Raw genomic sequence first — 144179 nt, forward strand, 5'->3', positions numbered from 1 at the left:
GTCATTGACAAACGGTTTATCGTATCGAAGGTGGTAAGGAGGCGACTCGGGCAATGCTTTAGCAAAATTCATCAAACATTTGCGAGCCTGACGAGTGGCAAACGAGAAATCTTCGGTTACACACATGTTATACGATCTGAGTTTCGAGCGCTGAAAGAGGATGTTCTGTCGAGTTTTAAAGTTGTAAACCTGACAATGAGCGGTCTGTACTTATTGTCCTAGTAGGGTCCACCTAAGCGGTGTGCTCGTTCAATTTCGTCTGAGGTTAAATTACTATCAATGGTTGTCTTATAATTCCGATAATCTTTTCTTCGCTTTTGCTCCATAATTCATTATTATCAGTTACACTAAAAAAAACAAGGTTGTTGCGACGAGACGTGCCCTCAAGCTCATTTAGGCTAAAGTTGATGCCGTTGTTCTGTCGCGTTATATCGGAAATGGATTTCTGCTTGTCATCAACAGCATTTTCAATACGGTCAATGGTACCAGTCCTGGCCTCGACTTTTAGCGACCTTTCGCCCATCAGGGCAAATTTATCTTTTAGCGATTTCTGTGCCTCTTTGACTTCGTTTACGGCGGTCAACAGATCCGCCGGTCCCCGAGTTAGACTGCTCGTCTGGCGTTTCAAGTCTTTTAAAAGCAGTAAGATTTCTTTTTGAGAGTAGTCATCAGTGCCAGGATTGGTTTCAATGTCACTACAGCAAAGCAATTGGCGTATTACGAAAAAGCAGTCGTCACTCAAATCACACAACACTCGGGGGCACGGGAGTAGCAGAAGACATCGATTGCCAGAACGTACAGCATAAAGGCAAGTGGCATTACAGACCTGTATGAAATGAAAGGAACGAATATCAGCCATTTTAGCTGTAGCGCCACTCCTGTGCGCTTTGAAGCCGGACCGTAGTGCGGGGCCTTTTATAAGTTTGGTTGGAACTGCTGTTCTTGTCGATGGGGCTGTCCCAGTTTGCCAGAGGAAAGTGCCTCCAGTGGCATCGGCGATCAACGAGGGGCGAACCACTTTAGGCGCAAGAAGATAGGCGGCGGGGGCACTCGCAGAACCAACACCATGGCCAAAATATCCTGCGAACCGAGCCACGGCCTGTATGAAGTAGAAGGAACGAATGTCAGTCATGTTGGCTGTAGCGCCACTCCTGCGCCCACTCATCGTTCACCACTTCCCTTTCCCTATCGCCCCCACCGCTGCCCAACCTCAGCATCCCACTGTTGCCCGCTCTTAACGAACACCCCCCCTTTTACCCAATCTCAACGTCTCACCGTTGCCCAATACGAGGAACCATGTGGCAAACTGCGCACCCGCTGTTGACGTCCTTTCCCCGGGAGTCCTTAACAATGACCCTGTCATCAATCAGTGCCCTCTTCTCTCAGGATCGCGAGACGGGCTTTCGCGGTAGTCGGAGGGCGACGTTGTTGTTTTGAAGTGAATGATGCCGCATGAACAGCACCCGTGAAGGCGGCATGTCTGTCCGTGAAGCATCCTTTGCTCCGAGGGATCGCCATGCACAACAGCATTCTCGCGCCAGATGGTGCATCGGGAGGTCAAGTAGTTCGATGCAGCTCGGCCTGCTTGATGACTGCGTTGCTCGAAGCCATGGGGCCGCAGCTTCCAAGAATGAAGATCCTCTCGCCAAAAGACTCTTGATAGGTGAGCTTTGGCTGGACTGCATAAATGCAAGACGACAAGCTCCAAAGTGCGACCGTTGTCAGCCACACACAATGCCTCAATTAAGCGCCACATGCAAGCCGCTGTCATCGCCAGACTGTACAATTTTTTTTATTTTAATCTGACAACCCCCTATCTAAAGGAAAACCCTGAAACACCAAGTTCACGCTGATCCCGGCAAGTACCAAGAAGCTTCCAATTATGTGTCCTTGCAAATCGACATAAACGGGTTTACGTAATCCCGCTAAGTAATCATCAATTAGAACTTCCTCAGGTCAGGAAGGCGGAGGGTGAACTGGCCTTGTATAATTCATATCCGTAACACTTAGCACCAGATAGGTACATGACCAGTACATAATGCCAAACTGCGAAATAAACAAAAGGGAAAACCATCTACAACCCTTATCACGTTTCTAAATTGGCTCAGAAGGCCTCACTTCTTCCGCTCTTCTAGCGCACTTCTAAATGCTGCTAATACGACGCAGCGTAATTAGAATAAATTACCAAATCTGACTAATAATAAAAAAAAGACTTCCGAAAAATATCGTGCGAACTATCCAAAACAAGTCGCAATCAAATTTACACTCAGGCTTTTCGTATTCAGCTAGACTACATCTCCGTGTAACTAAAGAAAACGAAAACACGGACTCTTTCCTTTTTCGAGCGTTCAGCTGTCACCTTTTCATGGAAGTAATCAAACTAACAAAAAAAACGTCTGCCATACCACGAGCAGAAAATTCCAACAAGCTAACAAAATTTGTGGTATTCCTTACGCTTCTCAAATGTTCAGCGCGCAACTAAGCTGAATACATAATGGATACAAAAGAACAAAACAATTTGCAACGCATCTTCCTGATTTTCTTTTCGGGCATCAAACGAATTCTTTCAGACAAGCTCGAGAGGATCGCGCATTCCGGGATTCTCGGAAGGGGAGGGGAGACAAAGGGGAGGAAAGACAGGGAGGTTAGCCAGTGTAAGTACCGGCTGGCTACCGTGTGCTGGGGAAAGCGGTAAAGGGAATAAAAGGAGAAATAAGAAGAGGGAAAAAAGTAAACCGGAAAATTCACACAGTTACGCGATACTACGCGCCACAACACTCAAAGACGGTCGCACAATTCGCATGTCCTTAAACACGTCAGCAAAGCCCTTAAGGCCTTCAGGGCCGAAGCCCGTCTGGACCAGTATGTATGGTATGAAGAACTTTATTTAGGTCTTGAGGGATCAGTCTGGCACTGATGCGGGCCGCTCCCACGTCGGTACAGAGAGGCCGAGCCCCTCTGCCGTCACACGGGCCCTCTGGACAGCCCTGAGTTGGTCCGCCAGCACTTCACTGTGCAGCATCCGCTGCCACCACTGCTCACCTCGAGAACCATCACCGGCCAACGCCAAGCAGCGCCACAGCATGTGTTCTAAATCAAGCAAACCCCCACACTTACTACAATAGATTGAAACCCCGCAGTCCGGATTAATTTTATTCATGATGACCGGGTTAGGGTACGTTCACGTCTGCAGAAGCCTTAATGTAACCGCCTGTGGCCTATTTAATTTAGAATGTGGCAGGGGGAATGCCCTGCGCCCTAAGTAGTAGTGCTTGGTGATTTCGTTGTAGGTTAACAGTTGGCCCCTTTACTCAGGAGCGGGAGATCCAGCCCCTTCAGGGAGTACACGGCATACTAATCCTCGTGCCTCCCTGTGCGCCACCTCATTGAGGTTACGCGGGGCTCCCTCCACTGTCCCCATATGCGCCGGGAACCAAGTAACTGTGTGCGAAGGGATATCCCTACCCTGCAGCAGTCTGTTAGCCGGTTCCGCAATAAGTCCTCTCGAGAAGGCTTTAATCGCAGATCGCGAGTCACTAAACACCAAAACTCTTCTTGAATCAATTAACGCTAGAGCAATAGCCACCTGTTCGGCAACCTCCGGATCTTTGGTATAAATGGAGGCGGCATTTCTAACGTTCCCTTTGCCATCTACCACCACCACCAAATAAGCATTTTTACCATTCATCCATGCGGCGTCAACAAACGCAGACTCCTCCTCCTGATCCTTTGCCTCTCGCAACAAAGGCCTAGCTCTCGCGACCCGCATCCCTACATCGTGCACGGCGCGCACATTCCGCGGAAACGGACGAACCATGATATTTGCCCTAAGGTTCACGTTCAACTCGTGTAGGGACGCCCTATCCTGCGACACAGCCTACGATTCTTCAATTGACTCTAAAATATACCTACCCGCTGGAGTACCTAGCAACCGCTCCCTCTGTGCAGTACGCTGAGCCTCGGCAATTTCATCTAAAGTATTATGCAAACCCCGTCGTAACAACATATCGTTTGACGTAGTCATAGGCAGACCAAGCGCAGCCTTGACGGCTTTTCTGTTTAATGCTTCCAATTTATTTTTCTCTCCCCTATTTCAATTTAGCATAGCTGCCACATACGAGAAATGACACAATAAATGCGTGAACTAAGCGCAACGCACCTTCTTCTCCTAAACCCCTATGCCAATTAGAGATCCTTCTTATGAGTATTATGGCCTCCTCCGTCTTCTTGGTAATACGCTGAATGGTTCTAATGTTCGATCCGTTCACTTCAAGTACAAAACTCAGGACCCTGATTGCTTCAACTTTGGGTATCACCGACCCTTCCCTAGTATGAATTCTAATGCAAGGCTCAACTTTCTGTACCCAACCCTTCGGCCTACGACCTAGCTTCTTAGATTTGAAGATAAACAACTCTGGACCAGTGTCCTAGAGCTTTTTCCCGGTGCAATTGTCCAGTTTTTCGAGCACGGTCACGAGCACTTTTCTTGCCACTTTGTAAAGGTGCGATCGCGAAGAAGGCAAAATCCGCTAATTTGCCTGACGCATCTCGTAGCTGCAACTTTAGTAGGACAGCAGCCTTCAAGTACTGAGAGAAAGGTACGTTCACAGACGCGCGCGCGCACTGTTCGCTTAGGTGCTAGGCAGTTGCCTTTCTTTGCCCTCGCGAGTGACCAGCTCTTGTAGCAGCCTAGAGGACGCTTCCTTTTGTCCCTCTGCTTACGAGACGTCCGTAATGCGGTTAAGCGGCGGTTACTACGCCTGAATCTAAGCTTGGGATTTACCGTCCTTCGCTTTTTCAGTCTTCGGCTGGATACTGACAATCGCGCATTTGCCTCTGTCGTCTTGCCGCTTCGCAAGTTTGATGCTAGACGCCTTGACCGCTTCCGCCTCTCTCTTCCTGGGCCTATGCCTTTTCTTCACCACCGGTTCTGGCCTATTCGAACAGCCATTGGTGGCATTTCCTGGCAGGCTGGCCGAACTTGCCGCCTCCGTACAAACGTGGCCTAATGGCCCCTCCGTTTCTTGTGCTTTTTCTGGCAGGCTGGCTAAACTTGCCATCTCCGTACAAACTTGGTCTAACGGGCACTCCGTTTCTTCTGCGTGAAAACCACCGCTCTCTACTGCCGTCCCCTCGCTTCGGGCTACTAACACGTTTGACTCGTCACTGCCGGCAGCTGCCTCGGTAATCGTTCTGTGGTCCTCTGACCGCTGCTCAATAGGGGACACGCCTATTAGTCTCCGAGTCTACTCTTGTGTTTATGCCCTGAAGGCTCTCATATTGGAGAAGGGTTCTCCTTGCTCCGTCAGCGCTTGCTCCGACCCATTCGAAGAGCCATAGCTGACTTGCTCTTGCAGGCTGGCCGAAATTGCCGCCTCCGTACACACCTGGTTGTTCACTGAAAGCTGTCCCATATACGGCTTCAACAGCTTCAGCTTCTCATTGGAGTCCTCAATTGTGGCAAATACCACCCGCTTCTCACAGCTCCTGGCCATGTGGCCTTTCTCTCAGCAGTTGCAACAAACTCTCTTCCGCGCCTCCAACGCGCGTGCACTGTCCGCGGGCACCTTCGTTTCTTGCGCTACATTAGGTGCGTCACCCTCCTTATCCCGAGGCGTGCCGGGGGGATTTGAAGTCTCCGGTTTAACATTCCTACGGACAGACTTGTTACGCTTTTGCTTCCCGGGAAGAACTATAGTTGCGACGATCAGAGAGAAGCGACAATGCGGTATACCGCCTTGTCGCTTTTCTCTGATCGTCGCGGCGTACTGTGGAGACTTCGGCGCGTGCAGAAGCCCTCGGCGAGTTCTACCGCTCTCTCCTTTTGGCCTTCGAAGTCGGCGTGAAATGTTAGACCGAAGTGTCTGAACAAAGCCTTCTTAGCCCTATTGTAGTCTCGCGCTTTCTCCTCGGACAAGCACTTCATGAAGCACTTAGCGACACTAAGCGGGATTAGCGCTGGTAATCTCTAGGTTCACAAGTCCCGCCTGACATCCTCTTTCTCACACACTCGTTCAAAACCGGCGAAGAAATTAACGATATTCTCGTCTGCCCGGAAGCTGTGTAGGTGGCATCGCGCTATCTGCCATCCAAGTATCTGACTTTTGCGTTCAAGATCTGCTATCCTATAAGAGCGCGCCGTCGCGCTGCCTTCTGCTCGTACCTCTCGTGCTCCTCTGAGAGAGAGAGAAGTGGTTCTTGAGGGGGAAAAGGAAAGGTTGACGCTATCTTCTGCAGGCATTGCGGGAGCACGGCTCACTCCTCTGATTCCCGCTTGCGCCTTTCTGCCTGTTCACGCTCGCGCCTCTCTGCTGTGTACCGCTCGCGCCTCTCGCACTCCTCTGCCTTTTGCTTTCTTTCAAAGATGGTTTCCCAAGCCTCGTCAGCTTCGACCGTCACATCGTCTGCGTGTATGACGTTGAGGACTGCTTCTTCTGTTTTTGCGCAACCGGCGGAAATGCCCAATTCCTCTCAAATTAGAAGGAGGTCCTGCACTTTGAATTTCTCCATAACGAATTTGTTTGCCTTCAAAATTCACCCTTCCCTAAAACTGATATTTGCTATTTAAAGAAGGTGAATTTCCAAAACAGTGCCCACCTGAAAACACAAACGTACTTTCCCAGCATCTGCTTTTTTGTACTAGCGAGAGTTCTGGCGACATGAAGGGCAAACAATAGGCACTAGCTAGCCCGTCCTTATCGCTATCATCAGGAAATTACTTACAAAATGATTTTGTCTGGCCTCAGCGGCCTCCCCCAACTCCTCTCCTTATTCTGTAAAAGCTCTAATTGTTGCCTTTTGCCTTTCGCAGGGCCAACCGAAATGTCCGTCTGCTCATGACTTTCGGGGAGTTCTTGGATTTGAAACTTATACGTGCTCACAGTGAACCCTGTGCTTCTTCCCCACCAGTAATCTAGCCCGCGAGACACCCAATTCTTGGTCTACGAGACAAAATCACTAACAATACCGAACATCGTTACCAACTGCCTGCGCTAATGAGTCTGGCGAAAAGGGAAGCAAACACGTAGAACCCACCCCACCGATGTAGCCAACGCCGGCCGATCCCACCGCTGCCACCACTGTTGTGAAAGTCGGGGGTCCGTGCGGCCACGAAAGTTCCATGGATGGTGCCGTGCCAGGTGCCGGGAGAAAGAAGGCTTCTGAGCGACGTTCAAAGAATGAGAAAAGGGATTATAAAAAAAGTAGACGGTTCAGTTTTACAAACATGGCTCCAACTATCGGCTCCAACTATCACTACATGCTAACGTCTTTGCATGTCCGACCGTCCCCCTCTTCATAGCCGTCTGGATCCGCTTTTTATTGCATTTATTTCCCTCTTTCCCTTGTCGAGGGAATTCACTGGCCAATCACAAACGCCGAATCGTTCATCACCTCCCGTTCCCTATCGCCCACACCATTGCCCAACCTCAACATCCCACTGTAGCCCGCTCTTAAAGGACCACTCCGGCGATTTTTCGACGCCCACTGATGTTAATAAAATTTCTCTTTCTCTTCTCTTTTGCATTCTGATTATTTGTGCTAAACTATGTGGCTACAAGTTATTTAGTTTTCCTGAAATGAATTTTAAAAATTGGTTGCGTTCCGGACTCGTTACTTTCTACCCACCCTCTGTTTGCGACGTCAGAGTCTACACCCCACTCTCGCAGAAATCGTCGCTTAAATCACCGCTGTCTAGTTCGGAAACTAGACAGCTCCCTGTGTTTCCAGGGAGCCCTGCGACACAGGGAGCTCCCTGTGTCGTCGGGAGACATCATCAGCTTCGCTTGCTTGGTGTTAGCGCCACGTGTACAGCGTGTTTAGCACGCGTTCGGCGTGTTTACATTACGGTAGTGTAAGACCTGACGTCATTCACTCATCGTGACGTCAGACGAAGCAGCTACTTGTTTCGGTCTCGGTATCTCGTTTATTTGTTATTTAATATTATTGATGAAGTTCTAAGCAAATTGAACCACCCTCACAGGTGACAGGACCGTCAATACCATTTGAAAATGACCGTATCCTAATATGGTGTAAAAAAGAGTCGAAGTTGCCCTTTAACGACCCCCCTCCCCTTTTTTTCCCAATCTCAACATCTCACCGTTGCCCAATACGAGGAACCACGTGGCAAACTATGAACCCGCTGCTGACGTCCTTTCCCCGGGAGTCCTTAACAATGACCTTGTCACCAATCAGTGGCCTCCTCTGTCAGGATCAGGAGACGGGCCTTCGTGGTAGTCGGAAGGCGACGTTGTTGTCTTGAAGTGAATGATGAGGCATGAACAGCACCCGTGACAGCGGCATGTCTGCCGGTGAAACATCATTTGCGTCCTGGGATCGCCAGGCACAACAGCACCCCGAATAAGTGGCCTCTTCGTGACGGTCAGGAGGGGCGACGTTGTTGTCTTGAAGCGAGCTGCCTTGAGTGAACGATGAGGCGTGATCGGCAACAGTGACAGCCACAGGTCTGCCGGTGAAGCATCCTTTGCTCCGAGAGATCGCCAGGAACAACACTACCAATAACAGAAACAATTCTTTTCTGTGACAGACTGGAAGTGCCGCTTCGCGACACAAATTACTCTGGTCCAATAATTATGTCTCAAGTGCTGCTATTGACAAACAAAAGAAATTTCCGTGCACTGCTAAGGATGAGAGCCAAATATGGAGATGCCACCTTGAAAGTTCATATTGGAACATCTCCGGCCAATGCCCTGTACACGAGCCCAAACATTCAAAATGAGCTGATCACCCTCTGTAGTAAAAGCATATACAAAGAAAGGAAGTTGACAACTTGCACTCAGGTTCATGTTTTTAAATTCTGGCTGACGAGGCCACTGATATATCTCGCACTGTCCACATTTCCCTTTCTGATGTACGTCGAACACGACGCTTTGCAACTACCCGTACTTTCAAATTTCGTAAATTTTATTCCCGTGTACTATTTCACTGGCAAAGCACTGGCGAGCACATTCCTGAAGAGCCTTAGGGATGATGGCTTTGACCTGCACTTACTTTGCTGGCAAGGATACGACGGCAAGGCGTAAATGAGCGACCACCTAAACGGAGTTCAAGCTTTCATTCGTCAAACCACTCCCAAAACGTTGTACGTGCATTGTAACGCCCACTCGTTAAACCTCTATCTGCTTCACGCATGCGAACTTCCCATCATTCGCAACTGTTTGGTAACTGTATCCGCAACCTGTGCGTTTGTGAAGGCTTCGCCACAGAGGACGAACCAGCTGCAAGACAAAGTAGAAAACTTAACACAAGCAAGAAAATCACTTCTCTCCTTTTGCCAGACATGGAGAGTCATGATGCACTTCAGCGTTTTCTTGAGCTGTACACGCCCATTGTCCAATTTCTCGAATATTTGGAAGAAGAGAGTGTGTCATCCGATACTTTATCCAAGGTTTTTCAACTGCTCAGCGCCATCACAAAGCCCGAGTCCCGAAGCATGCGATCACGTAAAGAATGTTATAGACATTCTTTTCAGAAAAATGGCGACTTCGGAAACAGAATTCAATAATATTTTTCCGGAGTCGCTATCTTTTCTGGAAATCACAAACGTTGAGATGGCCCTACCACGCATCACCGGAAGGCAGATGCAAAGAAGCAATGTACCTTCTGCTGTTCCCGAAGAATACTACTGGAGGAATGTGTATATGCCTTTGCTGGTGGACTTAAAAAATCAATTAAGTGACCGGCTCGATGCCCATAGGAAAGTTTTGATTGGGCTTAACACGCTACTGCCGAAATTCTGCGCATCGGCTAGCCTTCTTGCTATTGATGACTCAGTGAAATTTTGGCTTGACGACATTCCTTCGGCTGATGCCATGGAAACAGAGTTGACGCTGTTGATGAGCAAATGCTGCCAAAACGAAAAAAAAAGGGATCGCCCAGCTTGTGCTTTGCAGGCCTTTGGGATGTGTAACCGCAACTTTTTTCCTAACATCCACAGTCTGCTTTCTATCCTGGCGACGATACCTGTGCCGACGTCGACCCCGGAACGGACTTTCTCGACACTGAGAAGGCTGAAGAGCTTCCTCCGGAATCGTATGAACCAAGACAGATTGATCGGACTATCACTGCTCAGCGACATCGAGAAATTCAAGTGACCCCGTAACAGGCCCTCACAGACTTTTGCAAGTTGCTGAGAAAGAACTTCCTCGTTTCAACTGCTCTCAATGTTTCAAAAATCTATTACAAGCTTGTCCCAACTATCTCAAGCTGCAACCCTTCTACGTTGTCCGCGATTCCGAAGAAACTTCTCAGCAAGCAGCATTTGCGAACGGCAACAAAAGGATCTGAGCGTAGGGCTACTTATTTGTTTGCTTCTAAACATTCATACCTTTCTTGTATCGCGGGGCATTTTGTTATCATGTCAGGAGCCGTCGGTAAACAGGGACTGGTATCTCGTCAAAAACAAACAGAGCCTTGTGAAACACTTAACATATGCGCAAATAATCGGTCTGCACGCCCTTGCAAAGGGTAAACATGTATCATCACCATTTGCGATAAGTACATGCATTCCTCTACAAAGAAATTGCAACTAGCGTTCGGAACTGCAGCAAAAAACACATTTCGCTGACGCTGGAAAACTATTTTGCTCAATTTCCAGTATAATAGGCACGGTACACGGTAATCTCAGGGAAAAGGCAGTTAGTTTTCGGTCATGAAACATAGGCTGCGATGTCCCTGGCTTCGGTGGTGTTATAGTCCAAACTTATTTCTTGCCTTAACGATAATTTAATTTTAACACAAGAGTTTTCTTTCACCTATTTAGGTACAACTAATTTAATAGTGCCCTGTAATTATTATACGTAAGCAATGTGCCTGATTCATAAGCGAAAATAAGTCAGTATAAATATTTCAAAATGGCAGCCATTCTATACACAACAACCCCCCCCCCCCCCGCCCCGAAAAATTCCTGGGTACGACCATGTTAGGCTGCAATGATTTGATGTTTTGTGCGCACACTGTTCTTTTTTTTTCCTGTTTCTGGCAACTGATATGCAATAAAGACTGGTGTTTAGTCGGCACTCTGTTCGTCGTCAACATTTCGTCTCGTCTTTTGGGCCCTGTTCGATCCCCTTCCACAAACTCCTATCGTCATCAGCTTTTCCGAAACACGCGCCTGTGAATTGAATTCTGGGGTTTACGTGCCAAAACCACGATTTGATTACGAGGCACGCAGGGGACTCCGCATTAATTTTTACCACAAGGAAATCTTCAACGTGCCCTCATTGCCCGGGACACGGTCGTTTTTGCCCTTCGCCACCACCGAAATACGCCACCACGGCGGGTGACACGCCTGTGGCAGTCTCCTGTGGCACGCGGCCAAGCCTAACCAGCCCGGCTGTGTTGGTACTTATCGCAGTAGTTCCTTGCAGCGCTGTGGAATATGCAGGAATTCAAGATGTGTCCACCCGCGCCACGTCGTCTGCTCGCCATCCTGCCAATCAGCGCTTCCTGAATCGACCTATGCGTTGATGTAATTAGATTTAGTTGCATGTTAAAGAAGCCCAGGTGGTCAAAATTAATCCGGAGTCTCTTACTACTGCGCGCCTCTTAAACAGATCGTGGTTCTGGCACGTAAAACCTCAGAAGTTTGTGAGACGAAAATATAATCAACAAGAGTATAGGTTTAAAGCTAAGTTACAACCTGCTTCGTTACGACTTAATTAGACCAAGTCCGGAAGTGGGTCAACACGGCGTCTCAAATCAGCCGCGATGGAAGATTGGCAAAAAATGTCACGCTCTTGCTTTTTATCATCAACTTGTTTATATGCGGCGTGCGTGACGCACGTCAAATACTATCGTAAGATTGACTATCACTCGTGCGTTTCGTTCCCAAGTCTGTGGCCGAATGGAAACTTACACGCGTTATGCGACGTGCCGCACACACCACTAGCTCGTGTTGGAACGCCAGAAGTATGCATGCGATCTTGGCCAAATCGATATTTGTATTTTAAAGAAGAAAAAAGAAAAGAAAGCGAAAAAGATCGTGGCCCAATGGTTAGAGCATCGATTTGTTGTGCTGGGAGGCCGAAGTTCGACCCGACCGAGTTCCTTTTTTTTTATTTAAGTGGCCCTCAACGATACGAGACAGAAACCTAAATATACCTACCTACCGTAAAGTGTCTGGGATGAGGATTAAAAACAGCATGCTAGTGAATCGTTTCCTGACACGTTGTACTACCATGAACACGCCAAGCAAAAGCTCAAAACCACTCCGTATTTTTGCCCCTTTTTCCATCTTACTTATCATAGGTTAGCCACGCGTATCCATGGGAGCCGGAAGCACCCTCACCTCGAAAATTAAAAATAAATAATGTGGTTTAACGTGCGAAAACCACTTTCTGATTGTGAGGCACGCCGTAGTGGGGGACTCCGAACATTTGGATTAACTGGGATTCTTTATATAACGCGCACGTAAATTTAAGTACACGGGTGTTTTCGCATTTCACCCCCATCGAAATGCGACAGCCGTGGCCGGGATTCGATCACGCGACCACGTGCTTAGCAGCCCAACACCATAGCTACTAAGCAACCACGGCGGGTGATGACGGAAAGAAAAAGAGAGGAAGGAAAGGCAAGAATGTTAACTAAACTTTGTCCGGTTGATACCCCATGCGTGGGGAGAGGGATGCGTGAAAGAGACAAGACAAGAATCCAGATCAATCACGTCCACTAGACAAGGCGCAGTGTGTCTACAGTGCTGCACTCAAAGTCTGTTGCCTTCAGGTACGTACGTAGAAGTACTCTTATGTCTTTCTGGGCTGATCACGCACTTCAGTAAAAGCCCGATTGTTCCGCTCAGTAGGGAGTTTTAGAAATAGCGCACCCAACCGTCTTTGGTTACCCGAAGTTCCACGCCCTGCTTGCGTTATTTTGTATACCCTTCTTGCGTTCTTTTGTACTTCCGGTTACTACACTACTATAACTATAGTGCACTGTACCCTAACTTTGGGTGCGTCCTCCATGGTGTACCAGGAAAACTGGTTTTTCGGGGACACCAGTGTTGCTATAATTTTTTGAAGCGTGTCGCTAAAGGGAGGCGAAAAAGTCGCAAAATTTTGCTGCAGGGTTGGTGAAATGGTCGCTAAAGCTATGAGTGACGTAGGCATATTTGTAACACTATAATATACGCTAGCATGACGCAAATCATTTACTGGAACGTCTCACGTTTGTATAGAATCCATCTGAGTGAGGAATAAGCACAGAATTTACCGGTGGTGCGTAGTTGGCGTTTAGTTTACCATTGTACTTTTACGCAACAACGGAAGATGACAGCTGGAATCCGGAATTTATCCTGAGTCTGTGAATCCTACGAAGGCAACCCTTACTTCATCATGGTGACAGAGCCTACGCGTGATACAGCCAATTTCAGTCACTCACATGTAGTTTTTGAATATTAACGGGCGTTCTAGAAGGCTATTTTCGAAGCAACCTGCCTCCTTTCACTAAACTGAAAATTTTGTCGCTAAACCTAGCGGCAAAATCGCTAAAATAGCAACACTGGTTGGCACAATGGCTTGTTTGCGGCAGTAAAATAAAACTGGAAGTGAGATGGAAGCATCATTAGGGACCCTAGCATCATAAAGTATAATCTCGATAAACGGACATCGTTTAAGCGAAACTGCCATTTAAATGGAATAGCCGGCTCGTGATAGGTTGGTGCTGTGTTTGAAGAATGTAACAAAAACTTATTTCGATCGGAACCAAAATGTTTGCAACTCCCTACCAACGTAACTAGAGACAACCCCTAAAAGATTTTTTTTTTTTTACAAAAAAGAAACAGCAAAACAAAATATGATTTTTTTCAGCAACACGTTTTATGTGAAGAAAGTGAGCCTTGCTGGACGCGAGACATGGGCCGAGCGCCCAGTTTTCCTTCAAATGTTAAATAACGACACAATCAGTCACGGGTGACTTCTTTGGCTGCTGTTACGAATGTTCGTCGCTCATAATCAAGCAGCTACAAACAGCGCCAATTCCACACTCGATGTTAGCGCCAATGAAGTGAGGTAAGTGCCGGAAAATAACTAGCGAAAACAATTTCTGATATTATTCGGCTGTTGGAGCAGGGCACACCTCCCTCTAAGTTGACAGGACGCAGATTTGTTGCATGCATTAACCGTACTGTAACGATAACACGACAATGGTCGAAGCACAGATTGACTTCGCGTGCAAGCATTATGTACGTGCAGCTACGCGATTCGAGATCCTTATTTCTTAATTTCTTCTTTTCTTTTTTTCATTGTCACTTGGCGAATAATTAGTGTCACTTATTTTCTGGAAAATACGCTATATCTACTCCTTTTTTATCGGAACATGTATATCCGGTCCCTTGAGCTATCTTTTGACGATCGCTTCGTCGGTATTTTTGTTAAACGCTGTCCAACTTCGTAACATTGCGACATAACAAAGTTCCAATGGCGCGTCAGGTTTTTCGTAACCTATGAGATTGTGCTGTTCCGCCACTTAGCTGCCTTTAAGTTTGAAGGCCATGCTTTCGACATACCTTGATATCGCTGTTCGTCCTCAGGCACGTGGAACTATCCGCACGCGAGCCTAAATGCCCGGGAAAAGCTGAGCCAATTCTACTGAATTGAATGTATGGTTTAAAAGACGTGGATAGCCAAATGGAGGCCAACTTCCAAACACCCGTTGGTATTCCCAGGTATAAAATACACTTGAGCCACAGTGACATCAAAGTAGTTTTAACCTTTCACATGGTGAGAACAAAATTTTAGAAGCAGCAGGTGGTGTTCAAAAATGGCGGTCAGACGTCAGCGGTTCTTTCAGCCATAGTTTCCTACAAAAAATTTTTGTAGGAAACTCTACGCTTTCAGCCACCCACAGTACGGCAAAAGCATGGCCTTCGAGATTCACATTTATTACTTGAGGAAGCTGTTGCTAGGGGTAGAAAAATTATTCTGTCATGCACGCAAATGAAAAACAAAACAGCCGTTTTTATAGACAAGAAAGCTTAGAGGTTATTAGGAAGTGGCGCCTAAATTACATGTATATATATATATATATATATATTTTTTTAAGAATAACATACCACTTGCGCAACACATCCCCCAGCGACGGCTTTCTCATAGGCAATAATTTTGTGTATTGAAGACAACAAAATGAACGTCATAGATGACATGTATTTAACGCCATCTTTAGTTTTCAGGAAACTTCATTGGCTTTGCTTCGTAGGTTGGCTTGCATCGGATAGTTTCAGGAAGTGCGGCTTTGCCTTTTAGTTTCGACGGCAAATACAAGGAGGATACACTAGGTTACTCAGCACTAGAAACTGGCTGCTTAGGGAGGCGAAAGTTTTCCTTCGTGTTATAGGACTCGTTGCGTTCTTTTTCTGCTCTGCCAATGGCTTTTACAGCGTGACTAGCTTCATCTAACCTGAGGTAAGAGCAACTGATGTGCCTGAGCTCTGTTATCGAACGAAGCAACGGAGGCGCCCATTGCTTCGCTGACTGGAATGGAACAGCGACCATTCAGGCCCTGAAAACGGTGTCGAGGAATATCATAGCAACCCTACGAATTCGTCCCGAGAAACTAGTGCAGCGCTATTCCGACGTTAAGACATTTGTGCAGCAGTCGCACGTGTCTGGTTCTAGATGCACCGGCATTTCTTTTTCTTTAAGCGAAAGTGCGGTTCTCTCTCAAAGGGCACGAGCCCGTGTCTGCTCTTAACATCTCTCGGTGTTCGAATTTTTCTTGACCCGCTGAATTGGTAAAGAGAGAGAGAGAACTGCATTATTTGCTGCTGGTATGACGGGGCGTGCGTTGTAAATATTTCCTGCGTCGAAGAAATAATGTGCAGTGGTCGGCTTTCCTTGTTTTGCAGCGCGTCTACCTGGTTGATTATCGTTCCATAAAGCCTACGGAGCCTCCGCTGAAAAAAAGAAAGAAAAAAAAGGTATGCATGAGGTTCATTTTTTTCTGTTTCATTTGCATGAAAATTTGACCATTTCTCCTGCTCTTCCTCAATGATTAGCGCGCCGCGTCCTTGGGTAGTAACGGCATTCGAACGACAGGAGGCCTTCACTGAGCTGACGCTGAACGTCTTCTGTCTGTCCGTCATGCGCCCCGATCGTGTATAAACAACAGAAGAAGAAAAATAAAGTGCGATTGCAACTGACAGATTGTCATTTATTCATTGTTGCGGCCACTTCCTCCGACTGACATTGAAGTCTAACGAGTGCTTACATGAACACGCGGAGAAGATAATTTCATTTAGCCTATTAATTACGCTTATAGCGTTGCTACTTAAAACTTCAGAATAATCTTTATAGGCTCAATATCTGCATACTTAGTAATATTTTATTAACTGTCGGTAGTGTTTTGTCTCCGTATACAGAAGTGCACATGTGATATTGCTTCATTCATTCGCAAGTATGCATATACGCTAAGTGGCAATATCGGCAAACGGTAGGGCAAGTTTTACTCCTTTTTCCTAATTCACAGTGGCTAGGTGCTTGTTTTGTCTGTTCCATAAACTTTATTGCTGCTACAATATCTACGAATGAGAAATTGAAATGCTGGAGTATAGTACTCTTGCGAAATATATAATGTTGTAATGTTGGCCCATCATCAGTTGTGGTTGTATACATCTATATGAACTTTATTTATGTAGAATTATGTGGAAGCACAGAGCCAGTTATTTGTTGTAAAATCATAGTAAACTGGCGCACCAAAGTTGCAGTCTCATAGTAAACTGGCACACCAAAGTTGCAGTCGCCTAGTTCACACAATTTTTCTTTGTCACAGTGTCGCACTACTGAATGATTTAAACAGCAGAACTCTGACATGTCTGGTAGATTGAGCGAGCAACCTCATAGCTGCATTTTATTTGTCTAATTGCTATACTTACCAACTGAAAGCCATATTGCCATACAGTTGCATAAGCCAGACATGCTACTATACAGAAAATATGTGAGGACATGGAAAGTGGATGCCTTATACAGGTGTCACATGGTGCACTTTTGATTGCGATCAAGCCTGATCCGAATCTAACTTCAGCCACAATTGGTTCCTTTGCATAAGCTGTGCAAGGGAGCCAATTGCGGTTGAGAATTTCTATCGGTATCAGGCTTGATCGCGATCGATAGTGGTCATGTGACACCGGTATTAGTCTGATGCCTGACTGAACACATGATTGAGGTGTCCTCAATTTCCTGATTGTTCCATCTAAATGTCGCTTCATCTGCCTTGGACAAGCTACAATTAGAGCATGTTCTACTGCATACAAAAGACTTGGCATTTTAAAGCAAAGCATTCTTTACCTCTTTCTTCGACTTTTGCAATGCTGCTGCTGTTTCCTTGCATGCGGTGGCAGGGGTGGTGGTTCAGAGTGTGTATATGCATAGCAGGAGCGTGGCAGAGAGGATAAGCGACGTGCACCACATCGAATGTGCATAATGCCCTCTGGAGCTTCCTGGGCATCGCCAATATACCCTCTAGACGGCTGTAATTATCTGTGGCCCCCCCCGCAGAAGCATTTAGGTAGAACCAACAAACTTTTGGCACTCTTCACATGCAATTCGCATACATTGGGGGAGGGTGGAAAAGGGAAAAGGCAACGTGAGGAGGAGCGGTAATGCTATTACTTAAGTGCCTCTATGCGTGCGCCCCCGAGGCACCTTAGCTACTACTAGGCACCGCAGCGGTTGCGGACGAACTGGATAAATTTAATTTCAAGGTGCGGTATGGTATGTTTATGCTGTTTCTGAGAAATAAACACCATGAAAATTTAAGGGACATCTGATGCACGGCGTGCAGACTCAAAGCCGCATTAAATGCAAGGTAGTGTCTAGGTGATATTGTAGTGCCATAAAGTCTAGGCGTCGCACTTCATTTCAACACTTCTGTGCCCACCATGTTACCCTAGCAGCTATGGCATTGCTCAAGGTCACGCGTACAAACCCAAGAGCAGCAGCCATATTTCAACGGGAGCGAAATGCAAAAACGCTCGTGTACTAAGGTTTAGGTGCCCGTTAAAGAATTCCAGGGGTGCACCTTATAATGTGATTGCTGCTTTAGCACATACAGTCCCATAATTCCAAGTAAAGTTTAGCACTTCTGCCCCAATACTATGTGCAGTGTGAGGCAATGACAGTACAACCTTCTCGGACGCTATGAACAGTGGTGCACGACAACGCCTCAAGCAAACGCATCTCACTGTGTGTTCTGTGTACTGTGAAGACAGACAGCAGTGGTCCATGCTAAGTAACATTTACCATCAACTCGCAACTCTCATATTGTACTAAATGCTGAAGAAATGAGACAGTCATCATCACCGCTAATTATCATCAAAGCAAACAGCACAGAAAACTTTGCCTGCATCAGTTCCCGCAGTGTGTGGGATGCGCATAATTTTTTGTTTCTTTCAACATTCTACATTTGTGCACAATGCAGTGGTTGCAGTTTGACTACTGGTAGAAGTCTGCTGATATTCACTACTTCATCCATGCTAATAACGGCAAATTTGCTAGCCTAATTTAACTAATCAGTTTTGCAAGCCATGAATCAGTTATGCAAGCTTTTCAACACAACCCTTTCATTTCCTTAGCTTGCTCTTTAACTCAGTAGCAAGCGTAATAGCATCAGCTACATTAAAAATATGTAAATGGCAATAACTTTACGGTTCTTGTTAACTCGCACACTTCCTGAAGTGTTACATTTATGCAGAGTTTTTAACTAGAAACTCTTCAACTGAAATAAAGCACCTAATGATACAATTTCTAGAATAATGTTTTTATCTTAGGGACATTTTTTTGCACTAACAAAATATGTAAACAGTTGAAGGAAAGGAAGATTCGTTGCACAGCATGCAACTACAAGTGCATGAAATAATATCCAACTTCCCTGTATGCAAAAGGATTTTTTTTTCTTCTAGAATTGATTGTGGCACACTTCAATGAGTCACTTGTGGAATGCTTTATTCTCAGATTATTTTCGTGTTTTTTGAGAGAAAACTTAAACAATTACTTTATTTGGTTCCTCCACATGTCATTCATGTAAGCTTGACATTCAACTAGTATCTCTCTAAACATCATGCTGAATAAAAATTTGGCATATTGCTTGCTTAATTGCAAAATGCATAATGTGATTTCTTTGTAGATCTGTTCGTATTTGTCAAAATGTTCATTTGTCTGGCTATACTCATAAAGCACTTCTCATTTATGCAGCCAAAATTATGTTCACAAGTTCACAAAGATGTGTTAACATGCACATAATATTCTGGAACCTCTGGTATGTTTTTGTAATTCCTTCTCAGTACTTGAAGGGCCTTGAAAAAGCATTGTCTTGTTTCTAGTTTGCAGTGATGCAGCTGGACATGAGGTGCAGACCTTGAGGCTGCTGGAGAGACATCATGGCAGCCCCACTCAGTGCGTGTCCGCATGTCACCACTGTTGGGGACTTTACCAAGGAGGATATTGCACGCAAGCAGGAGGTAAGTGTTAAGCTCTTGCTTGCTGGGCAGAACTGGTCTGCTACTAAGTGCTAGCTGATGCTAAGTGCTAACTATGAAATTCTACCTCAGTTCTAGTTCTTAAAACGAGCAGCTGAATAGTAGCAAGCTGGGATGTGTCATTTCAGCATTTGCCTGTGTAGTGCATGGAAAGGAAAGTACTACTTCAGAAATTCCTAACCGACATTACTTTGGATGTGCAGCAATGGCGCTGTGAATCATGCGGAGCCAGTGGGCCCAGTCTGTGGGCCTGCCTGTACCGGGACTGCTTATATGTGGGTTGTGGCGAGGCATTTAAGGACCACAGCACTCAACATTTCCAGGTGGGCTTTTGCATATGTAGTGCTGTTTAGAATGTGTTGAAATCCTTGCACCTGTCTGTAAGGCCAAGCATGCTTTCTAGCACAAGCTTAAAGTTGACTGCTGATAGCACTTTTGTAATGCTATATTTCTAATTGTAGCTGTAGTTGCTGTCTAATAGTGGCAAATTGAATTCACTTGCATTAGCTGAAACAGCAGTGCAGTCCAGGTTCCATTCAAAAAGGCCTGATAGTGCCTGCACGAAACCTGTGCCACATTTTGTGCAAACAAAAAGTGCCATAAATTGTCTCCATGGCGTTGCACTCTTTTCAAATTAATGGCCCTGTGTAGTTCATGCGTTCTGTGCTGAGGAACAACGTGGCAAAATGCAGGTAGACTTGGTAAGTCTGTATGTACTATGCAAGTATAGCCAATAGTTTAGTACCGCTTATGATATGAAAGCAACATGTGCATATTAGTCAGCTTTTCCTTGTTCTATTGACATATGCCAAAAGCACAGAATTGAGACTTTATCTAATTTAGTGTTTCCACATCCACTCAATGCTAGCACATCTAGCCCCATATCTAAAACATAATTTAGGCAAAAGATGATCTCAGTGGCAATTTCTGTGCCAAATTATAGTGCCAATAAAGCAATATATCGCAAAGAAACATTCGTTTATATATGTGAACAGGCTGCATCATTCTAAGCTTTTTCTGACCACTCTCCTTAATGCTCCATGTTCTACCATCAGTGAAGCTGAAAGATTTGCATAGATTGTGATCATTTTTTAATTGCCAATTAAACCTTAAATACATTTATGTCCACACAGGTCAAAGCCTGACCTTTTTGTATGTAAGCTTCATATCTTCTGCCAGAAGTAATTGTAGGGCTGACCACAATAAATTTAATCTATTGCTCAACATGTATCTGTATGTATATTTTAGCTTCTTTATTTCCACAACTGCTTTGGCATGACTAGGTGTGGTGTGTCAAATAAGAAGTAAGGATGTTCACCTTTGACTTCAACAGGGCTGCTGTGAGCACTCAGTGACACTGAACTTGAGTACGCTGAGGGTTTGGTGCTATCTCTGCGAAAGTGAAGTCTTCCTGGAGAACAATCGACCTCCACTGCTGGGAGCATCACCTCGCATTAGCAATCAACCAGCCGGCCACACACGCAGAGCAGCTGCTGCTACTGCCTGTACCACTGCCGACTCTGATGACGAAGCAGACCGGGAAAACAGCCTCAAACCAAGAGGTCTGCCTCAATGACCTTGTGTCACGTACTTAAGGCATATTGTACTTGTCATTTCAGAGTGCTCTAGTAGTGCCACAGGAGCTCTCTGAAATAACAACGAAGCTTTAGAGCAAGCACCAGTGGTGATAATTACGCCTGATTGTTGCTACTATACATGCTTACTCTTGTAATGCAGCTTTAGAACAGTCTCACTACTTTTGTAGCACAGTCATAGCACCCTGAAACAATCGATCAAATTTTTAAGCACATCTTTAAAACTGTACATCACATTAACCTTTACATTTTGCTTTGGTTCTAGTTGTGTGTATGTTATACAGGCTTGGTGAAGAAAAAGTCAGACATTATAGAGGCAGTTTCACATTGTGGACATGCCTGCAGTCAAAAATGCAATCTGATGACAAGTGCATGTATGCACATTCACATAGCAGGGCAGGACAGGGCATACAGTGGACACCTGTCAGCTTTGTTCTTCCACTTCCTGGCAGGAGAGTAGGTCCACATTCGGGTAGATAGCCTAGCATGGGCCAAGCAGTGTGCAGGCAGTGCATACACTTTGTCAAAAGTATACAGGCTACATTGCCTATTATCACCAGGCTGAGTATAGGCTTTGTTAAAGAGTTCCAGTGGTGTGCCAAAAGTTCTAAGGTCCTGGGGAATGAAAAGAACTCTTGTACTCACCATCCAGAAGTATGGAGTGTCAAGACACCACAGGAACAGCACAACACAGCCAAATGGTGTGTGTGGTGAATGTGCAGAGTATGTGTCACAAAGGCTGTATATGCTGTCTAGTAAAATTTTTTTTTTACTTTTCCTTCTTTTTCTTTTTTCTTTTTTTCACAAAGACACCAGTATTATGTAAATATTTACCAGCTGCTGGCCCTTTGTGGTAATTATACAGTGTACCTGCTATGGGTGGCTCTGTGATATGGCATTTGGCTACACATGCTTTCAAAAGAAAGTGAGTCGCGTGCCACACTTCTTCATCGTCCTCTGTTCCTGCTCTAAACCAACAAATGATGCTTGCAGCCTGTCATTGTTGGATGAAGGCATTTAACCACAAAGTGTGTGCTCAATGCCGAAACTCTGCTCCTTCTCCTCCCCCCCCCCCCCGCCATCCCAGATATGTTGGGTGTCCGTAGACCAGAGTTTAAAAGAAATGTTGCACTAGAGAGTTGAGTTAAGGCTTTGCATCAAACAAGTGTGCTGCAGTTTTTGCTTATGTTGGCTTTTCTACTAGTATGTTTACTAGTAATTATTGTTTTTGAAAGTGAAGTTTCAGTGCTTTGCATATTCTTGAATGCAGTTAAGTCACTGAAAAGTGTTCTTTCCTGTAGGACTTACTGGCCTGCAGAACCTGGGCAATACCTGTTATATGAATGCAGCACTTCAAGCTCTTTCAAACTGGTGAGTCTTGGAAAGCGACACTCAAGTGATGTCCCACTAATTTACAGTTTAATTAAGTGGACTTGTAGGGGCTTGTATTAATGCAAACTGCATCCGGCTAGCTGGGGGGAATCAAGGTGTGTAACTAGCCCTTCTCATAGACGAGGTTGTCATCTCATAGATAAGGGCAAATATGCCCTAAGTGAAGTTATCAGTGAATTCAGTATGTTGCCTGAACATAGGTACCAGCCTTGCGACAGTCATTACCCTAGGCAACAGGCTCATCAAAACATTGCAAAGCCTCATGTGGCTGTAGGCAGAATTGACGTTAGTGATTTGCCTTTCAAAACCACATGTGGCAAAAAGTACCAGCTAGGTTGTAGGTGATAGGACATGCCCATCATGCTTTACCTATCTTTTTTAGGGAATGGGCTTCCCTTTGGGAGTAATAGAATGTGAAAGGGCACTGCGTGGGGAATGAGTCTGCGATTCAGGGCAGCACAAACTGGATTTCAAAGCAAGTCTGTCATGCCATGGCAGTCTGTGCCTCTACTTCTGTTCCTTTGAACCTCGTGCTGTAATTCACAAGGATTATGGATGTGTATGATGCAGTGTGCATGTGTACCTGAATTCACACCTCATTTCCTTGTGTCAATGGGAACATCTGTGATGTAAGCATGAGGCTCTTGATTATGTCAACGTCAGTAATAGTTGCAAGGCATTCATCTTGCACTCACTGCTTATACTGTAGCAGATTGAAGGAGCCCTACGACACTTCTTTAGCATTGCCAAATGAACTTGCTTTTTTTTAAACCACCAATTCCCAAATCTCTTGGTCTTGAGTAACCACACCACTTTCGACAGAGTGCCAAGGAACCCCTGCCCCCTTCCTTAATTGACATGCTTTTGCACAGCTTCTCAAATGTGTCAATTGAGGGATTAAGGCAGGTCCTCACTTGTGGAAATAAGCATGCACAAGGCGCCACACTTTAGAACACGCACCGCGTTCCAAAGGCTACATCATCGTCGCCCTGCAGAGAATTATTGTCGCGAGAGCGCCTTTCGCGGCGCATGTATTTAAGTGCGCCACCTTGCGTGCACTTATTCCCACAAATGAGGATGTACCTTTACATGCAGTATGCTGTATCCCCCTCAGGCACTGTGTGGGCAATTGTACGCACCAAGGTAATGCATCAAAAGCACTAATGAAAATATTTAAGATGCCACCTACATATTGAAACACTTCTGATTGGACCTGTGTGGCACGCTTGTATTTTTGAAGGAAGGTTAAAACTGTGCAAAAAAAAAATAAATGAGAACAAGTGGAAGGAACACACAACAAACCACGAGCACAGACTGCAAACTGTTCACAGTATTCGTGATAATCAAAGCATAGGCTATTTCAAGCAAGATCCCAGGCACATGACCACATCATCACTCGCACTTTTGCAGATAACATAAAAGTGAATTCTGCTGACTAACTATGTAACACTGCTTGCACCAAATAAACTTGAGGGAAAAGAATGTGATCCAATCTATGCTACGCACAAAAAATTGAGCAGACAAAAGAAACGAAGACGGCACATGTCTTAACAGTAACCGAAGTGTAAGCGATAAGCAAGGGAATGAAAAAGCGCGATGTTACCTATAAAACATGGTTAAAACAAGGTCAACATGAGTGACGTAAAAAAGATGAAAGACAATGAAGATGTCAGAATGAAAAAAAAACAATCGACTGAAGTAAAGACAGAAGGTGACATTACTGAAAGCCTGAAAACTTGTGAAAATGGCATGAGGGAAGAGTAATAAAACAATAAAATATGATGAAGCTCAGCCTGAACTTGTAAGCAAATATATTTAGGGAAAAACTAAATAAACTGCATATGAAGGTTACAGATTTTTTCAAGTGGCTTCCCAGAAAAGCAATTTCTTCCTGTAAAAGTAAAACGTACTGCATACTGACACACTTGTCGTTAGATTTTATTACGTGAAATGCTTCAACAATCTCCCTTTCAGTCTTGTCTCTTAATCTGAACAAAAAGATTGTGTTTACCAATATCGGTTTGCCAGGAGTTTTTTTGCTTACCCTCACTTTTACCTTTGCATCCTGGGCTAAGGTGCCTCCTGCATTGTTCTTTACATTCCAGTTATGTCCACGTGCCCTTTCATTGAAACACCTACCTGTTTGTCCGTTATAGTACCTGTCGCAGGTGAGGGGAATTAGATAAACAACTTCCCAAATACACTCGGTGAACTGCTTATCATGATTCGTTATGCACTGAGGCCTACTCTTACTTTCTTGTGTCACCAAAGGGCACACTAAGTTACGCGGAACTGAGAAGACGACCTTAACTCTATAATGGCTTGCCACTTTCTTAATGTTGTGCGAAACTCGATCAATGTAGGGCATAACCTGCAGTTTATCTTTCTTGAAAGTCTGTTTTTGCAACCTTTAAGTTCCTAATGTTACGTAAAACGCGATGAATGTATGACATAACCTGCAATTTATCTTTCTTGTAGGTCACTTTCTGTTTTTTGCAGCCTTTAAAGGAGTACTGACACAAAATTTTGATGCGGAGATTACACGTGAGACCGATTTATGTGAGCACACATACATCATCTGCAAAATATCAACGGCAAATATAGCTTAGAACATATTTAAAATCAATTTTAAAGTGCGTGCGTGCAGCCAACCGCAAAATGCAGCACCTCGTGGCATTGACATCAAGGAAGGATTGTAAACAACCAAGAAAACTCTACTTCACAAATTTTCATTGGCTGCCATGCTGCTTGCTTGTGCTCGTCTTCTCAGTTATTGCTTATAGTGGGACGCTGTCCGTGTCTTTGCAACGGCAGAATATATACACACGCTGCTGCTAAATAACTTGCAGGCCACGATGTTCAATGCCAATTTGTCGCGTCTTACCATTGAACGTGGCTGTTGCGGAGGTCTTGAAGTTCGTCCTCGCTGCCGCCAGCCACAATAGCCGAATCTCTGCTTTCTAGTGAGTCAAATTGAAAGTGGTTGGCCAGGTCTAATACGGCGGCGACTCCTGCCTGCAAGAAATCATCGCTGCTGGACAACGAAAACGAGGACAACAATGGTGGCGAGGACATTGCAAAACAAGTGCAGGTGTAGCAGACAAACTAACAACACAAAGCTCACGTACCAGTGTGCCTGCTGGCGTGTGTGTCAGAGCATATGTCAGAGGTTTTTGCGATCACGTGCCCAGCTGTGTTTACATTCCCTCTCTGGCACATCTCGTTGCTCTCTGAAACCGAAACTCGGACTGGTTGCTAGAAACAAGACTCCAAATAACTATCTGTCGCACTCTGAAGTAAATGAGGTTTCATGCCATGATTACTGGGTCATTAGCTACTTACTAAAGTAAAAAAATAAAATAAAAACAGATGGAAATTTTTTGTGTCAGTACTTCATTAAGATTCTTTGTTGTCTTTTGTCCCCCGTTTTTACGTCACTTGTGTTGGCCTTGTTTAAACCACATTTTATAGGTACCATAGCACTTTTTCATTCCCTTACTTATCAGCTACACTTCGGTTACTTTTAAGACATGTGCCATCTTCGTTTCTTTTGTCCACTCAATTTTTTGTCTGTAACATAAATTGGTTCACGTTTTTTTCCCTCACGTTTATTTGGTGCAAGCAATGTTACACAGTTAGTCTGCAGAATTCTATCTTATGTTAGTTGCACAAGTGTGAGTGACAGCGTGGCCACGTGCTTCGGATCTTGCTTGAAATAGCCTATGCTTTGATTATCAAGAAAAAACTGTTTGCAGTCTGTGCTTGTGGCGTGTTGTGTGTTCCTTCCGCTTGTCCTAGTTTTTTTCGTGCAGTTTTAACATTCCTTCAAGTATGGACCTGTCAGTCAGCTAGAACATCCTACGCTTGTGTAATACTAGGTGTCTTCTTTTAGCTGCACAAAATTGTTAAAAATCGCCTCTGGCAGGATAGCATGATTGTAACTCTTGAACTAAATTACTTGATGGGGTGGCCATTACTTCTATGAAAAATAAAAATTCGTTATTTGATAATTCACATAATTACACAAACTTTTTAATTAGCTTATGGCACATATTTCAATTTATGAATTGTAGCCGGGGAGTTCTCAGTGCATATCTCCTTGGAACAAATTGTCAGGGCTACAACGGTTTCAAGATATTAATTTTCAAATTGTCCAACAAAATTCACTAGCTTTCCACTTACTTTCGGGCTTCAATGCATAAAACATTTTCTTAAAAAATTAAGTGGAACAACAATGCAACAATGCCACATATTTCGAAACTTGTGCCATCCTCATAATTCGTTCCAAGTGGATATGCCTTGCAAACTCGCTAGCTGCAATTTGTAGATTGAAATATGTGCCATTATGTAATTAATTGAAACATTAATTTAGGTTATTATGTTAATTAACTAAATATTTTGATTTCACGTATAAGTAATGCCCGTGTCATTGAGTAATATTGCCCAAGGGCTAGAGTTGTGCTATCTGCCTTAGGCAATTTTGAAAAATTTGGTGCTGCTAAGAAACAAATACCCATATATGCGAAGTGATTTAGTAAAATGAGATGGGGGCTGCTGAGCGCAAGGTCGCGGCGGCCGCATTTCGATGGGGGCAAAATGCGAAAACACCCGTGTACTTAGATTTAGGTGGTCGAAATTTCCGGAGTCCTTCACTACAGCAGGCTTCTTAATCAGAAAGTGGTTTTGGCACGTAAAACCCCATAATTAAAAAAAATGAGATGGATGGTTGATGCTAGGTGTTTCTTCTCAGCGTCAGTATTGCTTTATTTAAAGGGTTCACTTCATTCATTGTTTTAAACGATTCTTTACATCGGGTATATTTTTCAATTGCTGTATAGCTGCTTTCCAAGTATGCTGGATAGCTGTTTTCCAAATAGTTGTTCTTATCTGACATTCCTGCAGAGATTTTTTGCATGAAGTCCATATTCTATAATCTTTACAAAAACTGGCCGTCGCCCTTTGGAGCCACTCAGGATTTCTTCTTTTGAACACAATAGCCTTGGCCAGATTTCTTTACGTCATGACCAAACAGTGCCATCTGGTAGCACCCATGCCCTATCATATACTATTAAGCAAAAAAGTTTTTAGGTTATTGCCTGCACTACATTTATTCAGTCCAAAGATGAACTATGCATCATTCGTATATTAAACAAAAAAGTTATTCTTCATTGAGAAATTACTCAAAGGAAAGCTGTTCAACCTTTTGGCAAATGCAAACGGTTTGACTCCCCTACTCAACTTATGAAAGCAAATAGCATCCCCACACTAGAGTTATGAAGGAAACAAAGTTGTACAGTAAAACCTCGTTAAACCGTACCCGCTTAAACAGTAGTTTCGTGTTAAAAGTAGTAAAGTCAAATCCCCGACTCAGCGGCCATCGAACACAATGTGTTTTGTATCCACATAAACGGTACCAGCTTATTGCGTACATATCGGTTAACACTTGGTGTTTCCACTTTTCGTCGCGCAAACACGGCGGTGCGTCGTCTCCATCAGGAGGCCCGGCAGAACAAGCCTCAGAGATCAGCACAACAGCCTCCAAGCGCCCTCTGCGTTTGCGCATGAAGCCACATCAACATCAACACCATTTCGGAGCCGGGCCAGAAAGCGTTGTGGCGTCTTGCAAGCGAGCACTCGCGTCATGCCGAAACTCGGATAAAAAGGACGCCAGGTGCTTAGCATAAAAGAAAAATTAGACATCATTCGTGCTATCAAACGTGACATGATAAGTTGTCACTGGTACGCGACATGGGTCTACTGTTGAGCACGGTGTGTGGCATTTGGAATGCAAAAATTTGCTCAGCAGTGCTGCTGTACCGCGAAAAGATGTCGGCTACGTGGTTCGACTTTTCGCCATCGTTGCCTCTTTTGTTGTCGAAGTGTCACCTAGTGATAAGGACGACACTGAAAGCAACAGTTCCGACAGTGGCAAAAGCTGCGCGTTACGTCAGCCTCATGAATGCAATCATCGCGACGAGAAGAGCACCCCGCAATGAAAAGGTGCCCCGCGACTTCTGCAGTGCTGCCGCGCCTGTGCATAAAGAATATGCAACACCAACGAGGAATCTGCCATGCGAGTGTTTGCCGAGAAGAGGGGGCTGGCTGAAAGGCTGGCTCAGAGCTTCAGCAAGTTTGAGGTCACTGTTGTCGCTGCTAGGCTACCGTGGCATCAAACGAAAATAACATGTTTGTCACGCTAAGCAAATAAATACTGCATGTTTTTTCCCCTTTCATCACACTCTCTCCAAGTTCCGTTTTTGGCAGGTAAGTGGGCAATCTCATGCTATTTCAGTTGAGCAGTACTACCGTTTAGTACGTACTTTTTCCAAGCTCCGGCCAACTACGGTTTAATGAGGTTTCACTGTATTTTATTCCAACATTAGATCTTGAATTAAAAGGTAAATGTATAACTGTGCCTGTGTGTCTAAAAATCATTAAGCACACAACAACTATACAAACTCATAAACACTCTCTACTGCCAACATTCACACAATCTAATGTCTTTACACAGCAATTTTTATTTCCATGAACTGTCTCACGACTTCAATTTTAACTCTGTGTATTTTATCTCCTGCTCACTTGGGCCTTAACTGACCTGCAGTATTGTGAAATAAATAAAAAGAAAGATACCACGATCACTGCCAATACCAAGGCCTCTGAGATGGAGTGGCACAACAGAGAGTTGCGCCGCACAATTTTGTGTTCTTGCTTACGCAAAACCTTGGCATGATAATGAGCAGAGTATGCTGGACGTTGTTCCACATGGGCACAGCAGCACTGCTTCCATCGTTTGATTGTTTATTTCATTTGAAACGAGCAAAACAAGAAGGGCCACAAGGCCCTTGGCAGTGCCTATACCTTATTGCTAATAACTACATTCAAACAAGACATATCCAACATTTTATTTGGAGTGATTCATAGGTGACCCTTAATAACCTTCATATTCCGCACCTTTCAGAAAACATCTCATTATATCTTGCCTGCACGGTACCTGTGGACACCTTGAAATAAGTTTATTTCTCTCTCTCTCTCTCTCTCTCTGGCGGTAGCCCCCAACTGACCAACTTTTTCTTGGATTGTGGCTCACTGGTGCAATGTGACAAGAAACCAGGCCTTTCGAAAAGCTACATGCGTCTTGTACGGGAAATGTGGCACAAGCGCAGGTGAGTGCTTCTCTACCATCTTGTTTTCACCCACCAAATAATTCATCAGTGCCAAATTGACATTGAACTGTAAGCTGTACGTCACTTTGACGCACAACCTACGACTTGTGCTTGTTCTTTAAAGAATTTGAAATTTGTTTTCAATTGCTCTAGAGTGTGCTTGCCTTTATTTGTTTTGGTTAAGTTGTAGGATGTTTAATCAGTGGCAAAGTGAAGTGACTTATTATAGTCTGCTTCCATTAGGCATAGTTGATTCTTGAGATTAATTTATGCTTAGGAAGTGTTCTGACACTATTTTCTTTGCTTTACCTAGGCCTAGCTATGTAGTTCCATCTGGGATTGCATATGGAATAAAGATGGTCTACCCGGTGTTTCGTGGCTACAGCCAACAGGTAATTTGTACTTGAACTTTGCCTGGCTAAGCCAGCTTTAGGTCCTAGCTATGCACTTTTATTGCATTTGTGGGTTGCAGTATGTTTAATACAGAAACTGACTGTTTTTTCAGGCCTAGGGGAGGGGGGGGGGTATAAAACAGGACCTTTAAAAAAACAATACAAAAAGTAAATATGCTGGGAAAAGTAATTTTGTGGGACTCAATCCAGTAGGCAGAAATCTTTTGTGCACAAAGGGCTCCAATAGTTTACTGAAATGTTTTAGTAATTGTGAACTTTACATTTGGTTGACACAGTTCAATATGTGTCACAATGATGCACTATGTCTGGAGTGATGTGAGCAGCCTCACTTCGCAATGCCAGCAGTTACTCAAAAGGAGGCTTTGTTCACTGCTGGCTTGTGGAAATGTGTGAGCTTTTTCTGTTACATTCTAGGCTCACAGGTATGCTTGCTCCTGCCACTTTTCACCAGCTCCAAACCAGCATGTGGGTTTTTTTATAATCTGCCATAAGTCAAGCACGCATGCATAATCTCCCTTTGTTTTTGGCACAATCCACAGTGTGGTACAATGGCAACTGTTGTGCTCACCATCATAAAACTGCTGTTGCCCCCTGCAAAGTTTTCAATAAGACAACTCGAAAGGTTTTGCTACTTTTTCCAGTGTAAATAGCATGTCAGTGATCAAAACTTGCTCCTGTGGTTTAGTGTTCAGTTAATGAGCTTCCAAAAATGGGGAAAATATATCACCTACAACAGCTACATGCGTGCAACACATGACATCCAGAGTTTCAACTGATGTACATTGGCCCTGTGGAGCATGTGGCTGTGCCATTGTGTCCAAATAATTGCGTACCTCTCATAAAATCAGTCGGCCAATGGTATTGATCATTGCCACATAAGCTTTTAGGGGCAAACCGCAACAAAATTTCACTTTGGCCAAATTAGTTATAAATGAGTAGTATACACCACTGAAGAAATATGGGCAAAGTCGCTAGGCTGGTAATCATAATTTTCTTATTAGCAGCCTCCAAACAGCCCCTAAGCAGACTGCACATGCACCTGGTGATTAGCGGTTATGACGCAAGTCCTACCATGCCCCTTCCAAGATTTTTTAGCGCGGTCCAGACGTGGGCAGTCTAGCAAGCCCGTGAGGCGGCGTTGAGGCAGGGCCTTGACGTTCCCCCGTGGGAGACCTGAGCCCGGGCCTCGTTAAACTTTGCCGGACGCACAAGAAAGTTGTATCCATCCATCCAGGGAGCCGCAAGTGCCACCTATCTTGCGGGTCATGTTTAGGAGCCATGCATTCTAGGTTATCCATCATTTCCAGCAAGCAGTATTGGCAGCATTTCAGTGTTGGCATCAGAAACAGCTATTTTTTTCTAGCTTTTTGACGCTGTTCCATTCGTACTTCAAATGTCAAATTTTGCACTAGGCTCCTTTATATATACACTATTTTAAATTGAGCGTTTTACACAGCCGAAATTTCATTCCAGTTGGCCTGAAGTAGCGCGTAATTGCTGTGACAGTGTGCCAGGTGTCTGCTGCAGATAATTGCTATCAAATTTGATGTTGGCCATCGCAAGTAATGTTGTGACCACTTGCTGAGCTGTACTAAAAAAGAGGTTATGAATGTTGAATTTAGTGTACACTAGTGTCAGGACATCTGTTTGATATATTTACAGTTTAACATGTTTGCAGTTCTAAAAAAATGGAAACGCACACATGAAGATCACACTAATGGGCACTGTCTAGCTACCTATTGCAGGTTTTTGTTTTTTCAGCTCTGTAAATGTGTCGAACTACTCAAACCAACTAGCCCAGCTTTCTGCCTTTCCATGCCGAGGATGAGTCTCACTCATTCAGGCGTTTTTTTCTAATATATATGCCAGTGACATGTCTCACTCATTCCAAGGATTTCCTTTTGTCTACTGACTGCCACTGATGAGTAACAGTCGGTTTATCATTTTGGTGTGAATGCTGCTCTACTAATAGCGTAATAGAAAACTGATATTTTCATATATATTTTTTTGGGTGCAGTTGGCAGAAATGCAGTGTTAGTCTGGCTCTCCTGGGTTTTAAATATGGGGACATGGAGCTGGGCAGCTGTAGTGACAACCGCCTTTTTCAATGCTGGAATCATCCTGCTTTTGGATGTTTCTTCACATCAAGTAAACGATTAGACTTGAACAGCTCTAGTGAGTTGTGTTCAGATATTCAACTTAGTACTGATGATTTCGAGGAAGAGTTTAGGCCTCTGGCAGCCTCTTTCGTGTGGACGCAGCTCGACGAAAATGCTGTTCCACTGGCAAAGATTTTATATATATATATATAATTTATTTATTTATTTATTTTCCTCACAGCACCAGCTTCTGTTCTAGAAAATTTGAAGCTTCATTTAAACTGCTTCTGTGGCCATGGCTATGTGCAACTAAAAAATATGAAATTGAAAGCAACAAACAAATGAACTGCTGGTGTTGCAGTAACAAAAGCTGTTCACAATGAATCAGTCAGTAAAAAATTTGGGATGTTGCAGTGGTTTCCCGGAAAGAAGTTGGCACTGAAAGGGTTAATTAAAAGTACCTGATATCTACTTGTCAACCCGTAGTGTTTTTTTTTTTTTCTCTCTCTCTAAAGTCCTTTAACAGAATGGAATGGCTTTCTGAGCCATGCTATAAAACCATTAAGCATTGACACAACTGTTTATTTTCATTTATTGAGAAGGGAATAAATGACACGGATAATGGCAAATGCACTCTTAGTATGGTCCTCACATTCCTATATTCGTTTTCTGTCTCCTACCTAGTTTGGTTCTGGTGTGCACACTTCCATGATAGCACCACCATGTGACGGTCAAAAAGAGAAACTGCTATAAACATACACCAAATGGCAGAAACACGTAAGAGTGGTCCTTGCACTACAGCGTGAATATTTGAATGGGGAATCGCCGCAGTAGCAATGCACAAAGTTTGGGAGCCACCCCTCCTATAGGTCGATGCGTGCTCCACAGGGCGCTGACAAAAACCCAGACTGAGCAAACCCAGAGAGGTGAGAAAATATGCTTCTAAAAATATACAACAGATGGCATAACTACCTCATAGATTGCCACTGTTTTCATCAAACTGGAGAGAGTGGAGAACATACCGGGTACATCAGTGGCACTAAAAGAGTTAAAAGCAAAGTAGATTTTCTGTTTCTCTCTCCTTTTTGAACAGAGGTTTCCATCATCACCACTTATAGGTTCGTAGGCACAAAACCGAAGAGAGTCATTCATAAAGTAACTTTCAAGTTATCGTACTACTTATTTTCTGAGATGCATTTTATTATTAAAGTAAAATTCTGTATTCTACATCTGCGCACTCTCCTGTGAATATTTGCTGCTGTGGAATGTGGAATTTGCTGGCTGTTGTTCCCAACCCGTTTTAATAAAACCTTGTTGTATAGGATGCACAGGAATTTCTACGGTGTTTCTTGGACCAACTTCACGAGGAGTTGAAGGCACCCGTTGGGGCATTTGCGCGGTTGCCTCTTGGGCGGCCACGGTCACCAACAGCAGAATCTTCAGAGTCAAGCCTATCGGAGGATGAGGAGGACTTTGAGACTTGCGACTCTGGCCTGAGCAGTGAGAAAAGCTCCTGTGGTGATGATCAAGATCTTCTGCTGCGAACCCATGGTGGACAGGTAGCATACTTGTTCTCATTTCTATTGTGTAAAGTTCTGAGGACAAGGCGAGCGGTAGAAGGATGGGTACAAAGTGTTGTTCTTATTTGTGCTCCTTGAGTTGATCCTTGCGCATATAAGCTTATGGCAGCCCTGCATACAATCATTTGTGAATTGGAACCCTGTATGTTCGAGAATGTCAACTCTTGGCTTGGTAAATGAACTCGATCCTTGCAATGTTGTAGCTACATGTATTTTAACACGATAGTGTGAAGGGCCCCGTGTCGCAGAAAATCCGTTGTCAGTGGCGGCGGCATCTCCGGCCGAGAAAATAGTCTCAAACCACGCATCTTCATCCACGCAGACCCTCCATGTGGCGCATAGGCATTACTGAACCAATTGAATTTCTCAAAGTAAAATGCATCAGAAAAATTGGAGGACGCTTAAGCTTCGCCTTCAAGAGTGGAACGCGACAGCGTTCACGTCGACCCGCCAAGGGGTATAAGACAATGGGCCACAGGGCAGCCATCACTTACGAGGTGCCCCGCATCGGACGCGGTGAGCGTCGGGCCATATGGTCGAGCAACGCGGCGTTCGGCGCAGCAACGAAACGTGCGCCTGAGCAAGCGGAGCGAACCAAAGAACTCGGTATCTCGGAGGGGGAAATGATGCACGCCAGCCAAACGTCGTGATCGGCACGGGCAGAGAGAGATAGACAGATAGCGATCTAAAGAAAGGAAGGACGCTTGATTCTCCAGAGGGAGGAAGGCGAAGCGTTGTCAGGGGAGAGAGAGTCCAGCCGCGAACCGCCTCGCACCGGTCCTCGCAGCTCCAATGCGCGCGTGGCGCGCCATCTGTCCGGGCAGCGCCGTACATGGAGAAGAGGGGGTCTTCTGTGTTTGCCGCAAGATGGCTCTGCGTGTGCGGAAAGCGCAGAAGAAATGCAGCGGAAACGCACTTCGCTACTCGTGTAATTGCGACTTCTGTAAGTTACATGTTCATAATTACCGATATACACCGCAGTATAACTTTCCACGGCTAGTTTCGAAGGCAACACCGCATTCACTAGAGGCGCGTTTGTACCGATTGGAAGCATCGAACTCGTGGCTGAGTGGTAGCGTCTCCGCCTCACACTCCGGAGACCCTGGTTCGATTCCCACCCGCGGATCTTGGAAGTTGCTTTTTATTTATGAAGTGCCTGCCGTGATTTATCGCTCACGGTCAACGCCGCGGACGCCGACGCCGACGACACCGGCTTTTCTGCGACACGAGCTCCTTAACGCTATCGCGTTAAAATTTGTAAGGTATGACTTGCACACAACCTACAGACATCATAGCGTTGGATTGTAATTTGAATATACGAGAAAACATGACCCTGTTACCTGGAAACTCAAACGCAAACCCCTTTTAAGACGATAGCATTCTTCAGCTACCGCTTGAGGTCTGTCTTAGTAGGAGTGGCATGACCCATTCGGTTCCTTGCAACACCATAAAAAAAAGAACCACAAAGCTCACCTTCGAGCATAGCGTTTGCCGTCAGCATTTCCAGGAAACATTACGGTCACATAAGCTGTAGTTGCCAGGAAGCATGAGAAACAGTCGGGGATCTTTGAATACTATTGTGTTACACTCCTAGAGGCGAAGCTTAAGCATCCTTCAAAATTTTCTTTACATTATGCATACCTCAACAGTGCAAGAGCACCACCAAAATATATAAGATGGCACTTCTGGCATTACTAGTCAGGCTTGCTGCGGTACGCGAGCACAGCTTCACTGAAAGTACGCAGATTGTGACATGCCATATAAGGCAAAAATAGCGTTGTGAGGATCTTGTGCCACCACTGTGCCACAGCACTGCTGTTCAGAGGTAGCAGCAGAGAGTCAAGCTTCAGTGTTTGCAAACTCTGCTTAAGCAAAGAAAACAAGAAAAGACAATCACTCAGTCAAATGGCTGTTGTGTAGAAGCGTGCAGTGGCCATTGCATCACCTGGTGGTTGCTCATTTTTCAACCAATACCTGCTATTTTTCTTGCTGCTTCATATATGCTGAAATGCAGAGCCTCCGGGTACCTGCACATAGCTATTTTGCTGACTTTTGGGCTGTTTGCAAGCTACAGCTGCTCGTATTGCTGAGCTTGAATAAGAAAACAGACTCCAGAGCACTCGTCACATCATTATCATGTAATGTTTGCAGAAGTCTGAAGTGTTGTCTTCACCAATTTTATGGCAGTCTTATCATGTTTACTATTCTAGGCACTTCTAAGCGTCTCGCATGTTTTGTGTAGGGGTTTTTGCTTGTGCAGTAATGTTTTCTTTTTAACTAAAATTCAGTTCTTTAGTGTTACAGTCAAAACCCGCAATATGAATGAATGAATATATCTTTATTTCCAATAGACTGGGGGAGACAGGGAAGAAAAGCTGCAAGTGCAGCTTGAAAAAACACCCTGCCCCCTATGACCACAAGACATGGGCAGCGCGGAGCTGCCGCGTGTTTTTAACAAAAAAAAATATACACAGTTTTGCAAGAATGCATAAAAAGTGAATAGTTGTGCGTAAAGAACCCGCCGTGGTTGCTCAGTGGCTATGGTGTTGGGCTGCTGAGCACGAGGTCGCGGGATCGAATCCCGGCCACGGCGGCCGCATTTCGATGGGGGCGAAATGCGAAAACACCCGTGTGCTTAGATTTAGGTGCACGTTAAAGAACCCCAGGTGGTCAAAATTTCCGGAGTCCTCCACTACGGCGTGCCTCATAATCAGAAAGTGGTTTTGGCACGTAAAACCCCAAATATTATTATTATTATTGTGCGTAAAGAAGCTACAAAACGTTTCACATATGACAGACAAAAAAAAACATATATACACATATATATGTAATATAAATGTGAACAAAAAGCTGTAAAACTCATCTAATCTGCACTTCTGAAATAGCTGGCCATATAAACATTAATATTAGTCGCACTGAATTAGTCGAGAAAATTCTGATGGGGTAAGGGCATATATATCAATGCCAGATTTGTTGTAAGCATTTAAAAGCCTTGGTAAGTTGTTTTTTAGCATTTGTGAGCTGTAATTAGTCCTAAAATGGTGCACAGTCCACAATACTGACACAATGGTGCACAATACTGACATTCCGCAACAACAAAATTCTCGCGACAGCATAACATGTTCGTATCCCCGGCGAGCACCCATAGGATTCAATGCATTTCGTACCTCTCGGCAACAAAATGTCGCTGTACTGCAATCCCACATCAACAAAATTTGCCGGAACGTAACTCCACATATTACCTACTCTCGTAAGGCTAGCAGGCTCCAAAATGTACTCAAATGCGATTGTTTTGCACTAAAATTGCGTAAAATACCACCACATTGCACTTGTATAGGCGCTGCCATTTTTGTTCACAAAAACAACCAAGCGCTGGAAGCGATCAATGCGCTGGAAACACGTCATGGCCACCATCTTGTTTGTTGATCGCCCGTTTGAAGCGGCACGCATGTTGCTGCCGACATATGATGACGATTTTTCCACGCCTACTAGGCGAGGTCATAGATCGTTGTTCGAAACGTGCATTCAGTTTGCGTTCCCCGTGGCTGACGACTCGGCAAGGCCTAGGCCAATCGCCTGAGGCAAAATTGAATGCAAACCGAACGCACGTTTCGAACAACAATTGCCGATCGCGGCAGTGCACTGCGTAATGTGCGCGTAGATGAGAAAAATATAGCAAAAACAAAGAAATCCACGTCTCGCAGACTTGGAATTGCTTATGGCACTTGAGATGGCGGTCGCAGCATATAGAGTGTCACACATCACACCATGATTGAGCTATCATCCGGAACTGCGCATCCCTTGCTTGAACACTGGTTTTGGTGCCATCCGAAAGGCATTGCATACGAATTCGGCAACGGGCGTAGATTTGCGCGACAGGGCTGTTGTTTCAATTGTTTGCCTTCGGGTACAAGAGATACAATCACTTTTTGCGCTCGGCATCGGACGCTTTGGCGCCTACGGGCAACAGCGTGCGCTGGAGAAATGCTGCTGCATGCACTGTTGCTCTGCATCCGGTGCTGAGTTATGCAAAATCTTGCAAAAGTGATTGCATCTCTAAAAGTAATATACCGAGAATATTGTGCCATGACAGTACTGCCACTGCTGGTCGACCCATGGGGCACACTTAGTACTGTCGGCAATGCGGTTTTATATCCTCGAGCAAAGTTTGCCAAAGTAGACTAACGGAATTTTGACAGTAAAGTTTTTTTCTGTGATGGATGACCTATCTGTGCTGTTTCTTTTTGCAACAACGAAATTCCCGTGAAAGTGAATTTTATCGCGTTCCCCGTTGATTTCGTTATTGCGAGGTTCAACTGTATTAGAATACTTAGCTGTGGCATGGTGCTGATGTGCTAGGTAACCTCTGTAGCTGCTGCTAGTGTGTAGATAGTGTTGTTTCTGCATGCCAAGAAAGATGCCAGCTCTAAAACTTTCCTTCTAAAATGCACGAGTGCAGGCTACCATGTGCATACCTTCACATTGGGGCTAGTTATGTGGTTGCGAATTCACTTCCCAGTGCAAAGTCAAAGTGACAACTATGCTCTGGAGTGTACGTGTCATCTACTGTCTTTCAATACAATTTAGTATTCCTTAGGCCAGAGATGCCTTTACTCTCGCCTCAGTGATTGGGCACTGTACTGTGCTTGTACTGTGTATTCTTGTAGCTTTTCTCATGCCTGCTTTAAAAAATTAAATTATGGGGTTTTACGTGTCAAAACCACTTTCTGATTATGAGGCACGCCATAGTGGAGGGCTCCGGAAATTTCGACCACCTGGGGTTCTTTAAAGTACACCTAAATCTAAGTACACGGGTGTTTTCGCATTTCGCCCTCATCGAAATGCGGCGACCGTGGCCGGGATTTGATCCCGCGACCTTGTGATCAGCAGCCCAATACCATAGCCACTGAGCAACCACGGCGGATTCATGCCTGCTTTGTAGTCCATGCTCAGCATATTTTGTCCAAGACATTCTGCCCTAGAGTCAGCATGCATTTTCTTGGTAACTTTTACTACAATTATATATTTGCTCTTACATGTCAAGAGAGCACTGTTGGCTTTAAAGGGCCCCTCACCAGGCCACGTAGCAAATTTTGGTTATATGCTGGAAGTTTTTACATGCCCTCTAAGGAGTCTTCTACCACAATAATTTTTTCAAGCTATTTCATTAATAGTAGATAGAAATATTTGAAGTGCTGTAAACCCATGATTTTGGGAGGCGAGTGTCATCGCCAAGGTAGACACTTTCTTCGCTTGTCGCCATCTAGCCTACGCAGGTTAAATTCCCTCCCTGTGCTCTCTCATACTGGAGCCAGAGGATCACATGACAGATGTGTCATGGACACCGCCTTCTTTTCCTATTTTCTCTCTTTCATGTTTTTGCTGAGTGGTGTACTTCCAGTGAGGGTGTTGCGTACAATCTTTTGTATTTGTCTCAATTCACACCGTGCACAATTTTGTGTGCTCGGCACGAGAACACTGGATTAGTGGTACAAGTCAGTGCCACAATCACGAGCACTGAGGCAGACACAAGTGGATCAAAGAGCCCAATCGCGCATAGGAACCTGGTAGAAAATGGCAGATAGTTTCGTTTTCTGTGCGCACAACCGCATGACGTGGGAACAAGCAGATGAAACAGATATACAGTACGTCCCTCTTGCTACAGCACAGAGTAAAACAGACTTGCAGACATTCAGTTTGTAGGTTTTATTATTTCTCTAAGCTTTAAGTCTTCTGTTGAAACAACAGGTCAAACAAATAACTAATGTTGCCTTGAATAATCCTCGAAGTCGCATGTCACTGTGAGTGACATCACAGCACTGGAAATTGCCTAGGCGCACTTGCGCCATTGATGTCGGCTCTCTGGCTGGGAGTGCAGAACCCACGAGGAGAAAACCGAATGGAGTTTGGATTGAAATTTCAGCTCTTTTCACATCACTTAGCGGTGTAATACTTTGCAGGCACAATCGCTAGTGCGCTTTGTATGCACTGCACTTGTCTCCTCAATATGCCAGACCTGGTGAGGGGCCCTTTAAGCAAGGTTGAACTAGAGGGTTCCCCTTTAATTTTTAACAGCCTGGTGTACTTTAAATTGTGCCTAATGTCCCAGCATGCTACTGTCAATAGTGTCAATTAACACTCTCTGCAGGTTCTCTCACCGTCATTTGCCTTATTACTCTAAATCAAAATAGAAAATTCAATGCCCTTCCACTTTGAAGAAAGATGACTAGCGAAGCTGTGAATGTGGGCCCCCTTAATGGCAAACTGCACCTCTGCCACGGGTTGGCCCGGTATCACACTATTTTCGGGATCGGCCCACGGGGAGCACTTAATGCCTGCTTCACCTCCTCCGCAAGTCGGCCCGGCTTTGAACTATCTCCAGGATTGGCCCATGTATGAAAAATTGTTGGTCTATGTCCATGGAGACGAGATCCGCCAGAACCTAGCCATGAACAGCTTATAGAAAAATTGACATCAGCACACTTAGCTCTGCATGCACTATAGCCTCTTCGTGCACAAGCGGGGAGGGGAGCAGCAAACTTTGTGCCACTTTAATCATGATTCTGGTTGGTATCTGCATCTGACACAAGACCACTCTTTGGCATGCAGTTACATTTTAATGCTATAAGCATTCTTAGGATACTTCGCCCACGTTCCAGCCTGCGGGTCGATGTGTAACCGTTTTCACCGGCCTCCAATATTTAAAAAAACATGCTGTAAAATTTATGCAGTGTAGGACGGAATAGCATCACACGGGTTTCATAAGCAAAGCAACCCGGTGTGCTTTAGCGCACTGCACCAGGTATGCTTGTGGAGAGGGGAAGATTAGCAGCTTCTTTTTAACCATTATAGACTTGCTGTGAGCACCCTACACAAGTGCATGCTTGACTGATAATGAGTAAAAGTTTTACACCTGAAATAGATGCATATGCATTGGGGCCATAGTTCATTTAAAGTCCGATATGCTGAACCCCAATCCTACAGTGCCAGTGCAACAAAACTGGCTGCGGTTGGGAGGCCACATTTAGTGAAGCTTTCTTTGTAGCACCTGACGCTGTTGCCTGTCAGGGCCAGTGGGATAAAACTGGATGCAATTGGGAAGCAACGTTTAGTAAAGCTTCATTTGTGGCACCCAAAAGTCTGCATGCTGTGGTATATGGTGGTGCTGTGGCAAATGCATGTATTATTGAGATTGACAGTCTTAGCCTGCTTGCCCCACGGCAGATTGTAAATAAAGGCGTCTTGAGCCATACGGTTTGTTGCTACATTGCTTGAATGCGAATCGCATTAATGTCAACACTCGTCGTGAGATTGGTTCTGCCCAAATTTTTTTACAAGTCATACTGAATAAGATAGTTCTTCAGAGCTTTGTGGTCATATAATTTTTTGGCAATATGCTTTGCTATTTACAGCAGGAAGGTATTCGACTGATGGCCGCAGTAGAGGAAAAGGCTGGTGGAGACTGGCCACCTATAGATTCTGCTGCCTCTGGAGGAAGTAAAGGTCACCGGGCGCGCAAGATTGCTGCTGCTCAGCGTCTCTGCAGCATTGTCTCCGATGTCTTTGACGGCCGCATCCTGAGCTCGGTACAGTGCCTCACATGTGACACTGTAAGTGCAATGCTTAATTTCTGCGAGTTTTTTATTCAATGCGTGAAAGTGTATTTTCAGATGATATTCACTACCTGTGTATCTGTAATGAAGAACATGCCCATATAAGGCTTATTGAATTGTCATTTCGATATCTAAGCATTGGGATTCTACCTAGAAATTAAAATTTTTAAAATAGCTATCTGCAGTGGGACACAAGTTTCGCACTGTTTCTAGAGCTGTTATATTCTGCCCTGCATTGATGACTGCATCATTGGACAAGAAGTTGGCTCCATGCAAGTGCTCCTTCAGACTTGAGAAAAGTTAGGAGTCCAGTGGTGCTAAGCACAGCAAGTATGATGGATATGGCTATTCAGTTTGCCACGTACAAAGCATGGTATGTGTGACAGGGCATTGCTGTGAGGAAAAATGATTTTCCTCCAATTTTCCCCATTCCTCTTCCTGTAATGAGCATCTCGCAGTTTCTTTATCAAATTTCCATGATACCCTCCTGTAATAGTGCTACCGTTGGGAAGAAAATTAACAAGCAGAATGCCTCTTTCGTCCCAGAAAACAGTTGCCATTACTTTTACAGTGGAAGCCTGCACACTGAATTTCTTGAGACATGGTGACTGCTGGTGTTTCCACTGCTTCAACTTTTGTTTTTATGTTTATTTGCATTGTTTTCATGTTCCAATGACATTAGATGTGGTGCCTGCACCATGTCTTCCTGGAGGTCTTTTCTGTATAAATAATTTTTTTTTTTTCACAGCTCTCATATAGTAGCACATTTGAGTTATTATTGTGTTCGCATAGTCATGGTACCATATTTCTCTAGTGCCTGTATAGGGAAGTAAATTATCATACGAGGTTTGGCTGAAGAGAAATGCACAGTAATGTTATACAGGGTGTTTCAGCTAACTTTAGCCAAAGTTTAAAAATATGCCGATGCACTCTAAGACGACGCGACCAAATGCATGTTGCTCACTTCTGTATGTAGTGTGTCACACAATTTTTTTGTATTTTGCTTAATTAGATAATTCGTCAAGGTTAATTAACCAACTTCTGAAGCAACGAATTTAGGAAAAAAAATTCCAATTTGAAAGTTGTAGAGCGCCTTGCAAAACGTCCGATTGGGCAGTTTCTAACTTTCTGTCTATGAAGTATTAGTGTTCAGCTTACTGCGGAGGGCTGCGAAATACAAAAGAATACCGCGTGACATACTCGCTTGCACGCTGTGATTACAGGGCTCCCAAACTGTCCGCGTACAAACAGAGATAGCACTTAGCAGGGCGTGCTGCCACTTAAAAGGCGACAAGGCAGTGACGAAGGCGGTGGCTATGTGATTTACGCCAGCGATGTGCTTCCCTCGCGGCAGTTCATGATAGCGATAAGCAGATGCAGTGGCAGCACACCCGGCTAAATGCTATGTTCGTTTGTGTACGGAATGTTTGGGAGCAATGCAATCGCAACTCACAAACGGGCACGTAACGTGGTGTTTTTCTGTATTTCACGGGCATCTGCAGTAAGCTGAAAAACACTAATACTTAAGATAGAAAGACAGCAACTGTTTATTAGGACGTTTTGCAAACCGCTCTGCAACTTTCTCATTTGAATTTCTTTCCTAGCTTCATTGCTTCATAAGTTTGTTAATTATTCTTGACTAATGATGTTATTAAGCAAAATACAAGAATAGTGTGACACACTACATACAAAAGTGAGCAGCATGCAATTTTTCACGTCGTCTTAGAGTGCATCAGCATATTTTAAACTCTGGCTAAAGTTAGCTGAAACACCCTGTATGTAATATTAATAAGACAAATGTCTCAATTCTTTTCAGAATTATGAATATGTTGACTCGTACTCCATTACAGTGTTTTGGTTGGATGCTATTGCCACTTCTGCCTCGCACTACAGGGTGATCATTTTTAAGTTTCATGAAATTTTTCAGAATAGCCTTTTGCAGATAACATAATTCTAGTCCTTGAGCTGGATTCTTCAGAGAGGCAGACATTACTTGCGGGATAAATCGAAACACATTCAACTAATTAATAAAAGTCCACTAATTATCTTTTTAATTAGTTACTTTATGGCACGTATTACAATTTATGAATTGTAGTCGGTGAGTTTGCAAGGCATGTTCACTTGTAATGGATTTTGAGAATGGTGCCACTTTCGAGATATGCGCCATCAAACTTGTCCTAAAAATTCACTGTTCCACTTTTTTAACAAAATGCTCTTTCATGCATTGAAGCACAAAAGTAGCTGTAACGCCTATGTATTTTGTTCACACTTCGTGATATATCTCGAAACTGATGTCCTTCTGGAAATTCATTTCAAGTGGATACGTCTTGCAAGTTCACTGGCTATAATTGGTAAGTTGAGATATGTGCCGTAATGTAATTACATTAATTAGTACATTTGTGTTGATTAGTAGAATATGTGTTCCGATTTCTTATGCTAGCAATGTCCGCTCTTCGAATAATCCAGCTCAAGTGCAAGAATTCTGCTATCTGCCACAGGCGATATTTAACCCTTTCGCTGTCGGACCTTTCTGGCCGTGATGCACCCCCAGTGTCGGCTTGGTTTCAGGGAACAAGCAAAACAGGGAATGAACATAGCAATTTATTTTTGATTATGATTGGTATACAAACATAGTCAATGCAATATGCACATTTCAGTGTTCTGCAGCTGTTGTTAGTAAACATCATCATCAGCCTGACTATAAAATCTGTTCAACATCCGAATATGACGATGCGGAACCCTCTTCCTCGCATGCGACTCTGTCCAAGTCCGAATCCGAGCTCCGCTCGTATTCTGAATCAGAATTGAGCCACCACTCCAATGAGCAGACGAAGGTCCTGCGCTGAGCCATCCGAAAGTAACCGCGCGCAGGGAGGATGCGCTTTCAGTCGCCCGCACAACGGAGAGAAATGGGAGGTTGCGTGATCAAAAAGACAGAGGGAGATGGAAAAGGGCTAAACAAAGTTCGAAGGGCTTTACGTTTACTGCTGCAAGTCGGAAGCGAGGGTGTGGCGAAAGAGCGAAAGCAGCAACCGAGTCACCCTTTTTAGAGAGGCAACGGCACGTGCGCCTGAACTTGACGCGCCGTAGCAGGCACACCAACAGAAGAAAAATAAAAACCTTTTAACCAGCGGAGATCGCAGAACAACCCTTGAACCCATAACCACTCGCGCGCAACGCATGATCCAGCGAACGCGGAGCCACCGCGCCACTCAGCAAAGAGAAAGTGGGGAGTGGCAGTCGTACCGTACTCTTCTATACATGGATTAACACAGGTCGGGGCAAACATACGAACTTGTAGAAAGAGTCAACAGATGGTGTGGCCAATCCAGGAGCACCAGCTTTGCGCTCAGGCGCGAAATTTTGAACTCATGATAGAGAACGTACCGGTACGTCGGTGACACTGCGCGGGGGAAGCGCGATGACGTACCGGTACGTCCGTGACAGCGAAAGGGTTAAAAATGCCAGAAAGCTTAGAAATGGTCACCCTATATATTGTAATGCTCAGTGCCCCCCACGCTTAGAGAGTTGAGTTAGCCTGTGTACAATCAAGTGCCCCTGAGTTAAATGGACTAACAACCACGAGGAATGTGTCATGAGATTGTGGTGGAAATGAAATGGCATTGATTTATGATGATAGAATTGAACACGCTATTTCTGGTTTAAGAAGTAACTGCAATTTTTAATTAGCACAGAAAGTCGAAAGTTGTAAAAAACGGTATGTCGTGCAACACCTTACAGTTGCTGTGGTACTAAGGCCGGATTGTTGGCACGTGACCGCAGATTACTGTACATAAGTTGGCTGTTATTGAGTGCACCATACATATTGTTTAAAATCGCATTCTTTATTTTTGTAGACGTTTACGCTTTATTCTATGGGCATTACAATCTACAGAAAGTTCATGCTTACAAGTGATGCTGCTTATATGGCAAGAAGTGCAACAGCACAACCTTGGCATCACTCATTGCATGGCAGCACACATTATGCTGTTCACACACCAGTTTGTATGGATCTAAGTTCTGATTGCGGCATTCAAGCCCAAATTCCTCACTTCTAGCTCACTTAGTTTTTCAAGAAATGACATGCTTCTGAATGGCAACAAGCTGATCTGTGCATCGTCTAAAAATACAGTTCACTATTATGGGAGTGCTGTTTCAAGTTCAAAAATATGGCTTGGCTAAAATGAACTTGGCTTGACTTGTAATGACCAAGCCAGTTGGACAGGAAAGCACAAAAGCATGTAGATATGATTGTACAAAAAATGCAACGGTTGAAGCATGAACCGCATGACCATCAGCTTGATAAAAAAAGATTGATTCTTATGACTAGGGCTACACTTGTTGGCGGCTTTTTACCAAAGCCAGCATACTATCACTGTCGTGTTCACCTCTCACTCTTTCCAGCTGATAGGGATTCATAAGCGCGATCGTTACTTTAGATCTAAAAATTATGATACAAAATGTTCTGCAATGCTTTCCAAGTTATCACTGCAGTACGACCAGTAAGCTTTCTATAGCACTAAAAAAAATATGGGTACCATTAATACAGTGGAACCTCATAATGAAGTTGCATCAGACACAAAAATATGTTCATTATATCCTATATGCATCATATAAGCATACACACAGATCGTCGATTAAAAAAATGCGCAGTCAGGCCTATGTGAAAGAAACGCAAGTGGGGTGCCTCTGACAGGCCAGAAAAGGGTATCCTATGGATTTTGATAACCCACTGGCATCTTGTTGTGCCAATACAAGGCATGGGAACAACAAATTACATACACACACTCTGCACCACCACAAATACGCAACAGTGTGATCGCTGCCAACGCGTAAAATCGGCACGTTGGCTTGCCGACAGAGCCAACCTGCTGACCAAAATGTTCACGCGGCTCACAGACTTTTCAGACATGGAGAGGACGGCATGTGCATTCATGCTGCACTTGGCTCTGCTTCTGTGACAATCAGTCTAGCCTGTATGCCTTACCTTGTGCTTAGCCGCCGACATCTGTGAGTGCGAACATATTCTCAGCAAGCTTGCCACGATGGCTTGTCACCGGCCACTTCGTTGGCCACAGTGATTAGGCCGCTAAGCCTAACCAGTGTCACTTCATTGGGAGTTGGCAACCAAAGTTTAGGTTTTGACGAGAGCTTCTTTCTCTTATTTGCCCGAGCACCGTGTGCATGCGTGAGTTGCGAGAGAGACATCTGGGGACTTTTGCTGGAGACTTCTACGAGATCTAGGGGCTCCTTGCGTGGGACTTGCCTGTAATGTGTGTTTGCCTGGGTACCTCGAACTTTTGCTTCTAATGTGTGTTTGACTAGGTACTACGGAGAATGGCGCACTTTGCTCCTGTGTAAGCGCCGCTTAGACTTTCGTCCTTACGGGATAATAACGGCCGATAAAGAGTCCATAATGGCAAAGCAGCAGTTGTTTGTTGTCTGTGGTTGGCCAATGTCACTGTGGCGCACGTATACAGTATAACGTTTGCCACTTCGTAGTGCACCTTTAGCGCTCTGCCAGTGCCACAGCCATCGGCGACAGGAGTACACATAGGCACACTCTGTGTGTTCGCCACCCAGCCGTGAACAAGAACTTAAGTATAACCTGCAAATGAATATTTTACAATAAAAGAAATTTGCAGCAACACGTCATTATCCATTGATCTGTGGCTGCTAAAGTGGTATTTACCTAAGTACCTAGGAAAAGGCAGATTCTGGGAACCAAAAGTCCCTAGTTGTCTCTCTTTCAACGCACACATGCACATGATGCTCAGGTAAATATGAAAAAGGAGGTCTCCAGAGGTTTTGTGCCAGTCGAAATGGCAACATTATTCATGGCCGCCATGTCTGAAATATCACACATGCGGTGCATGCCTAAAACACTGTGCAGCATCCAAAATTTCGGTTATTACGTTTATACATTGGTGCTAAGGGTAGGTGGCATTGTGGCAGGAATCATGCAAGTTAAAAAAATTTGGCATCTAAAAAATCGGTCAGCGACTCTTTGAAATTTTTGCTTCCAGATTATATATATTTCGAGGCACATGCAAACAAAATTTGCTTTTTTAAAACTGATACCCTGTCGGATCTGGCATTTTAGATTTCATTATAGTGGGAAAATTGTTTAGTGAAATAGAGCATGACAAACCAAATGTTATATTTTTGTTTTTGTTTCTTATATCAAAGTTTAATTGTATTGGTTTTTGGCTTCCTTAACTAGTGTACTATGCCATAGAATACAGCATGTGCTTGCATAAGTGGAGCTGCAAGTCCGAATTTTCCACTTTGCAAAATTAACGAGGGGACTCAAATTGGTAATATTTTGCTTTACAATGTGCATTTCAAGAATGCAACACAGAGACATCACTACAGAACATCACCACATGTACACTGCATCAAAGTTTCCAACGTGGTCATGCAAAGTCTTAATGCATGATGCTTTTGAATATAATGGCACTTCCGCTAGTGTCTGCATCATGCTTTCGTGGAGGTTACTCCCAGATGAACTGTTTGAAAACTCCTTTGGAACAAGTGCAGGTGACCAAAGTAAGTGAATTTCCGTGCTACAGGAGAGTGAGCTGAAAAGTAATTACATGCATGTAATGTCTAGAGCAAAGTAATGTATAACGTAGTCCATGGTCAATCTTGCAGTCTAATTCTTCCTTTTTAAGCATGCCAAAATTCGTTTAAATCTATTTTGCTTGATCTTGGTCAGTAGCCATTGCAATTTAGTGCATGCCCACTCTGTCAATACATGGTGATTAAGTTTTTAGCAGTACAAATAGTGAATCCTGATGACAGCCATGTCATTCTCAAGCAGCTAATGATGATGAAACTGTTGAATATATTATATCAGTGGGCTACAAAAGTTTTTGCCTTGCCATAGTTCAAGAAATTCTTGGCATAGCCCTTTTCAGAAAACTTCATCTCTACAATGTTCTGGGGTATGAAATCTGTGACAAAGTACCTGGCAGCTGGCCATGACATTGGACTTTGTGCAGTACATTTTCACCTCTTCCCAAATTTATAGACACACCTAAGGGCATTCACTTCTCAATGGATGATAAAGTGAAGGATGCAGTGAGGCCGTGGATCAAGAAAGCACACCAGCATTCTTCTTTGACGGAATAAGACAACCCATTCAACCGTTGGGAGAAATGTCTTGCCTGAAACGGTGACTATGTTGAAAAATAAATGTATCCTCTTGTTGCCCACATGATGCCTTTTTCATTTCATTCGAATATCCCTTTTCATTTACAAGTTACTGGCAAGTGTGCATTACCTTTCAGCCAACCCTCGTAATTTTTGTAAGCTACAATGACGGTTCGAAGTATACTTGTGTTACAGCACGAACTCATTCTTTTGTTCGTAGGCATGCTATGTGTCAGTCTGCCTTCACACACTGGTCTATTTACACTGCAGCAAGAGCAAAGCCATTCCTTAAAGAGACACTAAAGAGAAAAATTATTTCACCTACATTAATTAGTAAATTACATATCTACAATACCAAGAACGCCACTCTTGCCGCGAGATGAGGCTCGGTAAGCCAGAAAAGGCACGAAACAAAGATGGGTGGCGATGCTACCTTTAGCTCCCACACCAGCTCACCGTGACATGGATTTTGATGGCATCTGCTAGGTCCTAGTTAATTGTTCACCATTAAAGATGGACTACATTGGGTTCAAAAGAAACCATATATTGAACATTTAAAGTTTCAGAAACTTTTAAAATATGACAAAGGACTGTGAAATCCGCGACATCCACTGACGTACCAGCGCTTAGGTTTTGGCATGAAATGCAAAAAATGGAACTCTGACCTTCATATTTTCTTGCAGTAACAAACATAGCACAAAATCAACAAAAAGAAAGTTTTAAAAGAGTACCTTAGCAGTCTAAACTGATTTAGTGTTTCCCTTTAGTGTGCCTTTAAGCTCTTTTTACACTTTGGTCATTGTTACAGAGTTCGCCATTTCCATGGCACTGACTTATTTTTCATGCCTTCAGTTCGCATTGTGCAAGGCAAATCATTAACTTGGCTGGAAACCATTAAATTGGGTGGTTACCAAGATAGTAGATCAAAGCAATTTTCTATCAAACTTATGGCATTTTCGACTGGTTGCCTCCATGCCCAGACTCAGATTCAGGTGGATCCAGCATTCCTCAAACACAGAGGCAGAGGAGAAGTACGCAAGCTGAACGTGAGACTCGCTCTTGAGCAAAGAAATGGCAGAGGCGAAACCACGTGACTGCAGTAAAAGTGATTTTGCGTCAAAGCCTAGACAAAGGTCCCCGCGCTGCAAGAAAAAAAATGCGGATCCGCCAATGGGGCGGGCATTTGTTGAGACGCCAACATGCCTTGGTCTGGGTTGTGGTGGACCGTTGCCAACAGCAATGTCGACACTACACTGGGTTGGAATCATGTGGAATTGTTCTCAATCTCAACAACTTGTTCGATGACAGGGCTCGTAGTGCCAGAGAGCACTCAATGTGGAAGGAGAGCGATTGAAAAGAACCTGCCGAACACAACTCGTGCACTCTTTCGACCAGTCGAAGACCATGCTGCTCACAGAAGCACTCTAGAGTGCTCTAAGCTGCCCAGCCGAAGATGCCATTAGCTTCTTGCAAAATTTCCAAAGAAATATGTTTGCCAGGTAACAGTACCAACTGATATAAAGTTCTACAGTTGATCTTCTCTGTGTTTTGATATGTACGCCCTTCAATAGCTCTTGCCAATTCATGTTTGTTGCTATGCCTGTATTTGTAGGTCTGCTCGTGTTATGGGGTCCTTTACTTTGTTGCCAGCTCCCCCCCATATGATACCCATGTGGAGCTCTGCAGTGAATAAGGAGTAACAGATATTTCTGCTGATGTTTTTATTATGGCAACTTAAATTTATGGTCAGCCTGGAATGAGACATCAAGTAAATTCTAGCAGGCTGTTATAAGTACTTCTGTTATTCATCATTGTTTTTGCTGTGATGCTACAATAGTACATGCATAATGTTCATAATGTCAAAAAAAGGACACCAAGCTCTGATGTCTCAACAAGGCATGTTTAGTGTTTTGTATGCACATATAGTCAATTGTTGTCCCTGAGTTGTTTTGGGATAATGAACTATCATTTTATTTATTTATTTATTTATTTATTTATTTATTTATTTATTTATTTATTTATTTATTGTAATATTTACTTGCTTACTGTCAGCATGTTAAAGCACTCATCAGGAAAGAGTGGATGTAGTAGTGTCCCTCTCCCATAAAAAAAAAAGAGTGAGCAAAGGTTTTTTCAGCAATGCTTTTAGTACAGTTCCACCACCAAAATGAAAACGTATCCTAACAAGTTAATTTTGAATGCATTGATGCTCCTTGACAGAAGAGCATTTTCAGGCACTGAAGCCCACATAAAGATGAGATCACTTAAAGAAAGCTAATCTGTACATAGTGTAGCATCATCTATTTGCACCTTGTCTATCCCTGGTCAGTTCCTGTAAGCTGAGAATCAAATATGCATTAAAACTGACACATAACTGATTACTGGAAAGAGGTAAATTTCAGTGTGGCCTCTCCTTGTGCTTAGTGAAGAAATGGTGTCGCCAGTCAATAGAGCAGTGTTGCTGGCGGTCTGCAGGTGTCAACAACACGGGAGACATTCCAGGACCTATCGCTACCCATCCCAAACAGGGACCACCTGGCTGTGCTGCATGCAGCTCAAGGCAGTGGCACTACGGGTGTTCCAGGGGCCCACTTACGTGGTGCACTTGAGCCCCAGCAGGGCTGGCTTTCCTGGATCCTGGGGCGCATGTTTTCCTGGGTTTTTGGGCAAGTATTGTTGCTTTTGCCTTTTATTGTTTACATGATATACCGTATTTACCCTTGTAACACTCTCCCTTTCTTTTTCCAAATTTTGCTGGGTGTGGGCCTTATTTGAGGCAGGCTTATGGCTACTCACTAAAGCCTTGAACTGTGCTCAGTCTAATGTGCAAAATAACGCAACCACTGGCGGCCAACATAAAGTTGCCAATCGATTATTCAGAAAAGGACAGTGGCGTAATAATGCCCGAATAATCGGGCAATCTCCCCCCAAAAAAAGACAAATTGTAGCGATAAAATCAACTTCATTGTTTTTTAGAGCGTTAGTACACCAGAAAATTTATTTGCAGGCTCAGTGTTGTGCTCCATTAAAATAAAAATTTGGGATAGCCTGCAGCGGTGGCTTAGCAGCTAAGATGTTGCACTGCTAAGTGCAAGGTTGCGGGGTTCGATTCCCAGCCGCAGCAGCCACATTTCAATGGGGGCAAAATGCAGAAGCGCTTGTATACCGTGCAATGGGTGCATGCTACAGATGTCTAGATGGTCAGAAAGAATAGGGGGCCCCCCATTACGGTGTGCCTCATGATCATATCGTGGTTTTGGCTCGTAATGCCACCAAATTTAATTTAATTAAATTTTGTGATGACTTAAGTCGCGGGTATATTTTGTGTTCAGGCTGTGCGCTGCGAATTCGGTTCAGAGCTTTATTGGGTTTATGCCCACACGTGAGCTTACGCTGTCCTGTCCAGTAAGCGAATACACCAACTCGATGGATCTTCACAATATTTGCCAGCTGATCGCCCCTCTGACCCAAACTCCATGTCACGCACATGTTCTCGCACCTGATCTCTGATGTGGTTTACTGGTACAAACATTTTAAGGGTGAATTTCCTGCAACAGTATACCGCCTGGTACACTTACCGGCCAGGCCTAACCAGCACTGCTTCGGCGGAGTCTGTAACCAAAGTTAGTTTTCTGCCGAGTGTGGGGTACAGTGGTGATAATGCCATCGTTGGCAGGACTACTGCCATCTAGTAGCGGCTTGCAGAAATTAACCAGCATGCAGGTATGCGCGTAACATTTAGCGAAACTTTTTCCCAAATTTTCTAACTCTAAAGTGGGGGTGCAGACCTTATACGAAGGCAGGCCCTTCACAAGTAACTGCAGTATGGCCTGTGCTTTGTCTGCCTTTTAATATCTTCACCAATGTGCATTGCCGAATTTGTAGCCATGAAATACTGCAATTATTGTTTATGTAATATATTGGATTGTAACATGTACGAGGTCTCTCTAACAGCTGCAACTCAGACTTCCTCCTTTACCAACACTTGTTTGAAATGAATAAAGAAGATGAATGACAAAGAATCATTGCTTCAGCCACGGCAGCTGCATTCCGATGGGGGCAGAATGCAAGAGCATGTGTACCATACTTTGGGTCCACGTTGAAGAACCCTAGGTGTTCAAAATTAATCCAAAGCCACCTCTATAGTGTCCCCGATTACCCAATGTGCAGTTTTAGGACATTAAACACACAATTAAACTTTTTTTTAGAATTGTTACCTTACAACAGTTCTGCTTTCTTTTCTGCAGCACGTTGTGAGGCCTAGGGGAAAATCTTTCAGTTGATCTGCTAATTGGTTAGCTTCTTTATTTTGTCATTCTGTTCATAGCCTGCACCACAGTTGTACCATGAAACAATTGTAATATCCCAAGTGACAACCTGTCCCCAAGACATCCCCCAACCACACTTTTCTCGTAAAATATTGCACAAAACACGCTGAAATATCATGCCTACTCACAAAAGCCTCGCAAATCACCTACTACCACAGCTTACTTGTGCACATTATCGAAGGTTTGCAGTGGCTGTAGCAAAAATTTCTGAGCAACGTGTGGTTTTCACAGACCATTGGCAAACGCTCACAAAGCATGGCAGCTTCCCCATCCTTCTTTTTCTAATGAATTGCGTCTGCTAGAGGGGAGGGCAACAACTCTGGATATTGTGGTATGCTCATTTAATAACCTTGAAGAAGTATGTTAATACAGTCAACGACTGATTTTTGATCTACAAAAGAAATTTTCAGACGCCCAATTTTTCTGACATGCCTGACAATCCACATGCCTTCATGGTACCGCCATAAAGCCAATGTTTCAGGACGTCTGAAATTTCAGACCCTGAAACCCTTGCCGTATGACTTTCCAGACTTTTTACCGTGACTGCAGGTCTGAAACCATAATAATCGAAGCCACCACTGCCGCTGTTTTATCTTGCAGCATCGAACCAGTGCTCTTGCATGCCAACCTGCTAGCAGCTGCAGCCACTGTGGCAACGCAAAGCCTAGCTGCTTCAATGTTCGCCGCCAAGCTTCCTGCAGTTTAGCGCACTGTTTTTCATTTAAAGAATTCATCACTGTCAGCAACGACGCCAACTCTGCTGGAAGTACAGCAAGGGTCAAGCATTGCATAATGCCAGTTCCCGAAAGTCAGCCTCGTTGCAATACAGCGATGTTACTATGCGGTCAAGCATATGCACTGTATTGTGGTGAAGCATACCAAGAGTGGAAATGCGCCAATGTCCTAGTACAAAGTATGTATTCCTTAATTATACACACGTGCACCTGCCATCTCCTGTGACAGTATGTGCACTGATATGCCTAATAAGTATACTGACAGGACTCTGAGCTCTTTTGGACATGCTTGTGGTGATTTAAGCCCTTAGGGACAGTAAAAGACATGCATTCATAATTTCGTACTGCACAATTTTTCTAACGTTTCTGCAGCCACTAGGGAGTCCTAAAAATCAGTGCGTTGACGGTGTTTCAAGTAGTCTGCGTTGCTGCTGCGTGTGACTGCCTCCAAATAAATATTTTCTCTAAATGAAGACCATTAAATATGCTGTTTGCATTGCATTTCTAAGGGCCTATCTTTTTGTCTTATGCCCAGGTGGTTATGGGGCCCAGGTGTTGCCCTGCAAGATTGCTTAGCAGCCTTCTTCTCTGCTGATGAGCTGAAGGGTGATAACATGTACAGCTGTGACAAGTGTTGCAAGCTTCGCAATGGCATAAAGTATTCACGGGTGCTTCAGCTGCCAGAGGTGAGCGCAGACTTTCATTATCCTATTTTTGGTACTTAAAAGGAAAAGGTTTTGTATATTTTATCACTTTGCCTTACTTTGTGTTGATAATGTGTATCAACTGTGTAGTATCAGTAACTTTAGAAAAACCTGGGAAGGTTGCAGGAGAGAGTACAGGCTGTAATATTATTTCTTGGGACAATATTGAGTTGTGCAAGCAGTTTAATTGTTATCTTGGTAAGTATGTTCTTCTGAGCAGTGCTGTGATGTCAAATAATCCATAGTGATTGAGACTTGTGTGGTCTTTGCAGGTGCTGTGTATTCATCTAAAGCGGTTTCGGCACGAGGTGATGTTCTCGAGCAAGATCAGCAGTTACGTCTCCTTTCCACTGGAGGGTCTCGAAATGGCGCCATTCTTGCATTCTGGTTAGTAAGAGCTTAGTGCATAAAGTACTAAAAATCTTGCTTTCTTTTCACATTGTCCCCGTGTCATCTTATGTTTGTGGCTGTTTATTCTAGGGTGTTTTGTTTGCTGTGCAATTTTTTTTTTTTCTGTGACTCATGCTTTGCCAAATTTACCACACAAATAGCAGGTTAATATTTGTACATTATATATTTTAAAAAAAATAATTATGTGCTCAGGTGCAGAAACTGCAAATAGTTACAGCACAGTGACCAGGCATATCCACTTATGGCATGCAACTGACCTTGCCAGTTGTGAAGATGCAGCAGTGTTGCCTTTAATTTTAGTGTAGGCAAGAGAGATAGCCATCCCTGTTAAATGACATGCATGCGTGACCTTGTGGCTATAATTAAACTATATAACTAAAAAGACAAGATTAACACTTGGAAATATGTTTCCAGAGGTTATCTCTGAAATTTGTTAAAATTCGCCAGTAGGGAAAGGAAATTAGAGATTCGGTGTATTTGCTTGCACTTTTTTTTTGCCTTCACTCCTGCTGCATCCAACTCGGTACTTTTCTACACTAAATGACGAAGAAATAATAATGCACTCTATGAAAAAAAGAAATTGGCTGTTAGCTCTTTGTTTACAAACATTAGCTTGTCTGTAAAAAAAGATGTTCAGAGTTCAGCTTTCATAACTTTTGTAAAAAGAAAACTGAACATCAAGAATGAGAGCACATCTCTCTCGTGGCTCGAGCCACATACCAATGCACAGCGCTGATTATTATGCAGACTTGCTGTGATGAAGATGACGCTACAACTGCAAGCTGCGTTGGTGCTGCTGTATTTGGCCAGACATGTACAATATGCAAGTAGTGTAAATACCACCAAAAGCATACTTATATAGGAGAAATCAGTAATGTAACCTTTAATCACTGACTTTGCAGACTGCGTTCCTTTGTAAAGTCAAAGATGATTAGAGTCCAAAGCAAACCTATCTTGTGGAATTCTGATACGCACATGCTTCAGACTGTCAAATATCATAATTTGCCTTAATTTATTATACATTTCAGTGAGAAAACTGTGCCACAAACCAGTGTCCATTCTTACCTGGTTTGATAATAAGCAAATATCAGCTCTAGCACATCACAATGAAGCGCCACACACTGTCTGTATACTTACATCACGCTACTGATAAGGCCAGCTGTTATCCCTTTTCTGAAACAAAACAGATCAACCGTGAATTTTGATACCCGCTATTTCAAAGCACATGGTACTCATTAGGAGAATAATGCAGCAACAATATTTACCTCAGATAATAGTCAGCGTCACTGTTCTAGAGTAAATATAATCGAATATTCATATTGAAGATCTGTTCGGAAGTATTATTATAGTACCCTTGCAACTTTCATAGCTTTAATAGTGTCTAAATTTCCAAGTACAGTTAAACCTCAATATAACGAAGTTGGTAAAATCGGCAATTTGCCTCGTTGTACAGAAATTCAACCTTTTATACAAATATATAGTCACCGATAAATTTCTCTTGCACAGAAGGGGGTCACAGAATTTTCCAAATTATGGGGCATTTAAAAAAGCTAATTTGAACGAAAAAACAATTCATTTTGATAAATTTGGGAGTAGACGATAAATGATATGGTTTCAAACCACGTACGTCGATGATATCTTCTCGGCACTACGAATTAAGCAAAGCCAGCCGCTTTTGCATGCATTCCACCCCTGTTGCTGATAACGTAGCCGCACTGGAACAACGCAATCAGGAAAAACACTGGCAGCAGGGAGCAAATGCTTTGTCTGCCTCTCACTCCAACAGGCCACCAAAACTCGAGATTATGCAACCTGCAATACTAAACGCACAGCAAGACAGTTTACATGGTGCCATGCCAACTCAGCACGGCCACTCTTGCACATGCACCAGATTACCTCTAAAGGAGGGTGGCATGGCTGCTTATGCGCAGCCACGGCAGAGGCACTCGCTGACTTACCCCCCACTTCGCCCCCCCCCCCTGCCCCCGCGCGTGCGCTTGATCGAGTTACTGTGAGCTCGCTCCCCCCTCCCCCTCTTTCCTTGGCTCACATGAGAAAGCGGCACTTGTGAAGCCACTATCTTTCGTCTCACGCTCACACACTTTCATTCGCACCTAGAGCACACAGTGCACGATGCACGATAGGATCTTATTGCACTTGTACTTTATACGGAACATGATGCGGCTTCACTTCGGTAGTGGTCGCTCTTTTCATGAGACAGAGCACAATTAGAGAGGTGCATTTACGTTTTTAATTCAATCATGGGACCATCTGCGTTGTCCGGAAGTTTCTATTTATTGTCTCAGCATACTTTTTGCAGCGGCAGTAAAATTTCGTTATATTGAAATCGCATTCAACCACACTTCTTTATATTGAAGTTCTAAATACATGGTGTTCTATGGACAAGAGCTTATGAAAAGTGAAATACTTTGTTGTATAAAGGATTTCGTTATATTGAGGTTTAACTGTAATATGGCTGCATTGGTATAGTTTGCATAGTTTCCATAACTTTTATTGGAAAATTCATGTAGTACACTGTAGTAGAGCACACTTTTGCTTTTGTTTCAAGTAACCTGTATGCTTCTCTTGTGTTTCAGAGTGCCCACGATCTGCCACAACATATGACCTAATGGCTGTCATCTGCCACCATGGAACTGCAGGCTGTGAGTGTCAGTTTGAGTACTTTGGTTCCCGTTTTATAAAAATATACCTTTGCAGTAACAGTCACCAAATATTTAGTGTGTGAAGCATCAAAAGAAGCAAATTAGAAAGAGCATCACAGCTGAATGGGTTTCCTTTCCTTGCATATTATACTTAGGGTCCTTCATTTTTAGGCTCTAACTTTTTTAAAATTCAGGTGGTAAAAGTGACGTGTTATTTTTACTAAGAAAAACTGAGAAATCGACTATTTTGGTAAAAACCGAGGAGAAATTGGAAGTTTTGTTGTGTTGTAGCCTAAAGTTCTTGGATTTTTTTGGTTACCTTTACAATTATTACAAGAAATGGTTTCCTTTTGGACACAATCAAGCAAGATCACTCACAGGAACATGTAATGGCAAACGAGCTTCTCGCAAATGATATGGTGCACTCATCACTACAAATCCTCATTCTCGGTCATATTATTAAAAAATAATAACCACATTACCAAAACAACAAATAAAAACAGGTTTGGAAAATCCCTTCTTTATTTTGTTTTCTGCACTGTATTAACAAATAAAAAAAGTACAAAAAGTAGCGCCCACTGGCATGCTTTGCCGGAGGTGTGATGCTTTTCATTCTCTCACAATGCCATGTTAACGTACATTATCATATGCATTGGGAGCGTTTCTGTGCCCAAGCTAGGCCTGTCAGGGCTGTCGTTCTTGTCTATTGTCGACTTGTCGTCCTGTTTTACTTGTTTCCGATATACACTTTTGCGACAAAATGAATGAAATATACCAACTAGACAAATAAGCCACCCTTCTTTGAGCGTAACGTAGGTGGGTAAACATCCTCTCAGCATCACAGCTATAGTTCGCAATGCAGAGGAACATAATTGCGCATTAATTCACTTCATAGTGCATTACCACCGTCTACATGTATGCGACGTGCTGGCAATGCAATGCAATGCACCACTTTCATATTGTAAGCGCAGCTACTGAAAAAAGCGACAAGCTTGAGTTCACTTAACGCTGGCAGTCATTTAATATTTTATATATTTATATATATGCCGTTGCTTCCTTTAGTGTTAGGCAAAAACTAGGCATATACTATGTTCGTATAGGTATTATAATATGATATATTGTGATCATTTGCTCACAACAGGTGGGCAGTGTTCATTAGTTTTGTAACATCTGCATTTATTATTATCCTTTACGACCGGGCAAACTTTGGGTAGGTAACGGGTTTAAGCCGATTTTCGTAAATTTTGTTTGGGCTGCAAGAATCGGGCATTATCTGGTTTTACCCAAAAATTGTGGACCCTAAATACTATACTTATGTGGTGTCCTCTACATTGATTGACACTGCTGACACCCTATGGCAGTGTTTTATGGTTATCAAACACACCTTCAGCAGCATTAAACCACTATAAAAACTTTGTTTAACAATATACAGTTGACTTCCACTGATTTGACTCTGGTTAATTCAATCCCAGTGGAAGGTGTCAGCTGGCACCCATGCTTTTCTGTGGGCCCAAGCTTTCGTTATTTCGATCCTAAAATTGGCCTTCGCAAGATAATTCAAACTTGACCAGTTAGCACACACGCACCTGACCCCAATGGTGATCCCTTTAGTGGCAGCACCTGTCTAGACAGAGCTTAGGGGGCAGTGAATGGGCTGAACACACATTGTCTTCCGTTGAAATTGCCTATTTTTGGCCTGCCCTAAGAAAATTTTCAAGCAATAACTGCAGCTCACAGCATGTGATTATGGTATTTACCCGATTGCAACACGTGCCACCTATATTTTTTTTCCTCCTAAGAAAATTGGACCAAAAATTTTCTGTGCGCTGAAACCAGACCACATACCAAAACCGCCTTTGCGGCGTTTGTATGCTTTACCGCATAACAAACATGTTATGCGGTGAAGCTGACTTTAGGAAACTGGCCACCATTGTGCAACACATATTGAACCCTCACCCATTTTTCTTGCGAAAAAGTCATGTGCACGTTATATTTCTACTTTATTTAGGAACTTGAATGTCATTTCTACATTAGTTTTTTTTTTTTACTTTGGACACATAGAAAGTGGGCGTGCATGTGATTTGGGCGATTGTTAGAATCGGGAAAACACTGCCAAATGAATCAGCAGTGTGTTTTGGTGTTGTTTCTGTATCTTGTTTAATTTGACGTGCTGGATAATTCAATTAATTTTGTCGATCCTGTCAGGTTCGAATTAATGGGAGTCAACTGTAGTGCCACTTTTCCTAGGTTTCAGTCATCATGGTCATGTCATGGTTGTGCTACGGTGAACACATTGTCATATATATATATATATATATATATATATATATATATATATATATATATATATATATATATATATATATATATATATATACGGTGAACACATTGTCATATATATATATATATATATATATATATATATATATATATCATCATCATCATCAGCCTGGTTACGCCCACTGCAGGGCAAAGGCCTCTCCCATATTTCTCCAACAACCCCGGTCATGTACTAATTGTGGCCATGCCGTCCCTGCAAACTTCTTAATCTCATCCGCCCACCTAACTTTCTGCCGTCCCCTGCTACGCTTCCCTTCCCTTGGAATCCAGTCCGTAACCCTTAATGACCATCGGTTATCTTCCCTCCTCATTACATGTCCTGCCCATGCCCATTTCTTTTTCTTGATTTCAACTAAGATGTCATTAACTCGCGTTTGTTCCCTCACCCAATCTGCTCTTTTCTTATCCCTTAACGTTACACCTATCATTCTTCTTTCCATAGCTCGTTGCGTCGTCCTCAATTTGAGTAGAACCCTTTTCGTAAGCCTCCAGGTTTCTGCCCCGTAGGTGAGTACTGGTAAGACACAGCTATTATACACTTTTCTCTTGAGGGATAATGGCAACCTGCTGTTCATGATCTGAGAATGCCTGCCAAACGCACCCCAGCCCATTCTTATTCTTCTGATTACTTCAGCCTCATGATCCAGGTCCGCGGTCACTACCTGCCCTAAGTAGATGTATTCCCTTACGACTTCCAGTGCCTCGCTGCCTATGGTAAACTGCTGTTCTCTTCCGAGACTGTTAAACATTACTTTAGTTTTCTGCAGATTAATTTTTAGACCCACTCTTCTACTTTGCCTCTCCAGGTCAGTGAGCATGCATTGCAGTTGGTCACCTGAGTTACTAAGCAAGGCAATATCATCAGCGAATCGCAAGTTACTAAGGTATTCTCCATTAACTGTTATCCCCATTTCTTCCCAATCCAGGTCTCTGAATACCTCCTGTAAACACGCTGTGAATAGCATTGGAGAGATCGTATCTCCCTGCCTGACGCCTTTCTTTATTGGGATTTTGTTGCTTTCTTTATGGAGGACTATGGTGGCTGTGGAGCCGCTATAGATATTTTTCAGTATTTTTACATGTGGCTCGTCTACACCCTGATTCCGTAATGCCTCCATGACTGCTGAGGTTTCGACAGAATCAAATGCTTTCTCGTAATCAATGAAAGCTATATATAAGGGTTGGTTATATTCCGCACATTTCTCTATCACCTGATTGATAGTGTGAATATGATCTATTGTTGAGTAGCCTTTACGGAATCCTGCCTGGTCCTTTGCTTGACAGAAGTCTAAGGTGTTCCTGATTCTATTTGCGATTACCTTAGTAAATAGGTTGTAGGCAACGGACAGTAAGCTGATTGGTCTATAATTTTTCAAGTCTTTGGCGTCCCCTTTCTTATGGATTAGGATTATGTTAGCGTTTTTCCAAGATTCCGGTACGCTCGACGTTATGAGGCATTGCGTATACAGGGTGGCCAGTTTCTCTAGAACAATCTGCCCATCATCCTTCAACAAATCTGCTGTTACCTGATCCTCCCCAGCTGCCTTCCCCCTTTGCATATCTCCCAAGGCTTTCTTTACTTCTTCCGGCGTTACCTGTGGGATTTCGAATTCCTCTAGACTACTTTCTCTTCCATTATCGTCGTGGGTGGCACTGGTACTGTACAAATCTCTATAGAACTCCTCAGCCACTTGTACTATCTCATCCATATTAGTAATGATATTGCCGGCTTTGTCTCTTAACGCATACATCTGATTCTTGCCAATTCCTAGTTTCTTCTTCACTGTTTTTAGGCTTCCTCCGTTCCTGAGAGCATGTTCAATTCTATCCACATTATACTTCCTTATGTCAGCTGTCTTACGCTTGTTGATTAACTTCGAAAGTTCTGCCAGTTCTATTCTAGCTGTAGGGTTAGAGGCTTTCATACATTGGCGTTTCTTGATCAGATCTTTCGTCTCCTGCGATAGTTTACTGGTATCCTGCCTAACGGCGTTACCACCGACTTCCATTGCACACTCCTTAATGATGTCCGCAAGATTGTCGTTCATTGCTTCAACACTAAGGTCCTCTTCCTGAGTTAAAGCCGAATACCTGTTCTGTAGCTTGATCTGGAATTGCTCTATTTTCCCTCTTACCGCTAACTCATTGATCGGCTTCTTATGTACCAGTTTCTTCCGTTCCCTTCTCAAGTCTAGGCTAATTCGAGTTCTTACCATCCTGTGGTCACTGCAGCGCACCTTGCCGAGCACGTCCACATCTTTTATGATGCCAGGGTTAGCGCAGAGTATGAAGTCTATTTCATTTCTAGTCTCACCGTTCGGGCCCCTCCACGTCCACTTTCGGCTATCCCGTTTGCGGAAGAAGGTATTCATTATCCTCATATTATTCTGTTCCGCGAACTCTACCAATAACTCCCCCCTGATATTCTTAGTGCCTATGCCATATTCCCCCACTGCCTTGTCTCCAGCCTCCTTTTTGCCTACCTTGGCATTAAAGTCACCCATTAGTATAGTGTATTTGGTTTTCACTCTACGCATCGCCGATTCCACGTCTTCATAGAAGCTTTCGACTTCCTGGTCATCATGACTGGATGTAGGGGTGTAGACCTGTACAATCTTCATTTTGTACCTCTTATTAAGTTTCACAACAAGACCTGCCACCCTCTCGTTAATGCTATAGAATTCCTGTATGTTACCAGCTATATTCTTATTAATCAGGAATCCGACGCCTAGTTCCCTTCTCTCTGCTAAGCCCCGGTAGCACAGGACGTGCCCGCTTTTTAGCACTGTATATGCTTCTTTTGGCCTCCTAACTTCGCTGAGCCCTATTATATCCCATTTACTGCCCTCTAATTCCTCCAATAGCACTGCTAGACTCGCCTCACTAGATAACGTTCTAGCGTTAAACGTTGCCAGGTTCATATTCCAATGGCAGCCTATTATATATATATATATAATTTAAAAAACATTACTGTCTACTTTCATTAATTTTGCCTACGTGAGTCCAATGCACTTGTGAAATTAACCGGCAGGTCATAGTAAAAGGGAAGTGAGAAAAAATGTCCAAACACACCGTTGCTTATTTTTTGGCAGTATTAACCTGATCCTAATGCACTCCCAAAGTTAGTGTGCACTGTTTTTTTATGGGTTCAAAGTGAAGACATTGTGCCCCCAAATCTGCAGGCACACTACAAGAATGTAGCATGTCACCAGTTCCGGGAATCGGGGGAAAAAAGATTGCAGTTTACCTTAAAAAGAGTCCCTCACCAGGCCCCATAGCAAATTTGGTTATAAACTGGAAGTTGTTACGTGTCCTCTAGGGAGCGTTCTGCTGCAAAAATTTTTCAAATCGGCTCATTAATAGCCGAGATAGAAATATTTCAGTGCCGAGAACCCACGCTTTCAGCAGGCGGGCTCCACTGCCAAGCGAGACACTTTCCATTCGCCCCGTCTAGCTTCCGCAAGCAAAATTTCTTCCCTGCGTTCTCCCATACCGGACCTCGAGGATCGCGTGACCCATACGTCATGGGCCCCACCTTAATTTTTGTTTCTTTTCTTTTTTTTTTCGGTGCTGCGCACTTCCGCTCACGCCGTCACGCACGAGCTGTTGTGATTGTCTCGTTTCACGCAGCGCACGATTTTGTGCGCTGTGCAGACGGACACATGACTAGCGGTATAATTCAGTGCTACACGAATAATGAGGCAGAACAATCAGGTAGCAGAGCATGATAACGCACTGGAGCACAGTATAAAATGGCATAGTTTCAGTACCTGTGCATGTGACTGCACGACCGTGGGAACAAGCAGACGAAGAGGAAGTACATCTCTCTTGCTTCGGTGCGAAGTAAAACAAAAAAGACAGACATTCCATTTGTGTGTTTTATTATTTCTCTAAACTTCAATTTGTCAATTCAAGCAACAGATCCCACAAATAACAGATGTTGCCTTGAATAATTCTCGAAGTCATGTGTCGCCACGAGTGACGTCACACTTCGGACATGAGTAAGTAGGCTCAGGGACACTAGTACGTCACCGTCCTGCTTGGAGCGCAGTGGCCGCGAGGAAAAGAGAAACTGACATTCTGATTTAAATTTCAGACCTTTCCACGGCGCATAACGATGTAATTTTTTGCAAACACGATCGTTGGCGCATATTTTATGCTCTGTGCTTGTCAGCTCAAAATGGCCAGACCTGATGAGGAGCCCTTTAAGAGAAGGGAAGTTCATTTACACCTAAACCCTTCCGTGCCACGCTGTTATCCTGAATTTTGAACAAGAATGACCAAATTATTTTATAGCAGAATCCTTTATGAAAAACAGTGTAGACAATATTTTAAGCATTTAGTTATACAAACTTTTAACAATATACAGTAAAACCTCGTTAAACCATACCCGCTTAAACGGTAGTTTCATGTTAAGAGTAGTAAAGTCAAATCCCACAATTTGAAATTTGGAATTTGAAATCCCACAAGTAACGCCGGAAGAAGTAAAGAAAGCCTTGGGAGCTATGCAAATGGGAAGGCAGCTGGGGAGGATCACGTAACAGCAGATTCGTTGAAGAATAGTGGGCAGATTGTTCTAGAAAAAGTGGCCACCCTGTATACGCAATGCTTCATGACCTCGAGCGTACCGGAATCTTGGAAGAACGCTAACCTAATCCTAATCCATAAGAAAGGGGACGCCGAAGACTTGAAAAATTATAGACCGATCAGTTTACTGTCCGTTGCCTACAAAGTATTTACTAAGGTAATCGCAAATAGAATCAGGAACACCTTAGACTTCTGTCAACCACGTAGGATTCCGTAAAGGCTACTCAACAATAGACCATATTCACACTATCAATCAGCTGATAGAGAAATGTGCTGAATATAACCAACCTTTATATATAGCTTTCATTGCTTACGAGAAAGCATTTGATTCAGTCAAAACCTCAGCAATCATGGAGGCATTACGGAATCAGGGTGTAGACGAGCTGTATGTAAAAATACTGAAAGATATCTATAGCGGCTCCACAGCCACCATAGTCCTCCATAAAGAAAGCAACAAAATCCCAATAAAGAAAGGCGTCAGACAAGAAGATACGATCTGTCCAGTGCTATTCACAGCGTGTTTACAGGAGGTATTCAGAGACCTCCAAATTGGAAAGAATTTGGGATAAGCGTTAATGGAGAATACTTTAATAACTTGCGATTTGCTGATGATATTGCCTTGCTTAGTAACTCAGGGGACCAACTGCAATGCCTGCTCACTGACCTGGAGCAGCAAAGCAGAAGAGTGGGTCTAAAAATTCATCTGCAGAAAACTAAAGTAATGTTTAACAGTCTCGGAAGAGAACAGCAGTTTACAATAGGTAGCGAGGCACTGGAAGTGGTAAAGGAATACATCTACTTAGGACAGGTAGTGAGCGCAGATCCAGATCATGAGACTGAAATAATCGGAAGAATAAGAATGGGCTGGGGTCCGTTTGGCAGGCATTCTCAGATCATGAACAGCAGTTTGCCATTATCCCTCAACAGAAAAGTATATACAGCTGTGTCTTACCTGTACTCACTTACGGGGCAGAAACCTGGAGGCTTACGAAAAGGGTTCTACTTAAGTTGAGGACGACGCAACGAGCTATGGAAAGAAGAATGATAGGTGTAACATTAAGGGATAAGAAAAGAGCAGATTGGGTGAGGGAACAAACGCGAGTTATTGACATCTTAGTTGAAATCAAGAAAAAGGAATGGGCATGGGCAGGACATGTAATGAGGAGGGAAGTTAACCGATGGTCATTAAGGGTTACGGACTAGATTCCACGGGAAGGGAAGCGTAGCATGGGGCGGCAGAAAGTTAGGTGGGCAAGTGAGATTAAGAAGTTTGCAGGGACAGCATGGCCACAATTAGTACATGACCGGGGTAGTTGGAGAAATATGGGAGAGGCCTTTGCCTTGCAGTGGGCGTAACCAGGCTGATGATGATGATTATTATTATGATGATGATGAAGAAAGTCAAATCTCGGACTCAGCAGCCATTGAACATAATGTGTTCTGTACCCGCGTAAACCGTACCAGCTTATTGTGTATGCATCGGTTAACACTTCGTGTTTCCACTTTTCGTCGTGCTAACACGGCGGTGTGTTGTCTCCATCGGGCGGCCCGGCAGAACAACAAGCCTCGGAGATCAGAATAACCGCCTCCAAGCGCCCTTTGCACTTGCGCGTGAAGCCACATCAACATCATTCTTGCACCGTGCAGGCCGCTGTGCAAGAGAGCATTGTGGTGTCGTGCAAGTGAGGACTCGCATCATACCGAAGCTCGGATAAAAAAGGCACCAGGTGCTCAGCATAGAAGAAAAATTATACATTGTTTGTGCAATAATCCACCCATTTCTTGGCCAATGCCCCATTGTGGGTAGAAGCCACACACATGATAGGCAACAACAACAATATTGAATGTGACGCGAAGTCGGCACTGGCACGCGACATGGGTCTACTGTTGACTACGGTGTGTGGCATTTAGAATGCGAAGAAGATGCTCAGCAGCGCTGCTGCGACCGCGAAGAGATGTTGACAAGGTTCGACTTTTCGCCATCGTTGCCTCTGTTGCTGAAGTGTCGCCTAGTGACAGTGATAAGGATGACACAGAAAGTGACAGCACAGGCGATTCAGGCCCGACAGTTACAGAAGCTGCACATTATGTCAGCCTCATGAATGCAGTCGTCATGACAAGAACAGCACCCTGCAATGAAAAGGTGCCCCATGACTTCTGCAGCGCTACCGAGCCTGTGCACGGAAAATATGCAACGCCAACGAGGAATCTGCCATGCAAGTGTTCGCCAAGAAGAGGGAGCTGGCTGAAAAGCTGGCTCGCAGCTTCAGTAAGTTTGAGGCCGCTGTCATCGCTGCTAGGCCACCGTGGCATCAAACAAAAATAACTTTTGTCACGCGAAGTGAATAAATACTGCATGTTTTTCCCCTTTCATCACACTCTCTCTGAGTTCCATTTTTTACAGGTAAGTGGGTGATCTCATGCTATTTCAAGCTCTGGCCAACTACAGTTTAACAAGGTTTCACGGTATTGCAAAAGTGAAGCTTAACAGGTGTATACAAGAAAATTGCAAGAAAATTATTTGTATGAAGCTGAGCTCTTCCTTGAACATTTTTTACCAGAAACTCGTGGACGAATGCAGTTCATTCTTGACACACATGGGATAATGTTCATTATTGCTTTGTCTGCTTTTTATGGCTGTGGCCTACGACATTTCGTCCTCTGTGCAGTTCACTGCGTTTGATGTTTCGCTTTTGTTGATTGACTCCGTAACCACTGGAAACAGGATGGTTGGCTCATGCATAGACTAAACACTTTGCCACTTTGTCCTGGGACATGCGCTAGACTCGGACGAGCCTTGGCCATAGGCACATCCCCGTGTTCCACTGCTTAGTGTGTAAAATAACATCTCTATTGAATGAGGTTTCATAATGAAATTGGTGCATTGTTGCCAGCATATGTAAAAGCTTGATATGTAACTGTCTTATGATGGCAATGGCAATGACAATGGCTCTTAGGGCAGGCTGTGGCCAACACCACAAATGCAGTTTCAATTTCATATTTTACTGTAACACTATGTAGACAACTTGGGGCACTGGGTATGGTGCCACTGGGTTTGTGTCCATTCTTGGCCACTCCCTCAGCGTGGATGTGCCACTGTGACATGAGAGGTATGACGCCTTAAATCTATCTAGATAATTGTCATACTTCTCTGTGCATACACAACTCCACATTCTTCCCTCGACAAGCACCATATTGTGCCTTAGTCCTCATAACACAGATTGCTAACAGAACAGTTACAGGCGATGAAGCGGTGCTCATGTCATCCACTACTGCTGCTACCTCTCAAACAATCTTTACAAAATTTAGATTCCAACATTGCATTCGATCTGGGTGTTGTTGTTGTTTTTTTTTGGGGGGGGGGGTAATCTCATTCATTATAACCATTGGCAGGACAATTTTACCTTGTTAAAACAAAGTATTAAATACATGGATCTCTATGGGAATTTCAAGGAGAATCGCATTTACTTCATTATATTCATTATTTCATTATGACCTGTTGTGTTATAATGAGGTTAAGTGAATCTGGCAAGGGCCAACTTCACAATCAATATAACTAACGTTCTGACCCATTTTGGCCCAGCCTAATTTCAGTTGGGATTGAAATAGCCGGAATCGAAATAATGGAAGTCGACCCTATATGATCCAGCTGTGTACGTGCCTTTGTTTCTTTCGTGCTGTGGGATTTTTTTATGTGCCTTTGACATTTCTTGCAAACACTCTTCCAGTTGGCCACTATACAACATATGCGTTAAACCACCTCAATGATCAGTGGTACGAGTTTGATGACCAATATGTGACTTCAGTTGAGCCTCAAGTGGTGCAGAACTGCGAGGCCTACGTCCTCTTTTACAGGTTTGTAACCTTCCTTCCTTCGTCTTAGTGTATATTTTGCTTCAGTTATGATGAAGCAAAATCTCACCTACGGGGAAGAAACCTGGAAGCTTACGATAAGGGTTCTACTTAAATTGAGGACGATGCAACGAGCTATGGAAAGAAGAATGATGGGTGTAACGTTAAGGGATAAGAAAAGAGCAGATTGGAGGAGGGAACAAATGTGAGTTAATGACATCTTAGTTGAAATCAAGAAAAAGAAATGGGCATGGGCAGGACATGTAATGAGGAGGGAAGATAACCGATGGTCATTAAGAGTTACGAACTGGATTCCAAGAGAAGGGAAGCGTAGGAGGGGGCAGGTGGGTGGATGAGATTAAGAAGTTTGCAGGGACAGCATGGCCACAATTAGTACCTGATCGGGGTTGTTGAAGTATGGGAGAGGCCTTTGCCCTGCAGTGGGCGCAACCAGGCTGATGATGATGATGATGATGTTTTGTCATATTGCTCAAAATTTAAACATCTGTTGATTTTGCTGTGTAGATATCATGAAGCATTGTTGTTCTCTTGTGGAAAGCTTTATGCATGCGTAATTGCACTATGTTTTAGCTCGTTGTTGAGTGAAACGCAGGTTCCTGGAATTTGTTTGATCTGCTGACATGCTTGGAAACTAATTGTGTGGTCACTATCAGTAAACAAAAGCAAAATAGCTATAGTGAAGCCTGATAAAACAAGTCTAATTACTAGGCTCGTGCAAATATTCTATGCTTTCGAATATTCAATAATATATTATGCTACACAGGTATTCCACATATAAGCCACACACCCCAATTACAACACACAACGGGAGAAAATAAAGTGTATAACCTGCAGGAACATCTTCATACAATGCCCAAATCTTTGTAAACACAAGTTCCTATTCGCCGATGCATGAATCATCCACATTGTACCTCCAGCCAGTGGCTCCCTTTCCCACTTCTTCGGCGATGTTGATGGTGAAAAACTTTGCCTAACGTTTGTTTCACGGCAGTACGGGCCACACTGCCGTGAAACCACACCTTGACGCGAAATTCATGCTGCCGTGAAGCCACACCTCAAGTCGAAATTTGCCTATAACCCACAGCCCGTAGTTGCTGTCAGTTTTAAAATTATTTATGCTTGCTATACGCGCATATATATAGTAAGTTTTTAAACGCCTCTGTTTCAGTGAGAAAGTTGCATTGCATAGCTTATAGCCCAGGAGACAAGGCAATGACAAATTCTTCGACAGCCACCTGCTGACTTCTGTTATTCATAGGTATTATTCAAACATATTATTCGCAGCAGCCAGATTTGTATCGACGCAGCACTAAACCATAACTTTGGTGACCTATACCCAGCAAAACAGCACTGGTTAAGGCTAACAGTCAAGGCAGGCACAATGGTGGACGGCAAAATGTTGCTGGAAGTTTTCCGCTTATCGGTGATTGGGCCACAGATCAAGTGCATGGTCTAAACTGAGGACTGCATAAGCAGCGGCCATGCCTACCAAGTTCACATGTGCACTGGCAGAACAGACTGGGTTAAGCTCACACGTTGACTAAAAGCATTAAGCTGAATTTGTGACGATGAGCAAAACGAGAACAAGGTAAAAGCGGGAGTCTATGTTTCGACAAGTGGACTTGTCTTTTTCAAGGCGACATATGCTTTCCTCAGCGCAGTTTATGTAGGTAGGGTTGCTCTAGAGGGAAGAAGTGTAAGGCAGGTGGGTGAGGCAACAACCTGAAGCTGTGTTAACGGCAAAGGTGTAGAATTGAGAATAAAGAGGCACACGGCCGGTGACACGGCCATGTGTCAGCTGATGTGTCAACGGTCGTGTGCACGGCACCCCTCTATTATCTGCTTCGCTGGAGATCAGTGGGCTATTGTCTCTGTGATAGATATAATAAAACGAGTGGCAGCAAACGGTGCTCATGAAAAAATGTTACCAAAATGGAATAAGTATATAAGTAAAAGAAAACAAAAGAAAGGGAGCAAAAAAAAAACACTGAGCAACCAAATGAAAACAACTAAGTGTTGTTGCCTATCGCAAAAATTTAGCATAGTGAATAGATTCTAAAGCTCCCTTTGAAACATTCATGCGTATTGATGGCAATGTCTTGAACTTATGGATAAGGTACGATTCTCTCTATTTTCTTTCTCGTTCAGAACGGAAATTTGTCTGTAAGATGTGGAGTTTAAGTTCATCAAAGTTACGACCTGGTTGGTTCAAAGGCTTGGCGACGACTTTGGGAAGCTTTTTAAATGTGTTGATGCGATGTCTGTTTAACCTGACGTTCATTGATTGTCCCGTTTGACTGATATACTGTTTCTTACAGAAGGAACATTCAAGCGTATAAATCACATCCGAACTTGTACAAGCAAAGATAGTTTTCACTTTGTGTGTATAACTAGTTGCGGTGCTTTTGATTTTAATGTCACTTTGAAGGTGCCTGCAGTTTTTGCAACTGGGGCGACAACATGCTTTTATTACGGGTAAATGATGTTGGCTGACTTGTAACCCTTGGTACATCCAGGAACATTTTTCTGAAATGCTCGTTACTTGTTTATATTGGGTGGTATTTCCGTAGGCTGTCGTTTGTTTGGGAGGCAATTCGAATATTTCCTATAAAGGCTGGCGGTCTGTCAGATCTGGTCTAGGCTGTTTCCTAGTCAATTCCAATTGCCTCTGCAATCTTGATGTGACCTCATCAGCTCTGTCGAGAGCAACTTGCGGAAAGTTTCTTTCTGCTAGCTTTGCTTTAAGGCCATTTAGGTGGTGGATATAATTGTTGTCTTCGCTGCAGATTCTTCTTATTCGTTTAACTTGTCCGACAAACATTCCTTGCTTCCAGTGTCGCGGGTGGCGACTGTTGTAGTCTAAATATTGCTATCCGTAGGCTTTTGGTAAATTGTCATTCTCAATTTTCCATTTTCTATAGACCATTGTTCGAGAAAGTTGATTTGACTAGGAGAGTGCTGAGCAGTAAATTTAATACTCTGGTGAAAGCGATTGAAATGGCTAATTGAGTCAGTTAACGCACTTGTGCCGTGTTCCCATATTATAAATACGTCGTCAATGTAACGCAGATAGGTGCGGGGTTTTAAAGGATAGGATTTTATCAGGACTTTTTCAAGCTGTCCCAAGAAAATGTTTGCATACGTGGTAGCAAATGGTGTTCCCATGCTAGTGGCCAAAGGTTGCAAGTAGTGAATAGAATAGAATTCGAAATAGTTGAGCATGAGAAATAACCTAAGGAGTGATAGGTAAACTTCAGGGGTATGCGCTTGGGGATTGACTGTGAGGGATTTTGATACGGCTTGAATTCCTTCACTCATGGGTATGTTAGTGTAAAGGGCAGAAAAATTCAAAGTGACTAGAATAGCGTGGTCATAAAGGATTTCATTGGCTTTGATGCCGTCAATAATTCAAAAAAGCACAGCGTGTCTTGAACAAAAGAGAGACGATAGCCCACTGACCTCCACCGAAGCAGATGGTGTTGTGCACACGGTCATTGACACGCCAGCTGACATACGGCCGTGTCACTGGCCGTGTGCATAGCACCCCCTTATTCTCAATTCTACGCCCTCACCGCTAACATACACCTTCAGTTGTTGCCTCACCCACCCACCTTACCCCCTCTCCCCTTTAGAAGAACCCTACCTATATATACTGTACCGAGGAAAGAATACGTCACCTTGAAAAAACAAGTGCACTTGTCGAAACGTTGGCTCCTGCTTTTACCTTGTTCTCGTTTTGCTGATCGTCTTGAATTTCCATCTACTGCCTTTCCTGTGTTTAAGCTAAATTTGTGCAACCCGGCGCAAACTGCTGACATTGCGCAATGAAGGCTGCACTTCACAGCATCATGACAATGCACGGTGGGTGAATACAAAACGCTCCCATGACCTTAACCATTGCGAAATTTCAAATAGACTAAAGCACAACACTGAGCAAGCGCCTGTAAAGAAATTTTCAGAGCTGCTGGAACTGTAAGAAATGTTGAACTCACATTTTTGCATGAAAATATCTAAATAACTGCACTTTATAAATGAACTGTCTCTAGAGGGGAGCCTGTTTCCTCTCTTGCAAGAGCCAAGTTTTCCTAGATTTGTCAACATATGGCTTTTCTGTCAAGGTTTTATCAGTGGTGGAACAGCTGTGCCGAGAGTGACTCTTTGCGCCATTCTGTGCCAAAACGGCATTTTAGCGAAAAATTACACCAAGCCTGCGCCAAACCGTGCATAAAAGCGAAACCCTCCTTCCGTCGATGCTTCGCAGCTAGCAAAACAGAAATAAAAACCAACAGCACGCTGTCATTATCATCGTAGAGGGAAGCAGAGGCCCGTCCATAGAGTTTCTCGCTCCATAGTGAGAAAGTCTGTCGGCACGTCAGAATCGACCGGTTCGTCATTTGCGCATTTTTCTCTGGTGGACGTACAGTCTAGTACCACTGTACCATCTTGCTGGCACTTTATTTCGATGTTCATTGAACCCGCATGGTACCGCAGAGTTTGCCTGAGGAGAATGCCACATTCTAGGATTAAAGGTAAACTTTGTATATATTTTTATGAATGATAGCGGGGCTTTGTAAAAGAGCCGCTGCAATCGGAATCGCACATGGTGCAGAGTTAAAAATGACATTAGCAAATACCCGCCGTGGTTGCTCTGGCTATGGTGTTGGGCTGCTGAGCATGGAGGTCGCGGGATCGATTCCCGGCCATGGCGACTGCATTTCGTTGGGGGCGAAATGCGAAAACACTCGTGTACTTAGATTTAGGTGCACGCTAACGATCCCCAGGTGGTCGAAATTTTCAGAGTCCTCCACTACGGCGTGCCTCACAGTCAGAAAGTGCTTTTGGTACGTAAAACCCCATAATTTAATTTAACATTAGCAAATGTGGTACACGGCAAGAGCCACCACATCAATGGGTGCCGCCATGTTCATTGATGCAAAACTTTTGCGTAGAGTTTGTGTCGCTGCGCTATTTTGGTGAAAAAGCATCGCAGGCGCAAACCGTATTTGCATCTCACGCAAGTGCAGTGGTACTGATGTTTTTTCTGTTGTTTTTATTTTTATTTATTTTTCCCCCTAAATTTTCTATGTGCATGGCATAACATGAGTATATTGCATGCTGTCATGTTCAGTGCAGGCGCATACTCAACCAGTCTTGCGGTGAGCCTTTGCCCACAAGCTGCGACTGTTGCACTGTGCTGCATCCTAGGTTAATAAACACGCGTTTGTTAACGATCTGTCAATGGTGCCTTCTCTCCACCGTATCAGCGAACCCGGCCGAGCACCCTTTGTGCGTCATGGTGTGAAGGAGCGTTGCATCCCTTCCTGACCATGCTTGCAATGTAAGGAAGGGACGCACAGACGCGTCTTCACAACATGTAGACTATATCAGTTAATATTTGCATGGTATATGGTAAGTGCACGTGCGTTGGACCCTGCGCTGAAATTTCTTGCTGCTATGCCAAATTGGCTTTTTGCCTGCACTAGGACCTGCACCGAAAGGTGAAGTGGCTGTTCCACCACTGTTTTATGCAAATTCCAGAACTATTCCAACTATTCGCTTTGAAGTTATCCGACACTAATAACTATTCGTTTCAACTTTGCTTTGAACTAAGAAATTTATATTCACACAAGCTTAGTAATTACTGATGCATAATTACACCATCTAGTGGCAGGAAATAGTAGCACTGCACTCATACCCAAGTTGAAAGTGATGACTGTGAAATTGGGAACATCACTAGCATTACTTGACACAAGCCCAGCTTCCGGTACAGTAGGAACTACGAAAATGATTGCTGGAAAGGCATGTCAGGCACGTGTTTTTTCAATAACTTTTTTTAATAATTTCCAATAACTGTTACTGTACAATGTGTATTCAAAAGATACTTGTTTAAAAAAGTTTTTAGTGGCGATGACCTTCAATACCAGACACATTAAACACTTAAGGGTAGTTGCAGAGCCTCTGTAATAGCAACTTCTAGGGAGGGGTGGGGAACTTTGACATTTCAGAAAATTGTCAAGACATCCTGTTATTAGGGAAAATACAGTTATGAACGTGATGTGCAAAAAGACGTAAATATCAGGAATCATTGGAGAAAAAAAAGCCCAGGTTGGAGTGTAATTGATTTCACCAATTCTCTACGTGCTTACGGCCATAGAATTAAGAAACTGACCATACCTAAAGGACCCTGAAACGATTTTGACAATTTCGTACAAACGTACCGAGCATTTAGAGTAGGTCCTTCTAATCATAAAGTGCCACACTTAAGCCCTCTGCATAAAGTGTGTAATTTGATGTAAGGTTTTTTAAGTATGTGCACTGCTACCGATTGCAGCAGTGCCTCTCCTTTGATGTTTCAGCTGCCCCATCTCCATCAACGTAGCAGCGTGCATATGACATCAGTTGAGCAAGCTAATCAGTTGGCTACCTATGTTGCATCATTGATAATTTTTCCAACTTTATGATGAACAAATGTTCATAATAGTTGGAATGTTGGTTAATTGTTTCAAGAGAATACACTACAGTTTATCACTACACTCTAGCACTTCTGGCACACAGCAATTGTCGACTGCTTGAGTTACCATGTGCTCCATGTTGATGCGAGCTGCATGGTCTGTGTTGGTCTCGAGGACCATCAGTTGCCCTTGTTGCATTGTGGGCTGCAAATCTAGCAATTGACAGCATGTCAAGCTGCGATATTGTGTCCCTCTGTAAGGCAACAGGTGAGCGGAGTGGCTTCAGCGCATCAGACTGTCGGTATTTGATTGGCACCAGGATATACATGTTTGTGACCGTCACTTAAATCAAATCAAAAAGGGAATTTTATTACACAATAATATGAAAAATGCGTACAAAGATATTTGGTCCCATAGCCTAAAGCGGCTAGTGATGGGTCCAATACAAAAAATGTATTGCAAGGGTTAGCAGTCTTATACAAACAAAGCGCGAAAGTATCATACATAAGCTGTAAATACTATATATAATCACAGAACTGCACTAAAAACAAACAAAACAAAAACAAAACTCAGGAACATGCTTGACAAGATAAGTGGAATTTGCATGTAATGTCAAAATTTCTTGCAAGTTTTATTTCAAGAGGCAAATTGTTCCACAGCTAAACACCAGAGAATCGAATTAATCTTTCACCGTACACATTCCAACATAAAGGGAGATTAAGATTACCGTTGCGTGCATGCCGTGTGTTTAACAACGGAAACGTGTGTATGGCACGCGGCAGAGGTGTGTTTGTGTTTATTGTTTTATTTACTAAGCAGGAAATCTTGTAGTCTCGTATGTCAGTAAACGGCAGTATACGCAGCCTCTGAAATAGAGGATTAGAGGGATGACGCAGTGAGGCCAGACGATGAGGCCAGACGATTACTTCATGCCAAAGTATTACTACCATAAAATAGAGTTTTAGCATGTCCATTATTCTGGTAAATGCAAGCAGACTGGACATTTTGCCAGATGGATGGAAGCGCAAACATGAGCAGCCTGCAGGGTGCAGCCATCTGGGAGCTCGGGGCTCAACCAGACAAACACAGGGCTAATATAGCAGTAACCCAATGTATTCTGCTTGGTTGTTGGTGTAAATTTTTGGCAGCAGCATAATCATGAACACATTGTCTTTTTAAATATTTAAAATGTTTTACACTTGGTTACAGTAATATTTGCTGTCTTTGGTTGGTTGAATTCTGCACCACCAGGTGGCTGCACCATTAAGGCCGCCATTAAGGCCATCAAAATGCCAAGCTCGCCTGCTATTATAATACCAGACGCGCGTTGGGTGCTGCAACAGAACACTCACAACAAATGCTGCTTGGATAGCTTTCGCTGGGAAATGACGGCGAGGTGGCTAGCGGAGAGGTTGGTGACACTTCGCATGCTGGCTCCAAGACAGCGAAAGTAGATGTCACGATGCCACGTTGTGACGCATAGCCAGTGAAAGCACAGCTGAGCCCCGATTGCTCGCTGAACAAGTTGAAGAGGAAAAGCATGGCTAGGGAGGAGCTTGTAATTGTCCGTAGCTCACTTAATATGAGATGCGTCAATTAAATTGTGGTGTGAATATTTTACTGTAGCTGTACTTTACACGTCTACAAAATTTGTCCAAACTGTTTCGGGACCCATCAATTGCTGTTTCACACTAAACAATTATATTACAATTAAGGTGGGCGTAGTAATCTCAAGCTGTGTGCAGGCTATGTAGCAAGAAGTAGTGTTACAGGCAAAATTATAATGCATGTAATAAAATAAAAATTGGCTGTTAGCATTCCTTGTCAAAAATTTCCAAGCACTACTGCAACTTAATTCAGATGCATTTGGTATCATGCAACATTAATTGCTTAGCATTTTTTATTTTTTTTATTAATATACTGACACATGCACTTCTTTATCTTTTTCGGGTGACCGCTTTTCACTTCCTAACAAACGTTATCGCACAGCGCAGGGACACGCCTGCATGTATCGGAAGTTTCTCAAATGTTATCGATGGTTCTAGCCACTCTCTGTTGTCACTGAACCTTGTGTAATCTGATTTCATATATGCATGACGCGAATGGTGTAGAACTTTCTGGAAGACAAGCGGGCACCAGCGATTATGTTGGAACCTTCGATGACTGATGTATAAAAGCCGACGTGCTTGAGCTGCTGAGCAGATTTCGACGATCGCCAACCGTGTTCGCCGCTATTGCTGTGCTTTGAGTGTAACTTGCCTTTGTGGGCACAAGTTCGCCCAATAAAAAGTTAGTTTCGTCATTCACAGTTTTGCCACTGTATTATTCACCATCATGACTACGTGACAATACATTCAAGGTCAGAAGATATTACAAAAGGAAGTTGTTAAACAAGATGTTGCTATACATCAATAAGAATTATTCTTGAAAAGAACACAAACATTATGCAAAAAATAGTGGCAAGTGTAACAGTTATACAATGTTTGGCTGTGTAAAACACAGTAGTACAAGTTACAAGATGTAGTTTCCTTATACAATGTTAGCTAATAATTTCATAAATACATTGTGATATTCAGTAGTGGGTAGTGATGCGGGAAGGTGATTCCATTCATTGGATGTATGTGGCATATATGAATTTAATTCTTTCAGGCACTGTGTACACAGTTGTGCATGCCAAGATTGTGCATCAACAGCAAAAAGCAGTGTGTCGCATATATCTGGAAACACTTCTAATTGGAACTGGGCTGCAAGCTTGAATAACATGGGCAAGATATTTCAATAAAGCAAGTGGATACGTAGATAGTTGGTTATTTTCACTCCTTTCGTTGTTTTTCACAATGTGTTACACTAGGCATGATTTTGAAAAGGCTGGAGAGCTGCTCAAGCCTACTTGACATGAAAGAGTTCATGTTCTCATATCTGATGTTCCTGTTAAGAGTTTTCGCTTGGAGTTCACATTCTGTAAACGTGATAAAACTCACTAATGAATTTAAAATTCCTAATCTTTTCTCCAGCTATATGCTTTCAGATTGTGAAAATGTAAGAAATGCAGTGAAAATAAGCTTTAAATTAACAGGGTTGGTGCATGAAAGGGTTAAAAAATGCAGTGTCCTACAATGTGTTATACCAACTTCATGAACATGATCAAGTCTTGGTGATATATAGTGTCTGCAAAGAATTGGTTGCTTGCACAGATCATGGTGACAATACAACCTACAAAAAAAGCACTACCTAAGTGCGATATTTTACAGCAAGTTGCTATGCTTGTAAGGTTAAAGGGGTTTGTGAAAAAACATAGTCCTTGGATAGCATACACTACTGTGATCATCTCAGCCAAGTTTTGCAGTCGTGCGCGGTGCGTGGAGCTCACAAATGGAGTGTGAAATCTTTTTCTCAAATGTGCTTTTCAACAGAAGCCTGCTCCTCGCTCTTTTCTGGATGCTTTATTTCGCAATATAGCAGATTCACATACGTAGCTGCTATTAGTGAATAGCTGACATCAGTCAAGAAGAGTATTTAAGTCAGTGCACTTCTTGCTGCTGTTAATGCATATATTTATTAACCAAGTTGAATAAACAGGCTGAAGTAAGCAAAAATCGGCTTCCAAATTTTGATAATTACGTACTTCCGCAAGAAGCGGACTATCGTCTGCTCACACTCTGCTGCGACTGCCCGTGTAAGAATTTAACTCTGGCCACCCTGCTTATCGGTGTCACAGCCATTGGGTGTCGATAATTTCAAGTAATTTTGAACACTCAGCTAGCCTCGAACCACGCAAAGCTTAAGATCAGACCACTCCTGGCCGCTCCTGATAAGACGCCTTGGCAGACTTCCCTTTGGATTGAGCTATTGATAATGCTTAAAAATGCGTAAGTTGGATCTGGGTACTATCCATCGGTTAAGCTGCTGCAGGACAAAGCCGGTCCGCACCATGTAGCACAGCCACACTGGAGCATATGAGCGCAAGCACGCACTCAAGCCCTGTCGTGCACAAAACAAATGCTGTAGTCTGGTTCAGCGTAGCATAGATACCACGGCCGCCGCAGGGTGCCACGACGTGTCCACTGACTGAGTGCAACTGCGGCTTGCCGAGGACAACCATGTTTGGTGCGTCATAGCCGCCAAAATTGGAAGTAGTGGCATCTACGTGAACATTCAAAATTTAATTTGAACTGTACGCCATGGTGACATTCAGTATCTGAAGCGTTATGGACACGCCCCGCTCCACCGTAGTCCTTGTAGTGCAAAACATTGAAGAAGGAGCGGAGGCACCGCAAACAGGATGTTTGATTGCCAACAACTCTGCTTCTGCTGAATGCATTGAAGTGCTTTTTGCACCAAAGTATTTCTGAAATAGCCTAATTTAACAGCAAATGCATTTCTCCACTTTGATAAAAAGTGGTTCAGGGCCCCTTTAAGGCTTAATTTCATTTGGGTTATACTAGCCAAATAGTCCTAAATAGGTAGTATGGATCAAGCAAAATTTTTCACAAAGTTATTTCAAGTGAGTAGTTTAAATTTGTTTGCCATGGGTCTTGTACTGATGCATGCAGATTTTATCAATTAATCTTACGTGCATGAAAAGTTGCAAGCATGAAGTGCTTCTTTATTTGAACATCATCAGTGGACATGGTTTATTCCATATTTCTCCCTGTGCAATGACTCTGATACCTGATGAACAGGGTAGACAACAACAACAAAAGATTTAGTAAAGTTCGCATTTCAGCACCTACGCAAGAGCATTGTTCACAGTGAGACTAAAGAATTTAAATATATTGTTACTGTGACACCTAATGCTACATGTCTCTCATAGATGTAGTGTTGCTTTGGGATATTAAACCTAATCAATCAATCAATCATTATTTCCTCTGGGCCTTGTTTTACAGTTCAAAAGCAGTGACAAATGTGTGATCTGCCTTTCTGGCTCCCCCCTCTCCACCTCCCACAATCTTCGTTACCTTGCAGGAAATCGTCAGAGGAAATGCTAAACCGGCGGACTCGAACATATGAGCTCATGGAACGCAGCCGCAGTGAAGTAAGTATTCTGTCTTGCTAATAATACGTTTTGTGCACTGAGCAACATGAAAACTTAACATCTTGGCCTTGCTTTGTCAGCTTAATGTACTTGTGTATATAGTTGCTGTAAGTTTACGTTGGCACATGACTTGGTTCTGTGTTTTTCGTTCTTTTTTTTTCTTTTGGGACTGGAAAATCATCTGCTGGCTTGTGAAGCAGTTTTGAAATGTTGCCATAACATTTGGTTCCAATAAGCTGCACACCTTGCTTTATGCATAGTATTGCACCTCCCACTCTGCCTTGTACTTCCTTATGCCGCACTGAAAACCCTGAAATGGATAAAGGGTTTACTTGTGGTGTAAGTGAAAGCCAATTTTCATATTAGTAAGCATAGACAAGTTTAGAACAAGTAAAATGGCTGCACAACTTTGGTAGGTAGGACCTACTTCTAGGATCACTTGCAGATTAGATTTGATCAGAAAAGGATCATGTTCTCGGAATCCAATAACAATTGATACTCGGAGCATTCTTTATGAATTTGCCTTGATTCATGTACTGTATATACGTGCATAATGATCGCACTCGCGTAATGATCTCACCCCCAAATTTTGTCGTCAAAATTCGATTTTTTTTCTTTCCCGTGTAATTATCGTACACCGAACTTGCCACAGCGATATGGCGTGTGCCATGTCTAGGTAATGATGATTGCTCTTACCATCTGTTAAATGCTGTCGAATGCTACGCGAATGACTCAAGACATACCAAGCAGTCTGCATGCACCAAACATTCTTAAGCAGATGCCCCATTTTATTTCTTTCATGACATTCCACACTTCCATGAAAACGAAAAGCTACAACCAAACTTGCCTTGGCTTTATTATTTGTAGGCTTTATAATGGTTGTGGTCAACAACAACAAAAAAGGTGCCTTTAAATTCTTTTCGTCTGCACTCGTGGGCATGCAACAAATCGCGAGCGGCAACGATAGTAGCCACGTTTACACTGATACGCTAGAAGTGTACCCGATACGATAGAAGTGTAGAAGTGTACGCGCTGGCGCTTTTAACACAGCTAAGATATTCATCCACCCTTAGCAGAAACGTGCGATATTAGGATAGTAGTGAAGACAAATGCCACAGTTTTCGCAGCGTACCCGCGATGTGTTTCTATGTCACTGGCAGCTAAGCACGCCCATCTCTGTTTGACCCCTCAAAGTGGACATGGCTACGTTATTGCCGCAGACTTGCCCATATTAACAATATTATTCATTTCTGATATGGAAGAAACTTCAAATGCTCGTTATATAAACACGAAAAGAAAAACATCACGTTTGGCACATTCAGCCTGCTACGCCAGCTGCCATGATTGTTTTGGTGTCCCACACTGATACGGCGGCAGCCGCCTGTTTGTTGACCTCTTGTCATCCGACAGCAAATGCAGGATGAAAAAGTTTTTTTTTTTTTTTCTTTTCTCGGGAAATTTAACCCGCCTAATGATCGCACCCCTGAATTTGCGACAATTTTTGGACAAGAAAGTGCGATCATAATGTGAGTACATACAGTAGTACGACTTTTATGGCATTCTGTGACACGAGCAAATGTTGTTTTGACACCTTCAGGTATGCCTTTGTCATCAATAAGCCAAGTTGATTTGTTGTCACTATGTGTAATTTGCAAGGTGACAAAGTGTAAAATACAATTTAAATCAAACAGACCATCAAAATGCAAGGAATTGGATCTCACAGCCATTTATTTCTCATCTGTCACAAAATTTTGCTGTCACATTAATAGATTCGTATACTAAATCTGTTGGCTTCTGTGTGTTGCAGCCTGGTCTTCTCAGCTTCTTCGTATCTAAGCAGTGGGTAAACCGGTTCAACACATTTGCGGAGCCTGGCCCCATCGACAATGGGGATTTCCTCTGTATGCATGGAGGTGAGCTACCAGTCCAACCTGCCTCTATAAAATTAAATTCTTGACTTTGCTTTCTTTCTCTCTTTTACTTTACAGAAACCATCGGTTTGTACCTTAAGCTTTGTCAATATGCAGCTGTTTATTGTTCTTGTGATTTTTGCAAAGAGAACTTCACTAATGTAAGAATTTTTCAGAGAAGGGGTTTGAACCTCATATTTTATAACTTGCGAAGTATTACTCTGGCTCTCTATGGAGTTATAAAAATTCTCACAGAAGGAAAGATCTCATTGTCATTTGCTCTAATACTTTTGCTGGCTTATGGAAACATTATTTGTAATGTAAAAAGCTCAAGAATCCATCTTGCCACCAATTAGACCGCTGTTTAGCCCCAATCAAACCTGCTCTGTCTAGTTTGTTGACTTCTTGCACTTATAGTCTAAAATTTCTTGCCCTATCAGTGTGTTTTCATCCTGTAAGTTAACTTCTACACTGTGTTCACGTGAAGACCTTTACACATTTCCCATACCTCATTCCTTTTTCTGCTGTACCCCAGTGGCACGGGTAGGGCTCCTTTTCTTTTCTTTGTTTGCTTTTACCCATCGCACTATCCTTTGCTATCCTTTTCCCTTTCGCCCGCATGACTTCGGTCAAGGGGGTGATCGTATCCTTTTTGGTATGCATGTTTTATCATCATCATCATCATCATCGTAAGACATTTAGTCCATTTCAGTGCTTGCATGTTTGAGCTTGCTTGGCTGCCTGTACTCATTATGAGCTGTGAGTGTATCATTTGAAGTGACTTTGTCAATATACAATGGATTTATATGAACTCCCACCTTTCTGACTTAAAATCCACCATTTTCTACAGAGCCAAAGGGCTTGATGAATCCCACAACTGGTAGTTGCTCTGGCACAGCTTTATTTTGCTTTTTTTTTTAACAAACTTGTTGCAGTCATTGTTTCCTTAAGCCTCTGTTCTTCCCTAAAGGCATACTGTTAATGCTCAGTCAGCTTGGCAGCACTGCAGAAGTACTTCATGGAGCTTCTGATGTTTTGCTTTGCAGGTGTACAGCCAGCCAAGGCACACATTGCAGAAGAACTCTGCATCCAGCTATCCCAGTCTGTCTGGGAATATCTACATGACTCGTATGTGGCTGCAAACTTGCTAATAAGTTGAATTTCTTGTGCAGATGGAAATAGGATCTGAAGTATGTGTTTCAGTACTGGATCATGGTGAAAAAAAAAAGTGGCAGAACTAGTGTGGGAAAATTATATAGAAAGCCCATTTTGTGGTGAAACTGAATACACCCAGCAGCACCTGGCCTTGAATCTGGTGGCCACTTATGGTAATGATATGATTTAGCTTAGAAATTAACCAAAAAATTAACTCCTAATCTCCTTCACTTGCAACATATTATACATACATATTACATGTTCTAGTACTCTCTTATTACATTTCTCTCTTACATTTTCTAGTACTCTCTTCTAGTACTCTCTTTGTGAGATTACGATGTTGCTATTGCTGTTAATAAAAAAAAAAATTTCAACATGCTGTGCATTATAACAGCAGTGCAATCGCACATACATACCTGCACTTATAAAATGGGTAAGTGTGCAGTAACACAAACTTGCATACCATGGAACCAAGTCTGCAGAGTCGAGAACTTGCAGTAGGAAAGTGCCCAAATGTGAACAGTTCTGCACTCTTAATCTTTCAGCATTCGCAGGATTCGTTACTGCGTTCACTCAATCTAAGTGCACCTCTCTCTCTCTCTCTCTCCTCTCCCCCCCCTTTTTTTTTAAGGTTTACTAAAAGTAGTGTGCACAATAGAGTAGTCATTAGCCTATTGTCATATTGGCAGAAAATATGCATCGCATTGAGCACTTCCTGCATGCATTTCTGCAGTCAAAGATGTGCTGTGCCATTGCCAAATTCAAACCTTTCATCCATTGAATGCAGGCACAGGGTGATTTAGCAGAGAAAGCTGAGGCATTTACAGCACTGATGCAGCAACCACTATATGCACCCCACAAATGGTGCCGTCACAGAAAGTAGCTATAATTTGTTTTCTGCGCTAATGCCTTAACTGTGTTTCATTCGGGTTGTAGTTAGGAGTGGTAATTGATTACTCACCACCCAACTTGCCACCTGCCAGTGTAGCCCGGCTGTGGCAGACCTGCATTTAATAAATGACCCCCGCACCACTTAGAAATGCCTGGCAGATGAGTTCCGACATGCACATATTGTGAAATAATGTCTTCACACACAATCATGCAAATGTCAAACAATCGTGCATATCTTACTTGGGTTTAAATCTTTGATGATTTGAATGCATGATCCGTTTCACATTTCTATTATTTCTGTCGACCAAGTTGATCGATACTGCTGTCATGCTGGCACATTTTGCTAAAGCTGATGTTTCCACTCAGTGCCTGGTTTTATGGCGTACCAGTGGCGTTCAGCTGCTACGGGATGTAGCTTCCATTCTTTTGACTCTTCTGCTGCAGGTGGTCACTTTGGAGCAGTCTGGAAAATAGTACAGTGGCTTAGAAGTATACATGTCACTGCTTTCTGCCACTCTTCGGCAAATATGGCTTTGTCACAGCGCCTTTTGTAGTTTGTAAAACGGCACTGTTTTCTGTCATTATGACTTTCTAAAACTGCCACAGCTCTCCTTCTGCTGGTGGTGTTACAGCCATTCATGCTGTACACGATCACGTCGCATCTGATGGCACCTAAAATTTCACCACCCTTTAGGCCTCGTTGCAAGGGACACTTTACAGCCAGACTGGCTCAAGATTCAAAACTGGGTAGAGTAGGCCAAAAATACTGTCGCATTAAAGGTTTCCTTGGCTTCAGTAGAAGGTGCCACCAACCGAATAACATGCAGGCCAGCGTTAAGGACACCTGACCGATGCCAGCACCCACAATTCTCATGCATAAATTCATCATGCTTGAACAAGTCCAAGAGTATGCGCTAATATCGCAGCATTTGTCCCTTTTCTGACAGAAAAATTGGTGGCGAATTAGTTATTTTTCTCTTTCTACTCTGAAAATTGGGTCTGCATTGGATACAGTGTGCATTAGAATAGAGTAAATACAATTACCCTTGAGTGGTGAATTGACGTCAGCCTTAAATTGGAAATAAGGAGGCAGCATGCTGCTTTTGAAACTCCTGATTGAGTATTCTTGCCAACAGCATTGTGACCTTCACTGTTTAAAGGATTTTTGCATTTACTGAGTTTTCAGTTTTTGAACAGTCAAGTATTTGTTCACTTGTGCACATTTTTGTGCACATTGTTTTGTGAGCATGTTTTAGGTGTATAACATAGTCATTCCTAAATTTATTTCTTGGGGACGCCAGCATGTGTCTGCTTGAACTTCTGGCAGCAAAAAGTGCTTCAAGGGCCTTCACATGCATGCTCAGCATACCTCTGAACTATGTCCTAATTCTTATGCAGTGGCAGTTAATGAAGAAAATATTCAACTCACTGTATTTCGGAGAAAGAAGACAACGAGCGATAGGCTCGCTTCCGAATGCCCGTCTGTAATTTTAAGTCTTTTTAAGCAAGTGTAGAGTTCATTTTTGCTTTTTGTGCCTCTCTCTCACCGAACGTCAGTCTGTGGGTCACCACCCTGCGAGAGAAGCACATCAAGCGGCTCCCGAAGTGCACCGGACCGAAGCAGCACGACAAGCCTCCGCCGTCAGCCACCCTTCGTGACACTCTGATGGCATCCATCGCAAGCAATCGGTAATCAGGTCAGCATGTTCCATCTGTAGACCACAGAGAAGATGAGCAAGCAAGGAAAAGGCTATGTGAAGGTGAGATCGAGACAAGGGAATCTACAGGAGACAATGAAGAGATGAACCAGACAGCCTTCACTGTTGTCTCTTACAAAAAGAAGAGCCGCAGGTGTTCCTGTTATATTCAAGCCAACTCAGCCTGACAGCAGCTTATGGAAAGCAAACCCAAATCTTCTGGCTTCTGCGGTTGTGACAACAGCCCAAGAAAATATACTCGGCCATCGTCTCAACAAGGATGGCAGCCTCATGGTGACAGTGTCTACACTTCCTGCAGCTAATCACCTCCTCACAGTGACAGATCTATCGGGTATTCCTGTAGAAGCTCGAGTTCCATGCTTACCCTGCCACGTATGGGAGGATACAGGATGTTCCTGTTGAGTACTCAGATGACGACCTCAAGGAGTATTTGAGCCAACAAGGAGTCATATCTGCTAAAAGGCAAGTTTTGTACATCCCTAACGAAGATGGCTGGGTAAAGGCAACTCGAAAACACTGTCATCCTGTAATTCTCTAAGGACGCCCCTTTACCAAACCGAGTGTCGCTTGGATTCTGCAGTTACCCATGACGGAATACATGGGTTCCACTACTCAATGTTTCAGATGTCAAAGACATGGGCATATAGCGAAATATTGTAAAGCCCCATCCGCTGCAAGATATGCACTGGTGCACATACGCATAAGGAGTGTACGTCACGTTCTTAGCCTCGATGTGCAAACTGTGGAGCTGAGCGTGATGCATCATATGGAGGGTGTCCCAAAAAGAAATCAGCCACTTTTGCATGGACAATGGAGCAAGTGCAGGGAAAAGTGCAGAAAAGATGAGAACCACCACCGAACCCAGATGTGATATATACATCTACACACCAAAAGCAACACAACACAGTACAGCGCAGTGACACAGCTTCGAAAAAGTCCTTCGCCTCAGTCGTGAGAGAAAACCAGCAAAGGCCTTCATCTGCAAAGAGTCGGTCAAAGCCCTCAAGTGATATAGCCGCAAGCCCACAACAACAACAAGCGTCCTCAAGGTCGCAGCAGAAGAACAGGAAGAACCAAGAAAAGCTGTTAGATGGTAGCGCTGTAAATGAGATATCAAGTGTGCTGATTCCCATGATGTTCACATCAATCAAAGCTATTCTCCGTACCAGTCCATCGTTTAAAAGCATCCCTGAGGTAGAGGCTGTCCTGGCTTGGAACCGCTGGTGTCGTCTTCTATCACGGCGCAAGGCTGTGATTCTTCGGAGTCGCAACGATGGCTTCACCAACAATCGTCTCACAAGTAGTGTCCACCAACAAACACTTGTGCACATGTACTATATTCCAGTGGAATGCTCGCGGCTTGCACTCGAAGTTAGCAGACTTTAAGTATCTTGTGCGAGTGTACCAATTTCCTTTTATGCTCATTTCTGAGTCTCGCGTCGACAAGCAGTTTAGGATAAAGGGTAATTATTTTCATCATTCAAGGCGACAAAACAGAATTAGCCGACTGCTCGTTGGATTTCGCAACGACCTGCCTGCCTCTGTGATTGACATAACACCACATGACAAGAATGAATATATTTGCGCAACCACAATGATTGCATCTAAAATGTTTACCCTGATCGGCGCCTACTTGGAACCGGGATCACCTTTCAACGTGTCAAGATTGGAAAACTTGTTGACAAGCACTCAATATCCACATATTATTTGTGGCGATTTCAATACACATAATGATATCTGGGGCAGTTCACATACATGTGCTCGAGGTGCTAAGCTGGCGAAGCTTCTTGCGAGGCACAATATAGAGCCCTTAAACGATGGCATCATAGCATACCTGAAAAATCCGAAGACTGTTAGCTGCATTGACGTCACATTCGCATCAAGTCAAGTTGCCCCTATGTTCAGATGGTGTACAGATTTTGAGACTCCAGGTAGTGATCACTGCCCCATCCTAATCTCTGCCCTTCATTTTCGGACGTCGCCCAGAAAAGTGAAACTGAAGTCGGTAGCCTGGGAAGCTTACACAGCAGCCATAGACAAAGGAATCACAGCCTTGACTATGAATGGAGAATTAATACCGACAATAGCTCATTGCATCAAACAAAGTACCCGCTCTGCCACTAAGCATTGTAATGTACCTACTAACAACGAGGAATTCGAAAGGTTATGTGCCATTCAAAGGCGTGCCGAAAGGAAGGCTCTGCGTACTAAAAATATCGAAGACCTCGGAACTTGTTGACGGGCACAAAGACATATACGACGTTACCTCACCAAACTGAACCGAAAAAGGTGGAGGGACTTTTTTGGGACACTGGACATACGACAACCGCTGAGCAAAATCTGGCGAGTCGTCAGACGCATTCGCAAAGAGCGGCAACAGCTTTATCCTTTTATCGCCCTCTCATTACATGAGCGCGCATCCCTGAAAGAGGTGGCAGAGCAGTACTGTAGACTCCTTTCCAACGGGGCACAACCTTCTCGGCGAATTGAAAGTCATCAGCCTAGTTCACCTCGAGCGGCCTTTCCTGACTTAGAATTACAATTTACAATTGAAGAGCTCACAACAGCAATCGGCGACACAAACAAGCAATCAACACCTGGCCATGACAGTGTGAGTTATGAAGCGCTTGCAAATCTATGCCACACATCTCGCCTACGCCTTCTGGAGCACTACTATGCCTCATGGATAACTGGGGACGTTCCTACAAAATGGAAGCTTGCGAAAGTTATTCCTATATTTAAGCCAGAAAAGCAGTCGACAAATTATGCCTCCTTCATATCTCTGCTTGGTTGCATAGGGAAGCTGTTCGAAAAAATGATTCACAAACGACTAAATTGGTTCCTGGAAACTAGAAATGTTTACCCGGAGGAAATGAATCGCTTTCGGCAAAATAGGTCCACAATTGATAATGTCATTGCCTTGGTCTCATCAATTGAAGAGGAATTGGTCTATGGAAACACACCTACTTCATTATTTTTGGATATTAAGGCAGCATATGATTCGGTCTATCATAAAGCAGTACTTGACGCTTTGGAAACCCTTGGTCTTGGAGGACGGCTTTGCGCATGGATTGAAGACTATCTTCAAGAACACCAACTTTTCATGTGTACCCCGGATGGCCTCACGGCACTTTATGCCGTCAAGAAGGGAGTGCCACAAGGAGCTATATTAAGCCCAGTATTATCAAAATCGCACTGTATGCGGACGATATCTGCATTTGGAGCGCGGCGCTTTCCTGCAGTACCACCCAACGTCTCCAGAGAGCGCTGGCAAATATATAGGCCTACCTAAATCCAAGGGGTTTGAAATTGTCCCCCAACAAAAGCATTGCTATGGCTTTCACACGGAGGCTAGCGTTGGGTGGTCGTACCCTTCCATACATCAAGACACAAAGGTTTCTTGGAGTGAGGATCGACAGGAACCTCACATGGTCGCCTCAAGTGAAAAAACTTTCCGATTTTTAGCTGGATCACAGTGGGGCAGCAACTGTCGATCAATGGTGCTCCTCTATAAGGCCTACGTCGACGGAACACTGCGGTATTACGACCAGATTTTGCACAAAATGTCTCCCACAAGTAAGACAAAACTTGAGGCAGCACGGAACAACTGCCTTTGCGTATGTCTTGGCCTTCCGAAGGGGTCGTCCCGCTCAGGAACTGTAGCAGAAGCTGGATGCCTGCCTCTTGAAGTGCTATCTTGTCAGGAGACACTTCGAATTCACCTCTGACGGTCATTCATATGAAGACCCACTTTTTAAAGGATATTTCTAGAACCCGTGCTACATCTAGCTTTGGACAGGCCGTTGGAAGCATATCTATTTCGATTCCTGCTCGGGCGTCCCAAATTATGCCACAAAACATTTCACCATGGACACTGTCCCCGCTGGAAATCGTGCCGTATATCCCTGGAATCAGTGCGAAAACGAAAATGCCTCAAGCAGCGACTTATCAGCTTTAGAATATATGCACAAAGAATACGCAGCAGCAACACACATTTTCACAGATGGCTTTACAACTCCACATCACACATCGTGTGGACTTTTTGTTCCCTCTACAAGGCAACGATTCTCGTTTCGTCTTGAGCGAGCGACATCATCTACTTCAGCAGAGCTATATGGCATTAAGGAGGCGTGTACAGTCGAACCTCGATATATCGAACAGCGCGGTGATCGCGAAATAGTTCGATATAGCCAGAATTCGATATATAAAATCACGTAGAAAACGCGTCAAAAACTAGCACAAATCAATCAATGAACCAATCGCGGCACAATAAATACTCACATGAAGCTTCACACAAAGTATTTATTTCGTTTGCTGAAAGTACTGAAGCAGCGTAGCCTGCTTCATATTGGCAACCGCGTGCTTGACCATGGCGTCCTCAATGTAGTCCAAACGGTCCACAAGAGACAGTCCAGTGCCTTCTATTGCACCGCAGTAGCGGCGTACAATGGCCAAAGCAGCTACAGCCGCAGTTGCAGTCGGGAGCGGGGCAACATCAGCGCTTGCTGGATCAGCCTCGGCAGCGTCTTCGTTTGGCCGCTCAGCAGTCACTTCTGCCGCGATCTCCACGTCTGTTAACTCCGCCACTGTTCCGGTGCTGTCGTCACTGCCAACGAAGTCCTCAATGCACATGCTATGTGGCTCAGCACCGACAAAGTGCTCCAACTGGCTCCACGGCTTGCCCCGCCGTGCACGCGTGATCGAGGCGGCCGTGCTGGCTCCAAGCCGCCGCGTGTGTACACCGCTACGTTCAAATGGCGCCCTTGGCGCAACCGATGTGGGCAGCTGTCGTACGCAGCAGTCTGGAACGCCCATCGCGCCGCCGCTATCTTCGAGAGTGTTGCAGGAAAGCTCGCCTCCTGTCAACAGAGCGCACTTGGTCTGGGGCGGCGGAGTTCGATATATCCATTTTACATCCTGCCCCGTTCGAAATAAAAAATAAGAAATGCGTGCAATTTTCCACATGATATAGAAACTGTTCGATATACACAATAATTCGATATATCCGTGTTCAATATATCGAGGTTTGACTGTATGTACTTGTGTATGTACTTCGACAGCAGCCACCGGAGACATGGGTGATTTTCATGGATTCAAAAGCAGCCCTACAATGTATGTGGAACAGGCACAAGCGTTGTAATAATCAACCTGCAGCATTTGACATTGCTTATCTTCACCACAAAGCTAAGATTGCTGAGCATTGCATCAAGTACCAGTGGATACCTGGCCATGCCGGTATTTTGGGAAATGAAAAAATGGATGAAGCCACCCAAAATGGACTCCAATACCACAATTTCAAAAGAACATTTTTTACGAAAGGCGACGCTTCAAACATGGCAAGAAAAAGACCGCATCTGGAATCTGCCGCTTCAGCAAGATAATTTCCTGCGTTACATTTGACTCAGAAATGAGATCGAAAATTCCACGACCACTTCCTCGACACTTAGAGACATTATACCACTGTCTTCGACTGAACGTGGCATACATGAACAATTATCTGTACCGCATAGGGCTTACCACTAACCCCTACTGTGATAACTGTGGCAACTTAGAGACAATGGAGTACATATTACTAGAATGCCCCATGCACCGCAACGAGAGACAATTTTTTGAGCAACAAATGGACATGATTTGCCATGATCCATTTACATTACCCAGCATCTTAGTTCCAATGCCCAGTCCTTCAAAACAGCAGCGGGTTTTGGATTTATTGTTCAGATACCTGTCAGAAATTGGTCTAATAGGAAAGCTTTAAAATCACATTTCATATAGAAAAGCCTAAATTTACCCGACATGTCACCTGTATATATTAGTGTCAGGTCCACTTGCGCATTTCATATTTACTTTTATTCTTTTTTTCTCCCACTCTCTTCTGGAATCTTTTAATCCCATTCCCCATCCCTATACAGAGTAGCATGCCAGCGGTTGTATACACACTGGCAAAATTCTGTTTTTCTAATAAAAAGTCTCTCTCTCTCTCTCTTACACTGTGTTTCAGCTATTCATTGTTAAATGTTTTGTCATTGATATAGCCAAGGTTGAACCATGTTGGCTGTGATATTGGGAACTGTTGTGTTGTCAAACCTGAAAGGACCTGGGCTTCAAATTACTGAGGAAAAATTACGAATTCATAAGTTTTCACTAATGGCATTGAAAGACTTTATTTGTCTTGGCAAACTCCCAGTGGGTTTCTGTGTCATGCATTCTGTGGCACCTTAAAGGGACACTAAAGGCAAATATGAAGTCAAGCTAAAGTGATGGATTAGTGCTCAAGAATCTCTAAGGCATCAATATTCTCATGAACAGAGCCTTAATAATAGAGAAATTGAGGTAAATGCAGGACATGGTATGAGACTCCCCTGGGACATTCAAGCACTTGTCTGATGACGAGAGCACTCCTCAGTTAAATTTTGTCCCTAGTACTCAACCATTTCCTTGTATTAAAAGACGAAACAAAATGCTACTTGTCCATTTCTATTTCATTTTTTTAGAAAACAGAACTCATTGAAATTACTTTTGACGACGACACGGGTGGTCAAAAGGTTTCATTTTCGCTCGACTCCGCGCCGCCCACGCTTTAGTGTTTCACTAGTTTCGTTATTGCGCAGTGCTGCGCTGATTTCGCTGGCTCGCGAAACTCTCGAAAACTGCAAGAAGCAGAGAATTCAACTTCCGTATGATGTCATGGGATGCCTGAATAGTCTATGCCACTTGACCAAAAAGCAGCTGCAGCGGTGAATCCACCGCTCTATCTTGGCTCGGTAGCACCTTCTGTCGAGCAGGGTTTTACTCAGCGATGGCAGAAAAGGGTGGTGATGGTTAATACAACATCACCACTCCCCTTGTTGGATAGTGGGAGATTTAAATTTCGAAAAAGGCATTTGGACCTTTCAGATGCAATTTTTTCGTGAAGTAAGTCTTTTCTTGGCGTGAAACAAGCGCTATGAGGTTTCTGGAATGGTAGTTAAGCAGTCCACGTCGACTTAGTATTTGCCTTTAGTGTCCCTTTAAGCATTCCACTGGTCAACGGTGCCTTGTATACACACCGCATGGAATCTGAATAATTTTATTTTTACAAAGCAACACTGAGATAAGCTTTGCCATTTCTGCCTGTGCATTAGTCATCTGCCTTTTTATTAATGCAGATTCGGAGGAGGTCCTGCCTGCACCCATCTCTACACCTGTCCCACATGTGCGAGTGAACGTGAAGCTCTAGAGAGGAGGCGCAAAGCTGAGCTGGACACCTTCATCACAGTAAGCAGGGCCCCTTGCAGGGATAGAACATGTCTGGTATTCTGAGCAGCTAATTGCTTATATAGGTGGATCCAAATAGTACTATTATTTTAAAACTAAATCTTTGAATGTGTTCTTTAAAACTTGTCCTCTGTAGTTCAAAACAAATTAGACATGACGTTAATTGCAATTACATTGGAAAAAGTGACGTTTTTATTTCAAAGCAGTGCGATTCCAAATGTTGCTACTATTTCAGTGGGTTATATAGTTGTGCTAAACACTTAAAAAGCTGATGTAAAAATCGCATTACAGGAAAAGACTGGGACAGAGGGCTTAACTGCAAAGGTTTAATGAACCATGCACATACAAGTATGCATAGCCATGAGCGCTTTGGCTTGTTGATATACCATTTCAGAGAGGACATTTGTAGCACTGGTATATGGGGAGAAATAATACTGGAGACAGACCACTAAATTCCAACTACATTTTCATTACTGGAAACAGCTATCTATACATATCAGCAGGCACATGACATGCATGACTCATCACATTCACAGTCATTGCAACCATTTGTCACTCATTAACACAGTAGTGGTGCTCACACTGGCAGCCATTCAGAGCTATTTCTGAAGTTGCTGTGGCGATTTGAGCCCTCGTTTCTCCCGTCATGTGTGTCTCGTATATGAGACCGTTAACGGGACATTGTATGCGGCCCTTAATTATACGAGCGCATTGGCGCCATGCACCAAGAAATGTAGAAAAGCCATGTGTGTTGAAAAGGAAAGCATTAAGATCCGAAAGTTGAGTGGACATTAAAAACCAACAACGGCACTGGTGTCTATCTAAAATTTTGAAGCCCTGCTGGTAAACTTACTAGGTGCATCTGGACTTGTACTGTGACCAGAGACTGTGCATGTGCATGTGTAAATTATGGAACACGTGCTATGCCCCGTAACAGTGACACCTTTCTCTGCTTGGTATGCTTCTCTGCATAATATGGCTGTATAGTGATGAAGCTAACTGTACTAGGCACATATCCAGGATTTTCTTTCAGGGGGGGGTAATATCCAAGGTAATATTTCTATAAAATTGAGGGAGGGGGTACCTTTACAAGTACAAGCGTGAATAATGCCTACTGTTCGCCATAAAGACATGTAAACTCGTAAAAGAGAAATGAAATAAGGCGTACCTGTGTATCTCATAGGTACACCTGTGAGATGCACCTCTCCTTTACTTAAAGAAACACATCAAATGGACTCGCACAGGAAAGAAGTGCAGAAAGGACACTGCCAAGAACAAGTAAACAAATGAAAGTCTAAAATAAAGATTTCTAGTAGCGTTTTTTTATTAGGTCTGGAAGAATTATAGAGAAACATAAATTTGCGGAACAAATAATTCTTTTGAATCCATCGTTTACTGCTCTACCAACTGTCAAAACTGACTCGTATTGTTATTAGGAAGTTGCAAAACGATGCGTAGCCGCCAGTCCCGTAAAACCACATAGAGCGCCGGACACTACGGTTCTCGATTTATTGCGCTAACCGCGGAAAGTTGGAAAAACACCCACGTAAGCACAGCAGAGAAGTAGCTACGTCAGGTGGTTTGACTGATAACTGTAGAAGCATCATTCAAAACTCACGGAATCATTCTCCACTTTCGGCGGCATTTTCTCTACTTCCTTTTTAAACAAAAAGATGTTGATCCATAAATGTTTTCACAAACAATGACTAAATTTCCTAATTTTCGCTTTTCCTTCCTGCTTGGCTGTTGCCTTGGCTTTCTCCCATAGTAGATTGCGTAATTTCTTAACTCCTTGTGACTCTTGTTTCCAGTTGCCAATTTGCGCGAAAAGTGCTGTACAATTAGTGAAAAGAAACAGACGAGGTAACAGGTAACATTCATATTGCTTATGGGTTTAACAGTTAATGCAGGGTTTGATGATGGACGCTGTTTCGCATGATCTTATTTTACACCTTTCTAACTCGTATCATGGTCGTATCATGGGTATATGGTTCCGATCATCTGCCACCCAGTGTTGCGGCAAGCCATCATTCGAGAAAATAATGAAGCAAAAGGAAAAGTTAAACGTAACTGATGTTTTCTCTGTCTGCAACTCGTTCCAAGAGCACACAGACCAGCTTACAACAAACTGAATCTCCTTCCTGGACCCTGGATGAGTCTAAACAAAGGTTGTACTAACGAAGGAACAGTGATGTGCGTGACTGTTGCAATAGCTGGTGACAAAAATTGTGTTGGGCATTAAAAAATAGGGTAAAATAATATAATGAAAACAACAAACTACGACCTGCCTGCTGCAAATATATGGTGACAACTGAACGCATCTCGAGTCAATCGCACGGGCACCGAATCGATGAGAAAACTGGCCTTCACACCCCAGGAGATGCCGATAACTATCACCATCCAAAAGGAGTGAAAGAGGCAGAAAAATGTTGACCGCCGAATAGCTGACAAGTCTCAAAATTTATCTGAAGGCACTCTAGAAATGTATGTAAGGAGTGGTGGCGTAGGTGGGGGGGGAGGCATGCCACTTAATTTCGGGGGGGGTGCCCTCCCCCCCCCTTGGGTATGTGCTTGAACTGCACAGGCACATACTGCCAAGTGAATCAACAGCATGTTTCGGCGTGTTTCAGCGTTTTTTCTGCCTTTTGGTGAACGGTCTCGTCAGGATTTAATTAACGGATGTCGACTGTACTGCTGTTTCTGCTTGTCTCAGTGGCCAAGTTAGCAAATGGTCATGCAGTCATAGTCAAATTATTGCATGACATGCACTAATCTGTCCGAAATTTTAGCTGTCCTTATACATTAAGGCTATAGAGCTAGTGGTGGTGCTGCGGGGCTATCCAAATGATTGGTGTCCAAATAATTGGTAGTTGACTAAACCCTTTAGTTGACAGTGAATTGCTCATCTTTGTTTCCTTCCCTTGTCTCTCAGTAGGGCTGTGTTGGTCTCCAAGAAATGCTTCGTTTTTTAATCGTCAATTGTATACTAGATCTTTTATAACAGAACACAAGGGATGACTTCGACATTATCGCAAGTTTTTCAGTGATGGGAGTGAGTGATTTGCTTCAGAAAATTGATACCACTCATGCTCTACTGTTAAAGCTGTATTAGACATTGTAATGTTTGTATGTCATTACCAACTTTAGTTTTCTTGTGTTGCAGCTGAACCGAGAATTTCAACAAAACCAGGACAGCCCTGGGATGGTCTATGCAGTCAGCATGGCCTGGTTTAAGCAATGGGAAGCCTTTGTGCGACGCAAGGATACAGGTGGGTGCTTTACTTGCTTTTCCAGTTCGTTGCGGTCTACAAGAGGCAGCTTGCGTGTTTTGCACTTATTAAATGTTTCTGTACCTCGTGCCAATAAAGGTTGCCACCTGGCTGGTTTTCCACTGGCACAGCCAGTTTTTTCATCATCATGCTGGCTGTCTGTTTGGCCTGCACACCGGCACGCCATTTGCCAATATCCCCTAAATTGGCACATGCACTGTAAGCGTTGTCGGGTATTCACACATAGCAAACAACTAAATTGTTACAAGTCTATTTATTCAAAATTTTATCCGAAGTTGTGAGACTGAGTGGTCCATCTTGTCACTTTCATTATTTCTTACGAGCTCTCTCCTATCAGCCCAAGCACAGCTTCTGCTTGTCTCTATACACCTTCTCAGTGTCCATCCACTGTTTGCATTTAACATGCTAGCTGGAACAACAGTTTCAGACATATGAGTGAAATGAACATACATTAATGCAGCTTTTTGCCCAAACTTTCACCTAAGTGAACATACATTGATTGTTCTCCTGCTAAATGTGTACCAAATATTATATAAAGCCTTTCAATAAATTTCATTCATTTAAAGTTTGTACTGATGTATCGCTACTTTATATTTTTGTTTATTTTTGCATACAGTACTGAGTGTAACAAACACGGCCAGGCTCTTTTTTTACACGCCAGGGCTTTTTTTTTTTTTTTTTCAAAGCTTACAGCTCTGTGGAGGGAAGATAACCAATGGTCATTAAGGGTTACGGACTGGATTCCAAGGGAAGGGAAGCGTAGCAGGGGGCGGCAGAAAGTTAGGTGGGCGGATGAGATTAAGAAGTTTGCAGGGACGACATGGCCACAATTAGTACATGACCGGGGTTGTTGGAGAAGTATGGGAGAGGCCTTTGCCCTGCAGTGGGCGTAACCAGGCTGATGATGACAGCTCTGTGTGCCAGGTGTAGATTCAAGGGCAGTAGAGCACAGAACTACAGTGACTCCTGAAAAAAGTTAAGCTTGATTTTTGTGGAAAATATTTCTAATTAAACAGCCTAGTTAAATCTGAGCAAATTTTGTCAGTACACACGATGCAGAGCTTACAATTACACTCACTGGACCACCTACCCTTTCCTTTAGCTTGAAATAGACTACTCTAGATGGGTCAGCACCACCTGTGGTGCCAAGAGCATTATGAGAACTTTGATGGTCAGTTTTAGTTCTTGAGGCCATGTTCTGTGAAGCTAGACACTGCATCCACGGTGGGGTGCCATGACAAGTTCTTTTGCCTTCGAAACGCTCGGGACAGCCAGCCGCATGCCCTGATTAGTCTGTGGGCGACGTAAGCTCCTGGTGCCTGGGCATGGTGATAGCTCAAGCTCACATAGCGCTTCAACGCACACAAAATGCCTTGTGTTGTCTGTGCATGCTGACCCTATGCACAATACTGTATAAGGTCAGCAGCCAATATTTAGCTTGCACCTCCTAGGCACTTGTTCCTGCAGCTACTGTTGGCGTCAGCGTAACAGAGTGAAAGAGCACAGTGAAAGATAACAGAGCGAACATGGAGTGCGGCTGGGGATGAAAGGCGCGAGAAAAAAAGCGGAGGAGGAGGTGTATGGTGAAAGCATGAGAAGAAAAGTGTAGCGCACATCATCTCGGAGGTCTGTTCGTGGTGGCTGCTGTGAATAATCTCCCAAGGTTTGATAGAACAGGCTATAATTTACAGGATTTATCGCTGTCAGAATTTAAAACTCTATTGCGTTCACCTCTTTAGAGTGCATTTATGAATAGTAAAGGGCCTTTGAAACGGTTCGGACAAATTTTGTAAACGCATACGGTAGAGCTAAAGTTAATAATTCGCACCACAATTTGTGTGAAACGTCTCGTATTAAGAGAGCTACGGATCATTACAAGTTACCCTCCTCCATAGTCGTGTATTTTCTCTTCAACTCGTTCGCCGACTGATCGGGGCTAAGCTCCCCCTTCACTGGCTCTGTGTCATGATGGCGCGTCGAGTCGCCGACTTCCGGTTCTCTAGGAGCGAGCCCGCGAAGCCTCTCCAAACTTTCCGCCAGCTGCTTGGCAGTCGACCCCAAGCGAGAGCTATCGAAGCAGCGTGCTTTGCGAGCATTCTGTCGCAGTGCCGAATGTGTCTGGTATTCCGGTAACTACAGGAAAACTGGGCCTTTCGGCGGATGGCTGGAGGCATAAACTCAAGCCGATGAAGGAACGTACGTGAGCGTCCTGATCGGTCTGTACGGTCCAGCCACCCATTGGCGCAGAGCTTAACCAGCCAAACAAAGCGCTAATATTGCTCTAACCAAGTGTAAAACATTTTAAATATTTACAAAAACATGTTCACGATCAAACTCCTGCGAAAAATTTACACCAAAGAAAAATACATTTCGTTACTGCTACTGTGCGTGGTTGAGCTCCGTGCCAGCAGGTGGCTGCACCGTGCAGACCATTCACATTTGCGCTTCTGCTCATCCTGTGAAACGACACGGTCGAACGGCCAGGCCCTGTCCCCTTGCACTTGCGTTTACCCAATATAGCGACATATATCCGACATAATAAGGGAGTTTGCGCCAAGACCAAGTAAATAGAACCTGTATCGACTTTTGTCTATAGATTGTCTACAGAGGTACCAGGCCCTGTCCCCTTGCACTTGCGTTTACCCTAATACTGGACTCGCAAAACGCTATTGCGTTAGTAATCTTCCGGTGTAAAGTGACGGCCTCAAACTCTCTAATCCTGGTGCCAATCGTATAGCGACTTTTCAATGCGCTGCAGCCAGTCCGCTCGTCTGCTGCCTTGCAAAGGGACATGATGTCACAGCTTGACATATTTCCAGTCACTACGTTTGCAGTCCACAACGTAACAAAGTCTAATCATAGTGCTCGCGAAAAGACTGAGATTGACCCTGACCGCGGGGCTCTCATCAAAATGGAGCATGTTGTAACACAAGCAGACGACGCTTGCTGTGTGTCGGAAGTGCTTAAATGTAGTGAGAAATTGTTCTTATGCATTCTCTTTCTGTCACTTTCTTTCTATAGAAACAAATTAACTAACATTCCAACTATTATGAACATAATTTGTTCACCATAAAGGTGGAAAAATTATCAATGACATGCCCTGGGCAGCCAATCGGATAGCTCGCTGTACTGACGTCGATTGGGCGATTTACGTCGTATGGGTAGGGGTGGCTGAAAATTACACCGAGCATTGTGCTGCGATCGGGAGCGATGTACACGGTCGTCCACTTCCAATTTGAACACGGCCCCGGGTGGCTGGCGAGGCCGGCGCTCCGCGGAGCGCCGCTCGTGGGCGCCGGGGTAACTAACGCGCCGGCGCACTGGCTGCCACAGGCCAGGCCTCAGCCGCGTCGTCTGCTACAGCGCGCCAGCACTAATGTGTGCTGGCGGCTGAGGCCTGGCCTGTGGCAGCCAGTGCGCCGGCGTGTTAGTTACCCCGGCGCCCACGAGCGGCGCTCCGCGGAGCGCCGGCCTCGCCGGCCGCCCGGAGCCGTGTTCAAATTGGAAGTGGACGACCGTGTACATTTTTAAAACCTTATAATAAATTACACGCTTTACACGGAGCAATTAGATGCATCAATTAATGATCAGAAGGACCTACTCTAACGACGCAGTGCACTTGTACGAAATCGTCAAAATGGTTTCAGGGTCCCTTTAATAATATGTGTTGTTTCTTTTCTTTTTTATGTATTCGTATGCTATGAAGTGCATATCATTTACTTATTTCATTGTCGCAATATCTTTGTATTATCATTACTTCTGCAAATATTTTCTTTCTTTTTCATATAATGTATAACTGCAATGCTTTATGGCCGCTGTATAAATATATTATATAAGGTGCTTCAAGTGCTATTTCACACAGCCAAATTGTACCTAAGCTGGGGACATATCTCAAGGTGCGTCAGTGCAGCTTTTTTCCCTCATCCACCTCCATTTACCACTCCATTGTAAGTGTGTGTGTGCATGTAAATGGAAACCAATAAATCAAGTCAAATTGCACCCTCCCGTCAGCCACACGCTGCCTTTTGCGATCTCCAGATTAGCGAGGTGGTCGTGCAACACTTCGCTCCATTTGAAACATGCCGCACAAGACAGATTGTCCACGCCAGCCAGTATATCGCGAGATGAAAACACGTATCGGGCCGCACTCATATTTAGCATTAGGGAGTATCGTAATTTTTTGTCTTTTTTTTGTTTTTGTTTTTCGTGGGCTCTTCTGCTACACTCGCCAATACAACCACTGTTCTGTGAGAGAAGTCTGAGAAATGCATGAAGGACTTGTAAACATTATCGAATGACTGTTGCATTTAGTCGGGGTTGTGCAGTGTTTTGTGAATAAATGTGCTTTTGCATGCTGTTAAAGATAAAGAACACTTGCAGGAACCTCCTAGCTGTTACACTGTGCACCATGATGTATTTTTCAGCACAGGCTTAGAAGAAAGTGCAAGCAGCAGGAGATGTTTGCATGCAATTTGTTGGTGTCCCCTGCCAACTTGTCAAGATGTGTTGAAAGACATGTTCACAGATATCTGTTCAAAGTCAGGGTGTCTACCAACCAGGAAAACCGGGAATTCTCAGGGATGTTGTGGAAAAACTCGGAGAAAACTCAGGGAATTTGTGCTTCAATCAGGGAAAATTAGCTGTCATTTTATTGAAAGAGAACGAAAGTTGCTTTACAGCTGGCTCGAGCAAAAGAGAGGAATCGTAACAACTCGTCTTTGACGCCGTGTCGTTGGCTGGAGGAGTTGCCAGTGTACAGTCATTGACCGATTTTCCCAACGCCCGATAATGCGGATGGCTTCGCGGCACCACCACGTACCACATAGAGTCAATGTATAAAGAACGTCTGTAATTTCAGACGCAAAAACCCTTCGCCCTCCGATATTCCGGACTTCTTGCCACGACCGCAGGTCCGAAACAGCATTAAACAAAGCCAACACCGCCATTTTGATTATCTCGCCGCCTCCAACCAGCGCTCTCGCACGCAGATGCGCTGGCAGCCGTAACCACCACCGCGGCAATGCTAGGCTTAGGTGCGAACAATTACCTGTACCGCATAGGACTTACCACTAACCCATACTGTGATAACTATTGCAACTTAGAGACAATTGAGCACATATTACTAGAATGCCCCGCGTACCGCGACGAGAGACAATTTTTTGAGCACCAAATGGACATGATTTGCCATGAACCGTTAACGTTACCGAGCATCTTAGGTCCAATGCCCAGCCCTTCAAAACAGCGACGGGTTTTCGATTTATTGTTCAAATACCTGACAGAAATTGGTCTAATAGGAAAGCTTTAAAAATTGTACACTTCCTATACAAAAGCCTAAATTTACCCGCCATGTCACCTGTAAATATTAGTATCAGGTCCACTCGGACATTTCATATTTACTCTTATCCTCTTTTTCTCCCACTCTTTTCTGGAATCTTTTAATCCCATTCCCCATCCCTATACAAAGTAGCATGCCAGCGGTTATATACGCGCCGGAAAAATTCTGTTTATCCTCTTTTTCTCCCACTCTTTTCTGGAATCTTTTAATCCCATTCCCCATCCCTATACAGAGTAGCATGCCAGCGGTTATATACGCGCCGGAAAAATTCTGTTTTTCTAATAAAGAGCCCTCTCTCTCTCTCTCTCTCTCTCTCTCTCTCTCTCTCTCTCTAGGTGCTTCGACGTTCGCTATTAAGGTTCTTGCCGTTCGGTGCCGTGTTTTTCATTGAAAGAATTCGCCGCTCTCAGTAATGGCACCGACTCCGCCTCTCTAATCCTTGTGATTGGCTTCGAAGCTTAGGAATCATGGCGCCTTGCATAATGCCGGTTCCCGAAAGGCAGCTTCGCCTCAGCACAGCGATGTTACGCGGTGAAGCGTACGTGAAGTATTGCGGTGAAGCTTAACAAGCGTGGGAAGGGGCAATGTCACGGGACACGGTACGCATTCCATAATTATACACGCGTGCAGCTGCCGTCTCCTGTCACAGCACGAGCACCGATATGCATAATACGTGTACTGGCAGGCCTTCAGAGCTTTTTGGTACGTGCCTGTAAGGATTTGAGCCCTTAAGGGCAGTAAACGACAGGCATTCATTTTTTTTGGACACTTGCGTGGCCCCTAGGGAGTACGAAAAATCGGACGTTGACTGTACAACTGACAAAAAGGATGCTTCAAATAGTCTGTTGGGCAAACGCGTGGCAAAACAAGGACAAGAACAGAAATGACCATTGCATTGAGGAATTATCGGGAAAGGAACTGTGCCGCCTCTTTTTTGAAGGAGCTTGAGCTCAAGAAGCAAAGTGTTGGCTGACGCAAAGATACAGGTGACCCTCGTCTAAACTAAACTCTTGAAAGCAGTGAAACACAAAACAAAGGCATTGTGCATGGGCTAAGAGTATGTGAGGACAGTTGAAGTTGACTTTCCGACTGCTGAAAAAATCTCACTTATGACAAAGTTTGGGCCTAATACCAATGGTCTTGCTATCACTTGATAGAAATAGCTCATTTTCAAGATATTTGCTTCTGTGTGCATCTCTTTTTATTCATATTTGAGAATGTTTGATTCTATCTACAATGGGCTTTAGCATTTTTTTTTTCAAAGTTATTTTATTTGCTGTCCATTTTACTATCCCCTACCTTCTGTTTCCTATTTGTAGTAAAATAAACACTACTCCTTACTGTCAAAACTGGATTAGGTTTTTTTTTTTTTTTTAATGCTTACTTGAGAGTGACAGCATCGGGCGACGGGGTGTCTGTTTTGACATAAAATAAAGTTCTGTGTCGCTCAGGGAAAATCTGGAAAACTCAGGGAACTTGAATATGTCAACTTGGTAGACACCCTGAAAATCAAATTTTATCTATTCTAACTGGCACAAGGCGTAATCCAGTGCATAGCACACATGGCTAAAAGCCCCACAAGAAACTGTGTACATACCCAGTCAATTTAAATGTGATTGCTGTCAGAATGTCTCCACGCATATAAGCATCTGAAATGCAACAAGGTACTAGTAGTGTGAAACCAACACCATGTTCTGATCGTGTGCCACTGTCTTCTCGGCAGCATGGCGTGGCTGTGCATTTCATGTGCTTAGCAAAAGCAGGTCACCCCCCCGTCCCCTGGCGCGTGCTTGCTCGCGTTACCACGAGCTCGCTCCCCTCCCCCTCTTTCCCTTTGCTCGCACAGAAAGACGACACTCCTGAAGCCACCATCTTTCTTCTCTCACCTTCGCACACCTTCACTCGCACCTGAAGCACACAGTAGGGTGCAATAGGATCTTAACGCTCTTCGACTTCATATGGAACATGACGCGGCTCCACTTCAGCATTCGCTCTTGTCACTCAGCCCACGATTTGAGAGGTGCGTTTGCAAACAACCGCTCGTAATTCAGTCATTTCACCATCTGCGTCTGCGGAGCGTTCCATTTATTGTCTCAGCATTCCTTTGTGGCGGCAGTGAAATTTTGTTATATTGAAATGGCATCCAAGTACTTCGTTACATTGAGGTTCTAAACAAGAAGTTGTGAAAAGTTGAATACTTCGTTATACTGAGGTTTAATTATATCTTTTTTTTAATAAGATATAGCACGAGGGAGCATGCTGGACAGTATAAGAAGTGTCCTAAGCAATAAAGTGATGATCTACATTCACTCGCGTCCTTTTTAAAACCTACTGTACCTTCTATAAAAGGTATATGTCAAGGTGCAATGTTTTAGCCCACTCTTTCATAGACTTCTAATGGTTTTTTTGCAACTATGGTATCGGAATGCAAGCCGTGTCCTTCTCTCCAAGTACATGTATAGTGCAAGCCCAAAAACTCCAAATAAAATGTGGACCCTGTTCTTGCAGAGGCTCCTGGTCCCATCGACAACTGGTGCATCTGTGCTGCTCCCAGGGGTTCAGGCTCCCTCCAGCAGAGCTTGCGACCTGGTAAGATCTTTTATGTGCCTCTCTTTTGGTAGAGCACTGGCACACTGTAATGCAATGTCTGCCAGAGTGACCAAAACCTGATAATTTTAGGAAGTGTTTTTAGGCAATTTTGTTTCAACCATCCTTTGTGCACATTCCTAGGGAGTGACTATGGCTCCCTCTCGGAGGCCATGTGGCAGTTCCTGCAGGGCAGCTACGGAGGGGGACCGCAAGTTGTCTTGCACACACGCACTTCAAACCCTCCTAGTCAGCCAGCTCCGCCAGGTAAGGCAAATACTGTATTGTATGTAATACTTGGGGGGAGGGGCATCTCTATTGATACCTGAAAGGGGCCCTGAAATACCTTTTATCGAGATCAAGAAATGCATTTGACATTAAAATATGCTATTTCAGAAATATTTTGCAGCAAAAGTGCTTCAGTGCTTACGAGCAATAAAAACAGCGCTAAACGACAGGACGAGTGAAGGGACACAGACAACAGCGCTGTCCCTTCACTCGTCCTGTCGTTTAGCGCTGTTTTTATTGCTTGTAATCATGAACCAACCAGCCCAAATGCGTACTCTTCTGCTTCAGTGCGTTCTGCAGAAGCAGAGTTATTGGCAGTCAATGATAGACTATGATCCCCTTCGCAGTGCTCCCACCCTTTCATCAATGCTTTCCATTGCGAAGGCTATGGCAGAGCGGGGCCCACAACTACATTACTGCCGACTGAATGTCACCGTGGTGCGCACTTTAAATTTGATTTTAGATGTTCACACAAACAGCTCTGCAGTCAAGCCTACATATAACGGCCTCATGCAAGACGAACTTTTGCTTAAAATGAACGAGAGCTGTGCAACCATCAAAATGTACATTATTTTAATGGCATAAAATCACGTGTATAACAAACGTCTTAGAGCCATGCCGATCGGTTACATAGAACGGACGGCGTAAACCTGCCTCCACGATGCAAAATAATGACGACCTCCGACCCTTTTGCACGCGCAGTCTGTTTTCCCAAGCCTCCTCGGAGGTGAACTGTCCGTTTCGTGCCCCCTCTACTCTCTCCTTGCTCTCACACACTGCCCACGAGTGTCGGCGTGTGGCATCCAATATCGCCCTCTCGCCCGTCCTCTCAACTCCGCTCCCCTCTCCTCATTCTTTCTTGCACTCCCTCACTGTCTCAGCACGCTAAAGTTCAGTTTTGTTTTCTGGCTGTTACCGCGAAGCAGGCCTCTCCACACTAGTCTCCATGCTTCCTCGCTTCTGCACTTCATTCTAGTCAGACCCGAGTTGTAATTCAGAATGGTAGGCGGGAATGCCACACCTCCAGCAGTCACGAAACGAAAAGCGCTGAACATGGCAACGAAGTGAGCAATTTTGAAGGAAGTGTCTCAAGGGGCTAAAAACTGCGAGTTGGTGAAGAAGTACAGCGTATCTAAATCGACCATCTCGACGATTCTAAAGAACAAGGAAAAGATCGCCAGCTCTGCCGCTGACTCGATGGACAGAAAGCGCCTGCAGAAGGCCACCTTTGCGGATGTAGAGGACACCCTGCTTAAAGATACACGGAGCAGGACGTGTATAACAGACCTCCTTTATTTTATCAGATGTTGACAGACAACATGCATGCCATGAAAGGTGACTCGTGTGCTGGCGGCAAGCACAGTGAAGTGCGTGTTACAATACTTCTGTACACTAATAGGGATGGCAGCAACCGACGTGTGCCCTTTGCCTTTTGTAATCGGACAGAAAATCAAAGAAGCTGCATTGCTTTCGGAGCTGTGTAAATGTGCGCTACAGGCGCAGTACTAAGGCGTAGATGACACGCAGTTTATTCGCAGAGTGGCTAGGCGAGTTTGACCACGACACACAGAGGCAAGGAAGGCGCGTACTCCTCGTGCTTGACAACTGCTCAGCGCGCAACGTGCGAACTTCTCTGACAGCAGTTACTCTACTTTTCCTGCCACCCAATACCACTTCAAAGTGCAGCTGATTGATATGGGCATAATACGCGCATTTAAGGCATCATATAGATGCCACATTGTGGAGCACTTGCTCATCGCTGTTGACTGCCCGGCCGCCACCTGGCCACTTCGAGCTTCTCTATGTTCAGCTATTGAGATGGCGAAGGGAGCCTGGGCAGAGGTGGCAGCCGCTTGCATGCAGAACTGTTTCCGCAAGGCTTCAAGGCCAGCTTCATCGACGCAGTGCCTGATGCCGAGCCTGATGCTTCCGAATATGATCGGGCCGGTGGCGATTTGTGGCAGCGTGTCGTCGACTCCGACATGGGGGGCTACGACACTAATTGGGATCACTTTCTTTCTGCTGATAAAGACGCTTATATTGCGGAACCGTGCGCGGATGAGGGCATCGCTTGCATAGTGAGGGCAGAGAGCGACGTGGAGAAATCGGGTGACGATGAAACTTCGGAGCCAGCACCCATAAGTGTGCCTGTAGCAATGGGCTACATAGAGAGCCTCAGGCAACTTGTCTATGCCAAGGGGTCTCCGCGAAGCGCACACTTCTGCTTTAAATAAACTGGAGATTGCCTTCATCGGATCTGCACTGCAGAAACAGATGAGCATCACAAACTTCTTTGCAAATAAATAAATTTTGTGTTTTGACTAGCCACTTTTTTTTTTAATGCTGTCATCTGCTTACTACAAACTTCGGAGTACAAGTTCAGCTTAACATCAGTTAGTTATTAGGGAGTTTTAGAAATAGAGGACCCAAAGTTACGGGATACTATCGGCCAGGCATACAATATAATGCAGAGAGAGTACAAAAGAACAACAAAGCCATATGAAGGTGTTTGAGTCTTTGGGTATGCAGTGCCGCTTGGGGGTACTTTTTCTGAAACTCCCTATTCATGCACACAAATCTGACTTCACGGGGAACTAAATTTTAGGAGGAGGATATCTTAGTGAGATTCAAAGTAGTGTGGTTCTGCAGTAGACCACTTTTCAAGTTTGCAGCATCTCATGGTGAACACTTGCTTTGGTACGACTGGACACACATTCTCTGCAGTGAGAATGTGCATCAAGACTATTTTCTATGCAGTACCTTTCTTCACCAGCTGGATTACTGTCATGTTTGCTGCCAGTATGTCGACTGCAGTGCACTTTTTTCTCACAGACTCATGATCTCTTCTTGAACTAAACCTGTGCAAGAAAATTATGTTTATAATTGGAGCAGCTAATAGCAGATGGAGTGCACTATTATGGGTCATTTGTTGGTGTTCTCTGACATTAAGCATTAAGGGCATCGAAACACTGGTGGTTGGTCTTGCTTAGTTGTTTAGGAGGGACATGTTTTAAGCATAAAAGAAAGTGTTTTGATCATACTTTACACTTTGCAAAACTACTGATTGAAGGAAAGGGAAAAGGAAGAAAGTGTTTTGGAAAGGGAAGGCATGCTATGAGGAGCAGAAGCTGCAACTGATGTGAGAGCCCTGATTTTATGGCAAGAGCAAGAGACTGTGCAGGGCCACGTGATGGCCCTCTAGGCTGGCCACATCCACTCTTCATAACTTGGTACCTCTTCCTGGTAGAGGTGCTTCACCCATGTCATTTCATGTGCTGGTAGTCGGACATCACATGTCAGGTCGTGGGTCTAACAAGTTTCTTGCAGTCCGAGGAGATTTGGCCATGGCTTCTTTGTATATTGTCTGCATCATCACATTTTCGTGGTTTTCCCTAATCATCAAGCGGAGAAATTGTCTTGGTTATGCATTTTTACTCTAGTCTGAAACAAGAAGAATGTGTTCAGATTTAGGTGCATTAGAGTCCTGACATACAGGATGTCCCAGCTAACTTTATCCAGAGTTCAAAAATATGCAAATGCCATGTAGTTGGACAGAACAAAGGTAATGTTGTTTGCCATCGCTTCGAGATGCTCAAACTAATTTTTCATTCTGCCTAATTAGATAAAAAGTGTCAATGAGAAAATTGTAGAGCGTCATGAAAAACTCGCGATACAGCTTTCTGCTGCTAAATATGTGCTACTTAAGTGTTTTTCCTAGTGTGAAAGAAGCCTGCCAATACACGCAATGTGCCTCGAGCGGCCAGTCGCACAGCAATTTTGCTTGCATATTATGCAGCACGTACTGAGAAACAGAAAGCTGTATCGGGAATTTTTCATTTCACTCTACAATTTTCTCATTTGACACTTTTCGTTAATTATAATTTGTTAAATTGATTAAGACTAATTATCTGATTAAGCGGAATGAAAATATCGTTTGAGTATCTCCAAGTGATGGCAAACAAAATTACCTTTTTTCTCTCCAGCTACGTGGTATTTGCATTTGGGACACCCTGTATAACAAAGCATGACTTAATAAATTATGGGATTTCGTGAAAGCAGTGCAGCCTTCAAAGCTGCAAGGCTTAAACATGTATACTGCTCCTAGTTCCTATAGTTCCTATAGCGAAGGAACCAACACTGCCACCATTTATTAATTTTTTTAAATTAATGTGTACCGCTGTGTGGCTTCCTGTAAAGTGTAGGTGCCAATAAATATTTTCGTTCTTATTCCCCAGTTGTGTAGATAAAATTAATATAACTGTGATCTTCTCTCCTAGGTGCCGCCAAGCAGACAAGCAGTGAGGAAACTCCCGAAGAGTCCTTGTAGGCAGCAACCCTTGGCAGAGCATTTTTCTTGTACATAGATGTCCACAATAAATCTACACTGCAGATTCCTCAGCACACAGTAATAAGCGTGTCTGGATTTTCTTTCCCTCCCCTCTGTCTTTCTCCTATTCCTTTTAATGCTTGGTGTGATATTATTGAAATTGAATGACCACCTGTTCATGGCAAACTGATGTTCTTAGTTGAAGTTGGAAGTGAAGAGCTTGAGAAATGCTGTTTGAGACAGTGTTGGTGCTGATGAAGACCAAACTGCTTTCTTATTAACTCAAGTGATTGAAGGGGTAAATAAGATTGAGGCTTGTAAAAAACATCTGTCTCTTCTCTGCTCTGGAGCATGCCGGGGCTGCCACATATGTATCCTGTTGAACGTTCAAGTAGCTTAACATTGTCATGCTTCCACAGGGTGTCTACCAACCGAGAAAACCAGGAATGCTCAAGGATTTTGAATAGTCTGGAAATACTCTGGGAAAACTTGGGGAAATTTGTGCTTCTATCAGGAAAAATTAGATGCAATTTTATTCAAAGGGAACGAAAGTCGCGCTCATGCTAGCTCGAGTGACAGAGGAATCGTAACGTCTTTGACGCCGTGTCGTCGGCTGGAAGACTAGCCAGTGTACACTCAACGACCAATTTTCCGGAGGCCCGATTTTTGGGACATGCCCGATAATTCAGACGGCCTCGTGGCAGCACCACGTGCCCCACCCATAGAGTCAATGCGTAAGAACATTAAATTTCGGACTCAAGAAACCTTCGCCGTCCGATTTTCCCGGCTTTTTGCCGTGACCGCACGTCAAAGCCACCACCGCCGCCATTTTGATTATCTCGCCGCCTCGAACCGGCGCCCTCGCACGCAGATCCGCTGGCAGCCGTAGCCACCACCGCACCAACGCTAGGCCCGTGGCCTAGCTACTTCGACGGTCGCTACTGTTAGCAATTCGCCGCTGTTAGGCGCCCACTCAGCCTTTGTAATCCTCGCCAATGGCTTTGAAGCTTGGAAAGCACGACTCGTTGAATTATGCTGGGTTTCGTGAAGCATACGCAAAGTATTGCGGCGAAGCTTAACGAGTGTGGGAAGGGGGCAATTGTCACGGGGCCCAGTGTGTATTCGTTAAGAGGAAGCTTTAGCTCGGGCGCAACTCCGACGCGGCCTATTCAAATACGTGTAAAAACGCAAAAACGTTTTTCTGAGATAACCCCTGGACCGATTTTAATGAATTTATTGCTTTGAGAGAGAGTTAAATTCTAGTGACTGTTCAAAGCGGTATTTTGATTTAGGGCTAGCATTTTGTTAGATTTACACAATTTCAGAAGTTTGAAAAAAATAGAAGCACGAAGTTTACAAACTAATAGCTCTGCATCAAGAAGAGATATCGCGGTTCTGTAAACGGCATCCATTAGATCATTCAAAGCAGACAAATTTCATATGTCATTTTACATCTTACGTGAGTTTGTTACGTTGTTTACGAGGGTTCTGCAAAAGTTGTAATTACGTATTAATAAATTTTTTGAGATTCATGTATAAGATGTCAAATTTGACCGCTTTAGATGTGCTATTAAGTACAATTCACAGAATTGCGATATCACCTATTCTTGCTGAGTTGCGGAGTTGCAAACTTGATAGTTTCGTTTTCTGAAAATTTTCGATTTTTGCCAATTTTTAATAAAAAATTGACGACGTAAATCGAAAATTCGAAACCAACAGTCACTAGATATTAAGTTTTTCTTTTAAATGCAACAAACCCCGTCAAATTGGTGCTGTGGTTGCCGAGAAAAACGAATTCTCCTTTTACATGTATTTAGATAAGAGCACCCGAGCTAAAGCTTCCTCTTAATTACACACTCGCGCACCCGCTATCTTCTGTCCGAGCAGGAGCACTGATTTGCCTAATAAGTATACTGGCAGGCCTTCAGAGTTTTTTTGGGATGTGCCTGTGGCGATTTTAGCCTTCAAGGGCAGTAAAAGACGCATTCATTTTTAGAACTGCCCGATTTTTCGGACGTTTTCGCGACCCCTAGGGAGTCCGAAAAGTCGTACTGTGAGTTGACCAAGAAGATGCTTCAAATGGTCCGTGGCGTGAACGCGCTGCGGAATGAGGACGAGAACAGAAAGGACCGGCGCATTGAGGAATGAACGGGAAAGGAAGTGTGTCACCACTTCTTTGAAGGAGCTTGAGTTGAAAAAGCAAAGTGTTGGCTGACGCCGAGATGCAGGTGTACCTCATCCAAACCAAAATAAACTCTTTAAAGTAGTGAAGCGCAACGCTGAGGCGTTGTGAGCGGGCTGAGAGAATGTCGGGACAGTTAAGGCTGACTTTCCAGCTGCAGAGAGCGAATCTTGTGACAAAGTTGGGGCCTCATACCAATGAGCTTGCTTTTTATTCGTATTTGAATATGTTGGGCTCGATTTGCAGTTGGCTTTACCGTTTTTTATTTCTTTCGAAGATATTTTCTTTTTCTCCCCTTTATCCCTTCCCCCTGCGCAGGGTAGCCAACCGGAACTACCTCTGGTTAACCTCCCTGCCTTTCTCTGCATTATCTTATCTCTCTCTCGAAGATATTTGATTCGCTGTGTATTTTACTAACCCCTCCCTTCTGTGGTTTTTTTTTGTGAGTGAGTGAGTGAGTAAAGACTTTATTTGAAAACAAGGTATTGACGGATGACCTTGTTGTTAAGCAGCCCCGAGCCCCTGGGCCCGGGCGGCTCCTTCAGCCCTCTTGATGACCTTGGCCTGCAGGTCAGGGTCGGAGCTGAGCAACACGGCCTTCCACTGCTCAGTATTACTTAATTCGCGAGTTGTGTGATTTTCGGCTGGGCACGACCACATAATAAGGAACAGATCCGCTTTTTTCTTACAATGCTTACATGTATTAGGGTATTGGTCCGGGTAGTAGTAGTGATAGGCTACGGGGTTGGGGTAGGTGTTCGTCTGAAGTCGTCTCCAAGTTACTTCTTGTCGCTTGTTAATCGATTTGTGTGCTGGCAGGTACACTGCCCTGGCTAACGTGTAGTGCTGAGTTATTTCCTGGTAACTGACCATGCGATCCCTCTCCGATCTTAGCGTGAGCCGTCCGGGTGCTCGGTTGGCGAGTCCTCGAGCGGCGGTGTGGGCGGCATCGTTGCCGCGAGCAGGGAAGAGTGTGCTGGTTGGTGTCTACTATGTGTTTTACGGGAGCCGAGACCCGACCTTTCGCAAGATTGCGTATTGCTGCTCTGGATTCGCTAATAATGTAATGACAATGTGTGGAGGATATTGCCAGAGCGATAGCCGCCTCTTCGAATAAATTAAACACTTCCTGTTCAAACTGAATTAATTCGTTTGTTAACGCTTACTAGAGAGTGACAGCATCGGGCGACATTGTGTCAGCCCGTCTTGACTTAAAGCAGTTCTGTGTCACTCAAGAAATTTTGCAAAGGCATTCAGGGAAAACTCGGGGAATTTGGAAAAGTCAACTTGGTAGGCACCCTGTTCCAGCACACTTGGAGGTAAGTTGCAACAAGGAAGCTCCACAGCTACACTAGTTTTAGCGATCCATATTAGAATAAGAATGAATTTGAAAGAAACAGGCGTGCTTGCGGTCGTATGTTTTCTATCGATTCTGGCGACGCTGGCAGTGCCGTGTACGCCGCGCTAACGAAGTACTGGCCCGCGTTGGCAGGGGATTGAAAAAGCCCATCGGTAGCAGAAGGGTCGGCCTATGAAAGACTGATCGGGGCTCTCACGAAATAGGCGCAAATTCAGAGGCAGCGGCCGCGTACATATCGGGTGGCGAGCGTTCGCATGCACTGTACATTCAGTTCCTCAGCTGGCAAGGCGCGAACGCGCGAGGGCTGTTACGTTTCGCCTACGACGCGCGGTATAGCCGGCGCGGATACAACGGACGCCGGGGCTTCGTTCAAAGCGGCGGACATTTTGGCCCGTTCGGAGCGGCCGCGACGCATCCCCGCCGAGCGCGTCCCGGCATGTTCAGTGCCACGTGTCTGTGTGTGCGTGTGTGTGTGTGTGTGCCCACGCTTGTCAAAGCGCGGCAGCCGGGGAGAGGAGCTCCCCAAGTGCGAAACGAGGAGGTGTGACCGGCGCCGGCCCGGCTGATGCGTCACTACACTCGTCTCTACATGTCTCTCAGCTCGTCCGTGCCTCGCTGTCACGTGGTGTCATCCCGTGACCTTCCTTCTTGCCCGCGACGCCAAGAGTATAAAAGCAGCTGCCCCCGGACGCCAAGAGAGGCTCCGATTTCTTCTGTTGAGTAACGTGCTCTCCCGTCTCTCCACTTCGGTCGACCTGACCGCCCGCTCTTTGCGATGCTAGAATAAACAAGTTGTTCTGTTAGCAGTCGACTCATGCTTTGCCGGGACCTTCGGATGCTTCCAGTGTGCCCCAGGCCGCCAGGCCAACGCTACCCTTGGGGCTTGCGACCCATTTGCAACAACGGGCGCCAGCGGTCCGATTGGAATAACGGGTGTCAGCACTGAGGTTCCAACAGGGCTCTGGCATGGACAGTGGATGATGAAAACATGTTTGACACGTTGCAGCTCGGCCCCCTCCTCATAGAATTTGTCGAGGAATCAAATACATTAATCATAACTGCATTGCCGTTGCCAAAGATGCTGCAAACGAATTTTTGAATGCTACGCACTGTCAAGACAAGTTAAATATGTATTTTTTCATAAAAGAATCTATTAGTATGTCTCAAAAAAATGGGCCCGAAGTAACCGATATCCATGCTTACATATTTTCTGCCTATTTAGTAAAGTATCACACGAACTTTAGAAATACGTCAGTTTGAAACCAGTAAAGCAGTGCATCCCGCTGATATGAAAAATGTAAAGGCCATGAAATGAACAAGTTGAGGACAAATATCTTAATGCAACTTTGTTAACCACCCTGCCTTTCTCTCATCTGCATCTCTCGCTCTAAAAAACTACCCCTTGTGGCAGAAAGAGGGATGTGACAAAAATCAGTGGTACTTTTTTTAGAAACTGAACTTGCTTACTGTTGATGGCCCCATTCTAATAAACCCGCCGTGGTTGCTCAGTGGCTATGGTGTTAGGCTGCTGAGCACGAGGTCGTGGAATCGAATCCCTGCCACGGCGGCCGCATTTCGATGGGGGCGAAATGCGAAAACACGCCGTCCTGCTAGTAACAGCGCAAAATGTAGACAAGGGACGAGACAAGAAGACACGGCGGGTTTATAAGAAGCCGTGTTTGATTCGGAATAAACGTTGTTGAAAGTCAGCGCTTGTGGTGTCTTCTTGTCTCGTCCCTTGTCTACATTTTGCGCTGTTACTAGCAGGATGGAAAACCAACAAGCCCAAGCTGCTATTCTAGAGAAAACACCCGTGTACTTAGATTTAGGTGCACGTTAAAGAACCCCAGGTGGTCGAAATTTCCGGAGTCCTCCACTACGGCGTGCCTCATCAGAAAGTGGTTTTGGCACGTAAAACCCCATAATTTAATTTTTTTCTATTCTAATAAGGAACTCAGACGCTTTGACAAACTTTCTCAAAGAGAATAACAAGGGTTTACAAGCTTTTTCAGTCGACATCAAAGATTTATATTATTCTTTACCGCTGTCAGGATTGGGGGCTCAATCCCGTCGCTCGTGATCCGTTGTCAAGATTGGATGCCGGCATGAATTAGAAGGTAGCTGGCCCATGCCGTCGTCCAACTTATCCACGCTGAGGACGTTGATGAAGGGAAGGACTGCTTCTCATAGAGAACGAGGAACATGGGTTTATTTACAATATTTATATCAGTCTAACATGACTGTTTGAGAAAGTACATCAGTCTAACATGACTGCTTGAGAGAGAGTGTCAGTCCAACATGACTGCTCAAGAGAAGTGTGTCGAGCATCCGCACAACAGCAATTTTTAAACACTCGGTCCGCCGGCGATACAAGGCGGCGAATGTTCGTTTCGTCATCGCAAAACTAGCCGCCTCCCACAGGACGGCCTACGCACACAAAGGCACACACGTTCCAATGTCCGGAGCCGACGTCAGAGGGGCCCCGTTGAACTCGGAGCCGTTCCGGGTAGCACATTGGGGAGTTCGGGAACAATAGTTGGCCCGCCGAACTCATTCCGTCACAAAGTCGATTTAGTCACGCTGTGGCTAGAAGTTGGCGGCGAAGCTCCCGGTATGTTGGCCGTCATAGTCGTAAGCGGGTGGCAATCTTGCACTGCAGCCGGCCATTCTTAACAGCGCCGGGAGGTTGCCGTCATTGTCGTAAGTGGCTGGCAATCCTGCACGGCAACTGGCCATTCTTAACACCGCACGACAAGTTGTTGCAATGTGTTGACGCCATTGATCCATTCGGTGCGACAGCTTTCCAGAATCGCACTGGTGTTCATAAAAGCATCCTCAATGAACGTTTGTCGTTTTACTTTAAATCGACTTTTGTGTCGTTTAATGACCGGAACTACATTAAAAACAGTGGCGTACGTGCATTGGGTCATGCCGGGCCCCTGTCCTAAATGACATCTACCTTGCTCATCATAACCGGCTGCTAATGAGCGTGCTAGATAAACGATGAGATATATAGATGGGTTGAGATATACAGGCCAAAGTGGTCGCTGCCCTAATGAAAGGCTAAAAGAGCATGATTGCAACGTGCACCGAGCTATTCAGGAGCTATTCAGGAAAACGAAGAAAATCCTCGCCTAAATGCCCTAGGGAAAACGTCGGTGTTGCCCTCCTGGTACTCGACGAGACTTTTTAGTTCCGGCTCTGCTGGTTGTTGTTCAGCGAAGTGTTCCGCGCTTGTTGTTGTAGCCTGTCACACGTATGGCCCTACCCACGATGGGTAGGAGCCACACTTATTGCTCTCAGGAAGGCCTCGTCATCCTCATCATCTTGCGGCAATTGGTCAATGGTGGCGGGCGATATGCAATCGGCATCAGAGTACGTGCTTCCGTCCGGACTCGCAGACGACGGCGATGTACGTCAAATTCCTGGAGTCTGAGACTCCATCTTTCGAGGCGACATGAAGGGTCCTTTAATTAAGGCTGCCAGCCAACATAAGGCATGGTGGTCGCTTAGAACTTTGAAGGGCCTGCCATATAGGTAAGGGACGAATTTCGTGGTAGCCGGAATGATGGCAAGGCATTATTTTTCCGTTGTAATATAATTGCCTTCCTATTTCGACAGCGACTGCCTATATATAGTGGAAGCAATGACCCTTTCAAATCCGACTTTCCTTTGGACTAGGACGGCGCCGAGGCCTAGGCTACTTCGGTGTGGATTTTGGTGTCGGCGTCATAATCGAAGTGGGTGAGTGCTGGTAGTGTCTGCTGACGTCGTTTAAGCTCTTAGAATGTTTCGATTTGCGGCGTTTCCCACTTGAACTCGACGTTGGATTTTGTTAGATATGTCAATGGCTGCGCGATGTATGAAAAATCTTTGACGAAGTGCCTGTAATAGGCACGCAGGCCAAGGAATCTATGCACTCTCTTGTCGGCGGCTGCGGAAAGTCAGCGGTGGCAGATGTCTTCTGCGGATCAGAACGAACTCCAGATTTGCTGATGACGTGGCCTAGGAACCGAATTAAGCTCATCGTAAGCGAAACGACACTTTTACTGCTTCAGGGTGAGGCCTGATGACTCGACCTCTATAGTACTGCCCCAAGCCGCCTAAGGTGATCGTCAAAGTTCTCGGCGAAGACAACGACGTCATCCTAGTAAACGAGACAGGTCTGCCACTTTAACCCTGCTAACACCGTGTCATCACGCGCTGGAACGTTGCAGGTACCAAGCGCAGTCATGGCATGACTTTGAACTCGTATAGAGGCCGTTGGGTGTGATGAAGGTGGTCTTCTCTCGATGCCTTCCGTCTATTCACATTTTCCAATAGCCAGTCTATCGACGAGGTCTATCGATGAGAAACAGCGTTGCAGAGCCAGTCCAATGCGTCGTATATCTGAATGAAGGAATGAATGAATGAATGAATGAATGAATGAATGAATTGAATGAATGAATGAATAGTTTTTATTGGCGCAAGGGCCAGATATGGCCAAAGAGCGCCAGGTCTGCGGTGATGAGTTTGCAATGTAGGTATGACATCTATGAAGTTGGTGTGGCGTGGCTGTAAAGGGGCCTTAAAAATAGTCGCTGTATAGTGCGTAAAATCTTTCTGTAATAAGATTATGTCTATGACAAATGACGTGTTCTATGAGCATTAAAATCCATCGTAAAAGAAAGATGCAGAATAGAAAATATATGAGATAGTAAAATTACCTGGAGCACTGCTGCCTCGCCGGAGCCCTTGAAACACGAGGGCCTAGAGGCATGTGCTATACGAAAGAACTATCATGGCGGCATCCTCTGAAGAGAGGAGACGCTACGAACATGTGGGACTAACAACATGCAACACAACATCTTTCAGATAACTTAGGACTGCGTTGGTGTCAAATTGCCGAGTAACATTACTGGATAAAGGGGGATGTGCTGCCGGTATGCTAAGGGAAAATGTTTCTTTCTTGTCGTCTATCTGTGAGAGTGGGTATACGCCCTTCTTCGTTATCTTGTTGAGCCGACGACAATCTATGCAGAAACGCCGGGTTCCGTCCTTTTTCTTCAGCAAGGCAACAGGAGGCGCCCACGGGCTCTTCGAAGGCTGGATGATTTCGTCGCGTAGCATTTCATCGACTTGTTGCTCGATGTCTTCTCGTTCCTGCGTCGAAACTCGGTACGGACTCTAATGGAGGGGCCGAGCGCGTTCTTCGGTTATTATGTGATACTTATAGCAACTTGTTTGTCGAATGCTCGATGACGTCAAAAAGCAGTCTTTGCATCGTCGGAGAAGACTTTTGAGGTGTTTCTGCTTACTCATGGAGAGACTCGGATGTCGAAGGCTGGTTCGGGAACTATGGCCGTCGAGGCAAATGAGGCAGAATTCGAGAGGACAAACACATTGCTGGCTTCCACAATTTCCTCGATGTATACGATCCTCGTGCCCTTGCTGAGGTCTTTGAACTCCTGGCTGAAGTTTGTTAGCTTTAACTTTTCGGGGGGGTGGGGGGGGGGGGGGTATGCAGTCGAGCGATTGCTCTTAGCGACGCAGATTTCGCGGGCCAGCAGTAGATGTCGATTGCCCTTGACGACGGCTTCATACGTCTCTCGATGTATTGGCACCGACGGAAATGATGATACTTGAGCGAGGTGGGACGCTGACTTGATCTTCAAGCGCACTCAAGGCATGGTGTCTCAGAGAGGTCTCCGGCGACATCACATTAAATAATTATCTTCTCAAATATTGTAATCAGAGCAAAATTGTCAGTGAGAAAATTGTAGACCATCATGAAATGTTCCTGAGCCATCTTTCTGTTGCTCTATACGTGCTACATAAATGTTTTTTTTTCTAAGCCTGAAAGAAGCCCACAAAAGTTTTGCGCGATTGAGTCGCGCGGTAACTTTATCGTGTTTTTGCGGGCTTTAACGCTTTTAACACGTATAAATCTTTGACTTCTCGATTTCCTAATGTGGAAGCAAACATTAAGGACGTAATTTATGTGAAAGAAGCAAGAAATTGCGGTCAAATAGCAAGCACCCGCCTCTACGTTACCACCCGACGCAAAAATACCCGAGGTCGTCAAGCCGGAGGAACGGGTAAGTGAAAACCGAGCACGGCCTTGACGCGGTGCGGGGGAGGGCGGCGGAGATGGGCATCCCCTGAATTCATAAAGTGCTCAAGCGATGGCGCAACGTGTCTGGCAAATCGTGCGACCGCGAATTTCAACATGGACTGTTTCTGCTTGCGCTACGTAACACCTTAGAGTTACTTCTAAAATGGAAATTACCATAGTACTGTAAGCACACACTATTTTGCCGTAGTATAATTGGCCCAGGACCAGTATTTTGGGATAGTCCATTTCATTTTTGCTCCTTTTCGCCCTTCATTATGCCGCCGGGCCGCCATTATCGTCAAGATGGGCACGTTGGCGCAGCGGATGATGAGAAGAATGAAAAATACAAAATTGGGCACCAGTGCAAATTTCCTGCTAACCTACGGGTGCTTTATGACACGCCACTGGAATTTCACCGAATGTTCCAGTGGGTCTCTAGTATATGTAAGCGCGAGTCATTCTCGGTACCTAGTTTTGTTCGTGAGATATGACTTTTTAAAGCGAAGTTTTCTTTGCCTCTTCCTTCGACTCTCCTACTGTTCCTGCTGCTGTGGGCTGCTGTCGCGCACACCGCGTAGAGGGGTGGTTCAGAGCGTGTACATAGATGACAGCGCGAGTAAGAGAGAAAAGGTGACGGGAGAAACTCGTTTTCACCCCACCACGTCGAATGTGCACAATGCCCTCTGGAACTCCATGGCCGTTGCTACATTAGCCGCTTGACAGCTGTAATTATCCGTGACTCCCCTCAGAAGCATTGCAGAAACTGCAGCGCTTCCCTTTCTACTAACGTACGAGGCCAGAGGGGACGCAGATAGAACTGTAGAGAGGAGAAGAAGGAGAGGGAGAAGAGGCAGTTCCAATAAGGGAGGTGACGTGAGGAGGCAAGGAACCCCACTACTATACGACAGCTGTTGCGGGGAAACAGGATAAGCTTAAGTTCAAGATACGGTACAGTACGTTGCTGCTATTTCTGAAAAATAAACTCCATGCAAACATGTCAAGCGGGCAACTTAAGCAGGGCGTGCAGAAGCATCATCATCATCATCATCATTACCCTGTTTTATGTTCACAGCAGGACGAAGGCCTCTCCCTACGATCTCCAATTACCCCTGTCCTGCGCCGACCGGCTCCAACTAGCGCCCGCAAATTTCCTAATTTCATCGCTCCACCTGGTCTTCTGCCGTCCTCGAATGCGTTGCCCTTCTCTTGATATCCATTCTGTAACCCTAATGGTCCAACGGTTATCTAACCGGCGCATTACATGACCTGCCCAGCTACATTTCTTTCTCTTGATGTCAATTAGAATATCGTCTATACGCGTTTGCCCTCTGATCCAAACAGCTCTCTTTCTGTCTCTTAATGTTGTGCCTAGCAATCTTCGTTCCATCGCTCCTTGCTCGCTCCTTAACTTGTTCTCAAGCTTCTTTGTCAGTCTCGAAGTCTCTGCACCATATGTCAGCACTGGTAAAATGCACTGATTGTACACCTTCCTTTTCAATGATAATGGTAAGCTTCCAGTCAGGAGCTGACAATGTCTGCCTTATGCGATCCAACCCATTTTTATTGTTCTATGAATTTCCTTCTCATGATCAGGGTTCCCTGTGATTAATTGACCAAGGTAAACGTACTCCTTCACCGACTCTAGAGGCCGACTGGCGATCCTGAACTCTTGTTCCTTTGCCTGGCTATTTATCATTATTTTGTATTCTGCATATTAATCTTCAATCCCACTCTTACACTCTCTCTGTTAAGGTCCTCAATCATTTGTTGTAACTCGTCTGCATTGTTGCTGAATAGAACAATGTCATCGGCAAACCGAAGGTTGCTGACATATTCGCCGTCGATCCTTACTCCTAAGCCTTCCCACTTTAATAGCTTGAATACTTCTTCCAAGCACGCAGTGAATAGCATTGGAGAGATTCTGTCTCCCTGTCTGACCCCTTTCTTTATAGGTATTTTCCTGCTTTTCTTGTGTAGAATTAAGGTAGCTGTAGAACCTCTGTATATATTTTCCAAGGTATTTACGTAAGCGTTCTGTACTCTTTGATTACGTAATGCCTCTATGACTGCTGGTATCTCTACTGAATCAAATGCCTTTTCGTAATCTATGATAGCCATATAGAGAGGTTTATTTTACTTTGCGGATTTCTCGATAGCCTGAGTAACGACCTGAAGAGAGAGAGAGAGAAAATAATGCAGAGAAAGGCAGGGAGGTTAACCAGAGGTAGTTCCGGTTGGCTACCCTGCGCAGGGGGAAGGGTTAAGGGGGATAAAAAGAGAAACAGAGTGGAAGGGGGAGATAGAAAGAAAGGGAGACAAGCACGAACAAAGCGCGTACACTACAGAGCGGTAGGGGGCGGCATTCTTAGAGTCTGTCGTGAAGCCCCGTGGACCGCAAGAACCTTAATAGCACGAGTAAGGCCTTCGACGCGGATGTTCTTTCGGAGCATTGGCCTGAAGCTTTTAGTTCTGAAAGTGGACGATTGTACAACTGGTCCAGTACTCTGCACATCACTTGTCTTTCAGCACTGTACCGCGGGCAGACACAGATAATGTGTGCTAGCGTCTCGTCGATGTTACATGTGTCGCACGTGGGGCCGTTGCCCATTCCTATGAGGAAATCATATGAGTTTGTAAAGGCAACGCCTAACCACAGACGGTAGAGCATGGTCTGTTCAAGTCGTGGTAATCCAGGCGGGAGGTGCATTCGTATGTCCGGAGACAACGAACGCATGCAGCCGACACATGGTGAAAACATTCGAGTCCCACAGGGGCAAGGTACACTCACAGGACATCAATCGCAGCTCAGCCGCAGCGTCTGTTCGCGAAAGCGGAATGAAGACTCTTTGACCACTTTCATGTGCAGATCGGGCGGCTTCGTCGGCGTGGTCATTCCCGCTGATGTTACAATGTCCTGGAAGCCACTGATGATGAAAAACTTTATTTATCCCTCTTTAAAGGGAAGGGGGCAATGGAATAGAGGGTGGGGGAGGAACTACTTGGAGTAGGCCTCCTTTATCCTCTCAGCCCACTCCAGGATGGCCTCCTGAAGATCGGGCCTGGAGCTGCGCAAGGCAGCCTCCCACTGCTCCTCACTAGATATTAATTGCTTGAGGAAAGGGGGAAGGGGGTGCTTAGGGCACCCCCTACATGATGTGGTTTAAGTCTGCTTTGGGAGAGACACAGAATTTACAAGAGGGAGAAAGGTAAATGGCGGGATGAATGTGGTGGAGGAGGTAAGGGGACGGAAAGGTGCGAGTCTGCAGCTGTCGCCACAGAACTTCACACCTACGCGGGGATTTGCCCATGAGTGGCGGAAAGGTTAAGCGGTCTAATCGGTAGTGTGCGCAGATGTCGTGGTAAGTAATAAGTCGATCCCGCGCTGTAAACGGCGCCTCCTCCGTGGCGAGGTCCGACACATCTGATGCCTGAGCCCGGACAGTAAATCCTCGGGCACTGGCATGAGCCGCCTCGTTTCCGGCAAGGCCCGCATGAGCGGGAGTCCAGATTAATGCCACAGTTTGATGGAAAGGATGGGCCAAGAGGAGAGAAAGGGCTGGCTTAGAGACCCTACCCGCTCCGAAGTTATGTATGGCTGCTTTGGAGTCGCTAACGATAACTGATGAATTTGGAATTGTGAGGGCCAGGGCTATGGCCGCTTCCTCCGCCTCCTCCGAGGAAGAGCCAGGAATGGAGGCGGCCGCAGCGACCTGGCCGTGAGAGTTAATGACTGATATTGCGTAATGATTTCTGTTCCCATATTCGGCGGCATCAACATAGAGCACGTCTTTAGAGGCCGAGAATTGTTTTTGGAGAGCCTTTGCTCGCTGCCTCCTGCGCTGTTTGTGATGCACAGGGTGCATGTTTTTAGGAAGTGGGGGGATGCAGAGGTTTTCGTGTATGTGATGTGGAATGGTATATTTAGTCTTGATGATGGGTGCCCCGGAGTGATAGAAAGAGTTTGTAGAATGTGTCGACCTGTTGCGGTGTTAGAAAGCCTGCTATATTGGGATGTGAGGTGGGCTTCTGTGAGTTCAGTAAGTGTGTTGAAAGTTCCAGTAAGCATTAGCCTATCAGTGGATGTACGTATGGGGACTCCCAGAGCGAATTTATATATTTTGCGTAAAAGAGTGTCGATCTTATCTGATTCTGATTTAAGGAAATGTAGATATGGTGTTGCGAATGTAATCTTGCTGATGACGAAGGCCTGAATCAAGCGGAGAAGTTCGGCCTCCTTTAGTCCGCCATGTTTATTGGAGACTCGTCCTAGAAGGCGCAGGGTGTGATCGACTGTGGTGTGAAGTGTATGTAGGGTATATGTGTTGAGCCGGTTGCTTTGAATGTGTAAACCGAGCACCCGGAGCCTGTCCACTCTAGTAACAGGGATGTGGTTTAGGATTACCTCTATACTAGACATGTGTTTTCCGGCCCCCCGGTGGGATGGTAGAAGCAGCAGCTCGGATTTTTGAGGGGAGCATGTGAGATTCATAGCCCCGGCATGAGCCACGACGGCGTCTGCTGCGGCCTGTAGGGTGTCTTGAATCTCTCCATCAGAACCGCCAGTCGTCCAAAGAGTGATGTCATCGGCGTAGAGTGAAAATTTGAGATCGGGAATAGACCGCAATGCTTGCGCCATCGGCATCATAGAAAGATTAAAAAGAAAAGGGGACAGCACAGAGCCTTGGGGCGTGCCGTAGCTACCTAAAGCGTATGAAAGGGATTGCTCTGTGCCTATGTGTATCGTTGCGGTACGGTTGGATAAGAAGGTACATATGTAGTCATATGTCTTACCGCCAACCCCAATGAAATTAAGCTCTCGGAGGATGGCGGAATGTGAAACGTTATTGAAAGCTCCGTGGAGGTCCAGACTGAGAATTGCTTGCGTATCTAGACTGCTATTAGGTGTAATGATGTCATGCTTCATTCGAAGCATGATATCTTGGCATGAGAGAGATTTTCGAAAACCTACCATTTCTGATGGATAAAGATTGTTGTCCTCCATGTATTTACTGAGTCGGTTGAGTATGACGTGTTCGAGTGTTTTACCTAGACAAGAGGTTAGTGATATAGGCCTGAGATTAGAAATGTTGAGTGGTTTGTTTGGCTTTGGGATAAAAATTACCCTGGCATCTTTCCACGAACTAGGGAGGGTGCTTGTGTCAAAGCAGTGATTGAAGTATGCCGTGATGGCTGTGACAGAGTTGTCGTCTAGATTGCGTAGTATTTTGCCACTGAAAGATTATGTTGTGTCCCTTGTCATGGCTTTGATGATATATGTGCCGAATTTCTGAGGCCAGTTGTTCATTGGGTCCGTGGCGCATTGGGCTTCGTATGCACTGAAGGGCTGCCTTGGAGTCATTAAAGACTGTCCATTGTTGCGATGGCTTCTGCTTAATGAAATCAAGTGCAGCACGGAGCGCCGCGAGTTCTGCACCCGTCGATCTGGTCACACATGAAGTTCTTAATTTGATTTCCTCAGATTGTGCCGGGAATATGACTGCAGCAGCAGAGCTGTTGAGTTTTACTGAACCATCTGTGTATATATATGTTGCCGGAATCTGTGCACGTTGTGATTGTGCTCCAAAGTTGCTTGTTTCAAAGCTTGCAATGGCGCTCCAGCTTTCATTCTGATTCCTGGAATTGTCAGTTGCACTTGCGGCCGGTGCAGACACCACAATGGATCTGACAATCGTGTAGCGGGCGTAAATTCTGATGGCAAGTAGGACTGATGTCTTACAATAGTTTTAGCAAAAGTTGAAAATGGCCTTTTTGCTGGCAAGCAAGCAAGATGGTGTGAGGGAATCCGAGTCAGGTGTCGGATGTGCGCTCTCAGGACATCCGTATCAATGTAGACTGTCAAAGGAGCGTCTCTGGCTATGGCCACTGTCGCAATCGATGACGTAGTTTTTGGAAGACCGAGACAAGTCCTGAGTGCTTGGGCTTGCATGCTCTGGAGTTTGCGAATATTCGTAGTGCAAGTATTTACTAGTACAGGTAAGCTGTACCGCAGGAAGCCCAAAAACAGTGCTTTATATAGTTGCAACATTGAGGGTACTGTTGCACCCCAGGACTTCCCGCCGAGAAACGCAAGAAGGTCCACAATGGCGGCCAAACGCTTTGTCATGTACGAGATGTGAGGGCTCCAAGACAAGTCTCTATCAATGATGACGCCAAGAAATCGGTACGTTCGTCTATATCGTATAATTTGATCATTAATCCGCAAAGCATACGGGGCCATCGCTTTGCGAGTAAAAGCAACGAGTGCACATTTCTCAGCGGAAAGCTCCAGGCCTTCTCTTCTTAGGTATGTTGACACAGCCGTTGAGGCTTTCTGAAGTCGTGCGCGGACTTGTACACGTGTCACGCCTGAAGCCCATATATGCAAATGTCGTCTGCATATACGGAGAGCTGAACGGTTTGCGGTAACGAATCAGCGAGACCAACGAGCACCAGGTTGAAAAGGGTAGGGCTGAGTACTCCGCCTTGCGGTACACCACGACTGGTATAGCTATATAGCGCTAGTCCGTCTTCAGTCAAAATAAAGATCTTCCATTCAAATAGTTGCATATCCAGCGAAAGGTGCGTTCACCAATCCCTACAGCTTCTAAGGCGTCCAGAATTGCATGATGATTTACATTGTCGTACGCACCTTTAACACCAAGGAATAGGGCCGCAGTGATTCGTTTCAGATGTTTCTGGTGTTGTACGTATGTTACCAGGTCGATGACGCTATCTATTGACGAGCGGCCACGTCGAGAACCAGCCATTACCTCTGGATAGACGTTGTAAAATTCCAAGTACCATTCTAACCGTGTAATGATGATTCTCTCCATTACCTTGCCGACACAGCTGGCCAGTGCTATTGGACGGTAAGATGACAATTCCAACGGGAATTTGCTAGCCTTGAGGAGTGGAACAAGCCGACTGGATTTCCACGTTGTAGGGACCAGGCCGTCAGGCCATGATGCGTTGTATAGGCCAAGAAGGGCATCTCTGGCCTCTGGACCAAGGTTTGCAAGCGCAGAGTATGTGATGCCATCGTGTCCTGGTGACGAAGATCGCCTGACGAAGCAAGCGCGGCCTCCAGTTCTTCAATGGAGAAAGCATCTCGGGAGGAAGGGAGCATAATGGAAATAGGTGCGCAAGGTAAATACGTGAGCGCCGGACCCGCGATCCTTGCGCAGTAATCTTCGACTACCTCGACTTCTCGGCGTCCTTGATGTAGGGCTAGAGACTTAAATGGACGACGCTGTTGAGGAGCTGTTCGAAGTCCACGGATTGTTCTCCAGACAACTGACAGAGGTTTACGCGGGTCGAGAGACTCACAAAACGATTTTCAGTGTTGATTTTGCAGTACAGCAAGGCGACGCTGAATTTTCTTTTGAATGCGTCTGGCCTCTCTGAGGCCATAGAATGATTTAGTCCGTCTGTACCGTCGCTCCGCTCGCCGGCGGATTGCACGGAGGCTCTGTATTTCCGAATCAAAATCTGTGTATTTTTCTAATGGCCGAAATGAGCGCATAGCATCCTGCATAGCCTTGGCGATCTCAAATTCTAGTGTGGACGAAATGCCTTCGTGGCATGCGTCTTCCATAAGTGATTTAAACACGGGCCAATCGATTGTTTGTTTAAAATTTGATGGAACGGATTTGGTGAGGCTTTTTATCTTCATATTTGAAGTAGTAGCTTAGCGCAAATAAAACCACATACACAAGGAAGACAGACAAGGACAAGCGCTACTCACAACTGTTTAATGGAAAGGAAGGATAGTGCATATATGTATATCCTCTTGTCACGCATGCGCCTACCAAGCAGAAGTGAAGCCGGTACATGCACATCAAAGGCGGTCGCGCAAAAAGTTAAATTCGGCATCCAGTAATGTGATAGAAGGCTCACTCACACATCTATCTCTATTCTTCTTGATAAACAAGACCTCAAGAGCGAGCCTGGAAGACGCGTTGCCGCTCCTGCGAAGAATAGTTGTCTTCAGGTAGGTAAGAATGTGGTCGCTTCAGGTAGGTATCTTCAGGTAGGTAAGAATGTGGTCGCTTCCGTGGGTTTCTATATCTGCGAACCAATGGACGCAGCGAGTGGCGTATCGCGAAACAAATGCTAAGTCTAAACAACTACTGTACGTCCGGCCGCGCAGAAACGTGGGACTGCCATCATTTAGACAACAAAGTTCATGGTCGCAAGCAAAGGACAGGAGGTTTCTTCCTTTGGAATTTATCTTGTTGCTTCCCCAAAGTGAATGATGCGCGTTGAAGTCCCCAACAACAATCCATGGACCAGGTGTCGCATCTATAACGTCACTCAGTCTCTGCCTATCGAAACGACTTGATGGAGAAAAGTAAGCGCCCAGTAAATGCAAGTTTATGTTTTTTCACGGTCAAACACACATACTGATTAGTGCCATGTGGCCGCACTGGATGAACAACGTAAGTCAGTTCACACCGTATGTAGATGATCACTTTGCTAATGTCAGTACAAGTCGGTGACACATGAGGTTCATAGCCTGAGATCCGGACGGGTTTCTGTAGCTTCGGTTCACAGACTGGGGAATAGATTGGTGAAAACGTAATGGCGAAAATCACTGCGGAATTTCAGGCCACGGGCATTCCATTGCATAATAGATGCTTCCTTGACTTGTCTGAAGAACGGCTGCCGCGGTAGAGCCATTGTACTTGCTACTCGAGCCTCGCAAGAACCGGATCCAGGTCGTCCAGCACTTGTAGTGCACCTCGAGCAGATGACGTCTGCATGACATTTATCAATACGCGAATGACTTTCATTAGAGATTTTATTATGGCGATTACTTGCTTGTCTTGGGGGACCTCGCACGTGATCTGTGCCCTCATCGGTTCGTCGGTAGTCCACCGTCGACCTATGTTAGGCTGGTGGACTTAATGTCGGAAGTGCAGGCCAGTCGTTTGCTGTAGAGGTATTCACTGCGTCATCAGACACCGTGTTGTGAATGTGGGTGAGCGCCTTGGGAGCACCAGTCTCAGGAAGTTGCGTCTGTCTTGCGACGGTATCAGTATTTCTAGTAGACGAGGATCGTCTACGGTGACGGCGGACACTACCCCGTCGTACTTTGGCGGCGGCCTCTCTGTGAGTTGAGTTGTCTCTCACCATTTGTTTTAGGACTTTCCGCTCTGTCTTGTGTCTCGAGCAGTCTTTCGACGATGCTTCATGGGGACCGCAGCAATTGGCACACTTGAAGTGAGTCGCACGGCAAGCATCAGCGCTGTGCTGCTCAGAACATCTTGCGCACACGGTCGAATTTTTGCATATGCCGCTGACATGCCCGATCTTCAAACAATTAGGGCACTGAAGTGGTCTTGGAACGAACGGTCGCACTGGATGACGAAAGAATCCAACTTTCACGTGGGACGGCAAGCTACCTCCCTTAAAAGTTATCCTCACACAGCGTGAAACTCCTAGGCGACGGATTTCAATAATAGTTACATCTGCTGTGGCGGGTTTGACCAAAATAGGCAGATCGTTGTCGTCGATTGACTCATCGACATCATAAATCACACCTGATATATTATTGCTGTCCTGTGGTATTATGGTGAGAACATTTATCTTGCCCAGCATTTTCACTGTACTCAAGATATACAATGCTGCTTTGTTCTTGACGTCGACCGCGAGAATGTTCTTACGGGTGTTAACTCTCATATCCGTGACCTCATTTGGAACAAGAGCCTCTAGTGTTACAGATACGGCTTGCTTGTTTAGCCGATTCAGGTTGTCGGTCGGCGTCTCGGGCAAGAAGAGGATGGTATGAGCCGTGTCATGGGCCTTTGCTGCTGCTGTCGTCCTTGTTGAAGACGAGGAGGCAGTGACGATTCTCCTCTTTCCTTTTTGCCTCACAACTGTCAAGTAGTCGCCGTCATCCGACAGATCTTCTGAAGCAGAGTAGTACAGCAAGGCGGCGATCCTCGCTGCCTGTGTCGCTCATCAAGTGATTGCGTTTCCTCGGAGCACTCGACGCTGTGACGTCAGTCTCCTCCGGACGTCTAGCTGACTCCGCTTCCATCACCGAAGGTCTCGGAAGCGGCGCCTCCCGAAAACACGCAAAAATACTCGTAAAATGAGAGCAGTAAAAATCGGTTTGGTTTGGTTTGGTTTGGAGCCTGTAGATATAGCACAACCCACTACGGGGGATTGGCCATGAATCGGGCGGCAGTGGGTTGAAAAAGAATAAATACCTAAATAGGATTTTTTTTTACTGAAAATGTGATAATAAATTAATTGTAATCGTTAATAATAATTTTCATGATATAGTTTCTTAAACTTAGAAGTTAATATTTTTGGTTTCTTGTTTTGGAAAATAAAACAGTAAATTTAGCATGGAAGTCTCCTTGTTTCCATTATAAAATTATATATGGCATCACATACGTTCCTATTACAGTGTCCTAGTGCCGACGCCCCCAGAGACAGAATGATAGGAAGCGTGATGGCTAATCCAAGTTGGCGGAAGGGACCTTCTAGAAGTCGTTTTCTATGCACGTTGAATCTACGACACTCAATAAAAAAATGATCCATAGTTTCGGGTTCATTGCAGTAAAAACATTTAGGAGAAGGTGCCAAACCAGACCTGTGAGAATAGAAATTAAGCCGTGGTATTCGGCAACGCAGACGCGTAAATGAAACTTCAAATTTTCTTGTTGCACACCACCCGCTGTGCCAAGGAAATCTAAGGTGCTGAAAATCGACGTTATCTAATACACATGATTTGGCATGTTCTTCTTGAATGGAAAGCTTTTTAAATCTTGCAGAAGTGACATATGCCGAGGGTTTTAAGATCCTCAGTACCGGGCCTTTAAGAGATGCCGCTGCTAGTGCGTCTGCTGACTCGTTTAAAGTGAGCCCCACGTGCCCTGGCACCCATACCAGGTGGATGAGGCGTAAATGTTGGGGAATGAATGAATTAAATTCTCGGAGAATGATACTTGAATTTGGCACAGATAAAGCGGAGCAAACAGACAAGGAGTCGGTTAAGATTACGGCTGAAGAAATAGATGTCGGAAGTTTGCGTAGAGCGAGGATGATTGCCAATAACTCTGCTTGAAATATTGGCGTAAAGTCGGGTAGTCGAAGAGAGAAAGACCAATTTAATGATGTCGAAAAAATGCCCACTCCGGCCTTCTCTTCACTGACAGAAGCATCTGTGGCTATTACTGCATTTATTTGGAGGTTTTCAAGGTGGTCATCTAATAAACCTTTTAGGTATCGAATAGGTAGAAGCTTAGCGTTATTGGGAAATATATCGCCAAATTCAACACTTACTGTCGAAGTAGGTAACTTTTGAAAAGCCACATCACGGATTGATATTTGTAATGGCTGTAATAGTTTCTGCACGAAAACAATCTGGGGACAATGCAGTCTGGGCCATTGATTCTCAAAGAATGCAGTTGGTTCTCGAGTAAAAATATAGTAGGAGCGTCTCTGGGGAGAAGCATAGATGTTTAGAAATGTTTGGACTGTCAGTATACGAAATCGAGTTTGAAGAGAAGGCAGGTGAGTTTCATGATATAAGATATTATTTGCTACAAATTTTGGAAGGCCGAGACACAGACGTAGTGATTCGCGTTCTAAAAGAACTAGAGGACGTAACTTATACGTAGGACCTCCTGAAAATAACACGCATCCAAACTCTAGAATGGGGCGGACATACATACAATAAATCATCAGCAAGGTCTCCCTGCGCATTCCAAAACGACTGCTGCAGACTCTTCGTAATAAACCAAGAGCGCGTGCTCCCTTAGATGCGATGTATTCTATGTGTGTCTGCCAATTTAGCTTTTCGGTGTAAATCATGCCCAGATATTTTAAAGAATGCACCTGCGGAATAATCTCCTGGCCATATGACAGTGTTATTCGGATAGGAAAACTCAAGGGAAAGACAAGGATCGCACTTTTGTTGACATTTAGCGACATTTGTATTCCTTTTAGCCAAGTTTCAATCTGATTCAGATACGACTGCAAAGTTTTATATAGGCTATGTATATCATTCGATACCGTGAAAAATGCGATATCATCAGCGTATACGTATACCTGTACGTCATGATGTGTCGGGATGTGATTTAGTAGAATATTGAATAGTACTGGAGAAAGTACTGCACCTTGAGGGACGCCCCTTGTCTGTTTGTAACTTTTAGAAGAAACACCGTTTTGATAACAATAAAACGTTCGTCCGCTTAGGAAATTTTGAATCCATGCAATTAGATATACTGTGGAAGATTCACACTATTGAGTCTATTGATTAAAGTACTGTGGTCGACACTGTCATACGCCTTCGCAATGTCTAATGTCACTAGGGCCGCATACTGGTTGTTGCGGCGAGCGAGTTGGATTCTACTCTCCAAGTCAACATGAGCACACCAAATTGAGCAGCCGGGCCTGAATCCTATTTGGGAATCATTTAATATTTGGTTCTCGCCTATCCATCTATCAACGTGACCATAAAGAACTCTCTCGATTAACTTTACAAGATTTGAGGTTAGGGAAATAGGTCTAATGTTGTCTATTGAATATCCATCGCCTGGCTTTTTGCGTAGTGGAATTATTTTGGCAACCTTCCAATCTGGATGAATCCATGCATTCTTAATCGAGTAATTTATAAAATTAAGCAAATCCTGGGGATACAATTCGAATAATACTTTTATCATTGGTGTAGTTATGCCATCAGGGCCTGGGGCTGAAGCTGGCAGCATCTTTACCTCTCTCATTAATTCTTCTAATGTGACCGTTACGTACTCATTAGCTGGTTCAGGTGCCGGTATATGATAGGGGCGAAGCGACGTGAATCGACGCTCTAAGCCTTTTGCAATATCCTCCAGTGACTGCACCAATTCAGTGGAAGTTAAGCTGACTAACTCTACATTAACTGGGGCTGAAACAATCTTTTTAGACCGTAGAAATCGAAATAGGGCTTTTTTATTACTAGACTGCGATAGGTAACTGTAATGTTTGGTGTTATAATTTTCTTTCGCTTTTTCAACTGTTTGCCTGAATGTAGCTGCAGCAAACTTATAGTCATTCCAATTACGTGGACACTAATTATACAGTAACTTTCTCCAGGCTGCCTTTCTTCTTCTATATTCGCGTGCACAGTCCGGATTCCACCATGGAGAATAAGTACCACGTTTAGTTGACTGCATACTGAACTTGCATTTTTTATAACTGTCACTTAGCACTTGACACAAATTAACTGCCTTAACTTCATCATTTAGGACAACCTGTTTTTCTAAAGCTGATCGCAGCGAAACTTGAAATTTAGCATAGTTAACATAGGTACGGACATGTTTTTCAACCAAATTAATTGGGCGCGTTATATCAAAAGTTATTGGAAGATGGTCGCTATTTGTGGCCGAGGTAATAGCAGACCAGGAGGAGATTACACAGCCCGAAGTGGAAAAAGTGAGGTCTAACACCGAACGCGATGTGCCGGATACATAAGTTGGGGTTCTCGAATTTACACAATTAAGGTTATTTGACGAAACCCAGTCTAACAATCGTTTACCACAAGAGTCGGACCGATAACCCCATGATACGTGGTGAGAATTAAAATCACCAGCTATGATTATATCCTTTCTGCATGCTGCAACCGCGGCATCAAGAGAGCCTGTATTGCGGACTCCTGTAGGGAAATAAGCATTGATTATCGAAAATGGGGCGCATCCAGGAAGCGTTACATCCAATGCTAGAATCTCACTTTCAGTGGAGAATGACTGGTGACTAATTTTAGCTCTATGACAAATCTTTGTTGAGATGAAAAATGCTAATCCCCCTCTACAAGAAGGACGATCTAGACGAAAACTGCGATAATTCTTTAAATGATATTTCTTTTCTGTGGATAACCAAGTTTCTTGTAGAATAATCAAATCAGGAGAAAGATCTTCACAGAGATATAAGAGATCAGCGGCTGCAGCAAAAATGGAACGACAGTTCCACTGCAGTACTTTCAAGCTTCCTATGTTGACGATATTCCGGCAGTGTTAAGTGCCGTCTGTAGAATGTTATCCTTTAGGAAATCATCCTTTGATAAGCTCTTATTTTCACTCTTTTTAGCTTTTAGTTTGTGGAGGGTAGTAGCTCTCGGGGAGAATGGGGAAGCACGACGTTTATAAGTTCTAGCATCCAAATCCATGTTCTCCATGCCATCGGAACCGGATTCGTGACTCTGAAAGCCCTCATGTTCTACATGAGTTGCGGGAGCTTCGGAGGCATCAGTACTGCGAGGCGAGATCTCTGCCGATACGTGTTTCTCTATGTTCTCATCGGAGACTGTGATTTCAGAGGCAACACTTGGACGAGCAGTAACATGTAAAATTTGCGACAGCTGAGAGGAGAGAACTTGTCCAACGGACTCTGACAGGTTTACAAATAAAGTGTCAAGGGCTTTTGCCATAGCTTTCTCAACGGCAGCAGCGACAACATCACCAAGAGATGCATCCATGGCTTTTGAGTGACGAGCAGCAGCTGCAGCATAGCCACATGATTTCTCTAATGAGAGTGCACGAGCTTCACGACGCGAACACCGTTTCCGTTCTATAATTTGTAGAATTTCGAGCTCTTGGTTTCTCGCAGGGCATTGCGCACAGTCCGCAGGGTGGGAACCTTCACACAAACAGCATCGTTCGCTCTGAGAGGAACACGTTTTTCCATCGTGGCCTTCTCCGCAAATGCGGCACCGAAGCTCTGATCGACATCCCTTAAAACTGTGGCCGTATCGCCAGCATTGAACGCATTGCAATGGGCGGGGAGAAATTGCTTCCACCCTGTATATTAATGGCCACGCCTTGATCTCTGACGGCCTATTTGTGCCTGCAAAGGTGACAATAACCGACTCTGTGGGGGTTCTTTGATTCTCGCAAACGCGTGAACATCGGTAGACGGAGACCGCACCTGCCGGGGAGAACATCTGCAGGACCTCTGAAGCACACAGGCTCGCGTCGACTCCACGTCCTAGACCCTTAACGCAAGCTAGATGAGCAGGAATAAAAGGCCTCACCGGGTGGTTCGCGAACATTTCGCACTTCAGAAGGTCGGAGACGCAGGTCTGGTCAGGCGAACAGCAAAGAATGCCCCCTCTGCCAAATTGTCGGACCTCGGTTATGCTTTGGAAATGCGGGGTTGCTTTCCGCAGCTCTTCTTGAGTCACCTTGGGATTCTTCACGCGGATGAATCCCCCATTGGTCGGCACTAGGGCCACTGGAACGCTGTTAATGCCACTGCGCAAGAAAGCCTCTATAGGCATGTCATTAGTGGGAAGCGAAGCCGTCCAGAGGAAAGATCTCTGGCCGGGAGAAGAAAGAGACATTAGGAACTCTCAATAAGAGGAAAGTACAAAACAAAACTGAAGAAAATTAAACCGCCCGATACTTGACCAATTCCCCTCAGAGAACAGGACTGGAACCTGCTGCCTTCTTCTCAAAGGACGTGTCCGCGAACCGCGCTGCGTTCTTCCAGATGAAGAACGCTGGCGACCTGCGATCTGACGTTTTCTTCTTCTCTCTTCCACAAATCGGGGTTCCACACAAGAGCCACTTCTTCGTCTTCCCCCAACGACCTGAATGTGATCCATTGTAGAGTAGCCCTTCCTGAAGCCAGCCTGTTCCCTTGGTTGACTAAAGTCCAATGTTGCCCTTATTCTATTGGAGGTAATTTTGGTAAATATTTTATTTAATACTCGGAGTAAGCTAATGGGCCTATAATTTTTAATTTCTTTAACGTCTCCCTTTTTGTGGATTAGTATAATGTTTGCATTCTTCCAGTTTTCTTGGACCCTTCCAGTCGATAGACACTTCGTATAAAGAGCCGCCAGTTTTCCAAGCAGTATTTCTCCTCCATCTTTGATTAAATGGACTGTTATTCCACCTTCTCGTGCCGCTCTTCCTCGAGCGTTTCATGTCTTGCAAGGCCCTTCTAACCTCATCGCTAGTTATAGGAGGAGTTTCTGTATCCTGTTAATTACTGTTTCTAATGGAGGTATCCTGACTCCTCTGGGTATTGTACAGGTCACTATAGCATTCCTCCGCTTCTTTTACTGTATCTTCGAGACTGCTGATGATGTTACCCTGCTTATCTTTCAGTGTATATATCTTGGTTTGTCCTATGCCAAGTTTCTTTCTCACAGATTTCAGGCTGCGTCCATTTTTTACGGCTTATTTTCCCCTTGTTCATCAGTTTTGACAGTTCCGCGAATCCTATCTTATCTCTTGAGTTGGACACTTTCATTTTTTGTCGTTTCTTCATTAGGTCCTTTGTTACTTGGGAGAGCTTGCTTAGTGGTTGCCTTGGTGCCTGGCCTCCCACTTCAATTGCTGCCTCTGAAGCCAACATAGTCTCATTTATTATCTCAATGTCATCGTCATCTCTCTGCTCTATAGGGCTGCATATTTGTTTGCAAGTAGAAGCCTGAATTTGTCTGCTTTTACCCTTACTGCCTATAGGTTGACCTGTTGCGTCCATTTTTTACGGCTTATTTTCCCCTTGTTCATCAGTATTGACAGTTCAACGAATCCTATCTTATCTCTTGAGTTGGACACTTTCATTTTTTGTCGTTTCTTTATTAGGTCCTTTGTTACTTGGGAGAGCTTGCCTAGTGGTTGCCTTGGTGCCTGGCCTCCCACTTAATTGCTGCCTCTGAAGTCAACATAGTTACAGTCTCATTTATTATCTCAATGTCATCATCATCTCTCTGCTCTATAGGGCTGCATATTTGTTTGCAAGTACAAGCCTGAATTTGTCTGCTTTTACCCTTACTGCCTATAGGTTGACCTGTTCCTTCTTGACAATTTTTCTTCTCTCTCTGTCTCTTCGAATTGAGGTGAATCCTAGCCCTCACTAACCTATGGCCACTGCACTTTACCCTATCTATCACTTCTACATCCTGCACTATGCTGGGATCAGCAGAAAGTATGAAGTCAATTTCATTTCTTGTTTCACCATTGGTGCTTTTCCAGGTCCACTTTCTGTTGCTACGCTTCCTGTAAAAGGTGTTCATTATTCGAAGCTTATTCCTTTCTGCGAATTCTACCAGCATCTCTCCCCTAGCGTTCCTAGAATCGACGCCGTAGTTGCCAATTGCTTGTTCACCAGACTGCTTTTCCCCCACTTTTGCATTGAAGTCGCCCATTACTACAGTATACTGAGTATGCACTTTTCTCATCGCTAATTCAACATCTTCATAAAACTTATCTACTTCCTCATCATCGTGACTGGATGTTGGAGCGTAGGCTTGTACTACCTTTAATCTATACCTCTTCTTAAGTTTGATTACAACTACAGCTACCCTGTCATTAATGCTGTAGAATTCGTCGATGTTGCCCGCTATGTCCTTATGGATTAGGAATCCTACCCCGTATTGTTTATCTAGGAGACCTCTATAGCAGAGGACATGTCCCCCTCTGTTTGCTAGATATGATCTCGGTTTCATTGCCAGTTCTCCCAAAGCATCGAGATAAATTATGCTTTGTTCGTAAAGCACACTGATAAAGCTCCGGATCGCTTGCATGTGTATTTTGCTGCAAATGAAGTAATTTGTCCTCTCACTTTGAACTTAGCCTACACATTACCCATAACGCGCCCCTTATTTGCCAAATATGCCCGCAGTACCTTGAATATTTCACCGAGGACCTAGGAGAAACCGACTATGAACGTCTTATGACGCATGAAAATAGAAAAGGGGGGGGGGGGCGAGGTGGTTCAGTAATTATTTACAACACTTCTAACTGGACTAGGAACGCAAAAAATGTCAGACATCGCACTTGCGATAAGTACCCCTCCCATTTCCACGAAATATAAACATGTAACCTCAGTACAGCTCTGTCAGGGCATACAGTGGGATGCAGCAGCGGCCGTATCACGCGTTCTAAAACTTGATTAAGACTTTTTTTTTACAATGCATGTGTTTGATCAAACTCATTCACCTTCGTACAGAGATTTTTCATAGCGTTCCGCCCATTTTTTTTTTTTTTGCTAATTTTGATCTCGGGGGCGTTTGTAGTTCCGCCAAGGCAACGGACCAAATTCTGCCCCATACTTTAGGCGCACTCATAACGCTCTATAGAGTGCTTGGATACGTAATTTATTACTACAGCCTCAATTACCCACCCACCTAGAACTTTGCCTACACATCACCCATTACCTCGGGCTTACTGTCACGAAACGTAAAGAAGCTGTCTCGTTTAGTTCAGTGAGGACACCAGGCGAAACAAATTTACGTATCATGCATAAAAAGCCCCCAAAAACGATAAATCGTGATTATTCGTTACACTTCTAGTAAGCCAGTAACGTCGCGAGACATTCCACTTAAGCTGCGGTCATATCTTCTAAGTATAAAGTTTGTGAAATGCAGAGTTCTCTTGAAATTTTATGAAACGTAGCTCATAACGGCAGCTTGACACTTTGACCGCTTGCTCTAGATTGAAAAAAATAAATAAATAATTCCCAACGCTGTGTTTGATAAACACACACTTAAAATCGCACACAAACTTGGCGTAGCGTTCCCCTCAATGTTCGCGAAATTTGACCTCGGTTGTACGTAATTGGTAATTACGCCAGGGCATCGGTGTTTTACGGCGGTCGTAAACCACGCTGGTAACGCTCTGGACCACTTGCATACATTTATTTATTATTTATTTATTTATTTATTATTACCTCAAAGGCCCCAACGTGGGGTATTACATGAGGGATGGGTAACCACTTCAGTGGAATATGGACTCAATGGCAGCCTTGAAATGATGTGGATTGGAGTGGTGCACGGCGTCGGCGGGAAGGTCATTCCAGTACCGGGCAGTCTTCACAAAGAAAGAATGTAGGTGCGCAGTGGTCCGGGCAGGCGGAGGATACACAGATTTTTCATGACATAATCGGCAGGACTGACGGTGTGCTGGAATGATGGCTGAAGGACTAGGAGCAGAATGATAAAATTTGTGATAAAGACACAGTCTGAAGACATGACGCCTTATATCTAGATTGGATTGGAAATTCCTGCTTTTAATTTTAGCTGAGAGACACTAGTATGGTAAGAATAATCAGAATAAATAAAGCGAGCTGCACGATTCTGAACTGCTTCTAGAGTGTTAGAAAGGGTGGTTTGGTGTGGGTCCCAAACAGAGCATGCGTATTCTAACTTAGGTCTGACAAAAGTTAGATAAGTTGGTATCTTTAAGGATGGTGGTACGAAGCGCAAGTTGCGGCGGAAGTAACCAAGTGTGCGATTGGCTTCGTTGGTGATGTTCGTAATATGAGAGGACCAAGAAAGGTTATTTGAGAGAGTGAGGCCAAGGTACTTGCATGATTCCACTGATGAGATTTCCGAGTTGCAAAGAACGTACTTAGGAGTATGGTGAAGTTTCCGTCGATGAAAAGGTAGTAGTAAAGTCTTTGTAGTGTTCAGTGACATTAGCCACATGCTGCACCAAGAGGTAACTTTGTCGAGATCATCTTGCAATGCGTGGTTGTCGGTATCAGCTAGGATTGGGCGATAAATGACACAATCGTCAGCAAAAAGGCGAATGTTAGATGAAAGATTAGCCGGTAAATCATTAATATATATAAGGAATAGGAGGGGCCCGAGAACTGTGCCCTGGGGTACACCGGAGAGAACAGGGCTCTTAGAGGAGGAGTGGTTGTTAGCATACGCAAACTGTTGTCTGTTAGTTAAGAAATTTCGGATCCAGTTCAAGACAAGGGGATTAAGGTGCAAGCGAGAAAGTTTTAGGAGGAGTCGTTGATGCGGAACTTTGTCAAAGGCCTTTTCTAAATCTAAAAAGAGGGCATCAACTGGGATATTTTGATCAAGGTTAGAGCTTATGTCATTTATAAAGAGAGCTAATTGGCTATCACAAGATAAACCTTTACGGAAGCCATACTGGTTAGGGTGGAAGAAACTGACAGATGTTAGGAATGTAGCAACGTGGGAGTAAAGCACATGTTCCATTAATTTAGAACAAACGCTAGTTAGAGAAATTGGGCGGTAGCTACTACATGATGATGAAGGACCTTTCTTTGGGACTGGGATAACCTTACCCACTTTCCAGTCATCCGGCACCACTCCTGATGATAAAGATTGCTGGAAAATGTGACATAATATCTCGCTTGTAACATATTTAGTATTTTTTAAGACTTTAGAATTAATACCATCGATGCCAGGTGAAGACGACAGCTTTAAGGAATCAATGCATTTCCTGATTCCATCAGAACTGAAGGTGATTGCGGGCATTGTATCGTAACTGAAAAATGGGAATTCAGGAAGTTCACCTTTAGGCTCATTCGTAAACACGGAAGAGAATGCATGATTAAGCGCTTCGGCGATTTCGTGATCAGGAATAGGCCTATTTTTCTCGTCGCACAGAGCAAGTGGTTGCGAACGCTTTGGATTTATAATATTCCAGAATTTTTTGGAATTATTTCGCAGGATGTTTGGTAGGGTAGTCGAAGAAAAGGAGCGTTTTGCTTGACTAGCAAGGGTTAGGTACGTTTTTTCAGCGGTGTAGTATTTCTGCCATGCGCACTCAGAGTTGGAATGTCTGGCAGCGCGGTAAAGCCTTTTCTTTTTATTGTTGAGACGCTTTAGTGTCGTATTGAACCAGGGTGATGAGTGCTTTTCAGTTACAGTGATAGTAGGTATGTAAGTTTTTATCAGCTCATGCATTTTATTTTTGAAAAGAAGCCAGTTAATTTCAACAGAACGTTCTAAGAAACCGGTAAAGAACGAGCTGGCAAATTCCACTAGTTTAATATTCATATCAGTATAGTTACCTTTGTCGTAAAGCGTAATAGTTTTTCTAGTTTTAGTGAAGGCAGGGATGTCACTTTGGAATGAGGTATGTAGCACTGAATGATCGCTAAGGCCGGGTAAGTGCGTCAGTGGTGAAACATTATCAGAGTGAGAAGTGAAGATAAGGTCTAATATGTTAGAAGACTTATCATTGTGCCGCGTGGGGTTACTGACGATTTGTGTTAAGCCAAACGTAAGACACGTGTTAAGAAAATCACTTTCGACATTGTTTTTTGACGTTGTTTCAGCTATATTGGACCAATTGATGGCAGGGAAGTTGAAATCGCCGAACAGCATGATGGGTGATTGGGGATAAAGCGCTGTTACGGAGTGAAGTACCTCATGGAAGTCAGCTACGAAAGAGCTGTTTGCGTCGGGTGGACGATAGCATGTACCGATAATAATGGCTGGGCGGGAAGCGTTGCTTATCACAAAGACAGTTTCTAAGGGCGTTGTTACTGGTATTTCAGCACACTGAAGACTTTCGTGTGCGCATATCAGTACGCCTTCGCCCCTTTTGTGAGATCTGTCGCGTCGAAATATAGAAAAATTGGGAAAATGTGAAAGAATTTCTGAATTGTTAATGGACGGATTAAGCCAAGTTTCAGTAAGAAGGATTATGTTCGATGTCGTTGTACTGAGCAGGCTTTGGAGGGCATCAAGTTTGGGAAGAATACTGCGAATATTGGTGTAAAGAAATGAAAGGGAGTTATAGGGATGGTTATTGGGACGGTTGTTGCGACAGTCGGATGCTAGGAACCCGGTGATCGAGCGACTACCTTATCGGAACTATGGTCGTATGTGTAAGTTGTATTTCCCATTAGTAGTTTGTCGTGGCGTAGTTTGAAGGGTCTGTTTTGTGCTTTGGCAAACTGAACTAGGTGTCTTCTAGCAGTTAGCGTGTTAGAAGAGTAGTCTTCCGAGATCCGATATTCAGTTCCTTTTAGTTTTTTAGCGCATGACAACACGCGTTCTTTTACTTTAAAATGCGCGAATTTGACAATTATAGGCCTATTTCTGTTACTGTTAAAGCGACCTAATCTGTGTGCTCTTTCTATGTCTAAATGTTCAACGGCGGTGTTTAGTTGTGTACTGCAGTGTTGAATCACTAGGGCTTCGGACGCAGCCCATGTTTCACTTTCAGTGTCCTTTAAGCCAAAAAATACTAGATTTTATCTTCGCGCTCTATCTTCCGAGTCATTAAGCTTAGCCTGAATAGACGCAATCTTATTTGCGTCTATTCAGGCGTCTATTCAGGCATACATGATCTATTGTAAAAAGATGCTCGCATACTATAAACATAATGGCGTATGCACTGGTCTGAGTGGAACAGAATGTGAAGTTCAAGCTAAGCTTATGTATTTAACTATAGAGTGATTAGATTCTGGGGTTTTATTTATCATAAGCACTCTCTGATTATGAGGCACGCCGTAGTGGGGAGCTGCAGATTAATTTTGGACACCTGAGTTTTTGTAACGTGCACCCAATGCATGGTAAACGAGCGTTTTAGAGCGATAGCTCTACTACTCCAGGTACAAACCCGGAAAACGTCTGGTTCCGTAAAGCTGACCTTCAAGCTCAGCCAAGGTCACACTGGAACGCGCAGAGTGCCGTCGGCGCCGAGCAGCGTCTGTGTGTTTCCCGTTAATCCCATCTCGCACGCCATCGAGAGGGGACACCTGCAACGCTACTGGCACGCTCATCACACCAGCCTTCTAAGACGCCTTCAGTGCTATACGCTAAACAATGCTATCGCTATCAGTGCTTCGCCTACGGGTAAAACTGACAATTTTTGCATTCCGCCACCATCGAATGCGGTCGCCGCAGCCGGTATCGAACCCGCGACATCGACCTAAGCAGCGCAACGCCATTGGGCAACCGCGGTGGGTTTTCTGTCACTACGGTTTTACCGCTGCTCTCGCCCTCCATCGAGATGAGATGCCTGAAGCGCCACTGGCGGCGTTCCTCGTCAGACAAGCGTTGCAAGGCGCCTCGTAGCTACCAGGCGCTGTTCTTTCTGTCCAGCCGCAGCTGGCTTGCGTGATGCGTTGCGCCAACGTGTCGCACCCGCGCATAGTTAGAGAACCGTCCGAGGAGTTCGAGTGCAATGCTAAATTTTGCTATGACTATCGAAGCTTCGCCTTTAAGGCGAAACTACCGTTAGAGCAAAGCTCATAGGCGTCCGTTCCTGCGGCGAGTGTTAGCATCGGCGTCCCTCGTAACCGAGCGAACGAGCACAGCGAATGATGAAAGAGCGAACGCGGAGCGCAGCAAGAGATGAAAGACGGTGATAGCGAAGAGAGCGCGAGGAGGGAAGTGGAGGAGGAGGATATGGCGAAGGCGTGAGAAGAAAAGCGTAGTGCCGCGCAAGACGGGCTCTGCGGCGATGACAGCTACGAGATGACACCAGATTAGCGGGTGTCGTCTATTCACCAATGACGCAATCGATACTACGTATGGAAACAAAGCGCTGCATGAGCGGAGGCCTGTCTGCGGCGGCTGCTGTGAATCGCGCCCACGCGTCACCTACACGCTGCCTCTTGCCTCCTCCCAATTAGTGAGGCAGTCTTCGCTCCGTTTGGAACGTGCCGCACGCGACAGATTGTCCGCGCCAGCCAATATATCGCGAAATAATAATAATAATAATAATAATAATAATAATAATAATACTTTTATTGCCAATAATCAAATCAGTACATTCATACAGGCCTGCCAAAGCCTTTGAAGGCTTGAGCGGCAGTGCCTGGCAGGCAGCAAAACCATACACGGTACATTGATATACCAGTTATAAGAAGCGAACTCAAGTATACAACAACAAAAAAGGTTGTTAGAATTTATACAGTGTCTGAAAATGAAAATACATATAAAAAGACTACACACCACGCTCCCGACGCGTGCTGTCGAGGTTCCTGCCCCTGGTGCGGAGGAAGTCCTACACGTTTTCACGTTGCCTGAGGCTGAACACCTGAAAGACACAGATTTGGCAGCACAACACACGCTGGAGCAGTTGGAGGCGCGACTATCCAGCTGTGACCTGGCCAACCAGCAATCGCTGATCGAACAGGTTGGACGGGCGGCTAAGGCCAGTGGGGCTCTCGACTAGGGCTTCCGCATGAGAATAAAATTGTCGGTTTTATCCCAATGCGAGGCCTTGAAAGCGATAGCATGGTTTAGCGTAGCACTGAAGGTGTCTCAGGAGGCTGGCGTGATGAGCGTGATAGTAGCGTTGCAGGTGTCACCCCTCGATGGCGCACGAGATGGGATTAACGGGAAACACACAGGCGCTTCTCGGCTCCGACGGTGCCCTGCTCGTCCGAGTTTGACCTTGGCTTTGCTTGAAGGTCAGATTTACGGAACCAGGCGTGAATTTGACCACCTGAGTTCTTTAACGTGCTCCCAATGAACGGTACACGGGCATTATTGCATTTCGCCCCATCGAAATGCGGCCGCCACGCGCGGGATTTGATCCCGCGATCTCTTGCTTAACAGCGCAAAGCCGTAACCGCCAAGCCACCAAGGCGGGTACACGTACACAGCTGCGCTCAAGCTTCCCATTAGGTAGTATCGTCAGTGATTTTTAACAGCGGAACTGTTTAAGCATTCGTTCCGTCGTGGAGCGTTACCAGACAACTCAGCCCAGCTGTGCGCCGCCTCGTGTTGCTTATTGGGGGCGAGGACTTACGGAGTCGCCATCTGTCGGAAGCGCCTCCCTTGCGTAGTATGAGGGATCATGCGGCACGCTCCTCGTAGATTTCGCTTACGGCGCTCAATAAAAACATCACGCGGGAGCTCTCCGGGACATTTATGTAAGTACTCTCAAAACGAGGGAAGTTTTTGACTGCCGATATATAATAATCCTGTATGTTACCAGCCGTATCCGTAATAATCAGGAATCCGACTCGAGAACTAGGAGTCGGATTCCTGACTAATAAGGATATAGCTGGTAACATACAGGAATTCTATAGCATTAACGAGAGGGTGGCAGGTCTTGTCGTGAAACTTATTAAGAGGTACAAATTCAAGGTTGTACAGGTCTACGCCCCTACATCCAGTCATGATGACCAGGAAGTCGAAAGCTTCTATGAAGACGTGGAATCGGCGATGGGTAAAGTCAAAACAAAATACACTATACTGATGGGCGACTTCAATGCCAAGGTAGGCAAGAAGCAGGCTGGAGACAAGTCAGCGGCGGAATATGGCATAGGTTCTAGGAATAGCAGGGGAGAGTTATTAGTAGAGCTTGCAGAACTAAATAATATGCGGATAATGAATACCTTCTTCCGCAAGCGGGATAGCCGAAAGTGGACGTGGAGGAGCCCGAATGGTGAGACTAGAAACGAAATAGACTTCATACTCTACGCTAACCCTGGCATCATACAAGGTGCGCTGCAGTGACCATAGGATGGTAAGAACTCGAATTAGCCTAGACTTGAGGAGGGAACGGAACAAACTGGCTCAAACATAAAAAGCCAATCAATGAGTTAGCGGGAAGAGGGAAAATAGAGGAATTCCGGATCAAGCTACAGAACAGGTATTCGGCTTTAACTCAGGAAGAGGATCTTAGTGTTGAAGCAATGAACGACAATCTTATGAGCATCATTAAGGAGTGTGCAATAGAAGTCGGTGGTAACTTCGTTAGACAGGATACCAGTAAGCTATCGCAGGAGACGAAAGATTTGATTAAGAAACGTCAATGTATGAAAACCTCTAACCTACAGCTAGAATAGCACTGCCAGAACTTTCCAAGTTAATCAACAAGCGTAAGGCAGCTGACATAAGGAACTATAATATGGATAGAATGAAACATGCTCTCAGGAACGAAGGAAGCCTAAAATCAGTGAAGAAGAAACTAGGAATAGGCAAGAATCAGATGCATGCATTAAGAGACAAAGCCGGCCATATCATTACTAATATGGATGAGATAGCTCAAGTGGCTGAGGAGTTCTATAGAGATTTATACAGTACCAGTGGCACCCACGACGATAATGGAAGAGAGAATAGTCTAGAGGAATTTGACATCCCACAAGTAACGCCGGAAGAAGAAAAGAAAGCCTTGGGAGCTATGCAAAGGGGGAAGGCAGCTGGGGAGGATCAGGTAACAGCAGATTTGTTGAAGGATGGTGGGCAAATTGTTCTAGAAAAACTGGCCACCCTGTATACGCAATGCCTCATGACCTCGAGCGTACCGGAATCCTGGAAGAACGCCAACGTAATCTTAATCCATAAGAAAGAAGACGCCAAAGACTTGCAAAATTATAGACCGATCAGTTTACTGTCCGTTGCCTACAAAGTATTTACTAAGGTCATCGCCAATAGAACCAGGAACACCTTATACTTCTGTCAAGCGAAGGACCAGGCAAGATTTCGTA

General features: G+C 44.4%; 1 protein-coding gene across 6 annotated transcripts; it reads left to right on the forward strand.

Moving 5' to 3' along the window:
* Positions 1 to 12618: 12618 nt before the first annotated feature.
* Usp20-33 (Ubiquitin specific protease 20/33) lies at positions 12619 to 108462 on the forward strand. 6 transcript variants are annotated; one of them, XM_070524955.1, is made up of 23 exons: positions 12619 to 12741; positions 15860 to 15931; positions 19331 to 19468; positions 19690 to 19809; positions 20820 to 21048; positions 22383 to 22452; positions 29523 to 29636; positions 29950 to 30028; positions 33471 to 33707; positions 41141 to 41338; positions 50972 to 51162; positions 54094 to 54244; positions 54535 to 54649; positions 57271 to 57336; positions 67992 to 68118; positions 79554 to 79623; positions 81431 to 81536; positions 82580 to 82661; positions 92443 to 92551; positions 95715 to 95820; positions 103685 to 103765; positions 103907 to 104029; positions 108328 to 108462. In XM_070524955.1, the coding sequence occupies exons 3-23, from the start codon at positions 19388 to 19390 to the stop codon at positions 108375 to 108377; spliced, it is 2505 nt and encodes an 834-aa protein (XP_070381056.1). In that variant the 5' UTR covers positions 12619 to 12741; positions 15860 to 15931; positions 19331 to 19387; the 3' UTR covers positions 108378 to 108462. The 6 variants fall into 6 exon arrangements, with proteins under 6 accessions (XP_070381056.1, XP_070381067.1, XP_070381064.1 ...); XM_070524966.1 differs by having other exon boundaries at positions 15860 to 15928; positions 19329 to 19468; XM_070524963.1 differs by lacking the exon at positions 12619 to 12741 and adding an exon at positions 13902 to 14024.
* The last annotated feature ends 35717 nt before the right edge of the window (positions 108463 to 144179 follow it).

This window comes from Dermacentor albipictus, chromosome 1 (genome assembly GCF_038994185.2).
Source record: "Dermacentor albipictus isolate Rhodes 1998 colony chromosome 1, USDA_Dalb.pri_finalv2, whole genome shotgun sequence".
In the NCBI taxonomy this organism is placed as follows: domain Eukaryota; kingdom Metazoa; phylum Arthropoda; class Arachnida; order Ixodida; family Ixodidae; genus Dermacentor; species Dermacentor albipictus.

What these genes read in the sequence shown, in the direction of transcription:
- Usp20-33 (XM_070524955.1), top strand. Translation starts at nt 19,388, where the DNA reads ATGGCAGCCCCACTCAGTGCGTGTCCGCATGTCACCACTGTTGGGGAC. An exon ending in GAAATGTGGCACAAGCGCAG is followed by an intron (nt 29,637 to 29,949) that starts GTGAGTGCTTCT and finishes TGCTTTACCTAG; the next exon opens with GCCTAGCTATGTAGTTCCAT. An exon ending in CCAGCAGAGCTTGCGACCTG is followed by an intron (nt 103,766 to 103,906) that starts GTAAGATCTTTT and finishes GCACATTCCTAG; the next exon opens with GGAGTGACTATGGCTCCCTC.